Source organism: Suncus etruscus, chromosome 12, assembly GCF_024139225.1.
Source record: "Suncus etruscus isolate mSunEtr1 chromosome 12, mSunEtr1.pri.cur, whole genome shotgun sequence".
NCBI classification, from domain to species: domain Eukaryota; kingdom Metazoa; phylum Chordata; class Mammalia; order Eulipotyphla; family Soricidae; genus Suncus; species Suncus etruscus.
This window is the reverse complement of record NC_064859.1, coordinates 95,443,454-95,587,632: the sequence shown is the minus strand read 5'-3', so window position 1 is coordinate 95,587,632 and position 144,179 is coordinate 95,443,454.

The following is a 144,179-nucleotide window of genomic DNA, read 5'->3' as shown; positions in this document are numbered from 1 at the left end:
AGACCACAACTTACTCCATAATTCCTCTCCCTTAAATAATCCTTTGTGATTTTACTCCTGCATTTATGAAACGAAAAGATACAGCCTATAGAAACAAGGACAAGGACCTGAGATAGATGGCAGCTACCACACCCCCAGCCAATGCATGAAGTGACCCATTTCTTTGTAATTTTTCCACAGCGGACAGTCCCATAACTACCTGTGGTACATTCTGTTCACTTAAAGAAGGTGGGTTTCCTGGGGCCGGGCGGTGGCGCTGGAGGTAAGGTGCCTGCATTGCCTGCGCTAGCCTAGGACGGACCGCGGTTCGATCCCCCGGAGTCCCATATGGTCCCCCAAGCCAGGAGCGACTTCTGAGCGCATAGCCAGGAATAACCCCTGAGCGTCATCGGGTGTGGCCCAAAAACCAAAAAAAAAAAAAAAGAAGGTGGGTTTCCAGTGTTTGCCTTGCACACAGTCTACCTGCGTTCAATCCCTGGCATCCCATATGGTCCCCCAGAGTGCCAGGAGTGATTCCAGAGCACAGAGCCAGGAGTAAAATTCTGAGCACCATTGGATGTGACCCAAAAATAAAAAATAAAAAGGTGGATTTCCAGGGGAGACGCTGAGTGAATTCCATTTCTGAGATGGCTGTAATGGGCCAAATCTGTCTGGGAACCTCTGGCCTAGGTGATGAAAATCAGGATAGGAGGAAGCTCTCTGCTGGTCTTGCCACCCAAGGTGGTGGCAAAAGGTTCTAAACGTTAAGAGTGATAAAAACCCTCAAAGGATTCTTAACCAGATGAGCCAGTATTTCTGTATATTTCTAGTAAGGTATGCTTTGAAAAGGAATGTTTTACAGGAAGTGAGCAAGTTTTCTGTCGTATTAAGTGGTTTGGGTTGGGTTGGGTTGGATTTGGGGGCCACACCCAGCAGTGTTCAGGGGTCACTCCTGACTCTGCTCAGGAATCAATCCAGGTGGTGCTCAGGGACCATAAGAGATGCCAGGGATGAAACCTGGTTTGGCCGCAAGCAAGGCAAACACCCTTCCTGCAGTGCTACTGCTAATGATTTAAAATTATCTCTAGGAGTTCTCAGTGAGTACAAGCCAAGTGTGGTCCCAAAATCAAACCATAACAACAAAAACTTATTTTGTTTAAAAAAAAAACTGCTGGTTAAAAAAAATTAAATATGGAGAGCTGGAAAGATAGCATGGAGGTAAGGCATTTGCCTTACATGCAGAAGGACGGTGATTCGAATCCTGGCATCCCATATGTTCCCCTGAGCCTGCCAGGAACAATTTCTGAGCATTGAGCCAGGAGGAACCCCTGAGCACTACCGGGTGTGACTCACCCCCCCCCCCAAAAAAAAGAAAAGAAAGAAAATTAAACATGGGACCAGAGCAAAAGTACAGGCAGGTAGAGAGAGCACTTACTTTGCACAAAGCCAGACCAAGTTTAATCCCCAGCATTCCATAGGGTTCCCCCCCAGCCTGCTGGGAGTGATCCTGAGTACAGAGAAAGGAGTAACCCCTAAGTTAAGTGTAGCCCAAAAGCAAAAAATAAATAGAAATAAAAAATATACTCCTCTATGGGCCAAAATCTTTCAAAGATTTTTTTTTAACAGTTGGGTACAGACCATAAAGCTAAGCAGAATCCCAACCCCGAAGCAAAAACTGCCCAAACCCAACCATGTCTAGTAAACCAGACCTGGTTCCACCACTGACTGTCTAGCTTTAGGCAAACCATTTGATGGTTCCACCTTCACAACCACAAGGCTTGGGTGACAAAACAGTGGGAAAGGTCCTTAACCTCCCAAACCATGACCCAACCCCTTCCTGAATCAAGGATAAGGACAGGGAGGGCTGAAAAGTCTTTGGAAGAACTTCACCAGGTTCAGGGAAGTTCGTGGGGGATTATCCAAGTTCCTTCCCACAGGGACAGAGACAGAAATGTGGCATATCCAGCTGGCATAAAGGAACCATTTTAAGAACCACCAGAAGGTTCCCTAAGAGTTTTTGTGCCTCTCGTCAACATCTTCTCCAAGAGGTTGGATTCGCTAGAGGGCATCAGGATCTTGGCAGAAACCACTGGCCCAGACAGAATCAGGACAAGGAGAGACTCAAGTCAACGGTTATTCTTGCTAGCAAAAAATACAGTGCCGTGTCATAGAGGGCACGTGTTGTTTGTTTTCACTGGCCCTCTTTAAACACATATGGAAATGCTTGGGAGAAATTGAAAGGAAGTTAGGTTTATAAAAAAAAATCTAACATGTAAGTCTTATATGTCTTTCTGTATTAAGGAGAATAGATTGAATTATCATAAAGTGGAGCTCTTTCCAACTCCAGTGAGCCCTTCACCGTCGCTTTATGTACTTTTGATTGTAATGTTTAATTTTTAAAAACATGCAAAAGCCAGATTGCATTTCGGACTGGTATGTGTGGCCATGATCCAAATCCTCGGCCATTTTCCAAAACTAAGAGCCGGAGCCCAAGAGAAAAGTGTCAACTTTAAGAAGAAAAGCCAAGGGTGTGTCTGTGCACAACCAATGATGTGAAACCCAAGTATTGTTTTCAACCCATAGCCTGAAAATATCCCCCAATTGCAAAAGACAGTAATAGAAGCAAACAGGGTGGAAACTAAGCTTCTAGAAGGCCTTTCCATGTACCTGAGTAGATTCGGATGCAGAGTGGAATGCTACAGTTCAGCCAACAGAGGTTTATTCACAAGAGACAATTCTGTAAGTTCTAAGGACTAAGAAAAAACCCCAAATGCTGTCAGTCCTCAGCTGAGTCCTTTCTCTCAGCAGCTTTCAATTCCATTTGCAACTCAAGTCACCTAAACTTGACTTCCTATTCCTTTGCTTACTTGGGGTTGGGCCCACCCCCAGCTATGTATGCTAGAGACTTACTCCCAGCCCCAAGCTCTGAGATCACTACTGGCAGTGCTCAGGGGACCATATATGGTATTCGGTGTCAAACCCAGGCTCTTGGGCCTTCAGACTTAGACTGACTCACTCATCTCTTCTGCAGATAGCAGGTCCTTTCTCACACCCAATAATCAAGTAAGTCCATTTCTCAAAATCCTCCTACATATGTGTATGTGGACTTTTCCTGCTGACTGTTTGTTTCTCTGGAGGCCCCTTACTAATTGATATATCCTGTCCTTGTTCAGAATCATACACTATCTTATTGTGTACATGTGTGTAAGTGTATACAAATTACCAGTCAGAAATATCTACTCAAAGCAAACTATTTCCTAGAAGAAACACCTGCTCTTTGCCTTTACTGGTGAGCCATGAATATCATGGATGGAACCTCAACTCTATCCAGAAATAAGCCTAAGGGCACAACTGGAACTTGTATGAAGCCAAACTGGTTCTAGGCAAGAGACCAAAGGACCCACCGTGATCTTTCCTCCTCTCTGAACTTGAAACTGGTTAACTGGGCCAGGGAGAGTACAGTGGGGAGGACACTTGCCTTGCAGCTGACCCAAATTCAATCCTCAGCACCCCATATGGTCCCTTGAGGACCTCCAGGAGTGACCCCTGAGCAGAGACAGGATTAAGCCTGAGCGAAGGAAGAGGAAAGAGAAGAGGAGGAAAGAGGAAGAAGACAATGCCAAGGAAAAGAAGGAGGAAGAGAAAAAGGAAGAGGAGGAGGAGGAGGAGGAGGGGTAGCAGCAGCAGTAGCAGTAGTAGTTAAGAGTGAAACACGGCGCAAAGGTAGAGAGGATGGGTGTCCTCTGGCCAGACTTGATTACTGTTATAATTTTAAATATTTTCCTGTTTAAATCATTTAAAGAAACTCTATACCCCATTTGTTATTTTAGCACATTATTTCTGATTATTGAAATTTGTGAATGAAGTGAAAGCATGCTGGGGATTTAGTGCAAAACATTCTAGGTTCTAAAATTCTCCTCGTTCATTTACAGAGAAGATGAGCAATCTCAGGCTCATTCCTTGTGGAACAGGCATGGATGCTCCAGGCACAGAAACTGATGTTTTTTTATGTACAGGCACTGATCTCCTCTTCAATGATCTCCTTCAGAAGTTGCACTCTCTCTCTCCCCACTCCTTTCTCTCTCCCTTCTTTCTCCTCTTTTCTCTATCCTTTCTCTTCTCTCTCACTAATCTCTCTCACTAATCTCTCTCACTAATCTCTCTCTCTCTCTCTCTCTCTCTCTCTCTCTCTCTCTCTCTCTCTCTCTCCTTGTTTGTTTGTGGCGGGGGGTCTTGATTCAATTTCTTCCTATATTTGCTATGAGTTAAGTTTCAAATATGAAGATGAATTTAACAGAAAGAGAAATTCTTGAAACTCCTAATATAATTCATAGCATATTATTGTTATTCTTGGAAAGGATAGATTTGATTTCTCTGAGACATCTGTTTTAAATTTAGGGATTTGGAGAATGACTCTGGGGTAGAATTTTAAAAGCCTGAACATGAAAACCGTGTATCTCCAGGCCACCTCTTGAACAATGTCGATTTTCAGAGTGCCAACGTAACATTTTTGCCACCTAAATACGTAACCTGCATTTCAGTCGTATTTCTTCCTAGCTATCTGTACTTAAGTCAAAAACTTAGAAAATAAAAGCACAGTCCTGATTCCAGAATCCCTTTGCCTTTTCAGGAACATACTGAAGTGTGTCCAATCTCTGCATTTGATACTATAAAGCAAAGGTGTGAGCGGAAAAAGTTTTCTCATACACCTGTTTTGTTTTTCTATCTAAAGGCATTTAGTAAACTAATTGAAATGAGTATAGAGAATAATGACCTCCTACCTCACTGTAAAAATTATTTTTAAGAACTGGTCTTTCGGGGCCAGCGTGGTGGCGCTAGAGGTAAAGTGTCTGCCTTGAGAGTGCTAGCCTAGGAAGGACCGCGGTTCAATCCCCCGGCATCCCATATGGTCCCCCAAGCCAGGAGTGACTTCTGAGCGCATAGCCAGGAGTACCCCTGAGTGTCACCGGGTGTGGCCCAAAAACCAAAAAAAAAAAAAAAAAAAAAAAGAACTGGTCTTTCAAAACTGTTCTGCCTGAACTAAGTCTTTAAAATAAACTATTAAGGGCCCGGAGAGATAGCACAGCGGCGTTTGCCTTGCAAGCAGCCGATTCAGGACCAAAGGTGGTTGGTTCGAATCCCAGTGTCCCATATGGTCCCCCGTGCCTGCCAGGAGCTATTTCTGAGCAGACAGCCAGGAGTAACCCCTGAGCACCGCCAGGTGTGGCCCAAAAACCAAAAAAAAAAAAAAAAACTATTAAGGGGCCGAAGTGATATAGCACAGCAATAGAGCACACAGCCAACCCCAATGGACCTGGGTTCACTCCCAAGCATCCCATATGGTCCCCAGATTCTGCCAGGAGCGACTACTAAGTGCAGAGCCAAGACTGACCAACCCCTGAAAGCCACCAGGTAGGGCCCAAAAACCAAAAAAATAAATAAATAAAATAACTATTAATAAGACAAGTACTAGGACACTTGATAGCCAAAGATTTAAGGACACTTCCTTCTTGGGGGGGAGGGGGGCAGGAGAAAGAGGAGCACCCAAGGGTCCTCAGGGCTTACTCCAGCTCTGTGCTCAGAGATCACCCCCAGTGAGATACTTGGAGGATCATGAAAGATACCAAGGACCAAATCTGGCAGCCAGATTCAAGACAGACATGCTACCCTACCAACTGCACTCTCTCTCTTTGACCCGGGGACACAATCTCTTGTCTGAGATTGCTCTGTAAGTGATTCTCTGTAAGTGAATGGGGAGACTTTCAGAACCTAGAATGTTCTGCACTAAATTCCCCCAAATTTTACATATTTCAATAATCAGAAATAATGTGTTAAAATAACAAGGGAAGAAAAAAAATCTCTGTTCTGAGCAGCAGCTAGTACAGCATGGTTACTTCCTTTGTGCAGGTCTCAAGAACACACACACAGCAGAGCAATAGCACAGCAGCCAAACACACACACACACACACACACACACACACACAGCAGAGCAATAGCACAGCAGCCAAAGCATTTGCTTTGAATGCAGCCAATCTGGGTTCAATCCCCTGGCATCCTATATGGTCCCCCAAAATAACCAGGAATGATTCCTGAGAGCAGAACCAGGAGTAACCCCTGAGCACTGCCAGGTATGGCCCAAAATTAAACACAAACCATCAAAAAACTAAGTGATATTAAGTTATCTTAATCTGGAGAAACATAAACACACAGAAAAGTTTGGACTTTAGCTCAGCTGTTTTGTTCCAGTGTGTTTTGCTTTCTCGCCATTTGCCAGCGATAGATCACAGGTTCTCCTCACATGCACAAGACAAGAACATTACAACAGAGCCACCTCCCTAGCCACAAATTTGGGGGGGGGCGGGGGGGGGTCTGGGAATGGGCTTGGGGGGATAGAAGGCACTTTCAGTCGTGCTCAGGAATCAGTGCTGGGGGTCCATGTACAGTTCCAGGGACCCGTCAAGGGCAAAGCAAGTACCTTCACCCCCACACACCACCCCCAAAAGAAGTCTTTTTTAGTGATGTGAAATAGTTTTATTTAGAAATACTTAGAGAAACATGAAGAGACAGACAGAGAGGCATAAACAAGACAGAGCAGAGGCTTCTCCAGATGGGAAAAGAAAGGCAAAAATACATACCTGGGCTTGAGATGCGAGCCAATCTCCAAGGTTTTGGAAAATACACCGATTTTTCTTTCTTTCAGTCTCTAAAAGCACAACCTGAGCACTTGTTCACGAGTGAGAGACCTTGGCAAAGCCTTCAAAGCCTCGGGAATGGTCCATCCACCTCCATGGGTCATGGGGCAAAGCCAGAGCAGTAGGGGAAACTCACCCTCCTCCCTCCACTGTGGTCTGTGCCTTCTCCCCCTCAAGAGTCCCTGGCACCCCTAGAATCGAGGCCATTGGGAAACTGGCTGCTTTTCTCCATTCCTGACATGATTTCCCATCAGCTGGCAAAAAAAAAAAAAAAAAAAGTGGATGAGCCGAATTCACACTTGAAATTGACTCCGCTAAAGATTTCAACAGAAAATCGGGTGAGAACCTCACCCAATTTGATGCCATCCACGTGTCAAAGACTATAAAAGCTCTTTCCCTGGGGGGGGGTGGGGGGTGGGAGCCAGCAGGGAGCCGCCCCAATAGAAATCCTGGGCCCCAGCCCAGAGAGATAGTACAGCGGCGTTTGCCTTGCAAGCAGCCAATCCAGGACCAAAGGTGGTTGGTTCGGATCCTGGTGTCCCATATGGTCCCCCGCGCCTGCCAGGAGCTATTTCTTTTTTCTTTTTTCTTTTTTTTTTTTTTTTTTTGGTTTTTGGATTACAGGAGCTATTTCTGAGCAGACAGCCAGGAGTAACACCTGAGCACTGTCGGGTGTGGCCCAAAAACACAAAAAAAAAATTTCCTGGGCCTAACCATTAGGCTAGCAGCGAAAAGAAGGGAGATGTCAAACTTATTTATCTGCGTGTGAGGGGATATATGAGAGAGAGAGAGAGAGAGAGAGAGAGAGAGAGAGAGAGAGAGAGAGAGAGAGAGAGAGAGAGAGAGAGAGAGAGAGAGAGAGAGAAAGTCAGTCTTGAGAAATGCACTTTTTTTGGGGGGGATACACCCGTGACGCTCAGGGGTTAACTCCTGGCATTCAGTCAGAAATCGCTCCTGGCTCGGGGACCACATGGGACATGGGATTTAGAATCATGGGTCCATCCTGGGTCCGCCCTATGTGCAATTGCAAAATGCCCCTACCGCCTGTGCCACCGTCCCGGCCTCGAGAAATGCACTTCTTAAAAAACCTACTGGGTTATCTGTAAAGAACATCTAGAAAAGTACTGACCCAAGGAGATGAAAGACTGGTACATGGACAAAGACAGAGAGAGAGCCAGCAAAGTTTAGAAACATCCTATGTTTAGGGACCCCCAGAGCTTCTCATCTTAAAAAACAGCAGCATCTCAACAAAGCAATCAATACTGGCTGAGCAAGCCCAAGGCACCTGCTAGCAAAATGCAAGGTTGAAAGGAGATCACTTATTCTCACAACAAAAAAGTGATCCGAGCCCCAGGAATGTTCTCTATGAGATCACATGACAATCAATGGAAATGCCTTTTTTGTTTGTTTTGAGGCCACACCCAGCAGCACTCAGGGGTCATTCCTGGTGGTGCTCTTCGGTCCTATGAAGATCGAACTAGATCTACTGCACACAGGGCAGTTGTTCACCTTACCCACTATGGCATATGCTAGGGATCTGGCTCCAGAAACTTTTTGGGAAACCTCTTTTGAGAACAACTAGTAAGCAAGCTAGTAAAATGGCACAAGCAGCAAGATATTGGGGAATGCGGCGGCGGGGGGGGGGGGGGGGCGCATCAAAAATCATTACAAAAGTAGCAGCAACAGGACGGAGAGATAGCATGGAGGTTAGGTGTTGCTTTCATGCAGAAGGTCATCGGTTTCAAACACACAACACACACACACACACACACAACACACTAGCAGCAACAGAAAAGAGAAAATGAGGGTGGGGTGTAAGATGACACCCAGTGTTAGGCCAAAACAATGAGTTCACCCATCTTCATCTTTCTTGTACACCTCTCCTTTGATATGTAAAAGCCCACCTGGGTAAGGGTAAAGAAAAGAGGAGTCTGGCTTTTGGTTCTGGCAGACACCACAAGGAAGAAGCCATGAGAAGACACTAACTTCATTACTCTCCTGACTGGTTTATTTTATTTAGGGGGGGGGTGGGGTTGAGTTTTTTTTTTTTGGTTTTTTTGTTGTTTTGGGGCCACACCCAGTGACAATGAGGGGTTACTCCTGGATATGAGACTCAGAAATATACTCCTGGCTTGGGGGACCAAGGGGACCAAAACCTGGTCCGTCCTAGGTCAGCTGCAAGCAAGGCAAATGCCCTACAACTGGGCCATCGCTCTGGACCCTGTTTTTTTTTATTTCTTTGCTGTTACCCTGCATCTTTAGACTCCTCTGCCTAGGGTTAGAGATAGAGTGCATGGAGGTGATCTCACAACTCATGGGTTTTATTTTACAGTGGGGAGTGTAATGAAAATGGACTACATGAAGAGATCACCCAGAAACTGGCCAGGCAGGGAACTGAAGACAAGACTAAAATGAATTCACCTTAGCCAAGAGGTTCCTGAGGCCTTCTGATGGGGCCTGGTCAGAAATCAGCTGGCAGAGTTTGTTTTGGAGGGAAGTAGCCCCATCTCCCCCTCTCCTTTGCAAATGGACACCCCGCAAAGAAGCCACACTGAGTATCTGTCGGATCAAACAAGTCCCAGGGCCCAGCAGAAAGGCTAAGGGCTGGGCGAGGACATGAGAAACTGCCCCGTTTGGAGCTCCGGAATTCGGAGCAGCAAAGTTCTGAACCCCTTTCCTTTTTGGGGGGGGCGGACTTCCAACCCATCCTCTGAGTTCAGAGAGTTTCTCATTGTTCCAAGGCTTCTGTTGTTATTGTCCTCGTTTCATCAAATTCATTTCATTTAATCATTTTCTCGTTCATTGTAATCATTCCTGGGTCATTTTAATGACTCCCATGTCATTCTAATCACTCCACACATGTACATGTGATGCCGGGCACAAAACCTGATTGGTACTGCGTGGGCAGCTTGCTAGGCAAACATCCTACTGCTGTGCTAGGGTTCCGGCCTCTGAACCCCTTTTCCAACAGAAAGGAGAGGATCTCCTGGAACTGAGCCCCAAGCATTGAGCTGGGAAGCGCACTGCCAGGTGTGGCCCCCGAAAGAAAAAGAGAATCAACCACCTACAGACCAAACATAAATGCTGGGGTTTGCTCTGTAACGGAGAAGTGCCATTTTATTCTTCAGTCAGTGGGAAGCTTAGGATGCACTGCTCTCACGGGAAAGGTTTGTTTTTCAGGGACGGTTATAGAATAGCCATAGGCCGCCACAAGAATGAAACATAAAACAGAACATTCGGGACCAATTCAGAAAAGCTGCCGATTCACCAATGGTCCCCACCAGGTATGACTCAAAAAGCCAAAAACAACATCAAGTAGGAAATTTAAAAAAGAGAGAGAGAGAGAGAGAGAGAGAGCGAGAGAGAGAGAGAGAGAGAGAGAGAGAGAGAGAGAGAGAGAGAGAGAGAGAGAGAGAGAGAGAGAGAGAGAGAGAGAGAGAAAGAAAGAATGGCAGTGCCCTCTGAGAGAAGCTGTTTGGTATTGAGGTTTGATGGGCCAAGGGGAGCCTTGACTGATTCCCTTTGACTTGACACGCCCCCCCCCCCCCCAGTCCTCCAACTGGTCAAGTAATGGGCAGTGGAGACAGCACAATGGGGAGCCCCTCAAAACTAGTCACCGTTTTCTCCATGAGCTCCGTATTGGCCCTCCATGACTTTCCTCTGCCATTCTCCCAGAGCAGCCGTGTGTAAAACAGTGAATGTTTCTCGGTCCATGTCCACCCACCGACCCCTCATAATCAGGTATCATCGTTCTGGAAATGGCTGAAGCAGACTTCATCTTCCCCCCACTTCAACCCTACCAGACCTCCAGCACTTTGCTCTCCAGCCTAAACATGGTAGAAGTGTTTTCCCTGGGTTTCAACCAACAGCACCCCTTCTTTCCTGTGCTTTCTAGAGCCAGGACAGGGTAAGTTTGGAGAGAGAACAGCAGAGGTGGAAGGAAAGGTGGGTGTGCTGGGCCAGATTTGGGCAGTGATTTGAATGGGGCCTGTGGACATAGGGCCACATATGATCAAATATCATTAACAGAGGGCCAGAGCGATAGCACAGCAGTGGGGCATTTGCCTTGCACGTGGCTGACCCAAAACAACCTGGATTTGATTCCCAGTGTCCCATATATCTCCCTGAGCCTGCCAGGAGCGATTTTTGAGTGAAGAGTCAGGAGTAACCCCCGAGCACCACTGGGTATGGCCCAAAAGCAAAATTAAAAAAAAAACAAACAAAAAAAAAAAAAAAACTCATTAACAAGATGGCAAGGGGGTGAGGGAAATAGATGGCAGCAAATTTAGGAAGTGCCCAGTCCTTTCTCTCTCTCTGTTCTCAAGGCATACCAACCACACAAGACTGCAGGATCTGAGGTGGCCCCTGTGGACTCTCAGGATCAGAAATATTGAGCATGGGAGTCTCACCACATACACCAGGGCAGTGACCTAACTGGAGAGGAGAGTCAGGATGGGAAACCCAGCTGAGAGGCCCAGGGACTGAGCACAGGGATGTAGATCCACAAGCATGTGGTGGCAGGCGGGTGGAGACTAAGTAAAGCGGGAAAAGGCATCAGGGCACTGTCGGCTTACAGTTGGGGAAGGCCTGGGAGGGCTGGACACTGGACAGAGTGGGGCGGGAATGAGGCAGGGCTTTTGCAACCTGGATGGACCAGAAGTCATGCTGGGCTGGCCAGACAGGACCTGACGGATGACATCAATGACGGATAAAAGAGAGGCCTAGACATTTGGGACTTATCTATTGGAACAGCACCCTAAACTCTTCACCTTCTGAGTTCTGTGTGGGGACCTTCCAGATAATCTCCAAGAAACCCACCAGCACAGGAAAATCCACTTTGGTTCTCACAAGTGAGCTGAGCTAGTGGGACTGTGTTTCCTGTCTCCTTAATTCCAGACCAGGGGATGGGAGTAGGGGGAGGAGACCACTCTAAAACAATCCTCATCCTGAGAGCAGCATCTCCCCTTCAGAGAGCAGCACAGAGACGCCAGGCCAGAGCGTAGGCCCGAGCCTTGGAACAGGCCACAGAACTGCTCCCTCCTGGCACTTCATAACTCTGCAAGGGCTCAAGGCTCACAGAAGGCTCCAGGGACCCAACCAAAGTACTCAAGAAAGAAACCAGTCCAGACACATTCTCTTCCCTGCTTCCTGAACCTGATGCCAAGGCCAATGGACCAAAATACGGCTCTTCCTTGGCCACGAAACTCTCGAAATTTCCATCTGTATTAGCAAACCACTGTTGACTTTGTCCTGCTAGAATTTCACGGGAACAGCTGGACAGCAAAGAAAGGCTTTCTAGGCAAAAAGACACCTACCTTGGCAGCTGGGAAGTGGCCTGGCCACCACAGGGCGTGGAACAAGCGCCAGAGGGAAAAGAGTGGCCAGGGCTAGACTCTGAAGGCTGCATACTCCCAGCACAGTGAGGCCCTGGGTTCGATCCTCAGCACCGGAAGGAAAGAAGCTCCCAAGTTCTGTAGGACAGAGGCCACCCAGGAAGATTTAAGAGTTTTCCAGAAACATTGAGGGTGTCTATGAAGCTGAAGGGTCAGGATGCTCCGGGAGGCATCTGCCAGGAACATATCTGATCACACACTGCATGCTAAATATGGCCAAGGGACACAGCAGAGAGTAACTCTGTGTGATGGCCTCGGGCCCATCAGGAATGGCTCTGTCCAGCCTCAGGCCTGGGGCCTTGAAGACAGGAAGGTTTTTTGCAAGATTCCATCCTGGTCTTCTCACAACTGGAAATATGTGAAGGTACAGCTGTTCTCACATAGGGGCCCCCTAAGCACCCCAACTACACACTTCCCCGTGGCTAGCCTGGTTCTGCTCTCATAACCCCAGAGGGCCCTTCTCGATTGAATGAGAATGAAACGGGGTGAAGCCTCACCCCCCCCCACCACATTCTTCCTAGTAACTTGACCTTACCTGCAAGACCCCGCCCATTTCCTAGGAGGGGTCTTGGAAAGGGTAGATAAGGTTTTGGACCAGAGGGGATTAGGCCCCTTTGGTCTTTTGCCCAGCATGGAGGTCAAAGGGAAGATGGCTGAAAGGAGTCAAGATGCAGGGCTAGCTAAGAATGGCTGAATGCTTATAAAGGTTATGATATAGGCCACACATGTGGTGGATTAGGGCATGAATAAAGTTGATGCTTCCTGATGCTGTCTTTGGATGAGTCTGATTCCGCCGTTCACCTAAACCTAGGACCCGCCTAGCTGAATATGGGGGATTGCGGAGCCATGCGGCCTGGGATGGCAGAGAAAGATCACTCCATCCATCCACCTCAATCCAATCCATCGTTAATTATTTAATTCTACAGGGGGGAGCCACATGATGCGCCAACTCTGATAGTTGATTATACAGTCCAGAGCAGATTTAACTATATCAAAAACCACTCTGTAGGGCAGTTCTAATTTATGGGTAACTACCTAGATAGGAAATTCTGTTGTCCGCGTGGCCCAACTTGGCATGAGGTTTCCCTTTCATTAGCGTGACCTAAATACCTGAGGACGTCCCAGTGAACCCTAAAACGTTCCAATTTACATACCCCTCAGAATGCCACAGCCTGCCGGACTACTCCTCATTTTGCAGGGGAAGGGAGTTTTCTTTGCCCGTTAGGTCTTTGGGCAGAAAGTCTCAATCTGGAATCTGGGAGATTTTAAGCCCTTAAAGATGAATGGAGTTGGGGTTAAATTCTCTTCACTGGGGGAGTCTAGCAGGAGGAGGTTTGGCAGGCCCCCGCCATGCCGGAGGCCTGCTTGGCCAGGCCTAGGGGGGGTGCGGGACTTGGGTAACCCCAGCACCCCTCTGCCGCCTTGCTCCAGATCTCCATGGCTTCCCCGGGCCACACGCCTGGGCAAGCCGGTGAGTTGGGTCCCTTGGTGGAGCTGGAAGGTACCCTAGGCCTTCCCCCACCATCCATGCGGCTCCTTAGGGAGGGTCCGGGTGGGGCTCTGAGCTTCTGGTCTCCCAGCTTCTTGAAGGATCTCTCCTTCCTGGGAGCCGGGAGTCTAGCAGGAGGAGGTTTGGCTGGCACTGGTAATCTCTGTCCAGTCTACATTTTCAAGAAACATTAATAGTACTCTCACAAGAAACATTAATAGTACTCTCACAAGAAACATTAATAGTACTCTCACAAGAAACATTAATAGTACTCTCACAAGAAACTGTAATAGTACTCTCACAAGAAACTTTAATAGTACTCACTATCATTGAATTATGTTTTTTATGTATGCAGAATGTCTATTTTTTACTCTGCCCTTTTGCATACCCCTTCATAAGTTCATATTTCTCTTTAACTTCTTTAACTCCTATCATCATTACTCCTTTTATACCCTTTCTAACTTAAGTACTGTTGAGTCCTAAGTCACAGACCAAAGTGGTGCCCTAGAGTTAACACCCCACCCAACTATTTTAAAAGGCATAAAAAGGACACATATCTTTTCAACATTTTATGGGTGTTTTCTTTGACGGCTATAACTTTTGCTAAATACTTTCTTATACAGTGATGATTCCCCCCCCCCATATTTTTTATCTTCTCTTTGTGAACTGCTCAATATGGAATTTGGTGTGAAAGAATCCCTCAGTTTAATACTTATGTTTGAACCAAGTCATGGGTCTTGTTGGGAATGTTCTAATGCCCCCATATATCTGATAGCACTACCACGTGGGCTTTATATCTTGTTTGCGTAGGCACACTAACATGGAAAAATACTATACATACCCAATAAGTTCTTATCTAATAAAAATCTTGTAGTGCAATGAGACCTTACACCCTGAACATTGACATAAAGACCTGGCACAGGCCTCAGAAGAATGGACATTCTCCATTCACCCCTTGATCTACAGAAGACATTTACAAAACATCCAAGGTTGTATATAACTCACCTGGTGGCATTCCTGTACCAGGAAAGACCCTACAGCTGCTCTGACATCTACTCAAAAGAAACACCCCTTAACACTGAGAAGACAACAAGAACAAAGACCTGCTTACTGGACAGGGCTTGCTGTATTGCCCCTTAATTGTGAGGTTTGTCTATAACATCACCTGGAAGCAATCCTCTACCACGGAAGACCCTACCACTGCTCAGACATCGTCCTGCTCAAAAGAGACTTCCCTTAACACTGAGAAGACTTAACAACAACAACCTGCTTACAGGAAAGGGCTCCCTGTATTGCCCTTTCATGGTGAGGTGAAACAAGAAGGCACTCCACATCATGACTTCAATGTAGGACATGCAGATTCCAGAATCTTTAATACAGAAACATGAGACCAACAACAGAGACTGTGTGAAAAGTGTGTTGGCACTACAGACAAAGTCTTGGATCGAACGATAACTTTCCTGAGGCCTAGAGCTGGTCTTATGCCAGGAAACTTCAGAGGTAGGATCTCTTTGTATTTAGGCCAAGGTTATTCCTTTCCATGCCTCTCATATTTTGGTGGGCCTATGCAAACAACAATTGCCACTCTAACACCCGTTTTTACTGTGCTCCTTGACTCTAATCCTTAAAACGCACCCACTTAAAATTTGAGGTTAACTTAAGCTAATATGCATGTACATGGAAATGTAAAAAATACTATGCCTCTAATGTTTAAGGAGTTATGTAAGTTGGATGGCTTTAGATTGCCTTGTGTGCTGTTAAGAAATATTATAATGTGCTACAATCTGGAGACTTGAGGGACAAAGTAATTGCACATGGATTCTGTTTCATTTATCTTAACTTTCTTTGGTGAAAGTTCAAAGTTAAGATATCAGCAAGGGGACTTCTTCTGATAATTATGTTATGGGTGATTGTCCTTCCACTGTAACTTTACCTTATCCTCTTTCTTTGCATCTTTTGTTCTCATAATTCAAAATAAAAAAATTATAAAAAAAAAAAAAATTCTCTTCACTGATCCTTCTCCAACCCTTTTCCCTTCCTTGAGGCCGTGGCTTTCCAGTCTCTGTCTTGTGTGTTGTTTCTCAGAGGGGAAACATGGGCCCTGAGAGGCAGGCGCATGGACCAGAAGGCCTGGGTTACAGTGAAGGTCACTTATCACCTGACATGGGGGAAACTTCTCAAACTTGGGGGTTTATAAGTTCTCGGGGCTCCCCTAGCCAGAGGGGACATGAGTGAGGCAGTCGTGCACTTTAAGGTAGAAGCCAGGTTTCTGTGGGGGCCACACCTCAGTCTCTCTGTTGAAAAAACTCATCTCCACAGCTGGCCGCATGGCCTCACCTTAGAGAGTGAGGAGTGTGGAACTTCTGAGTTGAGGCTTCTATATGATTTGGTTTTGTTTTGTTCGGTTTGGTTTGGTTTTGGTTTGGGGGCCACACCGGGCCACGCTCAAGGGCTACTCCTGGATCTACATTCCGAAGTTGCTCCTGGCAGGCTCAGGGAACCATGTGGGTGGGATGTTGGGGATCAAACCCGAATCCATTCCAAATCAGCAGCAAGGCAAACACCATACCACTGTGCTATCAATCTGGCCCTGGCTTCTACATGTTTTAAGTACTTGTATTAAGTCATAAGAGAGCCTATCTATCAGCTTAAATTGCTTAAGACATATTAAATTCTTAGGAGAGGAGCACTAGCACAGCAGGCAGGGCACTTGCCTTGCACACGGCCAACACAAATTTGATCCAAGGTGGGGCCGGAGAGATAGCATGGAGGTAAGGGGTTTGCCTTGCATGCGGAAGGACGGTGGTTTGAATCCCAGCATCCCATATGGTTCCCCGAGCCTGCTAGAAGCAATTTCTGAGCAAAGAGCCAGGAGTAACCCCTGAGTGTTGCAGGGTGTGACAACCAAGAAATAAAAAAAATAAAAAATAAAAAAAATAAATTTTTGATCCTAGGTGTCCCATATGATTCCCCCAAACCCACTAGAGTGATAGCTGAATGCAGAGTCAGGTATATGGGTGTAATCCAAAAAACTCTCTTCTTTCTCTCTCTCTCTCTCTCTCTCTCTCTCTCTCTCTCTCTCTCTCTCTCTCTCTCTCTCTCTCTCTTTCTCTCTCTCTTTCTCTCTCTCTCCTCTCTTTCTCTCTCTCTTTCTCTCTCTCTCCTCTCTTTCTCCCCTCTCTCTCTCTTTCTCTCTCTCTCTCTCTCTCTCTCTCTCTCTCTCTCTCTCTCTCTCTCTCTCTCTCTCTCTCTCTCTCCCCCCCCCTCTCTCTCTCACACACCCACACACACACCCACACCCACACACATATAAGTGGTACTAAATTCTTACTGGCCAGATAAAGACTATTTGAATTGGAAATACTGCTATATTGAGAACTTTTTAAAGGATTCTCAAGTTAAGTAATTGCCTTGGAGAAAGATAAAATTGAAAATAAGCTTCTGTTGAACGCTTTACACAGATTTTTTTTAAAATAGGAATTAAAGTTGAATGCTATAGCAATCCTAATTCCCATCTTCAGCTAGATAATCTCCCTTTTTCTTTCCTTTTCTCTTTTTTTTGATTTTGGGCCACATCTGGTGACACTCAGGGGTTACTCCTGGCTTGGGGGACCATATGAGACACCAGGGAATCGAACCACGGTCTGTCCTGGATCAGCCAGGTGCGAGGCAAATGCCTTACCACTGCGCCATCGCTCTGGCCCCTGGAAATCTTCCTTTTATAAAAGCATCCAGAAGGAGAAACAGTTAAAGGAACTACCACTCTTCTGTGGTTCATGCTACAACTGGAAGAGTAGTCAGGAAGGGCTTTTTCTATGGGCAAACTCAGTCTCCAGAACCAAGGCTTCACAAATACATCAAAGTCCACATATTTCCACCCCAAATCGTTCTCACATTTACAAATCCGATTTCGTCCTCATACCAAGCAGAGCGGGGAAAGGTACTGAGACACCTTAATACAGTGGGTTGCTATTTTTGTTGTTTTTGTTTGGTTTTTAAGTAAAATTAAGAGCTGGAAAGACCATATGGGATGCTAGGGATCGAACCTGGTTCAGTTGCCTACAAGACAAATGCCCTCCCCACTGAGCTACTGCTCCAGCCCCAGTAATGTGATGTTTACAACAGCCAAGAAACAGTACTCAAAGAGAGGGAACAAACATCTAAGAAACCCTAGAAAGAAGGGCTGGCATCAACAGCACCCTTTTACCATCAGGGAAATACCAATCCTCACCCACCCACCCACGGAAATACCAATATCCATCGACCACACACACACACACACACACACACACACACACACACACACACACACGACCTCCTAGAACATCTCAGGGAAGACACTATAAAACAACATGAACCTTCAGACTCTGGTGGATCTGCAGAAAGGGGCCTGGAAACCATCAGGGTAGGCTGGTCCCCAGGATCCAGAAACCCAACTCCTAGGCACACGCTAGAGGGGAAGATGACAACACACTCCCGGGACACTAAAAACAAACCCAGTTCCTCTGGGCCTCTGGTTGGCAGCTTTCCAGGCTTCAGTTATGGAGCCAACCAAGGTCCCAAAATACCACAGACAAATGAGGTATCCTGGGAGGGGAAGCACATCATATATCTTTTATTACAATATATTCCGACCGCTCTGGCTTGTAATTAGTCATTGTGATTTATTTCTCATCTAAGACATTATCGGAGGTGCGAATGCACGGGAAAGAGCCCTAACATGTGGAGTCAGTGCACGTTTGTCAGAGGCACCTCAGGGGCTGGGGGGCTGGAATGGATCGGGTCCCCTACAGATAAAGGGAACCTACTGAGCATGAATGTTTCCATCATTCGAGCAGTGGAAAGGACCCAATTGATGACTGATGAATGGCTGAGTTAACTGAAGCCGTGCAATGGACTAATACTTGGGACCAGGCAAAGTGCAGCCCTTGTTACATGGAACAAACCCAGCAGACAGCTACAGAGAGACAGAAAGTTGACTAACAGTTCTGATACATGGTGGGAGGTGGAGGGAAGGAGAAAGAAAGTGGTCTCTTGGGGACGAAGCAATTGCACAGTGGGGAGGGCATTTGCCTTGCACACTGCTGACCCGAGTTCTATCCCTGACATCCCATATGGTCCCGAGCCTGCCAGAAGTGATTTCTGAGCGCAGAGCCAGGAGAAACCTGAGTGTCACCAGGTATGGCATCATCAAAAATAGCAAAACAAAATAATAAAAAAGCTGGTGGTCTCATCATGGATGGGGAATTCTCTGTTGGGGCTCATGGCTTGAGCACAAAATGAAGAGATCCACTATCACACTGCCCTGCAGAACCAACACCCTGACTTCTTAGAACCTGGCACGCAGCTTCTCAATATCACGTGAGCTTGCAAAAAAGGGCCCCAGAAGAGACAACCCAACCGCAAAAAAGGACAGTGTAGGAGGCCTTACAACTTCCTGCTGTCACAACTCACCACAAGGCAGTTCTCAAGAATCCAAGAGCAACATGATCAAGGAGTCAGACGTGAACATCTATGGAAGGGAACTTTGCCCCCAACCCAACCGTGTTCCTACCGGGACGTATAACCCCACATTTAAGACCACGCAAACACCTGCAGCCTTGCCTAAAGCCAGAAAAGGCCCAGGAGGCATCCCCATGGCTCCACCCCAACGCGCACTGAGAATACTGAGCAAGAAAAAAAAAGAACCACGTACTCCCCCCCCCCCCCAGGGCAACAGGCAACACTAAGAAGCCGACGTCCCCAAGGGAGATCACACACTGCATCGGCCCAGTCATCTACCCACCACCCGGGCAACGCAGAATCATACCTGTACTGCCTGTCTGCCTGGAACAGAAAGCGAAGATTACGGAGACTGTTCTGGAGCTGGGCTCTCCCAGGCAAAGTCCAGGCTGTGACACTGGACCGGAGTTTTGCAAGCGGCCACCTTGGGGAGGGAGGCACAGGGCCAAGAGTGTACAGGTCCCTCCAGGGTTATTGCCCACAATAGCATGTGACAATCATTTCAACATCAAGAGCCTAATTTAAGATTGGGGGGGACCACACCCGGCAATGCTCAGGGGTTACTCCTGGTTCTGCGCTCAGAAATCGCTCCTAGCAGGCTCAAGAGGACCACATGGAATGCTGGGATTCGAACCACTGCCTGTCCTAGGTCGGTTGCGTGCAAGGCAAATGCCCTACTGCTGTGCTACCACTCCAGCTCCTAATTTAGGATTGTTTTTAAAAAGGTGAAGGAAAATCTGTGGTTTTAACAGATTCACTTCAACAAAGTGTATGATTTTGATCAAGGGCTGATCTAGGAGACCAACATATGTACTGAAGGAGAAGAAGGCAGTGACTTCACTATATGACTCGGAGATTTGTACCAGCAAATCCCAGAATGAGCCTGTGGCCCATGGCCGACTCCCTAAGACCTGCAACACGACCTTATCAGGCAATGAGAGAGACAGAGACAGAGAGAAGAAGCTGCCAGTGACATTTACACTCTGCTATATACTGGGTGGCCCTAAATATGAACACACCTGACCTTTGGGAAAGGAGCGGAGAGATGTGACCACAACAGGAGAACTTGGGCAGACAGGGATGTGGCCCCAAGCCCAGGAACACAGACACCCACCAGAAACAGCGGCAGGGCAGACTCACCCCTGCTGCTTCTGGAAGGTTCTGGCTCCTGCTTGGATGCCAATCCATGGGTTGGAATTTCAAGCTTCTGGCAGCCGAAATTTTGGAAGAATAAAAAACAACTTCCTGTTCTGTTTAGCCACCAAGTTTGCAGTAATTTGTTACAATAGCTACACCACATATACAAACACACAGTGAATTAGAACAGGAGAAACGCAGAGCTGAGCATTTGAGGTGAGACCCGCAATGCCACTACTTTTTGGGCCTTCAAGAATGTCTCGATAAAAGGAGAGATAAATACTATTACTTTTGAGAAAAATTATATCCAGGATAGGCTCCAGTCGGGGCCGAATCAGCCCACTCACTAGACACGAACTATTTTTAACAGTAACCAGCAAAGATTTAACGGGGATTAACTTGGACTCGCTCACTTCATCTTTGCGGGCAAGCAGCTCAGTGCCTCGGACCGTGAAGGACCTCGGGGATGAATGGGGGCTAACCAGCTCCCCTGAAGGACTCTTCTTCCAGGCTGACTTCTGAGCTCACTCCTCTTCTCCAGAACATTCAGGGGGTAGGGAGGGGGAGATACAATTTAATCCTCAGTCTGTAGCCATTCACATTGGCAAAGAACTCACAAACTCCCCAACTTGAATCCTACGTGAAAGAAATAATCATTTTGGCTTATAATATGAAAAAACTCAACCTGACCACAATACAATCAGCAAACTTCAGAAAATGATGTGATGAGGGCCGGAGCGATAACATAGCAGTGGTAGGGCATTTGCCTTGCACACTGCAAACTCAAGATGGACCCGGGTTCGATCCCCGGCATCCCAGATGGTCTCCCGAGCCCTGCCAGGAGCGATTTCTGAGTGCAGGACCGGGAGTCACCCCTGAGCAGTGCTGGGTGTGACCCAAAAAACCAAAAACAAAAAGAAAAAAAAAAAAAGAAAATGATGTGATGGGAACAAACAAGAATATTAGCCATCAGAATAACGCACAAAAGAGAGAAAGAAAAAGGGGTCTGCTCTGAAGTGCCCACAAAAGAATCTCATATGCAGACACTGAAAAATACCCTCAGTTTGGGTGTCACCTCAGGATGCACTTGATAAGACAAAGCAGAGTTTGACTCAAATCATCAATGTCTTTGTCACTGTTAAGTTCAGTCTGGTTTCAATTTAAACAAAACTCAAATAAAGCCTGAGATTTGGAGGTTCAAATTCAAGTTAGTCTCTCTCGGGGAACTCAGTTTCTCCCTGGAGAAATATTAAGATTATAAGAGTACTGAACACCTGAGGATAGTTGTGATTAATATTAAAGGATCGAAGGATGTAACTACATAACAGAACTGGTTCTCAGTAAGCACTAGGTCTATATTGGTTACTATTCTCGGTGTTGAGATATCCGGCCACACCTGGCAGTGCTGGGGGGTGGGGGTGGCTATGCTTGTTTCTGTGCTGGGGAGTGAGCACTGCTGGTACTGGGGTACCACATGGAATGCCAGGAAACAACTGGGATTAGTTCATCTAAACTACCAAGGATAGGACAAGTATCCAAGACAGCTGAACCCAAGTAAGCAGACATTCTGATGGCCACGTCCCTCCTATCACGCCCGCCCCCTTTCCTCCTGGACACCATGGCCAACAAGCTTTCTATTTAAGAACCTAGTAGCAGTAGCCCAGCGGTGGGTGGGACAGACTTAAGAGGCTTTGGGGAGACTGAGATTCCTTCCATCCCTGCCACCACAGGGTCTGCTGGGAGCACTGAACTAGGAGCCATAGCCCCTGAGCACTGCCAGCTGTGCTCCCTCCCAAACCAAAATAAATGAGGCTACACAAGACCATGGAAACATCATCCTAATCTCTAAGTAGCACAAGAAAAGTGCAGACACAGGGGAAAAAAGACATGGTCTTAAGTTCTGGCTGGGCTGGGCTGGGCCAGCTAGATTCAGGGCTGGGAAAAGCTGGGGGCCAGTCATGCAACAGACAGTACCTCCATAAACCCAGCCTTGCTACCCGACCCTTGGCATTCTTCTCTCCTGTGCCCTAACCAACACACTTTCCCCAGGACGCTCTCCAGGCACTCCCTGAGGGACTCCAGATTCACTGGGAGCCCTGAACTCTAACTTGGGGTGCAAAACTCCTAGGGAGCCCAGTCCCTCTCCTTTCTCCTCTGCAGATCGGGCATCTCTGGGTCTTATGAACTGTAGGGTGCCAGGCTACACTGGCCCATCATCTCCTAATCCCCCAGAGCCATTTAGGGTCCTGCTGCCAGGTTTGAGGTGTGGGGACATTTTCTGAAGCCACCCTTGCCAGCTCTCATCTTTGTGGCTCACCAGAGACTGCCTGGCTCCAGGGCACCAAAGCAAAGCAAAGACTTTTCTGGGCCTGGAGGGAAGAAGACACAGCCAGGAGGATTGATTTCTTTCCAACAAGAATGGCCATTTGGGAAGAGAAAGCTGACCCCGCCAAAAGAAACACCAGGCAAATCTGCTGCTTCTCTTCTTCTCATAATGAATATTGACCACAGTTTAGGTTAGACTCTTAATGAGGCGTTAATTCTTAACATAAGGAATTAATCCACTGGGGAATGCAGTGCAGGAGAGCCCTGAGGCCAGTCTGCCTTTGTTCTTGTTTTTGTTTGTAAAGTTTTCAGGCCAACCCAGGGGTGCTCAGGGTTTAGCACCTAGAGATAACAGCTGGCTGGGGTGTCATTTGGTGCCAGGTTAGCAAAGCACAAGGGGGGAGGGGTGGAGAGAAAGAGACAGTGAGAGACAGAGACAGAGAGACAGAGAGAGACTCCCCCAGACTTCCTCTGCATAACAATCAGGGAACTTTTTGGCAACCAGGACAAATGGGGAAGGTTTCATCACTCTCCCCCAGGCACCTCTCCAGGCCTTAAAAGTTAAGTCTCTTTTCTCTGCCTCGCACAATCACACATCCCCACTGGCCCTCTAGCCCAAAGCGAAACCAGGGTAATAAGTAACTAGGTCAAATTCTCTGGAGAGCCTCTAGCAATCCAGGCTGTCCAGGGAGGAAGCACCAGTGTCTCTTGTGTCCAGCCTGTCCCACCGGCACTACCATCACGGGGACCTCCATAGGGATTCAGACCATCAGCTACACCCAAGGCTGAACTTCAAACAGAACAACCAACAGAGTACAGCCCTGGGCCTGGCTCAGGATGTTTCTAGATCATTCCTTCCAGGAGGGCAGGCTCCAGGGAGCTCCAGCCCAATCCCTCTGCTTGCTTTCAAATAACCTTTTCCAACATCCTTTCACAACCTCCCACCACTTGTTAGAACTTCCATCGCTGAGAGGCACCTGGGCTTTCTCTATTTCGGCGCTACTATGAAATAAGGTGCTTAGAAAGGTTATTCTTTTTTTTTTTTAGTTTTTGGGCCACACTCAGTGATGCTCAGGGATCACTCCTGGCTATGTGCTAAGAAATCCCTCCTAGCTTGGGTGATCATATGGACACCAGGGGAATCAAACCACAATTTGTCCAGTAGTAACCCCTTATCACTGTTGGATATGATAAAAAAAAATGGAATCCCAAAGTCTTGGCAAAGGGCAATTGCATCCAGAGTCAATGGAAAGAATAAATGGCCTGCCACTTACCCCTGCCACTGTGTGTATGTGTGATGGTTTTGATTTTGAGGAAGCTACACCCAGCAATATTCAGGGGTTACTCCTGGCACTGTGCTCAGGAATTACTTCTGGCAGAGTTCAGGGGACCAGGTGGGATGTTGGACAGACATCAAACCCAGGTCAGCAGCAGGCCAGGCAAATGCCTTCCCTGCTATGCTATTGCTCTGGCCCTGTCACCATATTTGTTTTAGAGACTAGATCAATGAGTGTAAATAAGTTAAAGCAACAAATCTAGCACAAGTTTTGTTTTCAATGGTCGACAGCACAAAGAGACCCGAGAAAAAGTGGAATGGCAAAGCCCTTGCCCTGTAAACAGCAGATCCCGGTTTGATCCCTTACAATGCATATAGTTGCCCCCAAGCACTGACAGAAGTGATACCTGAACACTGAGCCAGAAGCAAGCCCTAAGCACAGCCAGGTATGATTACCCTCTCCAAAAATTAAAAATAAACAAATTAATTTTTTCTTAATTACTGATTTGTGCCTCCTATTTACTATTAGACTCAACTTGATTTTGTTTTTTTGATGTTTGGTTTTTGAGTCACACTCAGTAGCACTCAAGGGTTACTCTGGCTCTGCACTCAGAAATCGCTCCTGGCAGGCTAGAGGAACCAGAATGTCCTGTCCTGAGTCTGCCTCCTGGGTCTGCCTCATGTAAGGCAAATGCCCTTCAGCTGTGCTATCTCTCTGGCCCCTCAGCCTGATTTTAAAATACCTTTTAGCATCATGGACATCGAAGGTAGTATGAACACACCATTCACCCAAAGGAATTGCATATAAGTCACTTTTCAGTGCCAAAAGAATGAACACAATTAATTATTTTAACACAGGAAAAAAGATCACAGATGAGCAAAGTAACTGCAACTGAACTCTACTAACTTCCAAAAGAAAATGATGGCTGCTGAATCTTTTATCTGGGCTGATCCCTTTGGGGCCTTCTCAGAATGGGTGGGAGCAGATTCCCCTTTTGGCAATGAACTACAGCAGCCCAGGGCCACCCCATGTAGCCTTAGACAGAAACCGCCAAACTGTACCAAACTACCTAGCCGCCAAATTTGTTTCAGAACTATAGATCCTGGACCTGCAAAACTTCAATATTTCATAGTAGCATCAGTCCATTTGGATCACAGAAAATCTAGTGGGAAAGTTCCAGAGTAATCTCCCAAGCTCCTTGGGCCGAAACAGTGGCACTGAAGATTCAACTCGAGACAACCATAGCCTAGTAAATCCCTAGACATTGACTTTAGCAATATCATGGAGAGATGTAACAATCATGTCAAACTGACCTTTGTTAATCTAAGTTTCGGTAATTCCATTTGTGTTGTAACAAACAGTATGAAGTAAATTTGTGAGTGCTTGCAAGGAGTCAGGCTAGGATAGTTAGTGTGTGGGATATTGGGACACTAGTGAAGGGACTGGTGTTGGGACATTTTAATGCCTGACTTATCAACAACTTGGTACCGTATTTTCCGGCATATAAGACAACTTTTGAAACAAAAAAAAGTCAACCGAAAATCCGGGGATTGTCTTATACGCCAAGTATATCCCAAAAAATGTTACAATATGCCGCTAAATGAAAATTGTCTGAATATTGCCACAAAACAAATTTTTTCCAACTCGATCCTGCACCAATCACTGCAAGGCTGCTCGGACCGCCTCTCTAACTCAGCCAATCCAAGCAGGCTTTTTATGCATACAAATTAGACAATGTTCTGTACCGAATCTACACTGTCAAAAGCCTGCTCAGATTGGCCAGAGTCAGAGAGGAAGCCTATTACAGTAGAACCTCTGAACCTTTGCTTGTTGTGACTGGCTGACTATGGTACATACAGTTGCAGCACAGGAACGTTCTGTCTGATACAGCGAATATAGGCCTAAACCTATGTTTTAACTGCAAAATTAGGGGGTCGTCTTATACGCCGGCAAATACGGTAAATCATGATATTATAATAAAAACAAATTTTAAAAAGGGGAGGTGGCTGAAGTGATAGCACAGTGGTAGGTGTTTACCTGGTATGTGGCTGACCCAGGACAGATGCAAGTTCGATTCCAGACACCCCATATGGTCCCCCAGCCCGGAGTGATTTCTGAGCACAGTCAGGAGTAACTCCTGGGCACCACGGGTGTGACCCAGAAAACCAAAAAAAAAAAAAAATTATTGCACTGAAGACTCCACTCATATCAGTATTTCCACCTTAGACATCTCCCATCTGCATGACACAGAGACTACAATGCAGAGGGGCCAAGAACTTGTGCGGAAATCATGATATAACTTGTGCTCTTTGAGACAAATGAAAAACACCATGGGTGTGCCTCAGTTTTCTCTGAGACAAAGGATAAAAAAAAAAAAGCACCAGCTTCATAAAGCTGACTTAACAGACAAAAGGAAGGTGCTGGAACTCTGGCAGAGGAGAAAGTCAACTGGCATCACCATGATAACTTTTTCAGACCCTCATTTCCCTCCATGTGTCCTCCCTAACACCCTTCCACAGTTCCAGGAGACTGTTAGAGGATAAGAATTATTTTACTCCTTTCAAAAACAGAAAAGCAAGAAGGTCTGCAGAAGATAAGACACTGACAGAGGCTGACTTCCCAAAGATACCGAGCCAAGCGCCATGCAACAAGAAACCATCCCTCGCCACCATCCAGCCATGAACCACTAATCCAGTGTGCAATATCTTTTCGGGTGCCTCTGGTTCCTGTAAGATGCAACAGCAACTGCTGGAAGCCCAGAGACTTCTTGAGGCAGAAGCTGGAGTGAGCTGTAACAGAGAAGCTCTCCCTTTCATGGTACTTGAACAAAGCAAGAATTCCCAAGACAACAGCCCAGATCCTAAAATAAGATCCCCTTGTGCTTCATGGCCAGGTCTCCAACAGAATAGGGACAGACAGCCCTCAATCTTGTGCTTACCTGGACAACAAAATCCAGAGCAGCTGTACAGGAGCAAAAAAACAACAGTCTTTACAACAAATGCTCTCAACAACAGCTTTGCAAAAATAAAAGTAATTTGGTGGATGCATGCAGGTGGGTCTCTTGTCTTGTTCTGTGTGAAAACTAACACAACTGCAACTAATAACACAACTGCCTAATACCACAACATACTGACATTACACAAGTCGCTTTACTTGGGCAAGACCTACCCTCCCCAAGCTTTGTGCAAAACCCAGTTTTTACTCTGCAACCATGTGCACCAAGAGTCCTACTGGATGCACTGGGGGGAGAGCCAGTTCGGGTCAGCAAGCAGCCTTGTGCATTGGAAAAGTCAATGCACAAGGAAATAAACCGCCTACACCGCAGGCAGGCAATCAATGCATTGCATTCTCCTCCAGTGGACCAGGCAGAGCTAAGAATCAAAAAGAAAATAAAGTAGACAATAACATAGGGGTTGGAGAGATAGCATGGAGATAGGGCATTCGCCTTGCATGCAGAAGGACGGTGGTTCGAATCCCAGATGGCATCCCATAGGGTCCCTAGAACCTGCCAGCAGCAACTTCTGAGCCCAGAGCCAGGAGGAACCCCTGAGCACTGCGAGATGTGACCCAAAAACCAAAATAAATAAAGAAACAAAAATAAAAGACACCTTACAGACCATTTGGCACCAGCTCTTGGCCCCCCTCCCATGGCCCTAGGGGTTGGAACCAGGGAAGGGGGCACAGGGCAGCTGCAAGCAAGCCTGGCACGTGGCAGCCAGCTTGGGGGGGGGGGTCCTGCACCCCCAGATTCAAGAGAGCACTGGACTGAGAGTCCTGCCAAGATGCTCACCCTGATTGGGGCAGGCAGACAGGCAGGGCAAGGCCAAAGCCAGGCCCCGAGCACCCCCAGGATGGGTCCCTCGACCCCTAGGCCACCCCCTCACCATCGCCTCCCGGAGCCCTGGCAAGCCAGGGACCCCCAAAGCCTGGATCTGGGGTGCAAGGGGGGAGGGGAGAGCCTGGGAAGCCGCCCCTCCCCCACCTCCCCCTCCCCCTCCCCCACCCCATCAAGGGGATTTCCCCCCCCGGCGCCATCTTCCCGCGCCCCGACTTCCCACGACCCCCGATCGCTGCAGACCTCGGCCAGGTGTTAGGAGACGGGCGAGCTGGGGGTCCCCGCGGGCGGCGGGGGTCGCAGCAGGCGCCGGCAGGGCTGGACCCGCCGCTACTTCCTCCTCCTCCGCCTCCTCCCCCGCGGGAGCGTCGCGCCGTCGCCCTAGTAATGCGTCCGCCCATGCCGCGTCCTGATTGGCTGCGGCCGCGTGACGTCAGCAGCGTGGGGCGGGGCTTCCCGGCCCCGCGGCGCCGGGGGACTTGGATCTCGCCCCGACGGTGTGAGCCGGGCCAAGCCTGGGCCGGGCCCCGGCACCTTTAAGGGTTAAAGGGGACGCGTCCTATTTTTTTTATTTTTTTTTTTATTGAAACTATTAGAATAAAAAAATATAAGAGCATACTGTTGTGATTTATAAAGCCCTTCATGGTTTAGGTTTCAGATATTTAATGATATGATATATGACATGAATGATATAGAATATATGATTTATGATACATAATAAACATAGCATATAAATATAAAATAGATATCAATAAATTTAAATAGATATAAAATATAAAATCTATTTATAAAATAAATATAAATATATGTAAAGTGTATTTATACTTATATTTAATATATAAATATATGTCTAACATTTCTATGTATTGTTAAATATATTTATTTATAAAATTATATTTTATTATATTGAATATATTTAATTATGAAAACTATTAGATATTGAATATTAAATAAACATACATAATATAGATTGAAATTATGGGCCAGTCCCATTCCATCCCACCCCCCCACCCACCTCCATTCCCCCCCAGCCTGTCAATAAAGCAGGCCCATTTTAAGTTTAGATTGCTGGAGTCTGGGTCTCTTGATTTCATTGTTGTTTATTAACTTTGGCTTGGATATTTAGTTCTGTCCTTTGTGTTTGTTTGGTTTTTAATTTCGGGGGAGCCACACTCGGCAAAGCTCAGGGATTACTCCTGACTATGCTGCTCAGAAATCCCTCCTGGTTTAGCGTCCATATGGGATGCTGGGGGATCGAACTGCAATCAGTCCTAGGCTAGCGCTTGCCAGGCAGACACCTTACCTCTAGCACCATCGTTCCAGCTCCGGTCCTTTCTTTTTTTTAACATCCCCAATGTACCTGAGACCATTTGGCCTCTGGCTTCCATCCTTTTTCATACCTCCTGTTATTATTTATTTATTTATTTATTTATTTATTTATTGTTGAGCTTTCTGGAGAGAGGATCAGACAGAGAGCCCAGGCAGGGGCCTGGCAGATTATACAGCACTAGGGCATTTGCTTTGCACACAACCATCCCAGGCTCAATCCCCAGCATCCCATATGGTCCCCTGAGCACCTCTGGAAGTTATATCTGAGAGCAGAGCCAGGAGTAAACCGTGACCTTTGCCGGGTGTGGTCTCAAAAAGCAAACACACAACAAAAAGAGAGAGCCCAGGCAGAAACAGGCGGCAAACAATGAATGAATTTGGGCAGGCTCAGCGGACACGGCAGAGCACAAGGGTTTCTCAATAGAAAACAACTCTAGGGACTAACTAATAATTCCAAGTCCGGAGTCAGGGGACAAGTGGTCAGTAGAACCAGTTCTAAAATGCTCCAGGGCTGCCTGAAGCACTAATCTAAATCCTGGGGTGTCACTGAATGTCACTAGTGAAAGAAGAAGCTCCAGTTTTCCCCCCTTGCAGCTACATGAGCAGTCCTATCTTGGACTACCTTCATCCTACATTTGTAAACATTACTCTAATTCTTGCCTCAGAGCTCAGGCTCTCTGAGAAGACTAAGGTAAAAGGCAATGCCTAAGGGGAAAGACCAAACTTGAGTCTCATACCAAGTCAGACCACTGCTGTGTAAGATCCAGGAACTCTTTGTAACTCTCTTATCAACTGATGAGGGAGGAGGGATGGCCAAGAGTCAAGGCTGATAAGTAACTACTAATCATGGGGAAATGGCACTCTTCTTCATGTTGTCTTTCCCCATTTCTGGAGTCATGTCCCTGGAGCTTTTGCCTCAAGGAGAATCTCCGGAACAGTTGCTTTTTGGGGTCTCCCAAAACAGTTGCTTGGTGAAGTCTGCCAGTATGTTCAGGAACAAAAGCAATCTTTCGGACTGCAAGTTCTCAACTCTTCCACCCATGCAGTTGGTGGTCTGGCAGTCCGGCAGTCTGGCAGCCAGCCTCCTTTTTCCAAGATTTGAATTACTAACAGAAGCTCAGTTGATAGGAGGCTTCTTAGGAACAATGAAAGACACCCCCAGCTCCATCACTCAACAAAATACTCCATATTTTCAAAGCTCTCTGCCAGGAACAAATTTTCAAATGTATGTGTGTTTCCTATCATTTCACAATATCACTGTGACAAAAAGAAAAGATGGCAGACTAAAGAGGAAAATGGAAATACAGACCCCAGGAACATGGATTAGAATGTCCCACTGGGGGGCCGGGCGGTGGTGCTAAAGGTAAGGTGCCTGCCTTGCCTGCGCTAGCCTTGGACGGACCTCGGTTCGATCCCCCGGTGTCCCATATGGTCCCCCAAGCCAGGAGCAACTTCTGAGCGCATAGCCAGGAGTAACCCCTGAGCGTTACCGGGTGTGGCCCAAAAACAAAACAAAAAAAAAAGAATGTCCCACTGGGTCCCATAGAAGGTTGTATAAAACACAGACCCAAATGATCTTATTTCTGTTAGGATAGATTTATGTCACGGACATCCAAAAAGATTGGGTATCCACCCCTAAATCAGTGGGCTCCCCAGTGCACATTTGATCTTCAAGACATATCCTGGCCCCCATATCTGCCAAAGTGTCCCCTGCTGACCCATCCAGTAGCATAGGCCCAGCTTGCTGCTTAAAATGAGCCAATTTGAAATACGGGTGCAATTCTAATCATAAACCTTAAAAGCTGAGTAAATACCAAGGAGCCAAGAGTTCAAATTGTATAAAGACACTTTAGTACTGCTTCAGGTTGTAAGTAGATTAATAGTTTATTGCCTCTTGATAAAAAAAAAAGGTTCTTTGTACAGGGACAAAAGTTTGCTGGCTAAAACTGTTCTTGAACTTCAGCCCTGACACAGTAATAGGGGTCTTAGCTTCTGCCCATGGACTTTGCCTCAAATAAACCCCTGAGCCAAAGAACATGTAAGTCTCACAGAGAAAGTAGCCAAGTACATATAGCTCCAGACACTTAATAGTTACTGGTGAGGTCATTAATCTCCCCAATGCTGGTGATTCTTTAGTCAAATAGAAGACTCTTTCACTTCTGAATTGTTTTAAAAGAAAAGGACATTCCCTATATCCAGTACCGAAACTTCTCTCAACTGGGAATGGGGAAGTCTCTATGGGGGGAGCTAGGCGGCAGATCCCCCAGAACTAAGCCCTTCAATATGGCCACATACAGCCCATGCAACTACTGTAGTTAGTTTACCATGATACCATAATAACTCATAATTTTAGATTGCTTCTTGGAAAGGAAATGGGATGCCCAAGGCCCGCTGGATAATACTCCATGGCATATACCCCCTACAGTACTCAATGTCATATGATGTAGATTTCTAGAATGCTCTATACACAATGCAATCCAGGAAGCCTTCAGTAAAGTAAAGCTTACCCTCACCAATCAGGATTGGTCCAGATCATGCACGACCTTTGCTGGCATTAATTTATTTTCCCTTCTCACTCCCTCTCCATTCTTTTTTTTAAATTTATTTATTTATTTTTTATTTTTTTAAGGTCCCATCTCACCTGGGTCAGCTTTTCAATGGTAACCAATGAATTGATCCTTAGAGTCTGCTGATATATGAGTGTATATGTTTGCCATATCAATGGATGTTCAATGTTATCCCTAATAGATATAATATCAATTTCATGGTATAGTCTCCCCATACAGTGCACATACCATATCACTTCATTTTTTAGACTTGAAAACTAATTATTTTTAAGAATCCTCTATACACAACTTAATCTATGAAGCCTTTCTCCAGTTGAGTTCACCCACACCAACTACGATTGGCCTAAGGGGAAAAAAAGGAAAACCTTTACATCAGACTTGCCAGCTTTCCTTTTTTTTTTTTTTTTTTGGTTTTTGGGCCACACCCGGCAGTGCTCAGGGTTACTCCTGGCTGTCTGCTCAGAAATAGCTCCTGGCAAGCACCATATGGATCACCGGGATTCGAACCAACCACCTTTGGTCCTGGATCAGCTGCTTGCAAGGCAAACACCACTGTGCTATCTCTCCGGCCCCAGCTTTACTTTGTTAAATAATTTTATTTATTTATTTTTATTTCCATTAAGTGTTCTGTTCCATATCACCTGCATCAACTGTTCAAATGTAATCCACAGATCAATTCTCTGTGGCTGCTGATGTATGCATATGAACGCATGTATTCGCCATACCAATGTCAGTCTAATGTCTGTCTGTAATAGATATAATGTCTATGTTGTATAGTGTTCTCCTCTCTATCATAAATAACCCCGCCTTACCCACTTTGCTCACCACCTTATAAACCCTTTTCAAGCCCTTCATGTTATTTCTCCACATTTAACCTTTTTTTGCCTTCAGTTCTTAATCCCCTCATGAAGCAGAACACTCTCCCCACCCCAGCCAGATGCCAACCAGCTCCCGAAGTGAAAAGATAGATTCTCAACATGAAAAGAAACTGACACTTAGCTGCTATTGATTTGCTCTCAGAGGCCCCACTTCCTTTACATCCCTTCACGGTGAACTTTTGCTTGCTACCAGATTTGGCGCTGAGAAGTACCCTGCTTGAGGATACTTCCTGATATGTATCATATGTATATGATATAAGTAATATAATACATAAGCATATATGTATATGTACTTCCTGATATATATGCTGGGAGTCATCTTTCTTAGACTCCACAAAACCATACCACAGCCTGAAGCTGCTCTCCAGTTCTTTTTTTTTTTTTTTTTTGGTTTTTGGGCCACACCTGGCGGTGCTCAGGGGTTACTCCTGGCTGTCTGCTCAGAAATAGCTCCTGGCAGGCACTGGGGACCATATGGGACACCGGGATTCGAACCAACCACCTTTGATCTTGGATCAGCTGCTTGCAAGGCAAACGCCTCTGTGCTATCTCTCCAGGCCCCTGCACTCCAGTTCTTATCTCTTCGCTGCCTATTTCAAAAGACTTAAAGAGGACATACAAATCTCCCTTGAGTATGTTTTTAGATACAATCTGCTGCAGACCTGTTGCGTTGCTAAGCAGAACCTTCTTGGGGTCCGGGAACCTTTCACAGGGAAAGAAGCGAGAGCACGAGTGGACGAATATAAAATATGAAAATGAAATAAATGAGACCACACAAAATGCATTGTATGGGGACCCTCGTCCAAGAGACGAGAGACAAATTTACTTTTCAGCTGATGACATTTATAAGCACAAACTCTGGTATGCAAGGTGTCTACAAAGAGCAGGAGAGCAGTACAATGGGGAAACAGGCCTTAAATTTACATATTAAAAGACAGTTCTTCAGGTGAGAAAGAACTCTGCTGGAGGGCAGTGAAACCAGAGCTAGAGATGTTTTTGGCTTAGCAAAAAGCAGGCTTTTCAAGAAACCAGGAGGAGAGAGACAGAGATATTTATGATGTTTATGTAGTAGCTGGAAAATAGATTTTAGGGGGGATGGAAATAATTGTTTACCATCATAGAGCTAGACTCAGAAAAACAAGCTGCTGGTGCCAGGCTATACAAACGAGCCAACAAGGAACTTTTGGCGGGTTTTTGGTACTGACATTTCTTTGTCTGTAGGAAAGCTGAGGCTGGATTTCTATAGTGTCCAAATAAAGAGAAAATGTAATGTTACAGCCATGTTGGAATTACTATCAATGATCCACGCAAAGGGTCAAATGATTGACTTCGCTAGGCGGACCTTTTGGCAAATAATTCTTTGGGAGAAAGGCACTGCCCCAGGAAGGCAAAAAAGCCATGTCTGGTGCGTGCCCCCCCTAAGTGGGGGGTAACAACATTCCTTTAATAGGTATAACCATTATCGAATATCTTCTTATGTAGGGGCAATTTCCCTCATCCTCAGGATCTGTTTAGTATGAAATTCTAGTAGACAAGTCTTTGTCTAGAGGCCATGTAAGAAAAAGGTTTTGGGGATTGTTGGTCTTGATACTCAGCCCCTACATGCACCAGTAATACCTTGTGGCATTGTTCCTTTTCGCATAGGCACATTAAAATGGGAAAAGTTTACATATACAAACAAGTTCGTATCTACTAGAGATAAGAATACAACATTTTATACTGTAGTGAGATCTTACATCCTGAACACTTGGAATAGTGGCTTGGCTTAGACTTCTGTTTATGGGACATTGACCAGTCACCCCTGAACCATGGATTCCATCTATAAAGAAAAACATGGTAAGAGGCCAGTGAGGTGGCGCTAGAGGTAAGGTGTCTGCCTTGCAAGCACTAGCCAAGGAAGGACCGAGGTTCAATCCCCGGCATCCCATATGGTCCCCCCAAACTAGGGGCAATTTCTGAGTGCTTAACCAGGAGTAATCCCTGAGCATCAAACGGGTGTGGCCTGAAGAAAAAAAAAAAAAGAGAGAGAGAAAAAAAAAAAGAAAAACATGTTCTCCTACACCATCACCAGGAATAACAATTCTACCAAGGAAGGCCTCACCACCGCCATAGTACTGACTTACTCCAAAGACTGTCCTTATGCCATCCTGACAACCTAGGAACAGCAAAGGTCTACGTTCAAGGCAGAATTCTCTGCAATGCTACCTAATGGTGAGACGAAACCAGAAGATGCAACACACCAACCAGATTTTGACATAGGACCTATACCATAAACAGGATCTATAACTACAGAAACCTGACAGCAACAACTGTGATGGTGAAGAGCTGTTTCTGGGACCACAGAGAATGGCTAAGGGGTTGGACAACATAGTATGCCTGGAGCCTGGAGTTGGACTTATGCCAGAATACTTCAGGGGTAAGGTCTCCCTGTTTTTAGGCCAAAGGTTTTTCTTCCATAGTTTGCTGTGCCTTTGCAAATAACAACTGCCATAAACAAACATCATTTTTTAGTGTATCTCCTATTTAAAAAAAATAAAAAGCATTCTAAACCTCATACTATTGTATTAATCACTGTATTGGTGATACAATAATTTTCACGAATATAATGGCTAATGAACTATCCTCTTATTTTTTCAATTCTTTATTTTTTAGATTTTCTCATTTTTTTATTTTTTAATAACTTTTCTTCTGTCATCCTGAAACAAATGTATTATGATCAATTATGTAAACTATGTGATACATTTTCTTTAAATAAATAAACTTATTGAAAAAAAGAAAAGGACAGTTCCTCTTGCAGCAAGCCATGGTCCTCAAGCCACTTCAAGGGCAGACTCTCTTTCTCTGAGACACCATGGAAAAGCCACTGGTGGCTTGGAAGCCAAATAAATATTCATGTGAATGCCACTTGACTGTTGGTAAACTGAAATTTTGATGCAGTAACTTCATTTCCCTGGATTTCTGTTTACTTACCTGATCACCTTGGCACTGAGTACTAGGCTTGTCTAGCACGTTGAATGCAATGGCAATTCTTTGCCCGTTTTGGAGTCCCTAATATGGACAAGATGCTGCGTGGAAGCCCTTCCAAACATTATTCAATTAGCAAGACCCCTTTAATGTGTGTGGATGGTGAGACTTAGCAAATCATAGTTGTGATCATAGTTGACCATCTTAATCATAGTTGTGCAATTGAAGAAGGGGGTTACTGCTGGGAGGTTGAACATAAACATCATTGATGCCTATTTTCCCAGCTCTGATGCTCTCTGTTGCATTTTAGACAAGGAACCTTGCAATATCTGTACTTGTTTCCTCAGCTCTCTAGATTTCTTTGTCTCCAGCCTTCCAAGCTTGGTCTTTGGGACACCTGACCAGCCAACTAAGCCAATTACATTCTTCTCTTGAGTGAGTCATTTATTTCTCTCTCTCACTAGGTAAGTATGGCACTGGCCAGACCTCAAAAGATTTACCCTCATCCTGACTAGCTCTGTAATGCAAGAGCAACTCATTTTCTTCTTGAATATGCAGCTAATACTTGTTCTTCTTTTGTTTTTGTATTGAGGCCACACTCAGCTTTGCTCAGGGATTATTCTTGGCTCTGCATTCAGGAGTCACTCCTACTAGAGCTGGTGGACCCAGTAGGCTGTAAGGGATCCAAGCTGGGTCAGCCTTGTGCAAGGCAAGCACACTCCCTGTTGTACTATTGGTTGGCCCTGAATCCTTTCTTGATCCTGGTCCTATTTAAAACTTGCCACCTTCCACTCTACTCTCATTCATGCTATGCTTCTTCCATGATTGGAGGAGATAAAAGGCTTTTACTTTAGAGGAAATTTCTTATGTCCTAGAGCATTGGGCCACTTAGTCATTGCACAAGGCCCATTCTTCAGAGAATAATAATGTATCAAGGTTACTGTCTTTGTTCTGGTGGAAAATAATGATGAAAGGGTGAGTTGGGTAAAGAGAATACTGGAAATCTCAGCTCTTTCTTGATATCTCTCTTATAAGTCTGAACTTATGCCAAAATTATAGAAATATGTATTTATTATATAAAATTGTGATAAATCTGCAGAGTTCTGATTTTGACTGTGGTTTATCCCCACTCCAGAGTATATGTATTTCATTGGGGTATACAGGTTACTTGCATTGGTTGCTCGACCTGGCTAACATGCAGGATAAATATCAAAACCCAAAATGATGATATTTTGTGGAATGGTCAAAGAGTTCTGTATCCTGAGAAACCAATAATGAAAGAAAAGAGGAAACCAGATGTAGCCTCAGAGCAGAAGTATAAGTACTGAAATGGTGCCTGTCCCATTTTCTTGTGATGTAACACTTTGTTTTTTTTTGTTTTTTTTTTGTTTTTGTTTTTGTTTTTGTTTTTGTTTTTGTTTTTGGGCCACACCCGGCGGTGCTCAGGGGTTACTCCTGGCCGTCTGCTCAGAAATAGCTCCTGGCAGGCACGGTGGACCATATGGGACACCGGGATTCGAACCAACCACCTTTGGTCCTGGATTGGCTGCTTGCAAGGCAAATGCCGCTGTGCTATCTCTCCGGGCTTATGATGTAACACTTTGTATGTGTGTGTGTGTGTGTGTGTGTGTGTGTGTGTGTGTGTGTGTGTGTGTGCGTGTGTGTGTTGTTTCAGGGCCATTTCCGGCAGTACTCAGGGCTTACTCCTGCTTCTGAGCTCAAGGTTCCTTCCTGGTCATGCTTGGGGAACCCTTATGTATTTCCTGAGATGAAACCTGGGTAGAATGAACACAGGGCAAGTGCCTTAACCCATGTACTATTTCTCTGGGCCCAGAGTTGGTTCATTTAAAGCAAGGCTGGCTCACTATCTTTTTTTTTTTTTTTTGGCTCACTATCTTCTAACAATGCCTGTTTCTACAGGTCCAAAGAGTTTAGGGAGTCAAAGGTACAAGATTCTCAAGTTCATCTTCTCTGATATCCTAACTTCAAATCTCCACACTAAAATTATATGATTCAGCCACACTACAGAGATAAAATTAATATTAGGCATTAAGTGCAAGGTACACTGTGACATTTTGGTATAGAGCTCAAAATGAAGACTATTTAGTATAAGTGTCTCCTCACATGATTGTTTACACACATGTCTCCTCACATAACTAACTGCTTTGTGTGTGTTGAGTGCTTTACACTCTATAGTTGAATAAATTCCAAATAGATAAAGTGTTCTTACATATTGACACCACATTGTACATGAGACCCCAGAAGTTCTTTATCTGATAAAAGGAAGTTTGTGCCTTTTGAGTCCTTGACCCCATCTCCACACTATCCTCCTGGTAACTACCAATCTACTTTTTATATCTGCAAGTCCATAGTTTTTAGACTCCTCATATAAGAAAGCTACATACAGGTTTTCTCTTATTCCATTGACTTATTTCACATTAGCACAATATCCTTAAGGTCCATCCATGGTGCTGAAGATGGCAGAACTTCCTCCTATTTATGGCTGTATGATATTCTCTTAGGCACTTCCACCAGGCTTTCTTCATCCATTCATCTGTCAAACACTTTCGCTGTTTCCTGTCTTGGCAGTTATAAATAATGCGACATTGAATGTGGGGTGAAGTTCCTTTTAACACACTGTCCTTCTAGAAAAAAAAAACAGAGCAACGACTAAAAAGAAAAGGACAAAAAAGCTTAATAACTTAAGTTGGGAAGAATGTATAACCCACAAGCAGGAGAGCAGATTTCAAAAAAGGAAGGATGGGAATCAGGTATTCTACCAGCTGTGGCAGAGTGATGTCACAGCTGACATATATTCTAATCAGCTCCAGGAAGATCATACATATTCATGAGGAAGAACAGTGATCACACACAGTTGAACATAGGAAGAACACATCTGGAGGACAGAAAAATGACAGAGAAACATCATCAGAGCTGGTCAAGGAGAAGAGAAGCTGGACCAGGTATGCCTGGATCTGGGGCATAGGCTCCAGGGCTTAGGGTTGCATCAGCACACAGTACTCTTAAGGTTCTGCTTTGGCCCCATCAGAGCCAAGAGAATGTGCCGAGTAGCCATTGCAGGGAAATGGTGACACCTTCCACGCTCAGGGCCCAGGCCAGACTGTTTTAGCTGCTCTGAAACTCAGAGAATCCTTCAGTTGTCCAGGGTGGATGGGGGTGATATGGGTGGTGGCGATGGCATAGAATTTGCAAAAATCTTTGACAACAGTGACTCCATTTCCTTCAAATAAATAAATGCCCAGAAGTATGGTGGCACTGGAAGGCTTGCTTGAGAGTTGGTGTTGCCCAACCTGTGGGGTCCTGTTTACTCCTTTGTTGGTTATTTATGTATCCACAAAGAGTTCCCAGAATGAGAAATTGATTCCCATCCCCTTGTCCCCTTTTGCGGGGAGATCTTGGTAATATTTATCCGTAGCAAATAATCCACACAGACAGGAGGGTTAAGGGGTAAAAGATTGGGCAAAGAGAGTCCTTTGTTTGCCTGTTGCAAGCTCCAAAAAACATCTGGAGCCAGCCAGCAAACTCTCCAAAAGACCCCAACACCTCACTCCCCAACTATTTATTCGGCTCTCAACCGTGCTCCCACCTGGAAGGTCAAGGTGGGATAACAGGCAAAGAATAATCTTATGAAAATACTTTCATATACAACAGGAGGGAATAAGGCAGTCTTCACCCCTACTAGGAGAAGGGCCGGTTAGATCTGAGGACATCGGATGTTGGCTCAGACCATAAGTCACAGGTCCGACTACAGAAAAATAACAGGGTGTTGACCCGATCATGAGTTGTAAAATCATCCCAGGCACTTTTATCTACAACCCCAGGTGAAGGAGTCTAAATCAGGGTTATGAATGAAATAATCCAAACCAGGTAGAGGGTGAAACACATGTAGTCTGGCAGTCTTTTACCTCCTATCTCAACCAAGTTGCCTGCCAGAACTGTTTTTATTGAGTACAAAGACTACCCCAGGTGAAGCAGTAAGGACTAGTAAGGACAGATAGTTCAGGCTCTCCTGAGCCTGTCCCACCCAGGTTTACATATAAGACTATCTTTGTTTTTGGGTGAAACCAAGTTGTAAACAAACAGATACAAAGAAACTGGGGGTGATCTTTGTTTTGGGTAAAATAAAGTATAACCTAACAATGAATGATCAGGATCAGGATCAATACAAAAACCCACTGGACCTGCTTGGAGGGGATAAGGGGACTTAAAAAGCTAAGGACGGGGCCGGAGAGATAGCATGGAGGTAAGGCGTTTGCCTTTCATGCAGAAGGTCGGTGGTTCGAATCCCGGCATCCCATATGGTCCCCTGAGCCTGCCAGGAGTGATTTCTGAGCATAGAGCCAGGAGTAACCTCTGAGCACTGCCGGATGTGACCCAAAAACCAAAAATAAAATAAAATAAAATAAAATAAAATAAAATAAAATAAAGAAAAACAAATAGACTATTTAAAAAAAAAAAAAAAAAGCTAAGGACATCAGCATATCCCTTTTTCTGTGCCTTTTTCTGCCAGATGTGAGACTCTGCAGACATTCAGGCCTCACCCAGGAATGCCCCCCTCCCACCCCATAAAACTCCCAGTTGGTCAAATTTGTCTCTGCCTCTTCTCTCTCTCTCTTCCTCTCTCTCTCTTTCTCTCTCTCTTCTCTCTCTGTCTCTGTCTCTGTCTTTCACCCTCTGTCTCTGCCTCTCTCTCTCTCTCTCTCTCTCTCTCTCTCTCTCTCTCTCTCTCTCTCTCTCTCTATTTCTGTTCTAAGGGTCCCCATACTGTTCACAGCCACACAAACTTAAATTCCCACAAACAGAGCAAGGGTTTCTTCTTTTTTGTTTGTTTGTTTTGAGCTACACCCGGCAGTGCTCAGGGGTTACTCCTGGCTTTGTGCTCAGAAATTGCTCCTGGCAGGGGTGGGGGAACCCTGTGGGATGCCGGGAATCTAACCCAGATCCATTCTGGGTTGGCTGCATGCAAGGCAAATGCCCTACCGCTGTGCTATCTCTCTGGCCCCAAAGGTTTCTTTTTCTCCACTGCCTTAATACAGATTACCCCTCATCTTTTCCACTTCCACCTCTTCTTTCTGAATTAGTTCGGCGCTTTGGGATTGGCAATTTGCTCTGCTGAAAGTCGGCTGCTTCTGTGCATTTCTGCCTCTTTGAGAACTGAGCCTCAGGCCTGATGTTCAGCTTTCACTGCCTCGTAATGGCCCCTGATGAGAAACTACATGTTTGCTTGTTTGGGGGAAACAAGATAGTTCTTACTGAAACTTATTTAGAAATATGTGAGGAGAGAAAGGCAGAAGGATGTGTTTGACAGAGAACATGAGCTTCTCCGGCATGAAAAGAAGCAAAGAAACAGAGACAAGCAAGTAAAGGACAGCATGGGCTTGAAGAGCAGCTGAGAAACTGTCTTCATGCTGCTAAAAGAAGCTTCTCGGGGGGCCAGAGTGATAGCATAGAGGTAGGGTGTTTGCTTTGCATGTGGCTGACTCGGGACCAACCTAGGTTCAGTTTCTGGCATCCCATGTGGTCTCAGTGCCTGCCAGGAGTAATTTCTGAGCACAGAGCCAGGTGTGGTCCCAAAACAAAAAATAAAAAAAAAAGAAGCTCAGGCTCTCAAACGTTGCTTAGCAAATCACCCAGTTTCATAGTCCCTGTAGATACTCCCTCCTCCTCAAACATCAGTCTGCACCTCCTCCTCTTTCTTCTCATCATTTCTGGGCTCATTGGGTATAGTCTGCCACACTGGATGGGTAGTCAACATTCCCCCACCTGAAACTAATTGGTTTGGAGTGGATCCTCATTGTCCTCCCACCACTGAATTATTTCCTTTTTGGAACCTGCTTTCTGTCTTTGAGGAGCTTCTATAGAAAACAGAATACTTAAAAAAATGTTTGCTTATTTGTTTGTTGAGGATTTGTGCCACACATGGCAGCCCTCAAGGGTTACTCCTGGCTCTGTGCTCAGAAATCACTCCTGGCAGGCTCAGGGGACCATGTGGGATGCTGTGAATCCAACCTGGGTCCATCCTGGGTCGGCCACGTATAAGACAAACATCCTGTGCTATCACTCTGGCCCCCAGAAACAGAATCTCTGATTGGATAGTTGAGGGGAAGTAAGAATGCTCTTAAGAGGGTCAGAGAGATAGCACAAGCTGTAAAGCATTTGCCTGGCCAATCTGGATTTGATTATTGCATCCCCTATGGTCCTTTGAGCCTGCCAGGAGAAATTTCTGAGCACAGAGCCAGGAGCCTGAGTGTCGCTTCGTGTGGCTCAAAAAGAAAACAAACAAAATTGAAAGCTCTTAAGAGAAAGGGTGTAAGTAGAAAAACAAGAGAGAAAATTAAGATCGCAGTCCGGAGAGATAGCACAGAACATTTGCCTTGCATGAAGCCAACTCAGGAGGAACCTGGTTCTATTGCTGGCATCCCATAAGGAACCCTATCCTGCCAGAGGTGATTTCTGAGTGCAGAGCCAGGAGCAACCCCTTAGTGCCACTGGGTGTGACCCAAAAACCAATCAATCAATCAATGAAAATAAAGTTTAAAAAAATTAAAAATGAAAAAGAAAATTAAGATCAGGGTTTCAGTGAGAGAGTAGCTTCTAACAGATATACTAGAGGCTCTGGAGAGTGAATTAGACCATAGAGCGATTCAGCCTGGACACTGAAGGCCGGTCTGTTTCTCTGCTTCCATTCCTCTATCAGTCCTTTCTGATGTCAGGCTACCAGAGAAGGGGCAACAGGAACTAGGGACAAGGCAACTCTTCCTTTTTTGGGGGGGGGTTTTGGGTCACACCCAGTGGTGCTCAGGGGTTACTCCTGGCTTTATGCTCAGAAATCACTCCTGGCTTGAGGGACCACATGGGGTGCTGGGGGATCGAACCACGGTCTGTCCTAGGTTAGTGCATGCAAGGCAAACACCCTACCGCTTGTGCCATGGCTCTGGCCCACGGCAACTCTTCTTTGCCCTCCTCTGGGGAAAGTGGGCAGCCGGGAGTCATTTGTTTTCAGTGCTACTGGCAGTGGAGCCGGGTTCCCATCGGGAGGGAGGACACCAGCCTTGTACGGAGGCAGTGGGAGCTCTCAGAGAGAAGTCACAGCTTCTCTCTCACACACACCCAGAAGTTCTGAGGGGGCAGGCAGGAACCCTGCAAGAAGAGCACTAGCCAATTGCACGTGGACACATGCAGAGAGGCTCTTCTCTGGAGATTTCCTCCCTCCAATCTGTACCCCTTTGGATTGCAGGGAGAAACACAGTTTATCAAACTCAAGATCTGCTCCTGGGGCCAGAGTGGTGGCACAAGCGGTAGGGTGTTTGCCTTGCATGCACTAGGACAGACCATGGTTCAATCCCCAGCATCCCATATAGTCCCCCCCAAGCCAGAAGCAATTTCTGAGTGCATAGCCAGACGTAACCCCTGAGCATCATTGGGTGTGGCCCAAAAAAGAAAAAAAGAAGTGCTCGTGATTAGGGGCAGCATAAGTTGACCCTGCTGCAGAGAAGGGGACTGTCTCTTCCAAGTTCACCCTGGTGACCCATCTGAGTAGGACCCAGGGAAATGACAGACCCTAGTTTTTCAGGTAATTTTGTTGCTCTTTCAGAATAATTGCTTCCTCCTCAAAGAGTGATGGTAAAATGTTAAACTTTGTGCTCAGTGACAGACCTGGGGGCCAGGGCCAGGAAAGCCACTGCCAGCAATGGGAACAGTTCTGCCAAGGGGATGGCAGGAGGGTCAGGAATGAGCTCCCCAGGACATCACAGAAGCCTTGAACTTTCCTCAAGGCTCACACACAAATTCCAGGGATAGTTCCTGGTACAGGCTTACTGACCTAGTGACAGTCTGGAATTCAAAAAGTGCTGAAATCGGGGCCGGGCGGTGGCGCTAAAGGTAAGGTGCCTGCCTTACCTGCGCTAGCCTAGGACAGACCGCGGTTCGATCCCCGGCGTCCCATATGGTCCCCCAAGCCAGGAGCGACTTCTGAGCGCATAGCCAGGAGTAACCCCTGAGCATCACCGGGTGTGGCCCAAAAACCAAAAAAAAAAAAAAAAAAAAGTGCTGAAATCAAAGTGTTGATGCTCTGAGATGATTGGGATCTAGGGCTGGAATAAGTGCTTTGGAGAAGTGGAGATTTTCACCTGGACAGAGACCAATGGTGGAATCAGAGCTATTTATTTATTTATTTTAATCTTTTAAATTTATTTATTTATTTATTTATTTATATTCTGGGGACATACCCAGCAACACTCAAGGTTCTGCACTCAGAAATTACTCCTAGCAGGCTTGGGGAACCATATGGAATGCCAGGGATTGAAGCTGGGTTGGTCGCCTGCAAGGCAGATTCCCTACCCATTGTGCTATCACTCTGGCCCCTTTACATTGGGGGAGGAGGTGGAGCCAGACCCAGTGGTACTCAGGGGTTACTCCTGGCTCTGTGCTCAGGAATCACTCCTGGTGGTGTTCAGGGACCATATGGGAGACCAGGGATCAAACCCGGTCAGCCACATGCAAGGCAAATGCCCTACTAGCTGTACTATTTCTGCAGCCCCAAAATCTGAGCTGTTTGTTTGTTTTGTCTGGACACTGACTTATCCAGTCTTCCTGGCCCCTTGTCCTGGCAGAGTTGAAGCACCGTCAGTCGCATATTGGAGGCTGCAGAGTGAGTTGAGAAAGAGACGGAGGCGTCTGTTCGCCTCATGTGGGATTTGGGCAGTGGCTTCATTCTCCAACTGAGGCCCCAGCTCCCCTCTGCCAGTTTGGCTCTCAGTGAGTTCCACAGCCCACTCTCCTCCTGTTCCTGCAGGCAGAATGCAGAGCGACCAGTCTCATCTGTCATTTCCCTTACCCTTGATTCCACCTTTGTAATAATCCCTTTAACTCGTTTCAATCATCTTCTCTGACGTTTCATTTGTTTCTTGCCAAAACCCTGACTAATACATTTGATGGGCCAAAATTTCAGTCAAACATTTTTTTAATGCCAGGAAATAAATTTAGAACTGTGGTGATGACCCACTGATGGAAGACAGACAGATATTTCCCCCACCATGATTGAATGTAAAACCGTGGTAACAGTAAGGCAGGCCTTCAGCTATCAGCAAACTCAGTGTAGAGTGCCTGAAACCACAAAGATACTTATTATTACAGAAATGAAAATTTACAGACACGCAGTCTCAGATCTGCTTCTAGAATTCAAGGATGATAGTCAGATTCTTTGTTGTTGTTGTTGTTGTTGTTGTTTTTGGGGGGGTCACACCTGACAGTGCTCAGGGGTTACTCCTGGCTCTATGCTCAGAAATCTCTCCCGGTAGGTTCGGGGGTCCAGGTGGGATGCCAGGATTCAAACCAACATCCTTCTGCATGCAAGACAAACGCCCTGCCTCCATGACATCTCTCTGGCCCCAGAACCTGGATTCTTTCCATCCTTCTGTTCTGCCTTTTTTAGCTTGTTCAATCTAAATGCATATGCTTTCTACCTCAAAATCACAAGGTGGTTGCCACAGTACCAGGCATCAGAATTATATCCAAAGGTAGGAAACAGTAGAGAGGAAAAGGTATTCTTTGGAGATTCTTTCTCATTTTATCCAGGAATAAAAACCCTTCTTAAACAAATATCATTGGTCTTCCCTTTGGCCAGAACTTAGTTACATGTTGCCTCTACAGGACTGTGGGAAAGTGAGCCCCTGAATTTTTAGAGTTTATAGTAGGAAGTGGAAGAGGAAAGGAGGTGAGTGGAGTCCTCAAGCAGTCACATTGCATCCTAAACTACTGGGGAACCCTCACCACTTTCTCCCTAAGAAATTTCTTCTGAGCCTTTCCATAAGAATGTCTGTCCCTATGCCAGAGAGATAGCACAGTGGTAGGGTGTTTGCTTTACACACAGCCAACCCAGGACAAACCTGGGTTTGATTCCCAGCATTCCATATGGTCACCTGTGTCTGCCAGGAGTGATTTCTGAGTGCAGAGCCAAGAGTAATCCTTGAGTGCCATTGGTTGTGGCCCAAAAACAAAAACAAAAACAAACAGAAAAAAGATGGGGCCGGAGAGATAGCATAAGGGTAGGGCGTTTGCCTTGAATGCAGAAGAACGGTGGCTTGAATCCCGGCATCCCATATGGTCCCCCGAGCCTGCCAGAAGCAATTTCTGAGTGTAGAATCAGGTGTAACCCCTGAGCGCTGCCGGGTGTGACCCAAAAATCAAAAAAAGAAAGAAAGAAAAAGAAAAAAGAATGTCCCCTCATCCCTGTAGTTTCTCTAAACAACCAGGAGCTCCAAGATCCAGTTCTAGTTCCTTCTGTTAATTAATGATGTGGATTGAAATCTCTATGGAATGTCCACATGCTCTATGGGCTGGCCACTGGGAAAATCCCATTAGCACTGTATCTGTGTTCTTAAGTTCTGACTGCTTCCGGTTATCCCGAGAGATATACAATGTGTCTGGACCATGATGTTTGTAGGGAAACCAAAGCAGACACCCCCTTTCCCCTCCATGAACCTCCACAGAGAAAGAACAGTGAGGACTTTTTCTTCTGAACCAGTGTCTCCTCCCTGATCACCCCAGACCAGTTGCCTGACAATTTGGGACCGCTGTGTCCCTCTAAGCCTGCTGAAATCACTCAGACTAGCCAACCGTGGTTCAACTTTCATTTATTGCCCATAATAAAGAACTTTAGCCCCATTTTCTTCCTACTTCTTCCTTTTGTCAGGGAGAAGGGTTGGGCCAGAGCTCATGGCTTCCGCCTGGCTCTGTGCTCAGGAATTATTCCTGGAAATGCTCAGGGAGACCATATGGGGTGCTTGAGATAAATCCCAAAATAGCTGTGTGCAAGGCAAGCTCTTTTTTGTTTTGTTTTGTTTTGTTTTGTTTTGGGGTCACACCCAGCAGCACTCAGGAGTTACTCCTGGTTCTGCGCTCAGAAATTGCTCCTGGCAAGCACAGGGGACCATATGGGATGCTGGGATTCGAACCACCGTCTGTCCTGATCTGCTGATGCAAGGCAAATGCCCTACTGCTGTGCTATCTCTCCGGCCTCTAAGTCAAGCTCCTTAGCTCTTCTAGCTCTTTGAAGTGATTGCTCAGACGGTCCTGTCCTTTTTAACAAGGGTTTTAAAGCCTTCCTGAATGGCCATCATTAGAGAGACACTAAAATCAAAGGGCACTTTCAGAGGTAGGAGAAAGAATAAGGAAATGAAATTACAGGAAATGGATCCATCTTCTACCAGCTCAACACAGACTCTACTCAAATCCCAGAAAGGAGAGAAGATCCCCATTTTACACAACTACAACGAACCACTATATTCAATTCTTACAGTGCTTCTGATGAATTCCCACAAGCTTGTACCTTAAACAGCACAATTTATTTCACTTTGTAATTGGAAAGTTTTTTTCAAGATATAATTTCTTTATTTAAGCACCATGGTTACGAACATGTTCGTAATTAGATTTCAGCCATACAATGCACACCCCCCTTCACCAGTGTAACTTTCCCGCCATCAATGTCCCCCATTTCCCTCCTCCCTTATGCCCTGCCTATCTTCAAGACAGGCATTATATTTCTCTCTATCACTGTCATGGAAATTGTTAGTGTAGTTATTTCCCTAACTGCACTTACCACTCTGATAAGCTTCATATCATGGACTTGTCCTTTGGGCCCTCATCTCTATTGTCTCTGGGTATTATTATACTGTCTTTTATTTTTCTAAAATCTCATGTTGAGTGAGATTATTTTGTGTTTGTTTTTCTCCCTCTGACTTATTTCACTCAATATAATAGTTCCATATTCATCCATGTATGAGCAAATTTTGTGACTTCATTTTTTCTTTTTTCTTTTTTTTTTGGTTTTTGGGCCACACCCGGTAACGCTCAGGGGTTACTCCTGGCTATGTGCTCAGAAGTTGCTCCTGGCTTGGGGGACCATATGGGATGCCGGGGGATTGAACTGTGGTCCGTCCAAGGCTAGCACAGGCAAGGCAGGCACCTTACCTCTTGCGCCACTGCCCGGCCCCTTGACTTCATTTTTTCTAACAGCTGCATAGTATTTTAATGTATAAATGTAGTACAGTTTCTTTAGCCATTTGTGTGTTGTTGAGCATCTGGCTTTTTTGTTGTTTGTTTGTTTTTGGGTCACACCTGGCAGTGCTCAGGGGTTACGCCTGGCTCTATGCTCAGAAATCACCCTTGGCAGGCATAGGGGACCATATGGGATGCCGGGATTCGAACCACTGACCTTCTGCATGAAAGGCAAACGCCTTTACCTCCATGCTATCTCTCTGGCCCCGCATCTGGCTTTTAAACAACACAATTTCATTTTCCTGACAGCCTAGAAGTCAGAAGTTTGATTTTAAAATCAGTTTTGCTGGGCTATAAAATCCAACAAGTTTTAGTCCCTTCTGGAAGCTCTTTCCTCCTGGAAGCCTTTTTCCTTCCTCTTTTTCTGCTTCCAGGGGCTGCCTTGGTCTCCGACCCATAATTGGGCTGGTCCCTCTGATCACTGCTTCCAAACAGCTTGTCATTTCCTCTTCTTCCCTAGCCAACACACTGTCACCCACTCACTCTATGATTCCATTTAGGACCCACATAAATCCTCCAGGATGACCTTCTCATCTTAAAAGTCTTAGTTTAATTATAACTGCAAAGTCCCCTTGCCTTTGAAGCCACCCTCGGAGATGACAGGATCAGCTCCTGAATGTATTGAGGACCACTGTTCAGCCTATCACACAACTGAATTCCACAGAGGCAAGAGTCTCAGTTTCAGCATCTCTGCCTGCTGCAAGAGCTACTGGATAATCTGCTTCCCTGCCTCTCCCTATATCCAAGGGTCCCCTGAGCTCCATCATGACTTGAGGCCCTTCCTCTCTCCTTAAGGATAAGAGTGGCTTCCTGCCAACTCATACTTCTGTTTCCACAGTTAGAGCCTCTCCTTTGATGCCCCCACTTTATAAGAACCCTGGTATTTGCATCAGGATGCCCCCCAAATCACTTTTTTTTTTTGGTTTTTGGGCCACACCCGGCGATGCTCAGGGGTTACTCCTGGCTGTCTGCTCAGAAATAGCTCCTGGCAGGCACGGGGGACCATATGGGACACTGGGATTTGAACCAACCACCTTTGGTCCTGGATCAGCTGCTTGCAAGGCAAACACCGCTGTGCTATCTTTTCGGGCCCCCAAATCACTTTCTTTCCACATCAAGAAACATTCACAGGTGTGTGTGTGTGTGTGTGTGTGGGTAAGGGGACATGGCCAACTTTGCTGGGACTATTACTTGTGCTTTCCACCCCCAGGAAAGACAGCTTAGAATTTTCTGGGGTCAGGGTTGGAGCAAAATAGATTGGGGAGCAGGAGAGTGTGAGGAAAGGGGTACCTGGAAGAGCAGGAAAAAACTTTGGGGGGAGCTATTGTATCTTAAATGTTGATTTGGCGAACACCTGTAGAAAAATGTACCAAGTGGTATGTTTTATTTTATTTGTTCCAAACTCAATTGATTTTTATTTAAACAAATAAAAAAGGGGGGGCAGAGAAATAGTACAGGGAGAAGGGAATTGCTTTGCACATGGCTGACCTGACTTCAATCCTTTGTACCTGCTGGTGTTCCCTGAGTCCCGATCCTGAGTCCCACCAGGTGTGTCTTTCTCCAAAGAAAATAAAGGAGGTGGGAAGGGGAAAGAATGTCTTCCAAGTGAGGGAAGGTCCCTTCAGCAGGATCCTTCAAAGAACACACTTGCTGTTGAATGGTAAATTGTGCGTTCCACAATCCCCAGAGGGGAAGAGGGAATCCCACGCCCCATATCTGGGCAGGATAGGAGAAACCGTTCCGATAGCAATTTCCCTGCAATAAATAATCCACACAGGATTAGCAGGTAAGAAACTGTTCACCCACAAACCAGTCACTCAACTATGAGGAATCACTAGCCTAGATGGCAGCTCCCAGCTCATTTCCTCCTGGCTAGCATTTATTGAGATCAAAAACCAAGCTCGTTTCCCAAGGGGAGGGGAAACAAAACCAAAGGAAACCAATTGAGATACATATGAGGACTAAGTCAAAGGCCTCTACCTACAACTTGGAGCAAGAATAAACATGCAGTGCGCCAGGTGCCAACAGATTTCTTAATAAAACTGGTGAAAAGTTTAGTGGGGCAACGACGTGAGTTCAGAGACTCTGCCCAGGTGACCGATTGAGGTGATGGGTGGGGAGTGAGAGGCTGGTCTGTCTTGGTGATCCAACACTGTGCCCAGTGGAGAGGCCTTTTCTCCCTACTGTGTTGAATTTTTTGAGGGGAGGGGCAACACTGGTCACTAGGTGTCGAGTGCTTGGATGTGTTCAGTGTCTATTACCTTTCCTCCCCCCTTTCACTAGTCCTTGTCAACCGTTTTCCACTCAACCCCCACTTTGAGAAGGTTTTATGCACCCCTAGGTCTAGAGGTAAGAACTCAGGCGTATAAGTAAACATTTGTCTATAATCATCCATTAAAATTTTTTCATTGTACGGTGGCAAAGTGGTAGAGCATTTGCCTTGCACGCGCTAACCTACGACAGACCTTGGTTCAATCCCCCAGAGTCCAATATGGTCCCCCAAGCTAGGAGCAATTTCTGAGTGCATAGCCAGCAGTAACCCTGAGTGTTACCAGGTCTGACTCAAAAACCAAAATAATAAAATTTTTTTTTTCATTTTAGGGGGCTAGAGTGATAGCACAGTGGGTAGGGTGTTTGTTTTGCATGATGGAGACCTAGGTTCCCTTCTATATAGTGCCCAGAGCCTGCCAGGAGTGCTTTCTGAGAGCAGAGCCAGGAGTAACCATTGAGTGCCACAGGTATGGTCCAAAACCAAACCAAACACCACCATTTTGTTTTTGTTTGTTTTTTTGCTTTTTGGGCCGCACCCGGTGATACTCAGAGGTTACTCCTGGCTATGCCCTCAGAAAATATCACATTTTAAAAGAAAATTTAAAAAAGCTCTCTGGGACCCATATTCAGTTATGCTACTCCCTCCCTCCCCCTCACACACACCACCCCATAGTTTAAACTGCTCTTAGGGAGTTAACTAGAAAGGGGTTCTGAAAAGGGTTTTTCTTATCTTACATGAAACCTGGAAAGCCATTTTCTTTCTGTGAACCAGAAAGTCAGATGGAAAAAAAAAGCCACGTATAAATATACATAAATGCCATGTAGATATATAAAACGTGTTTATAAGGTGAGTAAACTGGTCCTTGCCATTTCTCAGCTAGAAATAATTTCAAGCAGCACCAACATCAAGCAGCTGCTTCGATCTCTCGGAAGCAGGTTCCCTTTAATGCAAGGGGCGTGGAATGAGATGAACTCCTGGGAACAGGAGTATGGCTTGAGTAGAGAGGGTGGTTTGAGGTTATTTTTGTTTGTTTTGTCACACCCAGTGATGCTCAGGACTTATTATTCCTGGTGTTGCTCTTTTTTTTTTTTTTTTTGATTGCCTTTTTTGCCTTTTTTTGGGCCACAACTGGTGACGCTAGGGGATACTCCTGGCTATGCACTCAGAAATCGCTCCTGGCTTGGGGGTCCATATGGGACCATACGGGGATCAAACCAAGGTCCGTCCTAGGTTAGTGCATGCAAGGCAAATGTCCTACCGATTGTGCCACCACTCAGGAAGCACTCTTGGTGGTTCACAGGGACTATATGGGATGCCGGAGATTCAGCTCAGGTTGGTCTTGCGCAAGGCAAGTACCCTCCACCTTGTACTGTCACTTCAGCCCCGACGAGAGATTGTGGAACCAAGTTCTCAAATACCTGGATGACTGCACAGGTGAACCCCAAACAGGGATCTTAATCTCAGGTTGCTTTTGGGAAGTCAGGAGGCTCAGACTGTTCTGGGGTCCCCCCAATAGCAGACAAAACACTGTCTTCTAGGTGTTTGGAAGATAGTGATTGTGTTTAGGTGTGTGTGTTTGTGTGTGTGTGTCTTTGGAGGTTCTTTTCCTGACTGAATGCATTGAAAAGGTCTTGAGGAAAGGTCCATGTGTACATTGTCACCAGGATACTTCCTCCTAGATGCCAGAATTGCCCACTTCTTGCTTTCCACAGTAGACTCAGCTTGGGCGTACCTTTTTTTTTTTTTTTTTTTTTTTTGGGCCACACCCGGCGGTGCTCAGGGGTTACTCCTGGCTGTCTGCTCAGAAATAGCTCCTGGCAGGCATGGGGGACCATATGGGACACCGGGATTCGAACCAACCACCTTAGGTCCTGGATCGGCTGCTTGCAAGGCAAACACCACTATGCTATCTCTCCGGGCCCCTGATTTCTTTTCTCTCCGTACCTCTCCCTTCGTCATGTCTCTTAAATAAGAGTGTCAACCCACTAGGGGGAAATAGCAATAAAAGAAAGTGGAATGAAAAAGAAGAGGGGAATTTTGCTGCTGTGAAACTGCTCTGGGTCGGGAGTGAGGAGCTTGGCCAGGGAACATGACCCAACTCCAATTTGTAATTTTTGGGGGGAGCACATCAGGTGGCACTCAGGGGTTACTCCTGGCTCTGCGCTCAAAAATTGTTCCTAGCAGGCTCGGGAGATCATATGGAATGCCGGGAATCAAACCTGGGTCTGTTCTGTCTGTCCACTGCATACAGAGCAAATTCCCTACCACTATGCTATGCTATCGCTCCAGGCCCCCCCAACTCCAATTTGATCCCCAAAACCACTTGACTCCCCAGAGCATTCCCGTGCAGCCCCGGAGATCCCTAAGTCCTGGAGGCTGCACCCTGGCACTGTAGGGCCTAAATATCATCAAACCTCAGACTCCTCTTGCATTGAACTGCTGGTCTGATTTGTAGAGAATCACCTGTCAGGTGTCTTGAATCCCTGGGGATCTTTTGGAAACTAAAAAAATTAACCAATAAAACCAGGATCCTGTCCATGGATGTGCAGGTGAGCTGGTTTGTAAAGTGAATGTGATTCAGAGCCCTGACCTTCGGACAGTTAACAGAGAGGAGAGCTCAGAGGCTGTGGCTTTCTACCATCTTGTTAGCTCTCTGACCCATGGCAGGTCCCCTGAACTTCCCTGGGCCTCGGTTTCCACATGTGTGAAATGAGAAGCAGCTTCTGCCTTGTGAGCACCAGTTGGGGTGGAAGGAAGTATAGAAGAACATGAAAATTTAGCTGACAAGCAATGGCAGCCTTCCACAGAGGGTTCATGCACAGGCTCTGCCTGCAAGAGGTCTGGATCTAACACCGCATACCCTAATTCTCCGAGCACCAGGGACAAATCCCAAGTCCTGCCTGATGGGCCAGAGTGATAGCACAGCAATAGGGCATTTGCCTTGCATGCAGCCAACCCCAGACAGGTCCTGGTTTGATTCCCGGCATCCCATATGGTCCTCAGAGCCTGCCTGAAGTGATTCCTGAGCAAAGAGGAGTGACCCCTGAGTACTGCCAATTGTGACCCAAAACAAAAACAAACACAAAGTTCTGCTTGAGAGTAGACTCTGAGCACCTGTGGGGGTATCTGTCCCCCACCCCCAAAACCAAACCAAAACTTAACAAACAGTGTCTTTCTCTGCTCTTCTCTCCTCACTGCCTTGGTCTCCTTTGGCTGATAACTTGGCTGCAGCCCTAACAATTCTGAGGAGATGCAAACATGAACTTTGGTCATGCTAGCACAGTACCGAACCCTCCATGGCAGAAGGGCTGAGAAGGTTGTGCCCTGGTCTGGTTCTGCATTGCTTTTGAACTTTTTTTTTTTTTTGAGAACTGGAAGATTTTATCTTTTACAGGTGTGTGTGTATATGTATATATATATATATATATATATATATATATATATATATATATACACTGTAATTTCCTTTTTAATATATTTTTTATTTAAGTAACATGATCATAGTTGGGTTACAGTCATAACCAGAACACCTCCCCCTTTGCCAGTGTAACATTACCCCCTCCCCTCTTCCCATCCCCTGCCTGTATTCGAGACAGGCATTCTACTACAGTTATTTGTTTTTAAGTTCAGTAAGTTGTATTTTTTTCCCTTAAAGGATAAAAGTAAAAAAATATAATAAAGGTGTGATAGTGGCAATCGCTGTTGTTTGCATAGGTCCAGAAAAATGGGGAAAATGAAAAAAAATCCTTGACCTGATTACAAAAAGGCCTCACCACAGAAGTTTATTGGCATAAGACCGACTCTGGGTTCCAGGCATACCAGTTTGTCCAACTCGAGTCATTTTCAAGGTCCTGGTGAAACTTTTTCACACTTTAGCTATTGTTGGTATCAGATTCTTATATTTAAAGCCTCTGGATTCTGTGCATTTCTTTCATCGATGCCAGGCTGATGTGGAGCATCCTCTAGTTTCAGCATATCATTCAATGCGGAGCGATCTGCCCTGCATGCAGACTGTTGCTGAGTCGTCTGGGTGTTGGGAGCACTCTTCGGAGTAAGTCAATGCCAAAGCAGTGGTAGGTCTTACCTGGTAGAGGCTTGGATCCTGGTAATATTATAGACAATTGTGGTTGTTTCCATAGATGGTATCCATTGTTCAGGTGTGTGTGGGCAATGCCCATTCTTCTGAGGCCTGAGCCAAATCATTATGCCAATGTGTTTGAACTTATTTTAAGCCAGGTCCCTATCTGTGGTTTCTTTTCTTGTAGCATGAGTTTGGGTCAGAGTGTCTTTGCCATTGTTTCTCTCCTGTCTGCAGGTAGCAACTCTACAGTCAGAGTGATGGAGAACAAGGCCAGGCCTTAGATTTCTAGAAATTTCTCTTCTCTGGGAGGTCGAGGTATGGCTCAGGGTTTCCTATGAATTCCTTATCTAGTGTAAGGTAACCCTTCTTCCAACTTCCTGTTTCCCTAACCTCTACTTTTTGTTTTATTTTGTTTTGTTTTCTGGGTCACACTCGGCAGTGTTTAGGGGTTATTACGGGCTCTGTGTTCAGAAATCACCCCTGGTAGGTTCGGGAACCATATGGGATGCCAGGATTTGAACCACTGTCAGTTCAGGATTGGCTGTGTGCAAGGCAAACTCTCTTCTGCTGTGCTATCTCTCCAGGCTCCCCTAAACTCTACTTTTGAGATGTTAAGCCCACTTGGAAAATCAGACCTGCTCACACCTGGGATGAGGTGGGTTGTTTAAAGAGAGAGAGCGAGAGAAAGAGAGAGAGAGAGAGAGAGAGAGAGAGACAGAGACAGAGAGACAGAGACAGAGAGAGATAGAGACAGAGAGAGAGAGAGAGAGAGAGAGAGAGAGAGAATAAGTAGTATAGGGAGAGCAAAAAATGAGCACATGGCAGAGTAAAGCCATGGGAAATAAAGCGAGCCAACTCTGATGAAACTTTAACTGACTGCTTGTATATTATTTCTCCACCATTACTACCCTTCTTCATCAGACCTATCTATCTGAGGGGTTAGAAACATGGTGCCTGGGGAGGCCTCACCCAATATGTTGACTTTATACTTTATATTTTATGGGTGTTTTTTTTTTGGGGGGGGGTCACATCCAGCAGCACTCAGGGGTTACTCCTGGCTCTATGCTCAGAATGCTCCTGGCAGGCTTGGGGGACCATATGGATGCCGGGTTTCGAACCACCACCCTTCTGCATGCAAGGCAAATGCCCTATCTTCTTGCTATCTCTCTGGCCCATGTTTTATATTTTTAATTCTACAATCAAGGACCACTTTATTCCACAGTCTTCAACTAAGTTTCCTCCTCTAGGAGAGCACTAAATGAAGGAGCTTCTTGCTTGACAGCTCAAGGCAAGCAAGCAGATGGCACTTAGTGTTGGGGCCAGTGGGTCTCGGGTCTTTGGAGCTCCTGGGGCGTTCTATCTGCTCCTTGTGTTGGTCCTGCTTCATGCCTGGTCTTCAGAACCACAAAGCTGAACTTTGGCTAAGTACTAGGAGCACCTGGGGAGCTTTTAAAACTACAGTGATGGTAATTGTATTGCTTGGAGATGAGGTCTGGGCGCTGATGGGTTTTAAAAGCTCCCCAGGCCATTTTAAGTGCTTCAGATAGAGAAGCATTGATTTATCCTGGACACGGAAGTGTGATTAAGAAGGAATACCTGGTTTTCTGAGCCCATCAAAGCAGAGCCATGGAGAAAATGGGCTTTGGGGCCAGAGAGATAGTAAGAGGGGAGGTAGAGAGGCACTTGCCTGATTATGTATTTATTTTGAGTTTTTGGGCCACACCAAGTTGTGCTCAGGGTTTACTCCTGGCTCTGTGCTCAGAAATCACTCCTGGCAGCTTTGGAGGACCCTATGGGATGTCAGGGATTGAACTAGGGTCCATCCTGGGTAGACAGCATGCAAGACAACCTACTGCTGTGCTATCATTCTGGCCCCAGCTGAGCCTGGTTTGATCCATGAAGGGTTCTCTGACTACTACTAGGGTGTTGTATTAATTTAAAATATAGAGTCCTAGTATTAGGGGTGAGGCCTTTCTCCTCACGGCACAACCCCTGTAGCCCCTTCAACCAGCAGGGTGTAGAAATTCATAAGTAGTCAGATGAAGTTCCTGGAGTCAGCCAGCTTTATTTCACAGCCCTAACTGCCATATGCATTGCCCCACATGACTTCTATGCTAAACCTTTTCAAGCAGCCTCTTTCCTGCTACCCTTCATGATCCCTCGCCCCTTTGTCTGCTACACCTTCCCCTCCTCAGGCAAGTTTTTTTTTTTTTTTTTTTGTGGTTTTTGGATTACACCCGGCAATGCTCAGGGGATATTCCTGGCACCATGCTCAGAAATTGCTCCTGGCAGGCACGGGACCATAAGGGACACCGGGTTGGAACTGATGACTTCTGCATGAAAGGCAAATACCTTATCTCCATGCTATCTCTCCGGCCCCAGGCAAGATTTTTCTTCCAAACCTCAGACCCCCTCCCAAGTGTGGGTGGGTCTGACCATCCAGGTGGGATAAACAGGAGATTGGGAAAGGGAATACCCACACCAGGGTACATTTCTGTGAACAGAACTAGAAATAGCCTCTGAGTTTCTCCAGCAGTGGCCCTAAAACACAACTGGGGGATAGGAGAGGGAATAGATTTTCAGCTGACACCCCCCCCCCCCCCACACACACACAATGTGCAACTCGGTAGGTACTCAAGAATGACTGACCAAGAATGTTGAGGAAGGGCAGTGGAAGGAGATTATTAGATAAAAATGTGAATGAAAGCCAAGCTCCCAGCTGGGACGCCTTGATGAGTCTAAGGAACAGATGTGCTACGCTATTCAGAAAAGACATCTGTACTTCTGTGTTCATTGCAGCACGGTTTACAATAGCTAAAACTCTGGAGTCAACCTCAATAGTCCAAGCACTTATGACTGGACTAAGAAATTCTGGGGCATAACAACCTGGGAATGTTGCTTGACTGTAAGAAAAGGTGATGTCTTGTAATTTGATGCTACATGGATGGATCTGGAGAGTCTCCCACTGAGTGAAGTTAGAGGGACAGACAGAATGTTTTCTTTTGCATTGCATGTGGGATATAAAGAAACAGAGTTAAGGGAACAACACATGCTCAAAGAAAACAGAACTTAGCAGGGTAGAGGGCATTCTGGCAGAGGGTGTTGAGACATTAAATGGATGAATCCCTATCATGAATATCCTGTACATCATGGTGCCTCAAATACAAATTTTCAAATGAGGAAGAGATTTGGTTTGGCCTTTGCCCTGTTCTGGCCATAGACTTCTGTTAGATTAACCTTGTTTCACCCAAAACAAAGACCATCACTGGTTTCTTTGTATATGTTTGTTTACAACTTGGTTTGATCCCAAAACAAGAGATTTTTTGGGGGCACACCGGTAGTGCTCAGGAGTTACTCCTGGCTCTGCATTGAGAAATCACTCCTGGCTGGCTCAGAGTACCATATAGGAAGCTGAGGATTGAAGCCAGGTCCATTCTGGGTTGGCAGTATGCAAGGCAAATGCCCTACGGCTGTTCTATCACTCTAGTCCGCAAAACTGATATTCTTACATGTAAACCTGGGTGGGACTGACTAAGGATAGCCTGATCTGTCTTATTCTGTCCTTACTACTCCATCAGGGTGGTCTTACTACTCAATAAAAAATGACAGTTCTGGGTCTAGAGTGATAGCACAGCTGTAGGGCATTTTCCTTGCACACAGCCAACCCAGGATAGACCTTGGTTTGATCCCTGGCATCCCATAAAGTCTCTCAAACCTGCCTGGCGCAACTTCTGAGTGCAGAGCCAAGAGTGACCTCTGAGTGCTGTGGGGTGTGGTCCAAAAATAAACCAAAAAATAAATATAAGACAGTTCTACAAGGGCCAGAGCAATAGCACAGCGGTAGGGCATTTGCCTTGCATGCTGTCAATCCTGGATGAACCCGAGTTTGATTCCTGGCATCCCATATGGTCCCCTGAGCCTGCCAGGAGTGATTTCTGAGCACGGAGCCAGGAGTAACCTCTTAACACAACCAGGTATAGTCCAACCTCCCCTTAAATAAATAAAATTGGTGGTAGAGGTTGGGAAATAATTTAAAAAAAAAATGACAGTTCTGGCTGCAGCTCACTCTCCATACGAGGTAGAGGATTGCCAGACTACATGTGTTTCACTCTAAGCCTGGTTTGAATTATTTCACACACAACCCTGCTTCAGACCCGTTCACTCAGGTTTGGAAATAACAGAGCATGAAATGACTTTACAACTGGCACCCAAATATATCTGTTCGTTTACAGACTCCTAAAACTCTGGGCATTTTCTGAGTGATGAGAGACATAAGGGTTGTCTTTGGCTAAGTCATGAGGCTGTTTTAGAAAGTGGATTGGGCCTGGTCACCCTAGGGAACCGAGTCTATCTTTAGTGGCTGCAACCTTTTTCCTGCTGCCTCTGGAGCAAAAGAAAGCTGGACATTGAATCTGTCACCAATGGCCAGAGTCCATCAATTCCAACCTTGTACTTAGATACGGAAGCTTTCATGACCCCAGACTGAATGGGACTGGTGAGTTCTGGCTGGTATGTGTGTAGAGGGTGGGGGAATGTTTTTTTCTTTTATTTTAAACTTTATTGATTGATTGATTGTTTTTGGAGCCACACCCATCGGTGCTCAGGGGTTACTCCTGGCTCTGCACTCAGAAATCGCCCCTGGCAGGTTGGGGAACCATATGGGATGCCGGGAATCAAACCGGGTCCCTCCTGGATTGGCTGCATGCAAGGCAAAAGCCCCACCGCTGTGCTATCTCTCCAGCCTCTATCCCACAGTTTTATTCCTTGGGCACAAGCCCATACCCTAGGGAGAAAAATATTCTCGTGACATAAAGCCCTTTATGGGGGACCCTTCACACTCTCTCCAGCAAAAGGAAAGGAAGGCCACTTTTTCCCCGACCAGCACTGACCTAGTCATGGGGTTCCTGGGGCCAGTTCTTTCCTTAACTTGCTTTCTGGGGAGGATAATGGCTGGTCTGGAGAGCTTGTGGAGCTCAGCATGTAAAGGTGCTCTGTTTGCCCAGGATAGAATTTTGAAACTTTTTGGGGGGTTCTTCTCATATAGTATTCAGAGGGCCCATGGGTCCCTCCCGGAAATTTGTGACTAACCAGACAGAAAGTTCAAAGCAGGGGTCTGGGATGAGGTGCTCCTAGGTGCTGAGGACTCCCTGGGCCATTCTAGAGGTTTTCAGGGGCCAGCCAGGTGGTGCTTGGGGACATCCAGGGATATGCCCAATGATGCTCCGGGGGGCATGTGGGCAGAACACAGAAGTGGAGTCAGGACTCTTCTCGCATCCCCAGCTCCCAGGACATTTTTAGAAATAAAGCAAAAACAGTCCTCAGCGCCAACTGCTCTTTCTGCCAGACCTGGAAACCATGTGGTTTGCTGTGGAAACCGCTGGGTGGGTACTGGATGGAGGGTCCAGGCGGCAGGAAGCAGACCCCCTAATACCGCAGTGACGCCAGGCAGACTGACCCACAGGGCCATCTTGTCAACACGCCTAGAATAGGGGGGCCCTGCTGGGACCCTCCAGCCTCTGTTCCCTCTCCCTGCATCTCAGCACAAGGATAGCCCAAAGTGACATTCAGTACTGGAGGAAGGAACATGCCCCAGTTGAGTCCCACTGGATCTGCCTCTGTTTCCCTCTATGAAGAGTAGTCTCTCTCTGGATCACTTTGGACTGTTCTTTCTGAAAGGGGTGTGACTGGTTTTGCTCCTCAGTGGGGTGTAGGTTGCTCCCCAACTGGGAGAACCTCCACTCCTCCATCCACAGCTCAGCCACTGGCAGCCTCTTCTTCGGGGAAAGGGGGATAATGGAGGCTATACTTGGAATTCAGCCAAACACATGGTGTTTGCCCAGAATCTTGCTGTTTTTATTTATGCATTTAAGGACCTTGTTTTTCCTCCTTCTTACAAAATAACACATGTTCATCTGAAGGATTTTGGAAATACCCGACCAACCACACTTAGGAAAGTGCCCGTCCTTCATAAATCATACATCCCTGTGCATACATCCCTGTGTGTCAGAGCAGCACACACACACACACACACACACACACACACACACACACACACACACACACACACACACACACACACACCACTTGGAAAAGTGGAGTCCCCCTGAGTTTAGTGATTGGTATTTGATTGAGTTCTGTGTCTCGCTGCCTTCAATGCTTGCCCCATCCAATTATTTATTCCCACCAGTGGGGCTGTCATTAGTAGTTTGCAGTTGTTTACAGGCTCGGAGCAGCCAGGATCAAGGGAAGCCCTGGGGAAGACTTTGGACCCTATACTCACCTACAGCCTCTCACACACTTCCTCAAGGACAGACTCCTGGGTTCAGGGTCCACCAGAAACAGTTGACTAAGTGGCCCTAACCTTAAAACAGCCACAGGTTTTTCTTTTTTTTTTTTTTTCTTTATGAAACTGGAAAATTCCATGGGCCCAGCCAATGTCAACAGTACAAGCCAGAGAGGAATGCAGGAATTCCAAAGAAGGGAAGATTCTGATTAAGAGGACTTTGGGGAACTGGTGGGATCTCTATGGTAACGGCCCAAAGGAGCCAGCTGGCTGAGAGTTCTTTGTGCAGGGGTCAGAGTGCTGAGAGGCTGTAATGGTCTCTGAGAAAGTATGAACGTGTCACAGGTAGAAGCCTGCTGGGCCTCAGGTTCTCTCTGCTGAGAATTCACATCTCAGATGCCTCTTCCTGCCAGGGCACCTGGTCCTTTGATGTCACTGGCTCTACTGCCCTTGAGTCCAGCCTTGGTGACACTTGCTAGTAAGGCAGAGAGCAGGCTGACGGGGGCCAAGCTGGCTTCAGGCTGGAGAGAAGGAGAAGGTGCCATTCTTGAGATATCATTATCCAAGGAGAAGACAAACTAAACATTTCGGTTTCATCCTCTCACCCACTTCTTACTAAACAAGAGAATAGGACACCCCTACTTTTGTTTATTTATTTATTTTAAATTATTTTTCTTTTAATAATATTTTATTTAAAACCTTGGTTACGAACATGATTGTGGTTGGGTTTCAGTCATATAACCCCTACTTTTCTTTTCTTTTCTTTTTTTTTTTTTTTTTTTTTTTTTGGTTTTTGGGCCACACCCGGCAGTGCTCAGGGGTTACTCCTGGCTGTCCTGGCTGTCTGCTCAGAAATAGTTCCTGGCAGGCACGGGAGACCATATGGGACACCAGGATTCGAACCAACCACCTTTGGTCCTAGATCGGCTACTTGCAAGGCAAACGCCGCTGTGCTATCTCTCCGGGCCCCATAACCCCTACTTTTAATGCCAGTTGTTACCATCTGGTCTCCCAAATGCAGCTGAGAGATGACTTTATAATTTGTGGAGGGGGGGTCAGGGTTGGGCCACACCCAATGGTGCTCAGGGATTGGTTACTCCTGGCTCTGCTCTCAGGAATCACTCCTGGCAGGTTCTAGGGTTCATATGGGATGCTGGGGATGTCAACCCGGGTTGTCTGTATGCAAGGCAAATAAATGCCCTCTCTTTGTACTCCTCCAGTCCCTGTTTCATGATTTTTTGTTGTTTTTGGGTCACACCCGGTAGCACTCAGGGATTACTCCTGGCTCTATGCTCAGAAATCGCTCCTGGCAGGCTTGGAGGACCATAAGGGATGCCGGGATTCAAACCACTGTCCTACTGCATGCAAGGCAAATGCCTTACCTCCATATTATCTCTCCGGCCCAGTTTCATAATCTTTTTTTTTTTTTTGGTTTTTGGGCCACTCCCGTTTGATGCTCAGGGGTTACTCCTGGCTATGCGTTCAGAAATCGCTCCTGGCTTGTGGGGACCATATGGGACACCGGGGGATCGAACCGAGGTCCATCCTACGCTAGCGCTTGCAAGGCAGACATCTTACCTCTAGCGCCACCTTCCTGGCCCCAGTTTCATGATCTTTTATCTCAGAGTTGATGCCTGGTGTAAAGTGGTCTCTTAGGGCTGGGGAGAGTGTTTAAGGGATTAGAGCACATGTTTTTTATGCAAGAGACCATACGTTTGATTCCCCAGGACTGCATGGTCCCCGTGTGTCTCCGTCCACCCCAAATAAATCCCAAGCACTGTTGGGTATGCCTTCCCAAACAAGTGTTCTCTTCTCTAATATGTATAAAAGGCCAGTACTTTTGACACATGATTTAAAAGTCCCACTAGAACCCAGATGCCCAAAATAAAAAACAATCACTTGCTTTAAACTATCCCCAGTCCTACTGGGGAAACTATAGGCAATGTCCCTTCCCTCTATTTATCAGGCAGTTCTTCAGGAACTTTCCCTATTTCTAAATGTGATGCTTATATTGTTATTTCCTGTCCTGCAGGAATTTTTCTCGCAGAAATTCAATTGAATTTGTATTGATTTGTCAATATTTGTTTATGCTGCTGTTGAATTCCAGGGCTGTATCTCCACGCATATGCAATGTATCAGATTTATCACACCCCTCTTGAAGTCTCCAGGGCTTCCTGGAGACTTCTTCCACCAGAAGACCTCTCTTTCTTGTCCTCTGTCCCTCTGTTAACTGAGTCATTTATTAGCTAGTCTATTTGCTTTTGTCACTCATATTCTAACACCACCTGGAAATTGTATTTCACTTCTTTTCACATCTCACTTAGCTTAATCACCCCAAGTTCTGAAAGTGTAGGAACCTAGGCAGGAAGACACACACAGAATGTACCATTTCTCCCTGTGAAGTTCACTTGCCGCTGGCTAGGCCACAATTCTGTTCTGGCTCAGCTCTGCATTACCTTTGGTCCCATAAACTCAATGCATTGAAACCTGGCTAGGAAGTTGCATTTACAAGTTGTCATTACATCCAAGGTCAGGACCTCTGATAACTATGTGGCCACAAATGTGGGTAAGTAATAATACTTCTCTGCTTCATATCTCACAGCATACTTTGACATCCTATGTGTAATCAGAACAACTCACAGAAAACACCTTTAGTCTGCAAAAATCACAATGGGAAAGCAACATAGAACTCCATCATGGTTAGTGGGCAAAGATAGTAGCCATGAGGACTCAAGCCAGCTATAAAACTTCTCTGATAAGGACTTTAGAAGGAAAATCTTGAGGATGTTTAAGGAGCTCAAAGAAACAGAGGAACAGTTAGTCAAATAACACAAGAGGATCTGATAGCAGAAATGAGAAAATTACAAGCAGAAATTATAGAATTAAAGAATTTTGTAGACAAAATGAAAGACTCACAGACAAAGACAGAGTAACTGTAGCTGAGGACAAAATCAGTGAGCTTCCAGATGAGATGCAGAAAACTGCAGACAACAGCAGAAGATAAATGAACAGCAGACTTGATGTCACTGTGCTTAATTCAAGTGTAACAACTTAAAAATATCAGGGTACCAGAGGACTAGGAGGGCAATTCTGATGAAGGAGCATTAGGCAAAGAAACCATCACTGAGCAATTTCTAGAGGTGAAGAGCTCATGGAACAAGAGTTAAGACCTCTTGAAGGTACCAGCTAAAAAGAACCCAAATCACTTTAAGTTCTATTCATTTTGTGCTAAAAGGCAAGATGTTATTTCGTTTAATGGCAGAAACCCACTGCATTGAGTACAGATATATATATATATATATATATATATATATATATATATATATATATATATATATAGACAAAAAGAACTTTTTTGGGGGGAGGTTCACACCTGGCTGCACTCAGGGCTTAGTTACTCTTGGCTCTGCGCTCAGAAATCGGCCCTGGCACTCTCAGGGAACCATATGGAATGCCTGGAATCAAACCACTGTCTCCTGGGTTGGCTGCATGTAAGACGAAAGCCCTACAGCTTTATCTCTCCGATCCCCATAAAAGAACTTTTGTTTTCATCTATTAATGGGCATTTGGGGTTGATGTCATATTTACATTGTTGTAAATAGTGCTGATATAGAATGATGACCTCAGAATTAAACATTTTATAGCTGCTTTCTTTGTATGTCGACGAGGATTTTAAAATTACCAGTAGCTGTATCAAAGTATAATGGACATGGACTGACCTGAGCAGATGAATTTTGATATGGGTATCCACCTAGGAAACCCTCAGCATAATCAACATCAGAGTCATTTCCATCACCCATCCATTTCCTCATGCTCCGCTGCAATCTCTCCCTCTTAATCCTCATTCAACACCTCCTGCACCACTTTCCACCTGACCCCTTTTCACTACTCTAGACAAACTCAGATCTCCTCTGGGTCATTTTCCAAAGTTTATATCATGGAGTTACATGACAATTATGCTTATAATGCTTTCCCCCCTCCTCTAACTCAACATATGACTCGTGAGATGTATTCAAAACCATTGGCTGTATCAATGTTTATTTCTTTTCTTATTGAGAAGTATCTCACAGTGTAGATACAGAGAGCATGGGTTTTTCATTTATAGATAAAAATGTACAGTTTGGGGCTTTTATAGTCAAAGCTCCTAGGAATATTCTTGCACAACTTTCTGTATGTTCACTTGATTTTTCATTTCTAGTTGACTAGACACCTAGATAAAGGTTTTTATTTTAACTTTTTGAGAAATGGCCAAATTGATTTTCTGAAATAATTTTACCATATTGTTTTCCTTTAGTTTTGTGAGCCAATATTTGAACTGGTTTGTCTTTTTGCTTGTTTGACCACACCCAGCAGTGCTTAAGGGTTACTCTGGTTCTGCACTCAGAAATTATTCCTGACAGACTCATGGGACCCTATGGGAAGCCAAGGGTTGAACTTGATTCAGACATGTACAAGGTAAGTGCCTTACCCACTGTGCCCATTCTGGCCCCTGGTTGATCTTTCGTAACTTAACTCATTTGCAAGTTGCAAGTAGCATCTCCTGTGGCTTTACCATGCATCGCCCTAGAAGTAAATGCTGTTGTGTGAACAAGTGAACAAGTCTGAATCATGGTCGTGGATGAAATAATCCAAACCAGGGGCCAGAGAGATAGCCTGAAGGTAGGGCATTTGCCTTGTATGCAGAGGGACAGTGGTTTGAATCCTGGCATCCCATATGGTCCCCCGAGCCTCCCAGGATTGATTTCTGAGCGTAGAGCCAGGAGTAACCCCTGAGCACTGCCAGGTGTGACCCCAAAACAAAAAAAAAAAAATCCAAACCAGGCTGAGGGTGAAATACTTGTAGCTAGCCATCTTCTACCTAGTATGAAGTGCCTGCTGCCTGTCAGAATTTCCACTTTTATTGCCCCAAGGTGGAGTAGCTATCCTGAGCTTGTCCCACCCAAGTTTATATATAAGACAACTTTTGTTTTGGGTGAAACCAAGTTGTAAACATACATATATAAAGAAACTAGGGATAAACTTTATTTTAAGTAAAATAAGGTATAACCCAACAGTGTTAAATATCTTTTAAGGAGCTTTTTATTTGTCCTTCCTGTAACTTCTTTTGTGAAGTTCCTATTAAGTATTGCATCCATTTTAAAATGGGTTTTCCCTCTGATCACTGATTTTGCAGTTTCTTCATCTAGTTTAGATGTTACGTTCTTTATCAGAGAACTGATTTACAAAGTTTATTTAAAATGTTTTTTCTCCTCATTTTCTTTTTTTTTTTTTTTTTTTTTCCTGAGTTTGGAGTAGTCTTCTTTTATTTTATTCCAATTGTTTCTCATACCCATTACAGTTGGATACAATTGTAATAAAATCTAAGCACAGCTTTAAAAAACAAGCACATCATTATGATTTTAGCAAACTATATTTAATTTCCCTTCATAATGCTCTGAATATAATTGACATTGGTTATCAGACCTTGGCAACTATTTGTATAACTGAAAAATATAATAAGAAGAATACAAAGATTCTATTGTATTATGTAAAATGATAATATGTTATGATATTTGCATATTTGAGTGAGACAGATAATTTATTGCTTGAGTTTTCAAAATAATTTAATTCCAACTTACTATAACATAAGTGAACTTTTAAGGCCCCCTAAATGAAGACTAAACCATAGACTTTATATATATATCTTATATATTTTATACATATATTTGTAATATAAAACACAATTATAGATTTGTCAAATGTAATGATAAAATATACAGATAAAATATTTATTTATATTTAAAAGCTTATAAACTGGGCCTGGGGAGATAGCACAGTGGCGTTTGCCTTGCAAGTAGCCGATCAAGGACCAAAGGTGGTTGGTTCGAATCCTGGTGTCCCATATGGTCCCCTGTGCCTGCCAGGAGCTATTTCTGAGCAGACAGCCAGTAGTAACCCTTCAGCACCGCCAGGTGTGGCCCAAAAACCAAAAAAAAAAAAAAAAAAAAAAAAAGCTTATAAACTGGATAAGAAAAAATGTTAAAGCAATTCTATTCTGTAATATCTATCCCCCCAAAAGAACTATGAACCTCGAAAAATACATTCAGACCTTGTTCACTGCAGTGCTATAAAAATCAAGATCTAGTAATAGCCTTCATGTTCTACAACAGATAAGTGGATAAAGAATGTATAATATCTACACATAATAACATACTCAGTTATAAGAAAAATAAAATCTTGCCACATGCCACAACTTGGATGGAGCTAGAAAAGTTAAGTGAAGTTCATTAGGGAGAAGGACAAACTCTAGATGATCTCATTCATATGTGATATAAAATGAACAAAATAAAGGGATAACATTGATTTAATGACATCAAATTCTTAAACTACACAGAAGTGACATTACTGAGTGGTGTATTCTATTATCTGTGTGTGAAGAGAAGAAGAGGTGGACCAGAAATGACATAAGGTGGTAGGAGGGATCTAGAAAATTTGGGGTAGTGGAGGTCAATAATTTTGTACACTGAACGCATAAATAGCACTATTCTGATCCCAAAAGACCCTGGTCCATAAATATTACAGTGCAAACATAAATTCAATGAGAATACAAATAATTAATTTATAAAAATAAAGGGCAAACAGAAGGCTGTTAATTTACCATATATTAAAAGTAAATTAATCAACAACTATAAATGCATTATATTTAATTTAGAACTTATGATGAATTTAACTATGTTAAAATGCACTAACAAACATGAAAGTCAATATTTTTGTGAGTGTATAAAAATTATGGTGGGTCACTCACTCAATTTTAATTAAACTCTTTTCCACACTACATACATTTTCTTCAGTGAAAAATAATTCCATTATTTTGGGCTTCAAATCTTTTTCTGATGAGATTAGAATCAAAATGAAATGGATGTTGTTTAAGAAGAAATTAGTATATAAAGGTAACTTTCCAACTAAGGAATGCAAAAAAAATATAGGCACACACATACATATGTAAAGCTATATGCACATATGCAGACACAGATTCACTAAGAAAATGCTCCTACACTTGCAGTACATACATGGAAAGAAACTATGAAGTGATGAAGGAAAGAAGAGTCACTTACAATCCTACAAATTCAACAGAACCATCTCAAAATTTTAAATCCAATTAAATGCCATGCTTATTCTCTGTGTTTTTTAATAAAAAGCAACATGTTCAAAGTTTCTTTCTTATATGCATGTGCTTCCTCATGAGTGAATGGAATTCTAAGAACTTTCAGGGAAAGATTTGTTGGTACCACAATAAACTCAAACTGACCATACGGCAAATGAGATTTAGCAATCATGCCACTGATGGCTGTTGCTTACCTCCTTCTACTTATCAGCAAGAACTTTTTTAGTAAAAGTTAATATTTCAAAATATTCTTTCAAAAATTCCTTTGGTGATTTTATTTCCTTGACACCCAGGGTTCTAGTTCTTCCAGTCACTCTTATGAAGTATCACTGTCTTTATTGTGAATTTTCCATTCACCCTACACTTTACAGGGGATTTGGTGGGCAACAAAACAAACCTAATGGTGATGCCAATGAGAGTCTGATTTATATATCCTAGTCTTTATTCACAGCTTTACAATGCATATTACACACAACAACAAAGAATGTTTAAGTGTTTAAGCTTCATCTGAATAAGGTAACAGTCTCCATCTGACCGTTGTGCCAACTTCTTCATCAGATTCTACCAGCAGCTGCTCCTTGGAAAGTTCTAAGAATACCTTTTCTAGGGTGCATTGAGAGAGGCTGTATTCATCCAAGTTCAAATTATGCTTCACAGCTTCTAATTTGTGAAAAGCCTGAGACAACGGCTGAACATCCATCATGGGCAGTTTATAGGTCAGGAAGAAGGCATACCTTTCTTGCTGAATAGCCTGTGGAAAAAGCTTCAGAATCTCAGTATTGACAGAATTCAATTGAGAAGTTTCTTTCACTTTGATTTTTAGGGTGTAATCTTTGCCAAATTTTCTCTTCAGATGTTGGATGGAGCCAATGCATCTAAGTTTTCCTGACACCATGATGGCAATACGGTCACACAAGGCCTCAGCCTCAGCTAGGTGATGAGTGACGATGAGAGCCCCCTTCCCTGTGTTTTTAATGGTTCCTTGAATAGTCTTCCACATTTGTAGCTGATCCATTGAATCCACCCCTGTGGAAGGCTCATCCAGGAGCAGGATAGGTGGGTCTCCCAGGATACTCAGCAGAAAACACAACTTCCGTGTAGCTCCTGCTGTTAACTTACACACTGGAACATTCAGTTGTTCGTGCAATTTGAAAGCATTCACCAATCTTAAAATGGCAGTGGTGGCATCATTTTTGTTGAGTCCCTTCACTGAGGCAAACACCTGCAGGTGCTCCTTTACTGTCAGCCTGGACCACAGCACATTCTTTTGAGGGCAGTACCCCAGGGCCTTGACTTGATTGCCTCCTGGTTGATCCCAATCTGAGCAATAGTCATTCAGTTCCACCTCTCCAGCTGTTGGCTTCATAGCTCCAGATATCATTTTCAGACATGAGCTTTTACCAGCTCCAGTGGGTCCCAATAATCCCAAAATTTCACCTTTTTGAACACAAAAAGAGATACTTTTTGTAGCTACATTCTTCTTTCTCTTTAAAAAGCAATATTTTTTCTGGCCCACATATTCTTTGTGTAGACAACTTGCAAGTATGACTGGTTTAGGCAGGCATTAGGAAGCATCATCTTTATTCATGCCCTGACCACCACAGGTGTGTGGCCTATCTCATAACCTTTCAAGCATTCGGCCATTCTTAGCCCTGCATCTTATAATTCAGCCATCTTCCTTTGGCCTCCATCCTGGTCAAAGACCAAAAGAGGCAAAGAACCTAAAGCCCGCAAGCGCAGCAGGGCAGAGACCTTCTCCTCATTTTCAACACAAGAAAGCAAAAGTTTTTTTTTTTTTTTGGTTTTTGGGCCACACCCTGTGCCGCTCAGGGGTTACTCCTGGCTATGCGCTCAGAAGTTGCTCCTGGCTTCTTGGGGGACCATATGGGACGCCGGGGGATCAAACCGCGGTCCGTCCTAGGCTAGCGCAGGCAAGGCAGGCACCTTACCTCCAGCGCCACTGCCCGGCCCCTAAATTTTTTTTTTTTTTTTTTTTGGTTTTTGGGCCACACCCAGTGACGCTCAGGGGTTACTCCTGGCTATGCGCTCAGAAGTCGCTCCTGGCTTGGGGGACCATATGGGACGCCGGGGGATCGAACCGCGGTCCGTCCAAGGTTAGCGCAGGCAAGGCAGGCACAACAAAAGTTTTAAATTGTGTTGATGTTCAGTCTATTGATTTGTGCATTTAGTGCTATAATAAATATTTGTTCAAAATTTCCTCCTGTTTTCTATTCTACATTTCATAATGTTCACTTTAGTATTTGTGACCCATTTTGAATGTAAAGTGAGGTATGGATTAAATTTATGATTTTGTTTTTGCCTATGTGTAGCCAGTTGTGTAACCCATTTCTTCATGAGATTGCCTGGCACTTTGTTGAAAATCTGTCCTTTCTACGTGTGTGGGTCTATTTCTGGACTCTATTATATTCTGTTGATCTAGTCATCTGTCATTTACTGACAAACTTGGTTTCATGACCTTAGCTTTAGGGTAAATCCTAAAATCAGCAAATATTAGTCCTTTACCACTGGATTTTTTAAAAGTAGACTTAGTTCTCCTAAATCCTTTATATTTCCACTAAAATTAGCTTGTCAAGTTCTAGTAACATCATTTTTTTCCTCTGACTTTAGTGGGAATTACATTGAAATTGCCATTAATTTAGGAAGGTCGATATTTTAATATTGTCTTCAGAGGCTGGAGAGATAGCATGAAGGTAAGGCATTTGTCTTGCATGCAGAAAGATGGTGGTTTAAATCCCAGCATCTCATATGGTCCCCCGAGCCTGCCAGGAGCAATTTCTGAGCATAGAGCCAGGAGTAACCCCTGAGTGCTGCCAGGTGTGACCCAACAACAAAACAAAACAAAACAAAACAAAACAAAACAAAACAAAACAAAAAGAATATTGCCTTCTGATCCTTGAGGAGTAGTTTACAGTTTTACATCTCTACTACCTTCTTCCAAACCATGTATCTCTAGCCTTAGCCTTAGTAATAGCAATTAATAGAGTCAGAATTAATGAAGCCACATAGGCGACCAATTTCTGGTTTTGACTAGCTCACTGGTGCTCTTAGATTTTTATTATTATCTCATTTTCGGTTCTTCACTTTCTCTTAAACAAATCTCCAAGTTTTGCACTCAGAAATCACTCCTGGCAGGCTCAGGAGATCATATGGGATGCTGGGAATTGAACCACTGTCTGTCCTGGGTCTGCCACGTGCAAAGCAAACATCCTACTGCTGCACTGTCTCTCCAGTCTTCTGAGTTCTTTCTTGTTGCATCCTTTTCCTCTCAGAACCTTCCATTTTCAGTTCAGGAAGGATCCTCACACAGCCCTCTTCTTGGGCATCTACTTAGCTTCACCTCTAAGACTGACCCACTGTTTTCTGGACATTGTAATTTGCTTTTTTGTGACTTAATTTTGACTTTGAGGGGGCATCACTTTCAACAGTTTCCTAACGAATGATCCATGGGAGATGAGCTTTTGGAATTTTTCACACTTATGGAGATACATATTTTTGTTTTTTTTTGTGGTCCACACCTGACAGTGCTCAGGGGTTACTCCCAGTTCAGGGCTTGGAGAGGCCATGTGAGGCCAGGGATTGAACTACAGCCTTGTGCATTTAAATTTTGTGTTAAATCCCATTGAGCTGTTTCTCTAAACCCTGAGTCTATCTTTTTTGGCCTTTATATTTGTCTAGGAGATTTTCTAATTATAGAATTCAAGCATAAAAATAATCTCATTCAGTTTTGTAAAATTGATCATTTATACTCTAACTTGAAGAATCCAGAGTCATTTTGAGGACCTTTCCAATTTCTTATTTTTTCCTTCATCCTCATGAGTACATTTTTTCACATTTTTTATTATGACACTGTGATCTACCAAATTGTTTATAATAGAGTCATTTTAGGCATTAAATATTCAAACACCAATTTCATCACCAGTGAGACCTTCCCTTCACCAGTGTTCCCAATCTCCCACCCACCACCATGGAGGCATGCCTGCCTTCATGTAGGCACAAACAAATTGACTTACTATTGCTTTTGTTCCAACACAAAGGCAAATGGCATTATCAAAACTTACAACAATTTGAAATAATTGTCCATCTCTCTACTGTGCTACTAATGTTAGTGTCTCAGGATTTCCTGAGCTGTGGATTGTCCTACTTGAGTCTTTTATGTTACTCACAGGTATATCATAAATTGAGCATTTAGGCTACTTAGTTCTGAAATTATTTTTTTGGTTTTTGGATCACACCTGGCAACACTCAGGGGTTACTCCTGGCTCTATGTTCAGAAATCGCTCCTGGCAGGCTCAGGGGACCATATGGGATGCCGGAATTTGAACCACCAACCTTCTGCATGCAAAGCAAACGCCTTACCTCCATACTATCTCTCCAGTTCTCTGAAGTGTTTCTTTTAAATTTATTTGCTTGGTTGATAATGTTTGGTTTGGAGGCATACCTAGCTGAATGCTGTACTCAGGGTATACTCCTGTCAGGACTTGGGGGAACCATATGGAGTGTTAAATATCAAACCTGGCTATATTAAAGCAAGTACTACATCTTCTGTACTATTTCTTGGGTCTCTATAGATTTGAGCATGAGAGACAATATTTGCTTCTCTGAGTTGTTGGTACACAGGATATACACTCTGCATCCATTCATAGATACTTGAAAAGCACAGTGTTTATTCATGGTTGGCCAGAATGCGCCATTCCTTTTGTTGGATTGAGGGGAGCAGAAAGTTCCAGAGTGTGTCACCACACGTTCATGTGAACACCAGATGGAATCAGAACTTTGAGTGCTAATGGGCCACAGTTGGCTTCATTTAATATCTACCACCTCACTTTCAGGTTTGAAGAAGTATACATAACTTCACAGATAAGCAGCAGCTCAGAAACTTTACAGACTCAAAACCAGCCTTAAAAGAAAACTGGAAGGTCTACTTTAAGAAAAGACAGGCCTAAAAACACACCAAACTTCTATACAAAGATGACTCTAAATCCCATGACAATTATCTCTCTCAATGTCAATGGTCCAAATGCACCAGTTAAGAGATACAGAGAGGCAAAATGGATCAAAAAACTGAATCCAACATTCTACTGCCTACAAGAACACATCTGAATAGTCAGAACAAACACAGACTCAAAATCAAAGTTGCAAGTGCACATCAGGAAGGAAGAAGGGGCCTACATAAATAACTTAATGATAGTTTATAAAATTAGAAAACAATCAGCAAAATAAACCCAAAATAAGTTGGCAGAAGGAAGTAACAAAGTTTAGAGCAGAAATTAAGAAAGTGGAAACCCAAAAAACAATTCAAAAGATCAACGAAAGCAAAAGTTGGTTCTTTGAAAAAAATAAGCAAGATTGATAAACCACTAGCAAAACTCTCAAAGAAAGGGAGAGAGAGAAACTTAATAACCCAAATTAAAAATAAAAAGGGAGGAGATCACTACAGATAATACAGAGAACCAAAGGGTAATCAGAGACTACTTTGAGAAACTCTATACCATGAAACATGAGATCCTGGAAGAAATGGGATAAAACAAACAAACAAACAAAAAACAGAAAGAAAAAGACATTATGCCCAGAGACAACAGAGATGAAGGCTGGAAGGACCAGGCCATGATAGCAAGCTCATCACAGAGAGTGGTGAATGCAGATAGAGAAGTGACAACACTAAGAACTACCATGACAATGTTGATTAGTAAGAGAAATAGAATGCCTATCTCAAATACAGGCAGGAGGTGGGGAAAGAGGGAGTTAAGGGGCATTGGCGTTGGGAATTTACACTGGTGAAGTGGGATGTTCTTTCTATGACTGAGGTCCAGAGGCCCAACTACAAACATGTTTGTAATCATGGTGCATAAATATATATATATATATATATATATATACACACACACATATATATATATGTGTGTATATATATACATATATATAAAGAGAGGTAATAAATAAAGATATAAATAAATAAATAAATAAAAATATATATAAAGAGAGCTTGACCCCAAATGAGGTGCTTGAACCAGTCCAGCCAATATCCTGCTTGCTGTGGGCATGTGGGTAAGGGCACAAGTCAGGCCTGTTCTGATGGCATGAGCTTAACACCTTCTGTTCCACCACCTCTATAGTTCATCTTATGCAGGAGAGGTGGTGGGATTGGGGATGCATGACAGGATTCCCTGCAGAAGAGAGGCGAGTCTGGGTCAAGATCCAGCAGGCCATGGTGATAACTTGGAGGTGAGCAGCTAAATCCAGTCTGCAGGAGGAGACACTGCAACGTTGCACATAGCCTAGCAGCCCTGGGAGTGTCTTTGCTGGAAAACACACCGTCCAGCTCTGCAGAGCCATAACCTTGTGACTCACATACGAGGGCCTGTGATAAAAACAGCCGCCAAGGTCAGGGGCGAGAGGAAAGCTGGCACCGGCTGAGTGTGGCTTGGCAGCAAACAAAGGGGAGCCATAAAGCCCAACGTTTTGCTGCAGGATTCATCACCCGTGTGGGTGATGAAGTACCGGAAAGAGATCTGGGAGAGCAACGTTTTATGACTCGGCGATGCTGACAGCCGATGCATCATCTCCAGGTTTCCTGATTGGAGAGTCATAACAAAAGGCAGAGTCGTAATAAAGGATGGAGCAACCTAGTAATAATCATTAAAAAAAAAAAGATTTATTTTAGTTGGTTACTAGGGCTGGCAAAGGCAGGTGTGACATAATGCAGATAAATGAAGGCCGACTAAGCTAGGTAGGGAAAGAGGATGGGGGATCCGGGCTGGAAACTCCATATGAGGAGAAAGATGAGGGCTGGAATGAGGTCATTTGGAGAAGGGGAGAGGAGAAGTCCAGAAAGAGTCTGGTGTCTTGGCCCCTATCCAGCATAAAATGAGCATGATTGGATTGTCCTTTGCTACTATAGTGTGAACATTTGGGGAGCCAGAGCTTCCTGAACCAGGCATGACCCCAAGATGCAAGGAGAGTCATGCCAAAGTACAGAGGAGACCCCTGCTCTGCGCTTTGAGAGCCCCACACTTATGACCTCCCCTAAAATGCAGTGTGATAGTAGGGCAGGACTGGCCTCCTTGACCCCCTGGGAAGCCACCATAGCTGATTTCTCACAGATGTGAACCTTGTTTCTGAGCTGGCTTGATGTGAGGTGTAAGGTTCTCACCCTCACTCTGCCCTTGTACTTGGCCTTCTCTGTCTGGATTTAGTTCTTTTTTGGGGGGCATACTTGGTGACGCTCAGGAGTTACTCCAGGCTCTGTGCCAGAAATTGCTCCTGGCTCGGGATCATCTGGGATGCCGGGAATTGAACCAAGGTTTGTCCTGGGTCAGCAGAATGCAAGGCAAGCACCCTATCGGTATGCTATTGCTCCAGCCCTGGATTTAGTTCTTAACCCGAGCACTGGTGTCACTTAGATGGTCACTAAGTTTGGGGCTCTCAGTGGAGAGAAACTGGGCAAGTAAGGTAGGCAGTGGGACCACTTTGTTTGCTAACTGGATGAGAAGTCAGGGAAGGGAGATCTTTGCAAACAGATTTTTTTTTTACCCAGAAAAGCATGTGCTGCCTCTTATTGTCACCATCATCATGCCCTGTTGTTATCAAGAACCAAACAGATGTGGAGCCCTTGTGGCTCAATTGGGTTTCCTATTTAAAATATTCTGTCATCATCCCTGCAGAGAAAGCATCACTTGCATAGCCAAGGTGGGACAAAGGAAATGGGCTCACTTCACCTGGGGTGAGCTTCTGGAACCACAGTGTGGCTATCACGGCACAGCCTTATGGCCTCCGTTGGCTGGATGGATGCTCGGAATCCTCAATTTCTCTCTCGCCTTGTTTTCCCAGAACAAAAACTCAGGGGTTCCCCGTGCACAATCTATAGGAGGGGAATGTGTGTCTATGTACCTCAAGTGCTGTGTGCATCTATATGTCGTGGGTCTGTGGGGAGGTATTATGCATGAGTCAAGAGTGTGTGAGGTGGGCCCGGAGAGATAGCACAGCGGTGCTTGCCTTGCAAGCAGCCGATCCAGGGCCAAAGGTGGTTGGTTCGAATCCCGGTGTCCCATATGGTCCCCCGTGCCTGCCAGGAGCTATTTCTGAGCAGACAGCCAGGAGTAACCCCTGAGCACCACCAGGTGTGGCCCAAAAACCAAAAAAAAAAAAAAAAAAGAGTGTGTGAGGTGTCAAGTGTGTGTAAGGTTTCCATATGTGGTGTGTGAAGGTTTGTATGTGGTCTGTGTGTGTATGTGTGTGGTGAGTATATGTTAGTATGCATGTGTAGGCCTGCATGGGGTAAGTGTGTGTAGTTGTGCGTGTGTCTATATGTACGCGGATCTGTAGGGAGTGTCAATATATGTGACAAGTGCGTGTTCAGGGGTCTGTAGGCAGTCATCAGTCTGAGTCTGCATGGAAAGTCTGTATATGTAAATGGAGAATGTGTGTCCATGTGTCTGTCTGTAGTGAGTGTACGTAAATCTGTCTGTCATCTGTGCATATGTGGTGAACATGGGTGCGAGTGAATCTGTCTGCAGTGTGTGTATATGGTAAGTGTGCGTGCTTGTGGGTCTATCTCTCGTGAGTGTTGTCATGATGAGCGTGATGTAATGAGTGCATATGTGAAATGAATCCATCTGTAGTATCCCAGCGATACCACAGCAAATGGCTTTACCAGCAGGAGCAATCATGAGTAACATGAAGGATTTTGTGTGTGTGTGTGTGTGTGTGTGTGTGTGTGTGTGTGTGTTGAGGACAGTGGGGTGTTGTGTGTGTGGTGTGGCCCGTCCCTCTATTTCTTCCCTCTACTCCCCCACCTAGAGATCCTGAGGTTCTCACAGGAGGGATCACAGATATCAGGGACTGGAGGAGGCTATGGGAATCTTGGGACCAGGAAGGTAGGATCCCTTACTATGGAGTCTAGGGGGGCAGAAAGAGAAATTTTAGCAGAGCCCAACGTCCGTGGGGAGTCCCCAAATTCCTTCATTCTTCTGCTTCTCTCTAGAGCATTTGAGAGAAGTCCTAGACACTCTACTGGCCTCACACTGAGTTCTTGAAGCTGTCCCTCACTGTTTTATCTCTGTGGAGGAGCCTGCCTGTTTCTCAATACTAACATTCAAGTCCTGCTCTATTTCTTACTCACTTTGGCTCACCAAAAGGGCTTAATCAATGGGTATTGGCTCCATGAACAAACAGCCGGGTGATGCATCTTTGAAGGCGAGGCTAAGCCAGCAGAAAGCTTCTAGAAGGGTCACTGCTGTGGGCACCGACATTCTAATAGTTCCTGCATCCAGCCAAGTGTGTCGTCCTTGAGTTTATGTTCCTGCCTTCACCCATTTATTTAGTCAACATAAATATTTGTCAGTATTTTAGGCTTCTTCCCTTTTCCCTCTTTTCTCTTAAACATATATTTCTCTTTTTCTCCCCCCTCACCTCTCTCTAAATTTCTTTCCAGGAAAACTATTTTGCTTCGCTAAAAATAAAAGGAGAAACAGGTGTTCACTGCACAGAGCTTAGGGTACAAGAAATAGAATTATGCCAAAGGCATAGCTTACATTTTAGTGGGGACAACGAGGTCTGGCAGTTTAGAGATATGTAGGACTCACAGGGCTACGGAAGTGATTTTTCCAAAATTGTTTTCAGAGGCACTAACGCAAAAAATGCTTCTTTTTCTATACCATCTGCCTCCCAGCCTGGCCCTGCAGTATTTACTGTTCAGTTCTAAGAAACTGGATCCTTTAGGAACAAGTGGTAATTACGCGTGTTTGCCCACTCACCATTCTGTGACGCTGCCCCAGTTTTAATCCAAGAGCCTTGAGCTCTTATGTGTCATCATGAAATGATTCCTATTTCGGAGCTCTTCCTTGCCAGGTAGTTTTCCCAGAACAGAGGTAATGCAGCAGCAAGCAAATTAATTGTAATTTCAGGTTTTGATGCTTGCCTTTTTTTAGTTTTTTTTTTTTTTTATTGTGAGTCACATCTATCCCAAATCACTCCTGGCAGGCTCAGGGCACCCTATGGGATGCCAGGGATCGAACGTGGGTTGGTTGCATGTAACTTCCCCACTGTGCTTTCACTCTGGCATCAATCCCTTGTTGCCTGACTTTTTTGTTGTTGTTGTTGTTGTTGTTGCCTGACTTTTTACCAGTCTCTATCTTCCTCTCACTGATGATGAGTCAGGAAGGATTCGGAGGTCCTTCTCTGTCAGAATTCTCCTTGCACGTGTGTGTGAGTGTGTTGTGCGTGTGTGTGTGTGTGTGTGTGTATGCGTGTGTATGCGTTTGTGTGTTTTTTTTGTGTGTGTGTGTGTGTGTGTGTGTGTGTGTGTGTATTGGAGGGGATGGTTTAAGAGTGAGGCCACACTGGAAATTACTATTCACGATCAGGCCATGGTGTTAGAGCAAACATCAGGCCCAAGTTTCCTCCCCATTTTACTGACTCCCACATTTCTTGGTGCTCCATTCTGATTGATGGCTCTGAAATCAGCCTTTTAGGAAGCATTATGTATATATAAAGAATCACAAAAATTTTGACCCTCTTTTCACTGCCCCCTCATTCTTCTTTCTCTTGAAAGATGGTTTGGAAAATCTCCCAAAAATCCTGGAGGGGGCTGGAGTGATAGCAAAACAGTAAGGCGTTTGCCTTGCACACTGCTGATTTGGGACAAACCCGGGTTCCATCCCTGGCATTCCATATGGTTCCCTGAGCCTGATTTCTGAGTGCAGAGCCATGAGTAACCCCTGAGTGTGGCCCCCAAACAAACAAATAACAAAAACAAACCAACAACACTGCAGATGTTCCTTGGAAAACCAGAGAAGTACAAGCCCCCTCACCTAGATCAGTGGAGTGCATATCTGGTGTGAGGAGATGAAAGCTTATCTCAAGGTGATTGCGGGAGCCTGGCACCTGGTGTGGGGGTAACAGCATGTGCTATGTTTAGGGGGGTCAGCATCTGAGTTCCTGGGTGTGCCTCTCTGTCTTAGCAGGGTCCGGAATTATGTTGGCAAGTCACCTGCTTTGCATTAGACTCTGTGGCTTGTTTGCCTACAGATGAAATGGGAAAGGAATCTGGAATTTTCTTGGCAAACTTTTCTTGGGGGTGGGGTGCTCCCAAGCATGCACCTCTCCTTTGCTTTCCCTGAGCCCGAAGAGTGTTTGTTCTCCTGGTCTTGGAAGCACTGAGGCACCATAATTTGACACTTCCAAATTAAATCCCCTGTAGACTGGATCTGACTCACTTTATTCCCTCCCCCCACACACATACCGTAAATCCATCTGATGCATTGGACGACATGGATGTCACCTTGTTATGTCATATTCAACAGCGCCATCATCATTTTTTCCAGCACAACATTATTTCTCACCCAGGGCAGGAGACAGGACTGAACAAAACCTGGCAATTTAGCAGTCGTGAAGAAGTCTCTGCTCAAGGCCCTCAACAGAGGGACCCTGGCAGAGCCTTGACACCCCCCCCCCCCAAAGTCTGAGACTGTCTTAAGATGGTTCATTTGTAGCTCTTGAGTCTGGAGTGGGAATATCTCGGGGTGGTGCCCAGCCCTGGTGATGTGGCTGATTGGGGTCTACCCTGAACAGGGAGAGGGAGGAGGGGTGGCTGGGCCTAAAGCCTTTTCTCTGTGCTGCGTTCACATCTGCCCGTCTGTGGCTTTTCCAGCTGCCGCTGTTATTTATAGCCCGTGCCTGTTTGCCATTCTCTGTCCCTGACCCCTGCGGTCAGTGACAGGCCCTTGTTTGGAGAGAGCTGTGCAGAACTCAAGTTCAAGTGTGTCCCTGTGGTTTATTTTTTCCCTTTAACATGGGGCATTCTAAATCTCCGGGGTACCTCCCCAACCACTGCCTGTGAAGCCAGACTGGGTCCCTGGGACCCCTTGAGGCTACCAGGCTTCTTTTTCTCCATGCAGCTGGGCCGAGGGAGGTCAGAATGAGTGTGAGGTGTGCAGGCGAGCTTTCTGTGGGGGATATGCTAGAATGTTCCTTCTGAATGCCTTTTTTTTTTTTTTTTTTACCTTCTGAATGTCTTATCATGCCTGGCTTTGAACAAACTAGACGGGCCCTCATGCTAGATGCTCAGTGTAAGTATCTAATGCACAAAACGTCCAAGTATCTAAAAGCAGGGGCATTTGAACTTTATTGATTGATTGATTGGTTTCTGGGTCACACCTAGTGGAGCTCAGGGGTCACTCCTAGCTCTACATTCAGAAATCACCCCTAGCATGCTGGGGGACTATATGGGGTTCCGGGAATCGAACTGGGTCCCTCCGGGGTCAGCCACATGCAAGGCTAATGCCCTACCGCTGTGCTATCTCTCTGCACCCCCACCCCTCAGCAGGGGTATTTGAGATGAGAGAGTATGAACGACATGGTCTGGCTTAAAGCTGTCATTCCGAGCTGTGTGACTCTACGCATCATGTAGGGGAACATCTCGTTCTTCCACACAGAGACTATCCCTAGCAAGAGGGCTTCTTCAGGGTGCAAACTGAGATTGTACATCTGCAAATTCTCTGGAAATTCCCCTTCTTTCTATTCTATTCTTTTCTATTCCTGCTTTCTTTCTATTCTTCGCTTCTCAAAACAATGAAGCAAGTTGGGGCAGAGAGATAATATAGCAGTAGAGCACTTGCCTTAAATGTAACTGACCTGGGTTTGATACCCCTCACTGTATATGGTCCTATGAACCGACCAGGAGTGATTCCTGAGCAAAGAGCCAGGAGTAACCCCTGAGTATTGCCAAGTGTGACCCCCAAAACTCAAAAGAATAAAAGCAGAAATGGGTAAGTTGTTGTGAAGGTAGGGACTGGGGAGATAGATCTAGTGGCAGAGAACATTTCTAGCATGGGCAAGGTCCTGGATTCACCCCCTAGTACTATAAAATAAAAATATAGAGTCAATGGGTAGGTGAGGCCACCCCAGACACTGTCTTTCTAACCACTCAGGCTAATGGGTCTGATGAAGCAGAGTAGTAGTGGAGAAATAATACACCAAGCCAGTGAGTTAAAGTTTTATCGGAGTTAGTCTGCTTTTTGGCCTCATGGCCTTTCTCTGCCACTAGTTGCCTAAACTATGCGCTTTCTCTGCAGAGCTCTGTCTTTAGCCCCCAAGCAAATTCCTTTCTTTATTCTCCAGAACCCCACCCACCAGTGGGGGAAGGTCCTTGTAATGCAGGTGGGCTTTTACATACCAAAAGAAGATGGTAGGAAAAAAGGAAGTTAGAGGGAAGGGTTCACCTTACACAGTACCACATGTGTAACCATTCCCCAGACCTCTTCCCAACACTAAACCCATCAGATGGGTCCACTGGGTGGGGAAAATTATCCAGAGTGGCCCCAGGTGCCCTGACCACTACCAGGTGTGTGCCCATATGAAAGAAGAAAGAAAAGTAGAAAGATGAGTTGAGATGCCTCAGAACTAATATAGAAAAAGATTTCCTAGGTAAGACTCAGCCAGCAAACAGAGAACATCTATTTATAGCAGACAATATAGTTTTAATCAGATATACAGGGAAAATCATGCAGAAATAACTAAAACAGGGTGGTTTTATTTAATCACAGATTTGGAAAATAGATTAATGCATCACAAAAATGAGCCCAGGAGTTGGTGTGATATTACATCAGAAAGGGCACTTGTATTTAGTCAACCTGGAATCTAGTCTCAGTACCACACATGGTCCCCCAAACTCACCAGGAGTGATCCCTGAGCATAGAACCAGGAGTATGGCCCCAAACAGTGAACCCAGAACTCGGTCTCTCTATAAAAAGAGAGACATGGTATGTAAAAGAATAAAGGGCGGGGCCGGGAAGGTGGCGCTAGAGGTAAGGTGTCTGCCTGGCAAGCGCTAGCGTAGGAAGGAGCAGTTTGATCCCCAGGCATCTCATATGGTCCCCCCAAGCCAGAGGTGATTTCTGAGCGCATAGCCAGGAGTAACCCCTGAGCGTCAAACGAGTGTGGCCCAAAAACCAAAAAAAGAATAAAGGGCAAACTATTTTTCAACTTCTGTGGTTGATGATTATTGATCACATGTTTGGAAAACTATTGATTTAGATCCAATAAAATGATTTGCTTTGTATACAAGCCAGGCTATAAATTATGTATAATAAAACATTTTAGGAAGAGCTACCCTAAAAACCATCAGTAATCGTTTTCTTCCATGAAGTAATAGCTTTCTGAAATTAAAATAATGAAAGAAATAATCTATAAAAACAAAAACAAAAACGGAGTGATAACACAGTGGTAGGGCATTTGCCTTGCACATGGCTGACCCAGGATGGACCTGGGTTCCATCCCTAGTGTCTCATATGGTCCCCCAAGCCAGGAGCTATTTCTGAGCACATACCCAGGAGTAACCCCTGAGCATCACCGGGTGTGGTCCCCAAACAAAAACAAAAATGAAAGAAATCATCTCCAGGGGTCCTCAAACTTTTTAAACAGGGGGCCAGTTCACTGTCCCTCAGACCATTGGAGGGTCTGACTATAGTAAAAACAAAACTTATGAACAAATTCTTTTTTTTTTTTTTTTTTTTTTTTGGCCACACCTGGCGGTACTCAGGGGTTACTCCTGGCTGTCTGCTCAGAAATAGCTCCTGGCAGGCACGGGGGACCATATGGGACACCGGGATTCGAACCAACCACCTTTGGTCCTGGATCGGCTGCTTGCAAGGCAAACGCTGCTGTGCTATCTCTCCGGGCCCTATGAACGAATTCTTATGCACACTGCATAGATCTTATTTTGCAATGAAGAAACAAAACAGATACAAATACAATATGTTGTCCGCAGGCCATAGTTTGAGGACCACTGATTCTAGACAGACAGGTACTAATTTATATTTTAAGAGATTTTTTTGTTTTTGCTTTTGTTTTCATTATCTAAAATTTTTGGTGGGGGTGGGGAACCACACCTGGTGGCACTCAGCATTCACTCCACACTCAGAACTCAGGGGACACTCCTGGAAGACTCAGGGAACTATATGGGGTACCAGGAATTGAGACCAAATCAGCTGTGAGCAAGGCAAATGCTCTTCTCACTGTATTATTGCTCCACCCCCCCCCAAAGCTTTAAGAAGAATAAAAAGTGGAAGCTCTAATATAAAATGAAGTACTCCTAGAAGGCTGGAGATATATTCTTATGAATTATAGCAAAGAGGAAATTCTGCTACTTTATTAGTTACTCACGAAAAGCAACAAACAAAACACTAAGATCTCAGGAGAGAGATTTGATTTGGCAAAAAATAGATTATTACCAGCAGTAAAAAAAACAAAACAAAACAAAACAAAGAAACACCTCCTCAGACTCTGTGGAACACGTGTTGTGGGTCTATTCCTAGCTCCTGTCTTGCAACCTGTGCTCTGGATTTAAACCCCAAACTCACCCATCACTAGCAAGGCTCTGTAGGACCCACTCGAATTCCCATTTGCTCCGAGACTTTCTTGTGTAGCTTTACTGGGCCCCCTCCTGTGGCAGAAACAAGGAAGGAAAAGTTTTCTTCGAATTCTCAGCATCTCACCCTGTGCCTTGGCTGCTCCACGAGCAGTGTCCATCCCTTGTGGCCCGAGGGTGACAGTGGGAACAGCACTTGTCCTCCACTCCTTACAACACGCTCAGCTGAGCCACTCTCATGAGTTTGAACTCCGCCTACCTTGACGGCAAGTCCAGTTTCCTTCTGGCAAATTCTCTTGGATCCAGTTGCAGAGAACAGTGGGAACTCGACGCATTCCTTCCTTCCTTCCTCTCTCTTCTTTCTAGTTTCTTCTGAGTCACTGTTCCTTTCAGTAGCTTGATTCTTCTTTCCGTTTGCAATTCCAGCTTTGGCTGTGTTTTAGATACACCGATTATTCCAGCTCAGCACTGCCAGATGAGTAAAACACGTGTTTGGCCTCAGGACTTTGCAAGTTGGTAGGAAAAGACAATAAACTGACATCCTCCCACCCCCCCTAAATGTGTGAAGTCTCCAGAGGGGTGTGGAGTGACAGTACAGTAGGGAGTCAGCTTGCCTTGCACACGGCTGGCCCTGGTTCATTCCCCAGCATCCCATTTGGCCTCTAAACCTGCCAAGTGCAGAGCCAGGAATAAGCTTCAAGTATTTCTGAGTGGGACCCAAGAACAACAACAACAACAAAAAGGATGTGAAGTGTCAAGTGTGATAGGAGGTAGTCAAATAGAAAGCAACTCAATTGGGAAAATTTGAGATGGTGTGAGTGGGGAGGGCAGGAGAAGAAAGGCCAGGTGGGGCCAGGTGGAGGCAGCTGGAGGAAACAAAAAGGGAGCAAGAGCAGACAAAAAGGAAGCAAGCACCATGAGTTAAAGAGAACTAAGCTCCAATTCTCTGCTACTTGCTCAAAGGCCAGTTATTTTCGTGTCTTTGGCTGCTTAAAACCAGCCATTACTCTGCAACATGCCTTCCCTCAAACACAACATTTGGGGACCCCCATTTCCTGATCTTCCCAAGTGTTGCCTTCAGGACTCTAGACTTCTCTACTCTCCAAAAGGATCTTGTGTGTGCTAAGCTTCATCTCAGATGCCAAACTCCCATGGCCCCCTCCCCAGTTTTCAACCTTTTCCCCACCCCCTGGGGTGTCTCAACCTTGATTGAGCTAGGAAGGAGTAGGGAGGGAATAAGATGCCTCATGAACATGATTCCAGGTGAATGTTGAAGAGATATTTACAGGAGCCAGAGCAGTGGCGCAAGAGGTAAGGCTTTGCTCTCTAGCCTAGGACGGTCCACAGTTTGATCCCAATGGTCCCCCAAGCCAGGAGCAATTTCTGAGCACATAGCCAGGAGTAACCCCTGAGCGTCACCGGGTGTGGCCCCAAAACCAAAATAACCAAAAAATAAATAAAGAAAGAAGAGTTATTTACAGGCATGGATAGATACTCATGTTTGCCAGGTTGATGACAGAGATATTGTGTGTTCCTGTGTGGAAGGGTCTAATAACAGCTCATTCTCAGTTGTTCTTTCTCCTGTTTGTTGATGTGCTCTGCTTACCAAACAGTAATGCATGAAAATCTTCTTCTACCTGTCTAGGTTTCTCTAATAGTGTGAAAAATTCAGACATTTATGGGGTTAGGGTGATAGTATGGTAGGTAGGACTTTTCCCTTGCATGCGGCTGACCTGGGTTCAATCCCTGACATCCCACATGGTCCCCTTTCAGCCCACTAGGAGTGATTCCTGAGCACCAAGCCAGGAGTAATCCCTGAGCACCATTGGGAATGGCATACAAAGAAAATTTAAAGAAGTTTAGACATCTACTAGTAGCAATAAGCAATCTTAGATATTATCTTTTCAAAAAATAGATTTTAGGGTGTGTCAGGGAAAATAAGGTAGATGAAATTGTTAGATTTAAAGAAAAAACTTTGGTGTTTTCGAGGTCTTACATTCTGGGAATGAATCAATAACCCAACTTTAAATAATGAATCTGAAATAATAATTATGTAAAGTGTGAGTGAGGAGTTGATTTGTAGCAAGAGTGTGAAGGCCCCTCAATGGAGCCAGAAAAGTCTTTTAGCAGTGCTGGAAAGACTAGTGTTTATGGGAAACAGAAAGAATTTGAGGGGTTGGAACAATAGAATAGTGGGTAGGGTGCTTGCCTTGCATGTGGCCAACCTGGGTTCAGTCTCTGGCATCTCTTATGGTACCCTGAAACTGTCGGAAGAGACCTATATGTGAGATTAAAAAATTAAAATCTTAGAAGGAAAAATCCTCAAATCTTCAGAAGTTTGGTTTCTGCAATAATGACTTAGATCTGATACTCACAATCCTCCAAAGAATAAATCATTGGTTTAAAAATTAAACTGGTAAGGAGCTAGAGTAATTATATGATTATAATAGAGTAAGGTAAGGGGCTTGCCTTATACTCAGCTAACCAGAGTTGCATCTCTGGCATCCTATATGGTCCCCTGAGCACCTCTCAGGAGTAATTCTTGAGCACAGAGCCAGGAGCAAGCCTTGAACACAGTCCAATGAATAAAAAAAATAAGCAAAAAACCAAACTGTCATACATCAAAGGTTTCTATGAAGAAAGTGAAAATCTAATCCACAAAATAGGAGTAAATCATTGCAAGACATCTCTCTAATAGAAGTCTAGAATCCAAAATACATAAGGTACCCTCACAATTCAATAACATAAAGATAATCTAATTTAGAAAATGGGAAAGAGAATTTGAATAGACATGTAATCAAAGCAAGGAAAAATGGCCAACAGACCCATAAAAGTGTGCTCAACTTCACGCTCATCAGAGGAAATGTAATTCCAAACCATAATAGGATACCACTCCACATAACAAAGATAATACAAAATAAAAACAAGATTAAATAACCACAAACCCGGAAAGTAGCAAGTACTGAAGTTGCATGAAGAAACTAAAGCTCTCAAATATTCCTGATGGGAAATACAAATTGACGAACTTGCTCTGGGAAGGTTTGGCAGTCGTTCAACACATGAGAGTTACCATCTGACCCAGCCATTCTGTTTCCAGGTGTAGCTATATCAAAGAGAGTCAAAAACATATGTTCATATAAATGCATGTTGACAAATGTTCTTGGCAGCATTACTCGGAATAGCTAAAAAGTGGAAACAGACCAAATGCTCATCAATGGATGAACAGATGAACAAAATATGATATATCCATGCAATGGAATAGATGTTCCATGCTGCCACACGGCAGAGTCTTGCAAATATGTTATAGAAGAAACCAGACTCTAAAGCCCACCTATGATGTGATTCCAAGCGTCATAATGTCCAGAGTAGGCAATTGACAAAGAAAAAACAGATTAATAGTTTCCTTGTGTTGAGAAGTGTGCGTGTGTGTGCGTGTGCGTGTGTGTGTGTGTGTGTGTGTGTGTGAGTGCACGCAAAATGCATTGCCAGGGTGGGGGGTGTGGTTGGGGGATAATAGACAATAGGAAGAAACTGAGTTTGTGCAGTTTCTAGGTGGGGTGTGTGTAAAAATGTTACAAATTAGAGCAAGAGTGATAGCACCGTTGCTTTGAGGGGGCCAACCTGGGTTTGATCCCCAGCATCCCATATAATTCCCCAAGCACTGCAAAGGGTAACCCCTAAGCATCACCAGATGTGGCCCCCAGACAGTACCAAACAAAGCAAAAGCAAACAAAAAAAATGTTTCAAATTATTCCTCAACACTAACTCTACTAAAATTACAACCCACAAAACTTGAGACTTCCCAGTGATGAAAATAGTACATTTTAGGGGCCAGAAAATAGCACAGTGGGTAGAGAGTAGGGGATTTACCTCATACACAGCTACTCCGGGCTCGATCCCTGGTATCCCATATGGTCCCATGAGCACCATCAAGAGGGATCCCTGAGCACAGAGCCAGAGTAATCAGCCATACACACAGCAGCTATAGAATCCCAAAATTAAAAAAAAAAATAGGGGCTGGAAAGATAGCATAGTGGTAGGGCATTTGCCTTGGACACAGCTGACCTGGGATGGACTAGGTTTGATTCCCTGCATCCCATATGGTCCCCCAAACCTGCCAGGAGCAATTTATGAGTACAGAGCAAGGAGTAACCCCTGTGCCAACAGGTATGGCTCTCCCACCAAATTAATAAAACAACACTTTTTTTTGTTTTGTTTTTTTTTTTTTTTTTTTTTTTGGGTCACACTCAGCAGCACTCAAGGGTTACTCCTGGCTCTACTCTCAGAAATTGCTCCTGGCAGGCTCGGGGGACCATATGGGATGCCGGGATTCGAACCACCGTCCTTCTGCATGCAAGGCAAACGCCTTACCTTCATGCTATCTCTCCGGCCCATAAAACAACACATCTTATCTGGGCAAAGAGGAATGATAAGAACAGGCTACTCTCTGACTCATTACCACACTGGCATCAAAGTGGCATTTACAAGCCACTTACCCATGCATGAGATCCAGTCCATGGTACAAGTGCACTTTGCCAACTACATTTTAGAGTAAAACATGAATGCAATCTCGGCTCTGCTTTCACTGCAGCCGCAGAGCAGGGACACAAACTTCACTGACTGGCCCAGCAGGGGATAAGGTCGGATGCATCCCTTTGCGAACAGAAGGTCATGGAAGATGGGATAAGGGTTGCAGGTTCCTGGCAGGTCCTGTAGAATAGATGCTGCTGCAAGTGGGTTTTGAAGAATGGAGAGACAGGAATGTCCCAGCAAAGAGGAGCTTGGGCAAAAGCCTGGGGTGTCTCAGCACTCAGGGATCTGCTGGCAGACTGATTGAACCTCTGCTTCTGGAATCATGCCACCATTTTTAAGCATCTCAGCCAAGTCCTCTTGGGTCCTGGTTCTTTCTCCCAGAACACAAACCTTAGATTCCAAAGCAGAAATAGGCCTTGTGAACATAGCTGGGAGTGTGTGAGCAATTTTTCCCTGAAAACCCTCACTTAGCCCTTTTCCCTTGGATGTTAGGAACTTATTTGCCTGTAGCTTTGCCCCAATCCTGCTTCTCCAAACTGGGAACCCCTTCATGGCCACCACGGCCAGTGGCCTCCATCAGCCTGCCAGAAACACCCTCTCTTCCTTCTTGAAAAAGGCTCTTGATGGATGGAGTGTCTGCCCATGAGCTGTGCCTGGGGGAGGCAAGGAGGGGGCAGGGCCATTTCTTTCCTTGGAAAACTTCCTTGTCAACTGTGGCATTTTGGGGGGGGGGCAGTTGGCTTTGTCTGGCATCCTTTGGATGGAGAACCCTCAGTCCTAGAGAGAAGGCAGGCAGACAGGTATTATAAACAAGAATTAGGCTCTGAGGGCACTGCTCAATGTGGAAATGTAAGCACAGAGATTTCTGGAAAGAAAGAACTGTCGAATTAGTAACCCGAAGACCCCCCCACTAAATTCTCTCAGGTTGACTTGCTAACAGAGGGGGTCCTCCTGATTGTGGCCCCCAAGACACCGAACAGAAGCCAAGTTTATTGTGTTTATAATGTGGTTGCTTCTGAACACCACAGATTTATTTCATAGCCAAGATTTATGTACTGGAGGCAGATGCCTCAGAGCAGGCTGTTTCCTCCAGCTGGGGATTATCCCCAGCATGGAGACCCCTTCTGGTGAACTCCCAGGGATCCATAAACTTAGGAGACTTGGGCTGAAGACAAGGAGACAGCCTATCTCTGGCAACTGTGCTCAGGAGAGAAAGCCGGCCTGTCCCTGAGGGATCTTGTGAACAAACAAACTCAGGGGACCTACTAGAAGAGGGTTCCCCTGACACAGCACCCAGAATGCTGAGGATCAGATGACACTGTAATTCACCAGAAAATCCAGAAGGGGGACTGGAGCAGTAGCATAGTGGTAAGGCATTTGCCTTGAATGCAGCTGACCTGGACTGACATGGGTTTGATTCCCGGCATCCCATATGGTTCCCTGAACATGTCAGGAGTGATTTCTGAGTGCAGAGCCAAGAGTAACCCCTGAGCGCTGCCAGGTGTGGCCCATAAACCAAAAAAATAAAAATAAAAATAAAATTCAGTTGGAGGAAACATGGGCTTAGGCAACTCGCCTGGGATCCATTGATTCATGCAGACTTTATCTGCACGTGCTCCAACACATCATATCTCCAGAAGCAAATAAGGGCCAGTGTACAGGGCGAAGGGGCCCAGCCAACTGGTAGGAGTGAAGGGAGGGAAGCCAGGCCAGAATGTCATGACTTGGAGGGGTCAGAGGTCAGTGGCAGAGTCCAGAAACACATTTTTTCCAGCCTCTTCCAGGCTGAGATTCGGGCCACATAATCTGAATGCTTTTATCTGCGTCTGAAAATAGACAGGAATTTTTTCCACAGGCTGCTCCAATCTGGCTGTGGAGACGTGTGGGAGGATTGCTGGGAGAGGGTTGTACAGAGGCCAGAAGATTGTTTGGTGACACCCGCCCTCGGCCAGCCCTTCTCGGGGGGTACTACAAGACTGGAGGGCGGCTTTATGTCTGGGAGAGGAAATCGGGCTGGCAGGAAATACTTTCCATTCTTCAATTGGGGGTAGCTGTGGGTCCCCCACCCCCAGCCATCATGTCTCACTTTGATAAAAGACCCAGGCTCAAGGGCCTTTGGCATCACCCCAAGTCTCCATCTAAGGGGTACAATTCCCTTGGATGGGTTCAGAAGAAGGAACATGAGGGAAACAAGACAGAAATAAAATAAAATGTTTAAAAAAAAGGGTGCAGAGAAGTAGCACAGCGGTAGGGCATTTGCCTTGCAAGCTGCCAATTCTGGAAGGACCCAGGTTCAATCCCCAGCATCCCATATGGTTCCTTGAGCCTGCCAGGAGCGATTTCTGAGCCCAGAGCCAGGAATAACCCCTGAGCACTGCCAGGCGCAGCTCAGAACCAAAAATAAATAAATAAAAAAAAATGTTTTGAAAATAAGAGAGAAAGAAGAAATCAGTGGGAGTTGATGGTCTAATACTGTTTCTGATTTCTCAAGTCCTTTCCACTATTTTTTGTACACTTAAATACATTTTAATTTTATTTATTTGTTTTCAGTCTTTTATTTATTTTTTTATAATTTTTATAAAGACCAATGTGAATTACAAGTCTTTCACAGTTGTATTTAAGGGACATAATGCTTTCCCCTATTTTTGTCCTGAACTACAAGGAAGCATCCCAGGCTTTCTACAAAGAGCGTTGGGGAGGTGAATTCTGGATCCACTCAGGCTCCATCTCCTGGCACCTGGTTCCTCTCAGCTCAGATCAAAAGGATCTTGAACTTTCGAAGTGAACTGCTGTCAAGCAAACAGCCGGGGAATCTCTCATTATTTACACAGCGTTTTCATGATTTCCACTTAGGCAGAAGGTTCTATTCCTGACAAGCCCATCTAATAAAGATGGAGATGGAAACACGGGAAAAAAGCCATGTCTGGGCCACCCCCGGGAGAGCAGAGGGGGCTCTGGGAGTCAAACAGAGGAGCCCCGGCATCTGGAGAAGTCCTGCCTCCTCATTTGAACTCTTCCCAGCCGCCCTTCATCCTTCTGCCCCATAGCAATGATTTGTGCACAGGTGCAAGAAACCAAGTCAGTTTCATGGTGTTTGCCAGCTGGAGATTTTCTGGGGGCACAGAGGAGACAGAACCAGTCTTGAAAGCTAAAAGCTTCTTAGAAAATTCTATTTAGACTAAAGCCCAGGAGCTGGAGAGATAGCACAGTGGTAGAGCATTTGCCTTGCACGCAATTGACCTACAAGAGGCCTGGGTTCGATCCCTGGCATCCCATATGGTACACTGAGCCTGCCAAGAGTGATTTCTGAATGCAGAGCCAGGAGTAACGCCCTGAGCGCTGCCAGATGTGACAAATAATAATAACGATAATGATAATGATGATGATGATAATAATAATAATAATAATAATAATAATAATAATAATAATGAAGCTCAGACTGTGAATGAGTTCATGGGAAAGAGGGGGGTCTGGGAAGCAGACAATATCTGGCTTCTCAATGCCCACAAACCGCACTATCAACTCAGGTGTCAAGAGAAAGAGAGTAGCCATGAATCCGGGAGTTCCAGGGCTCTCTTGCTTAAGGAGCTGCATGTGCTAATTTCTTTCTTTTCTTTTCTTTCTTTCTTTTTTTGTTATTGTTTTGTTTTTTGTTTTGTTTCTTGGGTCACATCCGGTGATGCTCAGGAGTTACTCCTGGCTATGCATTCAGAACTCGCTCCTGGCTTGGGGAACCATATGGGAAGCCAGAGGATGGAACCGTGGTCCTAGGTTAGCACATGCAAGGCAAACACCCTACTGCTTGTGCCACCGCTCTGGCCCCTGCTAATTTGTTTCTTAAAGGAGCAGTTCTTCCTGTTTCCCCTCTTTTTTTTAACTGAGCTTTGCTTGGAGGAAGGTCTCCTTGTCCTCCGCCAGATCCCCCATTTATCTCCAAGTGGGATGCTGAAGAGTGCCATAGCCTGGAGGGACAGTAAATGTGCCCTGCTGTGTCCTGGCCACATGTGCTGGTCACTCATTTGCAGGAAGAAGAAGGAATGGGGAGGCAGAGAAATGAGAGCCACCAAGGACAAGGTACCAGGGGGAGTGATTGAAGGAAGAAAGAGGAAAGACAAAGAGGAACCTGAGGAGAGGCAGGTCCTGGGGTTTGAGAGTAATAGAACCAAAGAGAAAAAGAAAAGGAAAAATAATTAGGAGAGAGGGAGAGATAGAGAGAGAGAACTAGAGAGAGAGAGAGAGAGAGAAGAGAGAAGAGAGAGGAGCATGCCCTTCACACACCTGATGCTCTCCTAAGCTTCTAAATCTCCCAGCCTGTCCCCCAAAGACAATTTTAGAGGAAAGAGAAACAGGAGATTGGTTGGTCTTGGGTCTCTCCTCCTCTAGTGCTCTGAGCTCCAGCACACACAGGCCATGTTCCCTCCCACTCCCACCCCCTATCATCGTCCAAGGTGGGTCTGTGGCACTTTTGACACTAAACAGTGTCACTACTTCCCACTCCCAGCACAGAGCCAGCAAGGCCATGTGGCGGTTCCTTCAGAGAAGCAGAGAATTATACGGGAGAAACCAGAGATTGCAGGGAAGAGACCAGCCTGGTAATGGAGACTCACAGAAGGACACCCCCAGGCCATATGTTTGCTAGGTGCTGGGGTGGCCCATGGGTAAGAGAGAGGGAGATAGCCTGTTCTTGATACTTGGTGACTTAGAGGAGCAACTGGTATAATACTTTTGCTCCCCAGTTGCTTTCCTTGTTCTGCCAGGCAAAACCCCCAGCCACACAGGTCCTGAGAGGCAGAAAGGGGAGATGAGCGAGTGTGGAAACTCTGTAACAGGATCCTGAAGTTTCCAGCAGCCTGAACAAGAGCTTCTTCTGCAGGGCATGTTTTCTCAGGAGTCACGTCTCTCTGGTTCCAAAGGCTTTGGGGGACTTTGGGGTGTGATCTGAGATCATTAGGCCCATCGTGAGGTAAGTGACTGATTCGTGGTCCCAACAGATGTCAACTAGTGACTGACCTAGAGCCAGGTCCTTGCCTCTTGCCCACTTGCCCACTTGCTCCTGAAGGGGTCCTTATAACCCCCCCACAGTTAGATCCATTTCCCTCCAATCTCCTGTCACACCTCTCCCTAATGAGACTTTGTGGGGGTTTGTTCTTCCAATAAGAAACACAAATTTTAATTTAGAAGAAATATTTAACTGGGTCAGAGGTGTCTTCCTGACTTCCTTCCACATCTCTGACCACCCCAGGTCAAAAAGCAATGAAGATAAAACTTCCATCTCCTTGGGGAATCACAGGAGGGGTTCTGATAACGTTGGTGCCCCTAGAATCTCTGAAGGAGGAAAATTCCTGTCCCCTACACTGGCTATGTCCAGCAGCCTTGGCTGGTGGGAGCTATCAATGGATACAAAAAGGTACCCCCAATCCTTCCAGCCAGCCAGGAGGGTTCAAGCTTGCCACACTTCAGGAATAGTGTCTTCATGAAAAGTGAGGGGACTGGGTGAGGACCTGGGGGTCCTGACACACAGTGAGGGAGACTAAGCAAGAGAGAGCCACGGGTTCCCATGCCCTGGACCCCATTTTAGACCACTTTTGGATGTGGTTTGTGCACGCTTTGGGGCCACAAGGTCTGCTAAGTATAGGGTGGTCTACTCAGACAGGAGGGCAGGGGCAGTGCTGAAGCCAGAGAGAAGAAAAAAAAAAAAACAAAACGGTAAGGCCGTGGGCCAAGTTCAAGACCTCCTCCCCCTTCAGTTGGCAGAGAGCAGAGAAAAGGCTGGGAAAGGGTGGACCCAGGAGCTAACCTCTTCTCTGCAGGGCTGGGCAGGGCTGTGGGGTCACTTCCTGCCCAAGCAATTGACTTCTGGGGAAGCAGGTTAGGGGCAAAGGTCACTGCCCAGTGCTAGCGTAGAGAGCCTGGATCCCTGGCATCCCTCACGAAGGCTCAAAGGCCATCGTGTCGGCCTGATGTTGGCAAGTCTGGGTAGAGTCATGGGGACACAGCTGGGTTCTGGGGAAAGGGTAGGTCAGAATGTCCAGAAATAAGGGGTTAGGGTGTTGGGGTGAGTCTCAGCTTCAGCCCTTCTCCCCTGCTCTGGGATGACCATCTGACTCAGTTTACCTTCTGTATACTCTGTGCTCATTTTGAGAGCAAGCTTGCCTGCCCTTAGAGTCCCGCCATATTCATAGGCATTCATGCCTACACAGAAGAACGTACAGTGCAGCCAAGCAGGCATGCACAAAGACCACAACACACTTACATGAGGCACAGGTATGCAGGTACCTTTGCATGCCAGACTGGCAGCATCTCCACTCCTGGTGGTCTCTGGGCGCCCCACCTCGCTGCCTTCCACGCAGGGCCCCCAGAGCACTGGCTGAGCTGTGCACGCTAAAAATAGCCGTGTCTGCCGTGATGAATGGGCGACGCGTTTGGTCTCCTTTCCTGCCTCCGCGCGGGGCCTGAATCATGTTGGGAAATGACATTCTGTTAACACCAGCACTTTTGTTTCCTCCTGCGCCCGCTTTCCATCCGGTGGGGGCCCAGCCCGGCAGCCTTTGATTTCTCAGGCCTCCCTAGGGGGGCCTGGCAGCAGAATTGTCTGCTGACAAGAAGGGAAGTTGTGGACAGAGAAATGGGGAGAAGCGTCCTGGTACCTTCTCTCACAATGACACGTATGTGCGCACACCTGTATACATGCAGATGTGAACGCATGTGCAAATACAAGCACACAGCATAATCACGTAAACACACATATAGAATACACACAGAAGCATACATAGGTCCACATGTAGACATACGTACATGTACAGGCAGCCTGGCTCCCAGGAGAGGCCCACGGAAGCCGCAGGGCCAGGAGGGCTGCTATTGGAAAGGAGGGTGAGGGATGCAGGGCATTGAACTCTGAGCCCCCTGATTCTATCAACAGGGTGCAAGGCAGGCCCTGAGCCAGACAGGGAAGCTCTTTGGGGTTCACTATGGAGTCTCCGGAGTCTATGGACGCTGTTTGAGGCTCCTTGGCCTTGTTCTGACCAAGTTCTGTGAGGTTTTGGATCTGACCACGTTCAGTTTGTCTTGGTCTCCCAGTAGCCGGGCTCAGATCAGACCTATAAGACTTTGGTTCCAGAGAAATAAACAGCATCTGAGGTCTCCATACAGCTTCGGCCTCAGAGAACTACAGGAGGGTCTCCTGTAGGACTAGAGCTTGAGCCAAGTCTGTGATCCCAGCTTTGAACAGGGCCACTGCCTAGCCATTTCTTTCTCTCACAGGCCGCAGGGCAGCCAGACTGCTGGGAGCTGACCCCTCAGCACCTCAGCCAGAGCCGTTGCTCCAAGGCTCACCTCTGCATCCTATTTGGCTTTGCCCAGGCTCGCTTAAATGGGACCTGCATTTTGCAACCTAATTGATTATTTTTTATCAGAGTTTTTTTTTTGGCGGGGGGGGGGGGGGGAAGGCTCCAAAGCAAGGTTCAGGGATGCAGGACCACTCCCATGGACACTTGGCCAACTGGTTCAAGTGGTCTGACACTAGGGTCTGAGTGAAAATTAGGGACAGAGGTCCTGAATCCCCTGAGATATGTTTGGGAGACAGCTCCCCTACCTCCGAAATAAATCAATGTCTCATATGGTTGAGCGATCCAGGGATATTTCCAGAAAAGAAGGAACAGCTGCCTTGAAGACAGCCTCAGGAGTGAGCGGAGTGCCACTGTGTTCTCCTGGGTGTCTTTGCTGGAACCCACACCAGTGAGGCTGGAGCTCTCTATGGGGGTTACCCCCCTTGCTGAGGGTTAATGGCTGTTTGTTGTTGTTGGGGTTGTTTTGGGGTCACACCCAGCAGCGCTCAGGGGCTACTCCTGGCTCTAAGCTCAGAAATCACCCCTGGCAGGCTCGGGGGACCTTATGGAATGCCGGGATTCGAACCACTGTCCTTGTGCATGCAAGGCAAACTCTTCACCTCCATGCTATCTCTCTGGCCCCAGATTAGTGGCTCTTAATGCTTTTGATCTGCTCTGGCAGGGAAAAGCAACCGGAGTGGGAGCAACAGTCACTCAGACTCTCTCCTTTCTTTTCTTGTTTCCTGACACAGTACTGGTAGCCCAGCTGTGAGGGGTGCTCAAGAGTAATGCCGCCAGGAAAGAACCAGGAAATCTTTCCGCCAAATATCGATGTGTTGGATTCGGGAGCTGCCACTCAACCTTTCCCTTTGCCAATCGGGCTTCTCTGAGAGCTGGTTTCATGGCGATAAAAATAATGAAAGGCCACGGACAGCTTGGGGGGCTAAGACCTTTATTCCAGGGCACCACCTGGCTTCCTGTGCAGCTTGGAAGCAACTGAAATGCACAGTAGATGATGCTGGCAGGAGGCTGTTGTTTGCCCAATGGTAACTTCCAGCATCTGGTGGACACCAGAATCAGTAGGAGAATGAAGTGGTTGGATGCACATAATCCTGCCAACCTTATCGTCTGGCACCTCCTTTTGGACTAGGACGTTCCCCCACAGCTGATGACCAGAATAAAATGGGTCCCAGGCTGATGGTCAGAGGACCTTTATTCCATTCCAACAATGCTTTTATATGACAAGAGGAACTGGGCAACATGCAGGGCAAAAGGACACAGCAGAAGCATTACCAGGGGTGAGGGAGGTGCCAGGGAGAAGATAAGCATAAACATTGGGGCTTAGGAATGTCTCAGGAGCAACATAGTGTTGATAGGTTTTTATCTCTCCTTTAACCAGAGCTCTTTATGAGGAAGGAGGGATGGCTTGGAGTCAAATCTGAATAGGAACAACTAATTATGAGGAGATGATGCACTTTTTGGCGCTTTCCATTCCCATCTCTGGAGCAATGTCTCTAAAGCTTTTGTATCAAGGAGAATTCCCAGAACAGTAGCTCAATGGGGCCCCCTGGAACAGTTACTCTAGGGGGTTCTCTGTGCCAGGCTGTTTGGGAAGAGCGTCACGGGGGATCCAACAATAATCCGTAGAATGACGTGGTCTTCTAGAAAAAAACAATTGGTCCAAGTCGATGTCTGGTAAACTTTGACATTCCATCCCAAAGTGATCCACAGAGTATCTAGCACCAAACAGCTGCATCCTCCTACGACAGGTACATGCAGACACTCATATGCATGTGTTCAAGTGTGCATACGTGTAATGTACGTGTGTGATGACAAGTGGCTGGTTTATGAAACTCAAAAAAAGTCTCTTTCTCTGAAATCATGTCCTGTCTCTTATTTAGTACGTTTAAAATGTTTTGGTTTACTTTTGGGCCTCACCTGACAATGCTCAAAGGTTACTACTGCTGGGTTTGCACTCAGGAATCACTCCTGGTGTGCTTGGAGGGATCTATATAGGATGCCGGGAATCGAACCCAGATTGGTTGCCCACAAAGCAAATGCCCTATGCGTAGTACTATTGCTCTGGCCCCATGTCCTGCTTTTTAGTCTGTTAATACAACTCTCTTTTTCTCTCTTTTAAAATATGTTTGCTCTCTTTGAAATTTAGCAATCCTGTGAGTGTTTGGGAAAATATTCCCATTGACCCATCTCAAAGCCCCACAGGAAACACTGGGAAGGACTCAGACCCTAGGACAGACAAACATGGATTTCAACTCTAACACAGATTATCTTTGTAGTCTGGAGAAAGCCTTGTAACCCTCAGAGTCTAGGTCTCCCCACTGGGTAAGGAAAACCCCCAGGTGCAAAGAAAGTGTCCCACAGAAGCTTTGCTATGGAAGGCCTCATAGTGCAGAACCCTGACTCTTACACACACTTTTTGTTTTTATTTATCCACACACATGCCTTGTGTTGGGTGCTGGGGTCAGAAGCACGGGAGTTATGTTGTATTTTGGGACCACACCCAGCAGTGCTCAGGGCTTACTCCTGGCTTTACACTCAGGAATGGCTCCTGGTGGTGCTATGGGATGCCAGGGATCCAACTTGGTTGGCTGCGTGCAAGGCAAATGCCTTACCCGCTGTGCTATAATTCTGGCCCCAGAAGCAGGAGATGTTTAATAGATTTCTCGTTCAGGAGCTAAAATAGTGGTTGGAAGTTTTACCAAAATGGCTGCTCACCAGGATGTACCAGAAAACTGGAAGTACAGCTGTCTTCCTTTGTCCACCTTCTCGGTCTTTGTCCCCATGACAGTATTTTCAGATATTGCTTTTCCACAGCTCCCACGATATTGTTTTTCCATCTCTGGTTTCGGCTTATGCTAAGACTCCCTCAAAACTCATAAAGTTCCCTTTAAAACCTCATAAAATTTCACCTGTGCATGTTTATTGCCCACAAGCCGGGCGCTGTGTCCGTTTGACTTGGACGGATTTACCTTTATTACAGCCAGGCTTCCATTTCCTGCCAACTCCCCCATTTAGCCAGGCGCTCTCCCATTGTCCACACCCCCACACTCCATCTCTGAGGAACAGTTCGGATCCCTGGAAGGGAATTTGGGTCCCTGCAGAGATTATACTCGCAGGCTCTGGCCAGGGATGTTCTCCTTGCTGGTCCTCATCACAATTGGACCCCCTTTCCCCGAAGCTCCTTCCTGATGTCATCTCTAGGAATTCACATATGTGTGCTTGCTGACCCAAGCAGAGGGTGTCTGATCATGGTTAAAAGCTGTAAAAAGCAGAGGCGTCCCTACTATGATCAATAAATAGCCATTCTCCTGCTCAAGAACAATTCAAAGTACCACTGGTCTCAGCTTCATCCTCAAGACATTTGTCATGCACTCTGGGCCTCTGCAGCTGCCCCTTGGAAATTTGCAGAAAAACATTCTCTCTCCTTTGACTTGCTTTGTCAGGTCAAATGTCACCTCACACCATAGTCTGATTCCCTGGATTCCTTATTTTTTTTTGGACACATCACATTTGTAATTTCTATTTAGGCGAGATTCTAAATGCAATACTTGCCTCCATTCAGTAAGGAGAGTGTATTTTAATTTTAGATTGAAATTAAATCTGATTGAGCTGGAGCAATAGTACAGAGGTAGGGTGTTTGCTTTGCATGCAACCAACCAAGTTGAATCCCTGGAATCCCATAGAATCTTCTGAGTACCACCAGGAGTGATTCTTGAGTGTTGACCCAGGAAGGACCCGGGTTCAATACCCAACATCTTATATGGTTCCCCCAAGTCTGCCAGGAGCGATTTCTGAGAGCAGAGCCAGGAGTAACCCCTGAGCGCCGCTGGATGTGGCCCCAAAACAAACAAACAAAATTAAATCTGAGATTTACCATGTAAAACCTTTCTTTGGGTATTATCATGACTTATTTTTGGTTTGAGGCTCCACCCGACTATGTTCAGGGGTTGCTCCTATCTTCTGCACTCAGGGATCACTCCTGATGGTTCTTTGGTACTATATGGGGTCCTGAGAATCAAACCCAGACCAGCTGCATGTAAGGCAAATGCCCTCCTGCTGTACTATCTCTCTGGCCCCTGAAAAACCCTTTTAGTTTAATGCTGTCTTTTGGTTTTGTTTTGTTTTTTTTTTTTTTGGTATTTTTTTTGTCCAGTGGAGTCACATCAAGAGGGCATCATGGTGCCCTTCAACAGACGAATGGCTAAAGAAACTGTGGTACATATACACAATGGAATATTACGCAGCCGTCAGGAGAGGTGAAGTCATGAAATTTTCCTATACATGGATGTACATGAAATCTATTATGCTGAGTGAAATAAGTCAGAGGGAGAAAGATAGACACAGGATAGTTCCACTCATCTATGAGTTTTAAAAAAATTAAGGACATTATTATATTATTATTTTATATTACAATATAAAGATCACCACAAAGAATGGTGAGTGCAGGTAGGGAAATAACTACACTAACAACTATCATAATAATCTTTTCTGTTTGTTTGTTTTTGTTTTTGGGTCACACCTGGCAGCGCTCAGGTTACTCCTGGCTCTGTGCTCAGAAGTCACTCCTAGCAGGCTTAGGGGTTCATAAGGGATGCCGGGATTTCAACCACCGACCTTCTGCATGCAAGGCAAATGCCCTAACTCCACGCTATCTCTCTGGCCCCTATTATGACAATCTTAATGAGTGAGAGAAGTAGAATGCCTGTCTTGAATACAGGCAGGGGTTGGGAAGGAGGGAGAGGGGCCATTGGTGGGGGAATGTTGCATCAGTGAAGGGGTGTTTTCTGTTTATGACTGAAACCCAATTACAATCATGCTTGTAATCATGGTGCTTACATAAAGACTTTTTTTTTTGGTTTTTGGGGCCACACCCATTTGATGCTCCTGGCTAAGTGCTCAGAAATCGCCCCTGGCTTGGGGTGACCATATGGGACACAGGAGGATTGAACCGGGGGTGAGAGAAAAACTGTTGACATTGGTAGCAGGAAATGAGCACTACACTGGTGAAGGTCGTTGTACAGTGTATGACTGTAACCCAACCATGAACAACCTTATCTATGAAAAAAAAAAAAAAAACAACTCTGTAGTATGAACAACCTTGTAACCAGGATGTTTAAATAAATAAAAAAAAAAAAAACTCCTTGGAAGCGCTGAGTTCTGCCTAGGTTTTTGCAATGGGTTTGGTGGACTCTGGCCTAAAGAGAGATTGTTAATCCACTTTGAGTAGATCCTGAATCCACTTTGAATAATTTGTGTGTGAGGTAGGAATGCAACCCGCCCCTTCCCTCCCCTGATCTGCCATGCCCTCCTCTCCCTCCTTTTCCCTTCCTGTCTATCAGTTTTTCCAACAGTGCCACTATTTATTGAAGTCTTTTCTTGCCTGAAAAGGTTTGTGTCTGAATTATCCAGCACACAAGAAACTTTTTCAAAGTCAGAGCTAAACTCATGTCATTCAAGACCTGTTTCCCAAAGAGGAACGCTGGCTGAAGACCACATGGAGAATAATTTAGGATCCTAAGTTTGACATTTAGAGTCAGCTCAGATCCAGCGCAGGTCAAGGCCGGCTAAATGCAAACAGGCAGAATACCAGACCAGATGATGCTCTCAGAGCAACAGTAGGCCGAGACAGAATCTGGGACCAAGTATGGATCCATTTAAGAAGCAGGAAAAAGAGTTCCTGCAGTTCGAAGCTACTCAAGTCCACTGTTTCATGCTCAGAGGAATCGAGTCTGGGATAGGATTGCCCTGTAGGAGGCTCAGGGAAGAAGCAGAGGAAAGAATTACAATTTAGTTCCAAGTTTCAACACAAGGCAATCTATCACCATAGAGCTTTCCCTTACATGCATTGACAAGATTCCTCTGCTTTCTATGACAAGCAACTCATTGTCTTACACACGAAGAAAATGTCTTGGTTCCTTTGCTTCAGGATCTGGGTATTGGAACCTGCTTCAGGAACAATTAGATCTGGGCAGCTCCATTTCTCTGTTCAACGTTGTTATTCCTCACATGGGATCTTCCAAGCAGCCTTCGTTAGCTTCCTCTCAGCTTCAAGTTTGGCTGAACATGAATTTATTATTTATTTCTTAAGGATTCTAGGAGAAAGTTTCAGGAATTTTTCTTTTTGGTTTTTGAGTCACATCTGGCAACGCTCAAGGGTTACTCCTGGCTCAATGCTCAGAAATTGCTCCTGCCAGGATTTGACCCACCGTCCTTCCCAAACGCCCTACCTCCATGCTATCTCTCCGGCCCCTAGTTTCAGGAATTTGACCAGGGAATATTTCCAGGGCTCCCAGGTAACCATCTAGCCATGGAAGAGAAAACATTTCGGAGGTAGAGGAGGGGAAATCTCAGCAGAACATAGAAGGGAGCAGCACCCCTATCTCTCTCTTTGTCTCTCTGTCTCTCTCTGTCTCTCTGCCTCACTCTGATGCACACTTGCCCTGAGTACTCCAGACCCTAGAAATGTCCCTGAGAAGAGCTGACATTGACCTAGGTGAATCTTCTTCTAAATCTAGCCCATCAACCTGGCACTCCACAACCCAGGGGTCCATCTTTACTCTGTCTCAATTACAAGCCCAGGCTGGACAGCAAGTGTGCCTTGGGCTCTGTATGTTCATGCTAATCAATGGGTAAGACCTGGGGACCCACCAGTGGCAGTCACTGAGGCTCATGTTCCACCAGCATATTACATACTCCTGAGTTTATTTTAAGCCATTTGCCTTTCAAGCAGCAAGGAACTTTCCTGGTGTGAAACAAGGTGCAGGGAAGGCAAGCTTGCCTCTCTCCATCTTTTTTATTTTTTATTTATGCCCTGGAAATAATCACCATGAAGCCTCACCACCATTTTAAAGTTTGGGGCATGATTGGTCCAGTCAGTCATCCATGTAAGAGTCTACTTTGTTTTCCTTCAATCTTCATCTTTACCTTTTTGGACTAAGACTTCTGGGGCAGAGGGACTCCTTAGAATTGGAGTTCTGGGGAGGCTGCTGACTTCATCCCTTACCCTTACCAGTGTTCCCTTCTTCTCTTTTGGATCATTATTATCTTGTCCTGCCCTCCCCTTCCTTTCCACTCTTTTCTTCTTCAAGCTGGAAGCTTTTTCTTACAAGTCAAGTGGAAGCTGACAGATCATATACGGGTCACATTCCTGCACCTCCTCCTCCTCTCAGCTGCCCCAGGCCAGAGTCTGGAAAATGTCAAATGATTCAGAAAGTGGCTGAATGGCTTCTTCATGCTCCACATTCGGTGCCAAAGTGCAGCGGGGCAGCTGATGCGAGAACTGGATGGAGGAGGGATTGAGCTTTGAAAAGGGACAGGTCCAAGGGCTGGGCACAGCTTAGTGGGGGCTGTGGGGGTCGTCCTCTTTTGGATGTCTGCCAGGTTCTGCTTGTAGTATTGACCCTCTACACCAAGGTCTGGCCTGGGACCTTGAATATAGAATGATGAGTAGGTGGGTCACACGTCTGGAGCACATGGCTGGTATGCAGTAGGCCCTTATTTGGTCCTTGGGACTGCATGTTATTCTAGTGTCACTCTGATAATGCTAGGGAATAAGCCTACCCCCACCCACACACATAATAAAGAAAACAAAAAGAATGAAAACAATAGGAGGGAAAGAAGAAAGGAGGAAGAAAAGTAAGAGAAAGGAAGGAGGGAGGAAGGAAGGATGGAAGGAAGGAAAGAAATGAAGGGATTGAGAAAGGGAAGGAAGGAATAAGGTATGGAAGGAAAAAAGAAAGGAAACAAGGAGTAGAAGGAAGAAAGAAAGGGAGGAAAGAAAAAGGAGGAGGAAGGGAAAGGGAAAGAGGGAAGGAAAGAAAAGGAAGGAAGGAAGATGGAAAGGGGATTGGAAAAAAGAAAGGATGAAAGGAGGAAAGTAAGGAGGGAAGAGAGGAAGGAAGGAGTAAAAGAGGAGTAAAAAGGGAAGGGAGAAGAGAAGGAGGAAAGGAGGGAAGGAAGAAAGAAGGGATGGAAGGAGAGAAGAAGGGAAGGAAGGAAGAGGGAAGGAAGTAAACAGTGAAGGAAGGAAGAAGGGATAAAAAGAAGGAAGGAGGGCCCGGAGAGATAGCACAGCGGTGTTTGCCTTGCAAGCAGCTGATCCAGGACCAAAGGTGGTTGGTTCGAATCCCGGTGTCCCATATGGTCCCCCGTGCCTGCCAGGAGCTATTTCTGAGCAGACAGCCAGGAGTAAACCCTGAGCACCGCCGGGTGTGGCCCAAAAACCAAAAACCAAAAAAAAAAAAAAAAAGAAAAAGAAGGAAGGAAGGAAGGAAGGAAGGAAGGAAGGAAGGAAGGAAGGAAGGAAGGAAGGAAGGAAGGAAGGAAGGAAGGAAGGAAGGAAGAAAGGAAGGAAGGAAGGAAGGAGAAGAAAATGTCAACATGGGGCTAATTGCAGTCTTTAGAATGGGGCTCAGCAAAATCTTGAGGTGATGCACACAGGTGACTGACAGGCAGGCAGGAAGTAAAGGTCCCCCATGGGAGAGTGTCCCGGACCCCCTGCTTCTCAGAAGAGACTGTGGGCTCTGGGGTGATAGCCACAAGTAAGGTCCCTGTTGATGAGAAAGATCCTGGGTTCTGCTGACTCCATTTTTCTCCATTGCCCCCAGAATAATCCCACTCCCATCCAGTTGCCAACCTGTGAAATCCCTTGTTTCCATGGTGCTGGGTCTGGATGGGGGTGTCTGCCCAACACCTCTGTCCCCACTGAGCATGCACACTTCCTTCTTTCCTCTAAAATCCCCCCATAACCATCATAACCTTTGCCACTGTCTGCAAATACCCCCATCTAAAGACAACCTCCCCCCCCAGTTCCCAGCATTTTAAACCTATAAGTAAAATGATAATCACTGACTTTTCTGAATGCCCCTCCTCGCCGCTGTTCAGAGGCCCCTAATTTTTCACCCCAGTGACACGGAGGCTTGAGAATACACAGAAGGCAGAGCCACAGGGTTGTTATTTCAACGTTATTCCATTTTACTCTCATGGGTTCTTGGCAGCCGAATAGTCAGGGAGCAGAAAAGGGATGCCGGACGCCCTCCACCAACATCTGTTTCCTTATCAGCAGCTGTATCATAATCTCTTCACTGATTCTGAAGGACACTCCTTGGAAGAATCTAATTCTGTGTTGTTGCTGTTGTGATTTTAGCTTATTCACAGATTTGTTAGGGACCATCTCTGAACACAGTAGAACTTGGGGAGTGTAGCTATGGGGTGATAGGAATGCAGCCTTACTTTTCTTTTTATTCTGGGCTCTGAAACAAACTGCAGTTCATCCAAGTCAGGGAAGGAGGTCGGTGGCCAACGACACACCTTGCAAGGCTGAGACCTGACCTGGGTTCAGTGCCCATCACTACGAAGAAATTGAACAACCAAGCAACCAATCAATCAGTCTAAACTGCCTGACATAAAACCAGGGATAGGATTTTTCACCAATCAGATGCCATCTCTATCCACTGGGGGTGGGAAGAAAGAGTCATCAGTCCCAGGCATTGGTTTTATCACATAATCTGCCTGTTGAAAGAATATTTTGTTTGTTTGTTTTGGGGGCCACAATCAGCAGCACTCAGGTGTAACTTCAGGCTCTGTGCTCAGGAATCAGTCCTGGCAGGTTCCAGGGACCCTACAGGATGCCTATCGAACCCAGGACACCACTTGCTGTCCTATCGCTCTGGCTCCCATTGGGAGAATTTTTGTTTGTTTGTTTGATTGGTTTTGGGGTCAAATCCAACAGCGCTCATAGGTTACTCCTGGCTCTGTGCTCAGAAATTGCTCCTGGCCAGCACAGGGGACCATATGGGATGCCGGGATTCGAACCACCATCCAGTCCTGGACGGCTGTGCACAAGGCATATGCCCTAGTGCTGTGTTATCTCTCCAGCTTCCATTAGGAGAATTTTATCCCCATTTTCTGTCGAGATAACTTGGGAGTTCAAGGTTTGAGCACTAACTTAATATGACTCCAAAGCGTTTCTGCCCAAAACTCTTTATCCTGCCTTTGATGACCTGTGAGGGCAAATGAATGTGAGGTATGAAAGATATGCTAGAAGTTTCTAAACTGAGATTCCAAACTTCTCTGCCATTTCTGGAGTCCAATCCAAGAAAGTCAGGCCAAAAGCTGGCTTGCCCAAGACTTGGTTTGGAAATTACTGGCAGCCTCACAGTGACCACAGGCTGGATGTCCAGAGGTTTGGAGAAATTGTGCCATTGTGCTCCTCCAAGTCTCTCTTCTGAAAAAACAGACACAATGGTTCAGGGCCAATGGCTCAAATCATGAGATCAGACAAGAAATTAATTAGGACGAACCCAGAGCTGCCCTCCATCTTAGTGGCCCGAAGCCCAAAGTAGGAGGATTGACAGGAGATGGAAAACAGACTGTTGTCAACTGACCGTGGAGCTCCTGGTGCAGGTTTGCCAAGCAGTGAACCCATGAACCCATGAACCTAAGAGCCTCCCCCTCCTTCCAGTCCTCTGGAATGCTTTGAAGCACTTTCCCATCCGTCCTACCCCTCTTTGGACTTGCTTCAATTTCTTTTTATCCCAGTAAAGCCACAGAGCCAAGATTTTCAAGTTTCTAGAGCCTAGTGTGGATCAGAAAATGAGGAGTGGGGAGACACTCTCCTTTTCTGTTGAAGGATGTTGAAAGGGGATGCACCCCATATGGAGACTCTGAGACATTTACAGAGGCAAAGCCACAGTCTTGGTTCATGAGCCGAATCCATGGGAAGAAACACACAATTATGAAGTTATGTGTCAGCTCTATTATTTGGGCCTTGCTTGCAGTTGTGAATATTTGGACACAATCCATAGGTCCCTCAGCTGTAAGAACCAAAGTCCTCTGTACCTAGTAACAAGGTGATTCCAAGCCCCAGTAAAGCCAATGTAAAATATTTTTCCACTCTACAACTTCCCCTTTGGCAGAAGGTGTTAGCTCAAAGATAAAACCCCAAAATATACCTCCCCCTGTAAAAGGCAAGACCATCCCTGTTCAGCTGAAATAAAGGAACTAGGTGGGTCCGAATATTCCACCAGATAAGGACCCCCTGACAAAAAGTTGAGTCAGCAACCCTAAGTATGATGTGATTTCTGTTCAAGTGGCTGAAATGCTTGCACTGTTGTATTAACCAATGAAATGCTTGAGTTGTTGAAGCCTATAAAGCTTTCTATAAGCTGCTTGAAGATTTGACTCAGGGTCCTTGTTAAGACTTGGATAAGACTTGGATCTCAGCTAGCTGAATAAACTCCTTCTTACACCTTGCATTATCCGAGGTGGTCTTTGACTATCAGCACTGACTTGGGTGTCAACTCAAACCCCAAGACAGCAAGGGACTGGTTAAACCCATGTACGCTGGGAAATATGAGGACCAATGCTCACCCTTTCTGTCTTATATAGAGATGGCTGTTCACCAAGGGGTGTTTGAGAGATGTTTGCTCTTCCAGAAGGACATATGTGCCAACTGGGCTATCAGTCATTGTCTGACCCCATCCTCCTTACAACCATCGACACAAGTTTCAGTATTTCGTTCCTATTGCTACTGGTGCTGTGGGAGTCATAGCCAGTGGTACCTGGGAGGCCACGTGATGTTGGGGATGGAAACAGGGGCTTCAAATTATAAACAAGGAGAAAGTTCTACACCTCAAATCATCTCCTGCCTCTTCAACCATTGATGGCACTTGCTTTTCAGTGGAAGTGTTCAGCCTCTCCCCTCCATCACACACATGTATACACAGCTCAAATAAACAAGAGGATCTGTATTTGTCTCTGCATCTTTTTTTCCTAGGCACTAACTATGCTGGAAGCATGTACACACCTGCTGAGAAGAACATCTTCTGGATGGAATCACCTCCCTAGAAATCTCCCATTTGTTTGGCTCTGTCCTCCTAGCCCTATAGGGGGTCTTGTAGTGCATTGGCCCAACACAGATGCCCGCCCTTACAGCCTTACTGTTCCTTTCTATGTTCATCACACCATTACATGGGTTTCCAGATGCTTTTTCCTGCTTCAGAGCCCCAATTCCTGTAGTAGAACAGATAGTCTCAGAACAGGTTTTGGGGACCTCTGGGATGCTGGTCTGGCTCAGAGTTAGGTGGACAGAAGGTCCAACTTCTGGGGTGAGGGATGGGTCTTCCGTTGTGATGGAAATCTAACCAAGAAACAGAGCAGTGCTTGGAGAGATTAGAGCAAGGCCACCCAGTTTCCTCATGTGCACAGATTTGACCTGGATATTACCGAAGAACCAAAGCCTAAAGGCAGTTTCCACAGGGCCTTTATACTTCTGCAATAGGCTTCTAGTGGGACTATTTGTTATCTGACATGCACAATGGTCACTAACATGCACACAGATTGGTACAATCTGGACTGAAAACCATTGCCTGCAATTCCAAATGGACGTTGGCTAATGGTTTTTGCCACTTGGTCGCTGTTCATGCAACTTGCTCTGGCTCACTTATTCCTGCTCTTAGCTTGTGATCTATGACCTAATTGTTTTTGCTCTGCTCCTGGAATGGGCCAGCTGTCCTGCGTCTCATGTTCCCTCTTTATTGGGACCCCCATTAGCTCCATCTCACGGGATCACAAGGCTGTATGAGTGCAGTGGAAACCCATCTATTGGGAGGGTCTGGTCCCCTCCAGGTCTTCCCCTCATTTCACATCTGCAATGTCACAACCTTGTCTTCCATAAGGGCTCCCCCAAATGACCCAAACTCCAAATTCTGAGATCTCCAGGATGTCCTTCCCCTGGCTCTGCCTATTCCTTCCCACTCTCTTAGGTCACCCCCTTTCCTACCTGCCCACTGCAAATGCAGAGTTGCTTGGTTCTGAGAGTCCCCCATGCTAATTACCTTAATCATCATATTATGCACCTCTAAGTCATGTTTTCCAGAGGAATGGAATAGTCCCAGAGTCTCCAAGGATGTTTAAGCTTTGGGGTTACCTAAAGACAGGAGCATATTTAGCTGTCAGCAGATGTCAAAGGTCAAGTGAAATGTTACCTGGTGTTATACCCAGCTGGATTGTCCCCACTCACAGGAACACAGGGACCTCTTGGTCCTCACAAGTCTGTTTGGCCAGAACCTTCATGGCTAATTCATGAGAACATGGAGAAAAGGTTATTTCAGAGGGGCATTTAAGAAGTCAGTGAGTTTAATGCAGAAAAGACCTCTGCACTTCATGGCAACACACTTCACAATCGCCAAAATCTAGAATCAACCCAAGTGCCTGAAGACAAATGAGTGTATCAGGAAACTGTGGTACATCTATACAATGTAATACTACACAGATGTTAGGAAAAAATGAAGTCATGAAATTTGCCTATACATGGATAGACAAGGAGAGTATTATGCTGAGTGAAATGAGTCAGAGGGAGAGAGATAGACATAGAATGATCACACTCATCTATGGGATTTAGTTAAAAAAACATAGTATGACAGTAGAAATGATGGGTGGGAAGTGCAATTAAGACAAAGAAGGGACCACGATGACAATAATAGCTGGAAATGATTGCTTTGGACAAGAACTGGGAATTGAAAGGAAGTAAAGTGATAGGTATGATACCCCTTCAGTAACAGTACTTCAAACCATGGTACCAAAAAGCAAAAATAGGGTGAGAGAGAGAGAGAGAGAGAGAGAGAGAGAGAGAGAGAGAGAGAGAGAGAGAGAAGAAGAAGAAGAAGAAGAAGAAGAAGAAGAAGAAGAAGAAGAAGAAGAAGAAGAAGAAGAAGAGGAGGAGGAGGAGGAGGAAAAGGAGGAAAAGAAGAAGAGGAAGAAGAATAGGAGGAGGAGGAGAAGAAGAAGAGGAGGAGGGGAAGGAGGAGAAGCATTTGCCATAAGGGCAGGCTACAGGTTGGATGACAGGAGGGAAACTGAGAAAATTGGTGGTGGGATATGAACACTGGTGAAGGAATGGCTATTGGAACATGGTATGATCCAAAACTCAACTATCAATTTAAATAGCGACAACTTTGAATTCTGTATCTCATGGTGATTTAGTAATAATAATTAATTAAAAGTCAGTGAATTACTTAGAGATAAGACCCTTCAGGAGAAAACATGAGGACAGGAGGAAGGAGGAAGGAGGCAGGAGGAAGCAGCAGCCAGCACTCATGGGGTTGGCGTTGGACCTTGTATGACTGAAACTCAATCAAGAACGATTTTCTAACTGTGCATCTCATGGAGATGCAATTAATATTTCTTTTTTTTTGGGGGGGGGGTTGGGCCACACCCGGCGGTGCTTAGGGGTTACTCCTGGCTGTCTGCTCAGAAATAGCTCCTGGCAGGCACGGGGGACCATATGGGACACCGAGATTCGAACCAACCATCTTAGGTCCTGGATCGGCTGCTTGCAAGGCAAACACCACTGTGCTATCTCTCCGGGCCCGCAATTAATATTTCTTAATTAAAATGTAAAAAATAATGTTCTCAGACCAGGAGAAAGAAACAGAGAAGGAAGGAGAGAAGAGGAGTGAGGAAGAATAGTAGAGAGAAGATCAGAGAGAAGGAGTAGAGTGAGGTGGGGAGAGTGAGGCAGGAGATGAGGGATGCAAGGGAGCAAACTGGGGGTAGCTGATCCTGGGAAGCATCATGTCTGGGGTAGACAGAGGGCTACGGAGCAAATATTTGTCTCTTCTAGAAGCTTCTTAGGAGTGGAAAGTGTATTTCTAGGGCCCCCCACATCTGCCACACAGGAGGCTTGAGCCTCCCGCCCGGCTTGGGGCTCCTGTGGGGTGAGCAGCCTTTCTGGATCATGACAGGCTTTTGCAAATCCCAAACAATGGAGGGTCCCCGAATTCCTCACATTCCAGCCTGGGGGTGAGCGGGGGCCAGCTGTTCCACAGCTGTATCACATCTGCCCGCACTGCAGAGCAGGGATGAGGAGGCTGGGTGGGCAGACATGCGCAGTGAGAGTTCAGCCAAGGGACCAGCGTAGCTCTCTGGCCCTCAGATTGGCTCAGCTGGGTTTATAAGAAAGGACAGCGACTTAGACGCTTATGCCCTCGGACACTCTGCTGTTTCAACACTTTCCAGGCAGGTGCCATGGGGTCTCCTGGGTAGCGAAGCTTAAGAATAAGCTGCTTAGAATAGTAAGCAAGTTTGTCATTTGCCTGCTAAGGGGTGGAACTTGGGAACCTAAGTGGAGGGAGGTCACAGTGGTGGCAGGATTGGCATGGGAACATCATATTCGTGAAATGACTCTCTTGTGAACAACGTTGAAAGTTATGATGTTTTAATAAACATAAATTTTTAAAAAATTGAGAGGGTCAGACCCAGCGGGGCTCAGGAGTAACTCCTGACTCTATGCAGAGGAATCACTCCTGGCAGACTCTGGGGACCAAATGGGATGTCATGGGGAAAACCACATGGATGCTGGAGATAGAACCCAGATCGACTGCCTGCAAGGCGAATGTCCTAACCACTGTGCTATCACTCCAGCCCCTAAATTAAAAAGAAAAAGAGTAAATTACTTGAGTACTGGAGAGACAGAACAGCAGGTAAGGTGCTTGCCTTGCATGTGACCTCCTCCACACCCCTGTTCCATTTCCAGCCCCACATATGCTCCCCAGCTCTACCAGGGGATGATCCCTGAGCACAGAATCAGCATCAAATTTTATTTTGGCTGTTGGGCTATACCCGGAGGCAATCAGGGGTTACTCCTGGCTCTGTGCTCAGAAATAGCTCCTGGCTGGCTCGGGGAACCATATGGGTTGCCAGGAATCAAACCTGGGCCCGTCCCAGTTGACTGCGTGCAAGGCAAAAACCCTACTGCAGTGCTATCTCTCAGGCCTGGAATCAGCACCAATTCTGAGCCCCACTGAGTGCAGCCCAAGACCGAAACCAAGAGAAAAAGTTGCTTGTTGACTAGTTATGAATGTTTCCAAATTGTCTTCTGCTGTCCCTCCATTCACCCCTGGTGCACTCCGAACCAAGTCTAGCACTTTCAATCGATGAAGCAGCTGCAGGGAAGAAAGACAAAACTGCTCTACCTTTTCGGGGCTGTTTGGAGGCAGCTTTCAGCTTTCCTCTTTGGCCACTCTGACACGCTAATCACTGGCATTACACTTGGCATTTTTCCTGCCCACCTGCCCGAGCCTGTGTCCTTTTCCGCTTCCTCTCCTAAAAGAGTGTCCTACGCACCTGTGGCTGCCCTCCTCCTGCCTGGGCCAAGCCAGCTGTCTCCATGCCAATTTCCTACAGGCCCAGGGGGGGCAATTAAAGACGCACACGGGCCAGGATCCACCTTCTCTCCCTCTCCACTCTCTGAGATTGCTCTCAGAAGGTGCCTTTAATGCAGCTCGTCCGCTTGACCTTGAGGGGTCACAGAAGCTCCTTCAGCTGACTGAATCTCTTCTGTTTACAGCCATTGCAGCACCCACTAGATCTCACCTCTCCATTCTCTGTCACACCCATTCAGTGTTCTAGTGGCAGGACCTACCTAGCAAAAGCAAGGCCTGTAATTCAGCCGCCCTTTGGCCTCTGCACAGCCACCATCCCATCTAGGCCCCCTTTTGCATGATTTGGGGCTTACCAGGACCATGTCCTCTATTCCCACCATTGCCAACTTCAAAAGTGGCAGTTGAAGAGAAGGCAGAGCCAGCATAGCTGTTTGGTTTGCTTATTTGCTTTATAGCATCAGGGACCAAAGCTAGGGCCTCACACCTTGGCTTTACTTCAAGGCCCAGTTCTAGCCCTACAGCTCTCTGCCTTCTTGACAAGTCCTAGAACTCCCTATGGATTCTTTTCTTTAATGGTAATAAAAAATACAAATAGAGAGGCCGGAGTGGTGGTGCAAGCAGTAGGGCGTTTGCCTTGCACGCGCTAACCTAGGACGGACTGCAGTTCAATCTCCAGGCATCCCATATGGTCCTCCAATCCAGGAGCGATTTCTGAGTGCATAGCCAGGAGTAACCCTTGAGCGTCACTGGGTGTCACCCAATAAAGCAAAACAAAACAAAAGAAACTCCACTGTTGTATCAAATAAGTAAGGATGGAGGTGGATGGTGAATCTTTCTCTGCCATCCCAGGCCACGTGGCTCCGCAACCCCCATCCAGCCTGTGGGTCCCAGGCCCAGGTGAATGGCGGAATCAAGACTCATTCACAGGCAGGCATCAGAAAGCATCAGCTTTATTCATGCTCTATTCACCACATGTGTGTGGCCTACTCATAACCTTTCAAGCACAGCCATTCTTAGCTACCCTGCATCTTAATTCCTTTCAGCCATCTTCCTTTGACCTCCAGGCTGGTCAAAGACCCAAAAGCCAGAGAGCCCAGCAGGGCAGAGCCCCTAATCCCCTCGCTCAAAGGTTTATCTACCTTTTCCAAGACCCCTCCCAGAAATGGGCGGGTCTCAGATAGGTACACCTACACTCCACAAAAACAAAAAGAAGCTATACTTCTGAACCCTTCTTATTTCAATGTCTGAGGCAGTTAGAGTTGCAGGGGCCTGTGACCCACCACCAGACTGATTTCTTCCTAAACTACTACAGAAGGGCCAGAATGATAATATAGCAAATAATTTTCCTTGTGCATGAATAGCCCAGGTTTGATCTCTGGCACCCCATATGGTTTCCTGAGCACTGCTAGGCTAATTCCTGAATGCAGAGCTCTGAGCATTCCCAGGTGTGATCCACAAACCAAAACGACAACAACAGACCAGAAGCAGATGCTGGTGGAGAGGTAGTTGGAGAAGCCGGCGCATGTGCACCAAATACAGGAGTGCTGCATTCAATTCCCAGCACTGCATAGTCCCCCCAACATATTTTGCCAAGAATACCCCCTCCCCATGCTGGGAACAGCCCTTCCACACTTCAACTTTTATTCCTCCTCCTGCAAACAAAACAAACACAATCAGGATGAGTTAAACATGAGGCTTATTTCCCTGATGAAATTTTTCTTCTCCAACTCAGAAACCCCAGTGGATCTCATCGGAGCCTGAGGAGCGGCAGTTCAGTTCATGGGAACTTGTAGCTCTGTGCTGGCTGGTCTGGCCCCTACACCTGTACCTTCCCCTGGGCCTCCTCTCTGTGTTCTGGAAGTTTCTCGTTCTGCTCTGCTGTGCAACCGCCTCGAAGGCAGTAGATTTGAGTTTTATTCCCAGCATCACCCCTGAGATGTTCTCACAAAACAAGTTCTGGTAACCCTGAGCCTGGCAGAACTAGGACCCAGAGCCATCCCCAGCACGAAACCCCCCCTGTCTGAACCAGCATATCTTCCCTCCTTCTCGTAATTTCTATTCTTTTTATTTGTTCCCTTCCTTTCTCTCTTCCTCCAAGTGAGTTCCCCAAAGTCTACTGGATCCTTAGAATAGCACCCCTCTTTAGCCAGAGAAACCCTGAGGGTGAAGAGTAGGTTTTCTAAACTTGGATTATGACTCCTTTCTTTGGGAGGGTGCTTAAAAGTTTTGGGGGACACTCCTAGCAATTCTCAGCTAACCTGGCAGCCAGGTCAATGAAAGAACCTAGAGATGAATGAGGTGCTGTGGTGGTTTTCTGGGCCATTCTGGTGATGTTGGGGACCTCCAGGATGGCACCCAGAGAAAATGGAAATAAAACCCAGCTGAACTTGTGCAAGGCAGGCATCTTCCTCCCTATACTGTCTTGTGGTGCTTAGTCCTGACTTCTAATTGCAGTCATGGTTCCTTTCTGTGCCTCTGTGTACTTACCTAGACATCCTATATGCAATAATAGCAATAATGTTTACCAGTGATAGTTTTCTCAAGGCCAGAGTAGCTGAAACTAAAGGACAAGAATTTCCTCTACCATAGGGTGTTTGCCTTGCATGTGGCTGACCAAGGTACAATCCCTGGCATCCCATATGGTCTGTTGAGCCTTCCAGGAGTAATTTATTTTTCCCTACTCCCTTTTTATATAAATACCATGATTACAAAGTTGTTCATGATTGGGTTTAAGTCTTACAATTAGACTGCCTTTCACTCGTGAACATTTCCCACCATCAATGTCCCCAGTTTCCCTCCCTCTGTTCCCCTATTTCTGCCTCTGGGGCAAACATTTAACCTCTCTCTCTCTCTCTCTCTCTCTCTCTCTCTCTCTCTCTCTCTCTCTCTCTCTCTCCCACTCACTCACTCTCTTTTTCATCCTTCTTCCCCCTGTTTGACACTGTAGATTGCATGGTTAATGAAGGGGTACCATGCATATAACTTTATCTCCATCCAACACCCAATTCTTGTTCAGAGTGATCAGTTCTAACTACCATTATCAGAGCAATCCCTTCTTTGCCCTCACTGTACTGCTCTGGTATTTGTAACAAGCTTCTTATTATCTATGGGTCCTTCTGGCTTTTACCATTGTTTTCTCTGATTATGACTGTATCTCCAGTGAACAGGGATTGGATTTCTTTGGGGAAGGAATCTATCTCTATTGATTCTTCTTTGTCAGTGCCTCTGGGAGTGAGTCTATATTTCTCTTGTGGGCCAATAGGAAAACCCAGACTCTGAAGGTAGGCAGGAGGCTTCTTGGGGTCTCCTAGGAGGTGGAGGAGAGGGAGAAGAGAGTCTTTCACCAACTCTCCCCTGCTGCACTGTCGCCCGATCCCTGCTCTGTATTGGCAGTTCCAACACACATCTCCCTCCATGATTGTATTTACAGGAAACATGCGATCCTGGACAATAGGGGGCTGCGAACAGGGGGTGGGGTGTGGGGGGGCAAATTCCTCTCAGGAGGAGATGTCAGATCTAGCATGAGAATTGCTGATTGGGAGGAGGGCAGCTGCCCTGAAGATGTATCTGCTTTTGTGGGTGCTTGCAAGGACACCCCAGGACAGGAACTGCGGGTCTTTGCTCATTTCATCCTGCTTGTGGGTGATCCATCTTTGATTCTCAGGGACTCTTGGAGAGAGATTGGCCTTATTTGCCCCTTCCCATTCCATTTTCTTACATTCATATTCTTGATCCAGAGGCAAAAAGTGCAAGGATGAGCCATTCTATTCTTTATGTTCTTGGCTTGCTGACTCCATTTTTTTTTTTTTTTTGCTTTCCTTTTCTTTCTCTTTTAAAATTAGTTTTGAAGTGTTCTACTTCTTCCTGGCATCTGTGTTCACTCCCTTTAATGATCCCTTTTCTAATCCTAATTTCTTCCTGTCCCAATAGAAGCTTGCATACTCTAGCTGGTCTTGCCAAGTTTCCAAGGTTCTCAGCATTCCACTTTGCTCAGACCTCACCTCCCTGAAACTCTTGTTTTCACCCCTTTTCTAGAAGTCATATGGCTTTGAGTCAGTCCCTCAGCTTGGAGCATTTATGTTTCTCCACTTATGTCCAAGGACAAAGAGATTTACCTCCAGACCCCAGAAGGGTCAGACCCACTCCCCCCATCAGTGCTTTAGGACAGGCACAATGATCAGGAAAGAGATGACATTTATTTCCTAATAACCTTTATTTCAGGCATGACCTGTGCTTTTTATGATTCTGTTTACTGCAACCCTTTCCTTTTCATAAGCTTCTGTCAGTTTATTGAGATAATAAAAGTTTCTATAGCACTTAAGTGTTTTCAAATACCCATCTTGTGTATGATTGAGCTTTATTCCTTTGCTTACACCTATAATGAAATGGGATGGGAATCATCCGTCCTTAAAACTGTCACATAAATAAAGTCCAGGCATGCTAGTCTATCTCTCAATCATCCTACCTTCTTCCCTTCCCCTTTCTATTAGAAACTTGCTGCAAACTTTGTGTGACTTTGCCTTAGTCATTTCAATGGCTGCATAGCAGTGAACATATATATATATATATATATATATATTTATATACAGGTATCATGTTCAGGCTAATAAGTCTCCTGTCAGGGAGCAACTTTAGGTTGTTTTGTTTGTTTTGGGGGGGCTTGGGGGTTTCACCCAATGGTGCTCAGGAGTTACTCCTGGCTCTGCACTCCTGGCAGGATCAGGAGACCCTATGGAATGCCGGGGATCAAACACAGATCTGTCACGTGCAAGGCAATTGTGTTATTGCTCTACTGTGTTATTGCTCTGGTCCCAACTTTAGGTTGTCTTAAATGATTTTGTCATGACTCCTAAAGCCATCAACTTGCTTATATGTATTCTTTCATGTAAGGTTTATGGTACAATATTTTGCTAGAGGTAAAAATTACTCCTTCTTGGATAGGCCTAGTAGTTTAGTTTAGTAAAACTGAGTTCTAAATCTTTTCATGTATCCATTGCATCTTACTTTTCATGCTTTTATTGACCCTATTTGCAGGCTGGGGATGAATATGAAAACCACACACATCCAAGGCAAGAGTTCTACCACAAAGTTATATATCCAGCATCGTGCTTTTTTTTTTTTTTTTTTTGAGGGGGGGTTGTTTCATGTTTTTGGCCACACACAGTAGCCATGCTCAGGGCTTACTCCTGACTCTGCACTCAGAAATTATTCCGGGAAGGATCAGGGAACCATACAGGATGCCAGGGATTAAACCCTGGTCACGAAAGGCAAATGCCTTAGCCACTGGCCTATCACTCCAGCCTCAGTCTCTTGCTTTTTAATTTTTAATATTTATCCTCCTCCTAATGACTAGATTCTGATTTTTTGTTTATGATATACAACACTATTCTCAAATATATATGCTTTCTTGATGCAAAAATTCTAATTCTGTAAATTGAGCTTTAAAGACATAATCATAGGTAGGCACAGAGATTTGCTATAAGGATGAAAATATTGGGATCATTATTACTAAGAGCAGTAATTCTTGGGGCCAGGGATTATATAAGGTATCTCTGATAGACATATGTTCCCTTGCTATTATTAAACCCACCCCATCGACAGAGAAACTGAGCTTCAAGGAGAGTTAGTCAGTTTCCCCGAGGGATACACAGGAATCTGGCTGCAGAATCAGGACATTTGGGAGGAGAGTTGACCATGAGGCAAATCCCCTGTAGCAAAACATGAAAGAAAGAGATGTTAGAAATACTCTAATTCTCCAGCAAGGGAATAGATAAATGGTATGTTTTCACAATAAATATTACATGTAGGCATTCAAGACAAGTTGCCCAAATTTATTCATTTTTGCCTAGAGGACAAGATACACTTGACAAGCCAATTCTTTGGGGGAAATAACTCAAGCAGGAGAGCAACTGCCTCACCTCTCAGGGCCCCATGGGTTTCCCTTAGCACTGTCAATGATGACCTTAGTGGACCCCAAGTTCCATGTACATCTCCAACAGTTCCAGGTGTAAGTTTCCAGGTATAAGTTCCAGGCTGATCAAAAACATAGCAATGAACCCCAAGTCCATAAGGGTGAGAGTTACATGAATAGGATTGTGATGGGCTGGAGAGATAACATGGAGATAGGGTGTTTGCCTTGCATGCAGAAGGACGGTGGTTCAAATCCTGGCATCCCATATGGTCCCCAGAGCCTGCCAGGGGAGATTTCTGAGAGTAGAGCCAAGAATAATACCTGAGCGCTGCTGGGTATGACCCCCCCCAAAAAAAAGAAAGAAAGAGTGAGTGAGAGAGAGAGAGAGAGAGAGAGAATAGGGTTGTGAGACCATGTATGGGTGTGTAGGATTAAGAGTATTTTTTTAATATTATTGTTTTGACTTCGTTATTTATTTTTATTTAAAAATAATAAAAAATAATAATAAGGGCCAGAAATATAGTACAATAAACAAAGCCCTTGCTTTGCAGGCAGTTGACCTGGGTCTAATCCCTGGCATCCCATATGGTCCCCCGAGCACCATCAGGAGTGACCACTGACTGCAGAACCAACTGTAACCCTGTGAGCCCCCAAACCAAAAAATATAATGATGATGGCATGTACTTATATTGTATTTATAATAAGATTAAAGCTAATAACTTAAAAAAGGAAAAATGAAAGGGATGAAGAAGAAATGAAGAGAGAAAGATAAGAGAAAGAAAGAAGAAAGAAAAAAGAAAGAAAGAAAGAAAGAAAGAAGAAAAGAAAGAAAGAAAGAAAAGAAAAGAAAAATAGAAAAAAGAAGAAAGAAAAGAAAAAAGAAAGAAAGAAAGAAAAGAGAAGAAAAAGAAGAAAAAAGAAAGGGAAAGAAAGAAAGAAAGAAAGAAAAGGAAAATAATAAAGACAGAAAGAAAGAAAGAAAGACAGGAAGGAAGGAAGGAAGGAAGGAGAAAGAACGAAAGAAAGAAAGAAAGAAAAGAAAAAGAAAGAAAGAAAGAAAGAAAGAAAAAAAAGAAAGAAAGAGAAAGAGAAAGAAAGAAAAGAAAAAGAAGGAAAAAAGAAAGAAAAGAAAAGGAAAAAGAAAGAAAAAAGAAAGAACGAAAGAAAGGAAGAAAGAAAAAAAAAAAGAAAGAGAAAGAAAGAAAGAAAAAGAAAAAAGAAAGAGAAAGAAAGTAAGTAAGAAAGAAAGAAAGAAGAAAGAAAGAAGAGAGAAGAAAGAAAGAGAAAAAAAGAAAAAAAGAGAGAAAAAAGAAAGAAAAAAAAAACTCAAGCAAACAATAAAGGCTGGAAATTTGGCTCAGCTGCAGGGCCTTTTAGGGTATGGCCTTAGGATTGATCCCAATATTGTGTTCTAATGCATACACACAAATAAATATATAATCAAAGGAGTTCCTGTTTTCACCAGGAGATGTTGAGACCATTTTGCAGGAAGGAGTCAGGTACTATTGCAAGGGGTAGAACTTCTAAGAGTTTTCCCCCTATTCCATCTTTGGATGCTTCATGATCAGGAAATGGCCACGTTTTCTTTTACTGGAAAAACTTACATGTCTATTCTTTTCTTTCCTTTTCTGGTTTTTTATTTTTTTATTTTATTTTATTTTTCGGCCACACCCAGTGACACTCAGGAGTTACTCCTGGCTATGTGCTCAAAATTGCTCCTGGCTTGGGGGAATCCCCCGGCCCGGGGGGTGGGGGGGAATCGAACCTCAGTCCTTCCTAGGCTAGCACTGGCAAGGCAAATGCCTTACCGCTCGTCACCACTGCTCCGGGCCCCATCACATGTCTATTCTTTGACTGTCCTTTCCTGTTTGCTTTCTCTTCCATATCTGTGCCTTAGTGATCCGAATCCCACACTTACTCCCCCAGCTTTTAGAACCCTAACTTTCCCCTCAGGCCCCTCCTTCCCACACTGAGATGTGGGGTCCCTGGTGTCTAACCTGTCTCTACAAAGTGGGTTTCTGTGGCAGCCTCCTTCATTGTGCAGAAAACGAATTCCACCCCCTGCACCTATGAGAGGGGCTTTCCCATTTGATAGGGGTCTTCATCCTTGGGCACAGGAAAGGAGGGTTTAGCAAAATGGGGAAACAAGCACCTCAGCAATGTGGAGTCTACTATTCTAAGTCCTGTCACCGCTTAAAGGATTGCCCTCTTTGCTGAGAAAAGGGATGATAGGAATCTGGAGGGGGGCCTGGCTAGGACTCCCCATTCTGGAACTCCCCCCATCATTGATGACAGGAAGTGCCACTCCAGTTCTTTCCCCACTCCCTATCCTGGTGAACAGACACTTCTACAAAGGGTCGGTACTAGGGGGTGAGTTGGGGAGCCTACAGAAAGGTGCCCTTGAAGGAAGGGCCCCCCCCCACCAGGGGCTGGCCTTGCTGCGGTGTGGCCTAAAAATAGCCCCACTCCAGGTTGGATTCCAGAGCAGTGAAGATCCTCCTTCCGGATTCCAACAGCATCTGGCTTTGTAGCCATGGCAACCCGGCATCCTGAATCCAGGTGGGGAGAGGCTGGGAAAGGATGTGGCTTTAGAGAAGGGGTGTCTGTCCTCCCTCCTCTCAAGGTGAAGCCTCCTTCCTCAATTACTTCCCAGCCCATCTATTTACTCAGTCCTGGGTCTTGTCCTTTCTCCCCCCCCCACCCTTGAAGAAATAGTTTCACAAGTGAATGAATGTCTCTGAGGAGAGAGATTTCATTTAACATCAGCTACTGAAAAAGCACACAATCTCCCCCATCTCTTTCCCCTCAAAAATGTCAAGGGCCCTTTGGTGCTAGGAGCTAAAACTGCAGTGTGGAGGCTGTGATCCTCCCCCTGTAGTGGCTCCTCAGAGCATCTGTTGGCTCTAATGGAGCCAAAATGGAACCCTATGAGCACTGGGTGCTGACGCGGCCTCAACCCTGTGGACAGTTCAGGCCAGTAAGCCTATGCAGTAGCGATCTCTGCAGCCTCTCCTTGGTAATCTTTACCACACTAAAAACCACCTCTGTGGTGTTTCTCCACCATTTTTTGTTTGTTTGCTTGTTTTTTGGGCCCTGCTCAGTGTCTACTTCTGGCTCTGTGCTCAGAAATTACTCCTGGCTATCTATACTCAGGGTTGAACTCGAGTCAGCGGCATGCAAAGCATCACTCCTGTCCCTCTCCACCATGTTCCATACATGAGATGTGTGTTCTTTGTATGTTCAATGGCACAGGGTCACTATTCTCCCTCAGAATATGTATGAGTTTCCTGAAGCTGATTAGAATACAGGTCAGCTATGACATAATGCTGCCAAAGCAGGTAGAAAACTGGCTCCCCGTTTCCCCTCTCTGCTCCTCCTCTCACTGCTTCATCGCCAATAAATGCCCTTTCCCACTGTTTTTGTGTTTTATTATAGAAGGATATTTCTAAGGAGCAAAGAGAAGCAAGGGAGGTATTGGGGTGAAGTGGGTCCCAAGAACTCATTTGTGATAAAGATGCATTTTTATTTAACAAAAAATAATTCAGGGAATACTTGGGAGGAGTCAAAGTTGGGAGTTTTCATGACATAATTAGCTCTTTAGTTAGATTTTTTTTTTTTTTTTTGCACTAGACCTGCTGGTACTCAAACATTACTCCAGGCTCTGCACCCAGGAATTGTTGCAAGTCAGCCCCTGAAGAGGTTGACTGATGGAGGGATGGAGGATGAGGCCTTTCTCTTCCAGCTCGGAGTACGCGTCTGCCACCCTGTCTAGCCGACGGTTCTGAGGTAAAACGGCGGGTAAAAAGCTCGCAGACAGTCAGGCTTGTGGAAATATTAGCTTTATTCGGTGGACAAGACTGAAGTCCCAAGACTCAGCCTCAGTTCCAGCAAAAAGCCTCTCGCCTTCCACAGACCCTTGTTTTTATCCCCCAGAATCAGGTACCACCCAATGGTGGGATCAGATACCAACCAATGGTGGAAGCAGAATCAGGTACTACCCTAGGGTGGGGGCAGAATGCCAGGTCACATCCTAGGGTAGGGCACAATCACCAATCAGGTTAGGGTCAGTAACATAATAATCCCCTAAAATATTTACATATACAACAAGGAATTACTCTGGCAGACTTGGGGGATCCTATAGGATGCCAGGGATCAATCCCAGGTCAGCTGCATGCAAGACAAACGCCCTCCCCACTGTGTGATCACTCCACTACCATTTAGGTCTTGACTAAATAGAGCGTGATGCAGAGGCCCAAGGTTGCCTAGCCCTGGTGCTGCAAGGCTAGCAGGAGGGATAGATAGATGGAAATTTACTGGTCAGAGGTGGCTGTGGGAAGCCCTGGTATAAAAAAAAAAAAAAAAAAGAAAGAAATTTAAATCAGGCAGCATCTCTCCAATGCTTCATCTCTGGCCCCCCATGGACCAGCAAGCGCTGTTCTGGTCACTATCCTGGGCCTCCCAGCAAAGGCCCAAGTTTTTCCTTTTATACCCTGAGCATGGCGAGGAATGTGTCCAGGTTCAACAGTTTGTTACAGTGGGGTATTAAAGTTTTTCACTTTCAATTTCTATCTATCTATCTATCTATCTATCTATCTATCTATCTATCTATCTATCTATCTATCTATCTATCTATCTATCTATCATCTATCAAGCAAATATTCTTTGTCTGTCTTTATGTCTAAGTCTCTTTTTTCTCTCTCTAAAAAACCTCCTTTGCTCATTTTCTTTTGTCTTTTTTCTCTATGTAATAATTCGTTTTTTGCTCATTTTCTCCTGTTTCTGTGTCTAAATCTCTTTTTTCTATATATAGCAGATTTTTCTATATATTAGATCTATTTTTTTCTACTTTTCTCAATTTTTCTCTTTTTAACCTTTTTTCTCTGATATTTCTTGTATTTTCTCTCTTTCTCATTAATTCAATTATCTTTTCAACATTTCATTGTTTTAACTTACATTGTTTCTTTTTTTCTTTATTCTGAAATCGTTGTAGAAACTAGGATCCACTTGACCTGTTAAGGGCGCCATTTGCCTGATTTTTTCAATAGAACAAAGACAGGAGAGTCCTACCATTTTCAGTGTGGCCCAAGGCTGCCAGGGCCCAGTGCTACAAATTGTGCAGGGTCCTGTTGGGGCCCAACTACTGGGTGGGGCCAAGAACCCACCCAGGGACGCCAACAAATAGAACCACCCACCAGGAGCAGAGAGAGAAGATAGGAGAGAAAGCAAGTATGCTTTCTATTTCTTTTGGAGTCTGAGGTGTGCCATTGCCCAGGGGTTTAAGAGAGAGGGAGAGAGAGATAGATGGAAATTCACTGGCCAGAGATGGCCCGGTTCTGGCATCCTCCTGGCTCCCCAAGAACAATTTATTCCCGTGTCAAGGATTAGAGAGGCTTAGTTCCTCCATCACGCAGAACTGAGCTCTTTATCATGGCTCATAAAGTTGCCACATCCCCCTGATGTCCTCTTTATGGCCATCTGGCTTTGGGGGCTCCGAGTTTCCCTTCACTGAGCATGGGGATCCTACTTGGCCATGACTGCTACTCTCAGCAAATTTTCTACTTCATTTTCTCCCTCGTCCAGAGAACCCAGCTGGGGAACTGCATGCCGTCTGTCCTGGTGGTCCCAGTCTGCAGGGACCTGCTTGATTCTGTCCCCAGGAGCTTCCACTTGCCTAAGAATGGAAGTCCCTGTCCTTCGGGGGCATCCAGAGACTACTCAGACACCGCCCCATTCTTGGAGAGAGCATTGCCCAAGAAAGGGTATGTGAGAATGACACACCTTATGTCCTCGTTTGGTTCTTGAGCTCTGTGGCATGTGAGGGCAGATGATCCAGCACTGAGCCTCTCTCCCTGTACTGGACAAATCTCAGTGATGGTGGATTGGACACCCCAGGAGTAGGCATTTCCGGTGCCAGCAACTACTCCAGGACCCATACCTGCCACTGCCTCCGGATGGCGCTGTCTCACCGGCAGAGCCAGAGCTCCCACTCCCTCACCTTAATGATCTCCCTGGGGCCAGGACCAGGTAACTAGAGGCCTTCTGTACACCTGGCTGCAAGAATTCACAGCAGCCAATGGGCAACTGCAGATCTGAGGAACCGCCTTAGCCAGAGCAGGAAATGAAGGTAGGCTCATTCCAGGCCTTTCCCTGGAGCCTCTCTCCTCCCGCCCAGGTGCATTCACTGTAGCTCTCTCAGGACCTGGAAAAGAAGCTCATTTCCAATGGCAGCTTTCTCTTGGCCTCACCACACAGGAAGAAGAGAGACCAAAGCCAGAGTTTCTAATAGGAAGAACTCCTGGATCCACTCTCATCCTCCTCTACTCCTCTACTCCTCTCTACTCCTCTACTGACTCCTCCTCTGATGGCCTCAGTTCCCCCATTCTGAAAGGGAAACACTATCATCTATCCCTTCCTACTGCCCCAAAGGTGGTTCATTCACATAAAAATCACTGCTATCACCCACAGGAAGTGTCTTTGGTGATAGAAAATAAGTGTGAACTCTAAAGAGATATCTGGGAGGAAATGGAAGGCCTTTGGGAGGTTATCATCAGATGGAACTTTCTAGAACTTTATAGTGTCGTCATGTTCGTGATCGCATTGAGTCCTTATTGCTCTGGGAAGGTGGTGATTCTCTAAAGATACTACCAAGATGATGATGAATTGCTGAACAAAGTATACAGCACTCTTATGTCTTTCTCCCAGGCCTTTTTCTCCAGAGACTGGAGGTAACTAACAGTCAGCAATGAGACGAATTAGCTGACGATTTCCAACAGCTCCTCTACCCTTCCCAAAATTATTCACACCAGTGAGCGAAAGGCCCTTCTTTCCTCTGGGCTCAAAGAGAAAAATAACTTTTTCATGCCTTATTGAAATTTTTTTCAAGGACTTGAGTCAAAGCTGGTCAGGGTCTGGGAAAATGAGCCTGTTTGTTCTTTCTGACTTTATTTCATAGAAAAAAAACCCTTCATAAACAGAAAACTACTCACAGCATGTTTTGCTGAGATATCCCCTAGGTACAGTTAAAATGCAGCAACACTCAATAATAGGGAAATAAGAGAAATAAATTATAGTGTCTCTGCATGTATCTGAATGATGGAATAATATATAACTAATACATTATAAGGACACCCTAAAGTTTCATATTGAAATAGTGTGAGGTCATTAAATCATTCCTTATCTCCTCTTCAAAGAGGCCACTTGGTCATCAGTGGAGGAGGCTGGTAAGACAGTTTAAGATATACCTGGCACAAACAAGGCTTCCTCTATTCCTTTCCCTGTCCCCTTCCTGGAGCAATTGTCCTCAACTCCTTTGGTTAAGTATTTGATATTTCCATTAATCTATTGAAATAAGTGCATTTTCTTGTGAACTCTTGTGGGCTTTGATTATTTTGAGAGACCAGAAAGTGACTAGGTTCCAAGGACTGAGAGGAGGTGATAACAGGAAGTGAGAGTTTAATCAGTTTCTGTGGGAATGACGGAGGTCATAGTAGACACTGAGGAACATGCGAACACCCTATTCCAGAGCAGAAAAGGCCCCTAAATGGACCAAGCTTGGCCTGAGCCTTGCAGGGGAAAGTGAGGATACAGGTAGGAACTGGGGAGCAGTTGTGGTTAGGGGGAGGGCACTACAGCAAGTCTTGCCTCAGGGCCAGAGAGGGCTCAGTGGGCTGGAGCACAAGGTTAGCATGTAGGAGGGCCAGGTACAAGCCAGGAGCACTGTGTTAGGAGTGTGACCCCAAGCAAATAAACAAGAGTAAGCAACTATAAAAGCCTTGCTTAGCTTTTGTGACCTGGGAAGGAAGAAGTGCCAGCTTAGCCTCAAGTGAGGGAAAGGACCTGAAGGTGACCCTGAGAGGGTCTCCAGGACCACTCCAAAGGACTGGAGCGAGGCTGTTTTGTTCTATGACATGCCTGCAGGTCTGTGGACATCACTGTCCCTCACGCAAATGCTACTCAAGCCAACTCCAGCTGGAAGAACATTGCTGAGGTGGGTGGGCTGGGGAACCCAGAAGGTGGGACTGGAACTGGGATATGAAATCTAGAGAACTGGTCCCCTCACCATAAACAGTGGTCACCCCCAAATGATCCCACTGCTGGACTCTGAATCAGACTGGTAGGGGCTTCAGCTCAGTTGGCTATCAGGAGACAGAGTCCCCCAAGAACAACTGGGTTTAAGTCAAGGGGTCAGAACTCAGAGGATGGGGTGTCAGGAGAACAGAGGCCTGGCTCAGCTATTCCAGTGCCTCGATGGACTCTGGCACTCCTCACTGGGCCTCTCTTCCAGTTCAGACCCAGGGACCTCTGTGATCACACAGTTAGCAACACTCATATCCTGCATGGTATCTTCTGCATGGCCTTTGGGGGTCTGTTGTGCCACATGGAGAGCCTGGAATGAAGGAAGAAACCTATGAGAGGGGCCCAGTGTCTGCGGAGTCCAGTGAAGCTGCTGGAGTGAGGCCATAGCATAGCAGACTCAGCACTCCTTCCACATGGTGGACCTGGGTTCGATCCCCAGCACCTTGTATAATTCCCTGAGTCTCACCAGGAGTGAGCACTCAACACAGTTGTGTGTAGCCCCAAACCAAAAATATAGATGCCACTGAGGTCTCAGAACCCAAGGAATAGACAATAGCACCCTCCCTCCCAACACCACACTGTGACACCCTGTGATGCAAATCATGAGCCTGGTCCCCAGAGCATCTTCCAGGGATGATCCCTTCTCTCTCCCTGACTCAGGGGTGCAAGAAGCCCTGCAGATGGGTACTAATGGGGGTACTATGTCCCTACTGAGCCCTGAGATGGCATGAGATGAGGTACTATTATAGGATGGGGTGCTATCCTCCCCACTGAGCCCTGAGATGGAGAGGCATTCCTGAGGGGGCTGTAATGAGTGCTATAATGGATTCTGTGATTGGTGCTGTAATGGGTGCTATGAAGGGCACAGTGATACACTGTGCTATGAAGGGTGCTGTGATCGGTGTTGTGATGGGAACTGTGAAGGGTACTGTAAAGGGTGCTATGATGGGAGCTGTGATGGGGCTGTGATGGGTGATGTGATGGGTGCTTGATGGATCTGTGAAGGGTACTGTGATGGGTGCTGTAAAGGGTGCTGTGATGAGTGCTGTGTTGGGTACTGTGATGGGACTGTGATGAGTGCTGTGTTGGGTACTGTGATGGGACAGTGATGAGTGCTGTGTTGGGTACTGTGATGGGACTGTGATGAGTGCTGTGTTGGGTACTGTGATGGGAGCTGTGATGAGTGCTGTGTTGGGTACTGTGATGGGACAGTGATGAGTGCTGTGTTGGGTACTGTGATGGGACTGTGATGAGTGCTGTGTTGGGTACTGTGATGGGAGCTGTGATGAGTGCTGTGTTGGGTACTGTGATGGGAGTTGTGATGAGTGCTGTGTTGAGTATTGTGGTGGGTACAGTGATGGGTGGTATGAAGGGTGCTATGATTGGTGCTGTGATGGGTGCTGTGTTGGGTACTATGATGGGTTCTTGATGAATCTGTGAAGGTACTGTGATGGGTGCTGTGATGGATGCAGTGATGGGTGTAATAAAAGGTGCTATGATGGGTCTGTGAAGGGTGCTGTGATGGGTGATCTGATGGATGCTGTGATGGTGTAGTGATGGGTGATGTAATGGGTGCAGTGATAGGTGATGTGATGAGTGATTGATGGATCTGTTCAGGGTACTGTGATGGGTGCTATAATGGATCAATGATGGGTGATATGGTGGATCAGTGATGGGTGACATAATAGGTGTAGTGATCTGTGCTATGACAGGTCTGCGAAGGGAGTTGTGATAGTTGATGTGATGGGTGCTGTGATGGGTGATATAATGGGTACAATGATGGGTACTAGGATGGGTACTGTGAAGGGTGCTGGGATGGGTGCTGGGATGGGGCGCTGTGCTCCTACTAAATTCTTTAGATGCAGAGGTCCCAGTGAACAAGGATAGGGTACACTCAGAGGTGCACTCGGGTCCCCCATACTATTAGTGTATCTGTTCCCTTTCTATCGCTCATAGCCTGGACCATAACCCAGAGGACAATGTAGCCGCATACTCAGGGCCCATGAGTCAGTCACCATGACTAATTCCTTCCATTCTATAATCCCAAATCGCTTCCTCTTCAGGCCTGCTGGGAAGTCACAGAGCATTCAGTCACTGCGAGGGAAACACACCTTTTTATGGACAAAAGTCTCTTTCCTAACAGGAGAGATAGTGCCTAAATGCAGACCTGTATACTGACTAATTCTCCCCTAAAGGTATTTCTTTCCCTCTAGACCCTGTTCCAATCAGTAAAGTGCTTTCCCCAGAAAATCTTTGCACAGGGAGACTCCAGGCACCCCATCAGCCAGAGCAGAGGGAGAAATTGAACCCATCCCCAGTTCCCCGTGCCTCTGACCCATCTCAGCTACCCTCAGTGCCACTGAGAAAACAGAGAGAGCCTGGCCAGAATCTCAGGCCATTGAAGAGCAAATGCTCCTTGGGTCAGAAGCAGAATTCCAGAAGCTTCCTTCAAGGTCTCCTACCTCAGTGCAAGCACTTCCTCCAGGGCTCCTGAGGACTGTGTCCCTGTGTTTCTAGAAAACTCACTCAACTTCTCATTTAAACGATGGGTGAAAGGAAGGAGAGCATGAAGAAGGGACCTCACGTAGAAACCAAGATTTGGGGCTGTCAGCATTTCTGACCAAGGACTAGAGGGCAAAGGTACTTGGTGTGCACATGCACGTATGTGTGTGTGTGTGTGTGTGTGTGTGGTGTGTGAACGTGTCCATGTATGTGATTGTGCATGCCCACCCGCACCTCAATGCAAATAGTAAGAAGATGAATGATCATCTACTAGCAGGTGTCTAGGGAAGAGAAGGACTGGAAGGAAGGTGCTGGAGGCTGGGGGACTCATGACAGGCTAAGAACTCCAGGTTGCAGCATTTCCCCCAGTCAGCACACAGTAAAAATGAGCAGTCCCTCTTCTCAACGCCTGGGCAGTGAAGACATTTTTGCATTGCCCAAAATTGCCCGTCTGCAGCAGTTTGAGGCCTGCAAGTCCAGTTGGCCTTAGAATCAAAACCATCATCTTGGGGCTCAAGTCCGTTTCTTGTGCCCAGAGAAACATGACCTTTCCCCTCTGGAGCTCAGCCTGAGGCATGTTCAGGCAGCCTTCCTGGAGCCGGCTTCTCCGGCCTGCCTGCCAGCCAGCGTCACTCAGCCGCACATTGGCACGTTCCTCTGAGGATGTCATGAGTAGCTTATTCTTGTGAAACTGCCACCGTGGGGCCAGAAAGATTCCGTGTATTGTTGCACGACTCTGAGACGGTTTTCCGGGGGGCAGTAGGCAGATTGAAGACTCCTCCGGTAGTGCTTAGCACTCGGGTTGACTCAAAGGATGTGAAGCCCTTACCAGGTGCAAGGACCCCAGAGAGAGCAAGAGAGGGGCAAGGTGGGATGAGTGGGGACTCCTCCCAGGATGGGAAAGACCTGCTTAGCTTCCTTTATCATCATCATCATTATTTTCAAGCCACCCATCTCCTTAGCACCTGTTGTCTTCTAGGTTTGCCTTCCCTACCCTGTGGCCTCTATGCTCTCTCAACCCTCTTTGTCCTAGCAGGTCACATCCTCTGTCACTCAGACTATGTGACACTTTGAGGACGTTCATTGTTTTGACACATTGATGCTGGCCACATATGGCCCTTATGGCTATGCTTCAATGTAGTTTAACAAATATTGTAGCATCTTACACCATCTTTTCTTCATTGTCAGCTTTCCTGGGTTTGGGTCAGCAACATCTCCAGAGCCCATAAAGACCCAAATCCCAGAGCCCAGCACCCAGAACCTTCTGCCTTGTTGTCCTATTTGGTTTCATTTTTAGTGATTTCCACGAGAGTGCTTTGACCTGCTTTGAAGGACTGCATTGTCATCTCAGGATAACACACTACCCCTCTTTTGTCCTCTGTGGTTACAGAGGTCCCAGTCCAACTATCCTTGACCCAGATGGACCAAAGTAGTGGGACTCTTTCACCCCTGGTGACGAGCCATCTATATGGGTCTTCACAATCCCCTTTCATTCTGCGACTTTAGGCAAGGCCTGAAGACTATGGGACTTCCTGGCTTCTGCCTCTCCCAGATGCAGAATCTCTCTGCAGAACCCGGCCAGTGGCCATAATGTGGCCTCAAGAAATCACTGTTCCCACTGGGCAACAGGAAGTTGTAAATGGTGGGAGAGAGTAGAGCAGGGTGACAAGCATTTCTGCACCGTAGACACTTGGGGATATGTCTGCATCTCTATGGAAGATCATGTACAGTCAGGACAGGGACTGAAGTCTTTGGGGTAAAGGTGAGTCTTTGGGGGTTAAGTTAGGAGCTGAGAGGTTGAGTTAGGCCAGAGATCCCAAATACTCCTGAGTCAGCGGGCCAGAGGTAGGCCCTGAGGTCAGCATCACGGGTCCAAGAGTGGGAGCCAGGTGCAGATGGGGTAAGGGCAAATGCAGGTTGGGCTGAGGGAGTGGCCCTGGGCAGTTGCCCAGAACATTGAGCTGTGGTTGGTGAGCCAGAAGGGGTGTGGTCCGGGGGCAGACAGAGCTGGTTTCAATGGCCGCTGGCCAGGGGTATAAAACAGGGCAAAGTTCATGCCCTCATTACTGAAGGCTCTAAACATCCAGGGGACCGAGGAGTCAAGACAGCATAATAACTGCCCCTAAGAAGGGCCAGGCTCTCATCCTCCTGGGTTTGGGTGTAGAAACCCCTTTGGGATAAAATTTATTGGGGTGAAGTTTTGCAGAGCTAAGCCATGAAGGCAAGACTTCACCAGTTGGCGGGAGGTTGGGTAGAGATGGGAGGGAGTTAAGACCTGTGAAACCCACATTTTTCTAGATTCAGTGATAGAAATAATTTTTAGTTTGTTCTTAATCCTGTTCTGCTTGGGCCTGAGCTGGGCTACAGTACAGGGAGAGGAGAAGGATGCAAAGGACTGGAGGGTGTGACCGCAGGTGGGAACTCTGGGGTTACTCCCCAAAAGCATATGGTTCCCTCCAACCAAAACGAAAAGCAAACGTGAATTTGTTTATTGTACTTAGAATCTTCACCCTGGCACAGGTGGAAATGGAGCTGAACCCTAATTTAGAGATGAAGAAGCCAAGGGCCCAAGAGACCAAGAGAACTTTCCACAAAGTACAAGAATTTTTAGTTGAGAAGAAATTCAGGGATAGGGTAGAGGAAGATGTGAGAGTCCAGGACAAGGGGTTTCTGGAATCACTTTAGGGATGATTTCATTCTGTTCTTTTGGCAGTGGAGATAGAGGCGTTGGATGACCTTGAAGGTCTTTTAGGGGTTCTACTATGTGAAATCTTAATTCCATCAAAACACTCAATTGGGGTAAGGGGTAGTTTTTGGGGGAGCAATCAGTGTCTCTCCAATGTTTTCCCACTCTAACCCCCTTCTGTCCTTGTTTTCTTTGTCAAACTGGTTGGCTCTCAAGTCTCATGCTGTAGGCCCCATTTACCTACTTTACACCCATGGACCCCTGGAATACTGGGAGAGCCCTCAGAGGGGATTCTATGGCTCAGTGCTGAAAAAACTGAATGAGGGAACAGGGACTCTCGACACTGGTTTTGGAGGCCCAAGCCTGCCCCTAGCACAAACTAGAAAAGAGGGAAGTTGTTATGGGCAGATTCTAGGTTACCTGCCACTAACCTTCCCACTAACTCCCACCCCAGACCCTTTGCCCTCTAAACTCAAGAGCAGGAAGGGTATTTGGAGAGTGAGATGCCCCTCAAAAGCTTTTCAGGGGAGGGTACCCCACTACTCCAATGAAAGAGTGTGCATGGACAGTACATCCCTAGCACAGATGATAGTGAGCTGGGGTTTCATTCTCTTTTCTGGCCACTCTATGTCCTTCAGAGCTTCAGAGTGGCAGTGTCAGGGCCAGCTCACGTAGAGAACACCCCTATTTCTTGTCTCCCTACACTCCGCCTCACTTGTTCCCACCATTCATTTTTTTTTAAACTTTATTGATTGATTAGTTTTTGGGCTACACCCAGCGGCGTTCAGGAGTTACTCCTGGCTCTGTGTTCAGAAATCACTCCCTGCAGGCTTGGGGACCTTATGAGATACCAGGAATCAAATCCAGGTCCCTCCCAGGTCGGCCGCATACAAGGCAAATATCTTACTGCTGTGCTATCTCTCTGGCCCCCACCACCATTCTGTTTTTATTTTTGATTTTATTGAAGCCATTTCGATTTATAAAGTTTTTCCCATCATTCTTAGAGTTGGTCATGAGCCTTTGAGAATGGTCCTGAGTAAGAAAATGGCCTCTGGCTCCTGTGGACAGATAGAATACAGTGGCCAGCAAGGGGCACCAGATGTGGGCAGGATCTGTGGGACACACATATCAGAGGATCAATCAGGACCTTGTCCCCTCTCCATGGAGCAATGATGGGCTCTCTCTCTCTCCCTCCCTCTCTCTTCCCTGCCCCGCTTCCCCCAGGCTTCCCGTGTACTCTGGGGAGGAGAAAAGGAAGAACCAAATTGAACACAACTGATCCTATTCCTATAATTCCAATGACAGGTGACCAAGAAGAGACATCACTTCCTTTCCTGCCTCTTCTGGAACAGGGGGCTTGAGAGAGAAGAAAGAATTAGAGACAGTGACACGGTGGTTGCTAAAGTCATTGTGTCTATCCTAACTACCCTGCATGCTCACTCTCTTCCTCTCCAGCAACTCAACCTACCCTACCAACAAATCCTGCATATTCCAAGGCTGGAGATCCTGCTAGGAACAGAGCTTAAGAGTCTCTGCTCTGGGACAGGCCTTAAGGACAAGTTTATTAATGCTCTCATTTCACCTGCTAGGGAAATAAGGCCCACGGGAAATACATGACCCCAACAGGATCTAAACACAGTTAACCACTGTGCTGAGAAGACTCGGTTTCTCTGTTTTGTCCCTACCCCAGGTGCTGCCTTTCCTGGGTGCCCAGGTGATGTCCCTGATCCCCACCCACTCTGGCACTGCCCCCGGCCTTAGTGCAACCCCAGAGGTTCTGAGTTTAGGCAGTAATGGCCCTGTCTCCCTGGCTGGGCCTGTGATCAGCAGCAGATGGTGTTGGGACAGGCAATGGAGTTGTGGGGAGCTGCTAAGAGTGTGTTTGTGGGGGGGTGCCTACAAACTGACCTCTTGGCCCCTGAACAAAGCACTTCTCCAACCCGTCATGGAGCCCGGGTGTGGGGACGGCAGGACACATAGCAGAAATTCTTCCTCAATCACAATTGCTCAGGCGTGCGGCCGCCCGACGAGGCCTGCTGGGGCCTGTGAACTGCCCAGAGCGGACCAAACTTTAGTCTCACTTTGAGGAGCACCAGCTGCTGGGTCCACCCCCAAACACGGCAAACTCAGGATGCCTACATTTGGGGTTCACCCTAAGTCAAAGGAAGGAAGCATGTTAACCCCCCAGGCACCATCGCCCCTGGGCAGAATTTTCAAAATCCACAGCATACATTACATGGGATCTTCCTTAAGGGGTGTGGAAGTGACGTTGGAAAGGCTCCTTGGCTTAGCCTAGGGGGCCACATTCTTCTTCTTTTTTTAAATTACTTTATTTAAGCATTGTGGTTACAAGATTGTTCATAATACAGTTGGTTTGATTTTTCACAGCTACCAAGATATTGATGGTTTAGTGACAGTCGTATCATATGTAAAACCTGTCTCCAGTGCACATTTCTCACTACCAATGTCCTCAGTTTCCCTCCTGACCATCTATCTCCCTGCCTGCCTTCTCCCCTCTGGAACAAACATTCTCTCTCTCTCTCTCTCTCTCTCTCTCTCTCTCTCTCTCTCTCTCTCTCTCTCTCTCTCTCTCTCTCTCTCTCTCTCTCTCTCTCCTCTCTCTCTGTTTCTCTGTCTTTCTGTCTCTCTGTCTCTGTCTCTCTGTCTCTCTCTCTCTCCTCTCTCTGTTTCTCTGTCTTTCTGTCTCTCTCTGTCTTTCTGTCTCTCTGTCTCTCTCTGTCTCTCTCTGTCTCTGTCTTTGTCTCTCTCTTTCTCCCTCAGACACTGTTATTTGCAATATAGTTACTGAGGAAGTATCATGCCTATCACTTTTCTTCCTTTTCAGCACCTAGTTCTTTTTTCTTTTTTCCCCTTCTGTTTCTGGACCACATCCAGTGACACTCCTGGCTCTGCGCTTAGGCAGAGCTTGAGGGACCATTTGGGATGCCAGGGATCTAATCTGAATCAGCAGCATGCAAGACAAATGTCCTACCCACTGTACTATTGCTCTAGCCCACTCCCTGCTCTTTGTGACAAGCTTCCACCCCTAGACTGGTCCTCCTGGCCCTCATCTCTTTTTTCTCTGGATATTATTGCCATACTTTTCTGCTCATTCTCTGGACTTGGATCTTTCCAAAGCATCTTTGGCTACAAGACAGCCTCAATCAGGGGCTAGAGCATCCCTGAGTCTCTTACTTCTGGGACTCGACTTCTCCTGAGAAAATGACCCAGCTCCTGCAGATTAGGGCCTGGCAGATTGGGGCACTTGAGAAATGTGACTTCACCTCTCACTGGCCATAGCCCGTGAGCAGACTCCACATCTCAGACTCCTCTGAGGTCTGGGGCAGGGCTCCAGCTCCCTGGATTGGCTGCACTTCCTGGAGGAAGGAATGAACCGGAAGTACAAGTCTCTCTGGGGTATCAGGAGGTGCCCTGGCTAGAGGGGAACACTCACTGAGAAGGGGTGATGTGGTGATCTTACAGGGCCTCTGTGAGCCCATGTGGCCATCGGTGAGAGCAGAAGCCTGATCGCCGCTGAGCTGTCTACACAGTAGGTCCACACGTGGCCACTGTTTCTATGACTGACTCGAGTCATCAAGTCAACCCTCCTGGCCTCACTTTCCTTCCTCATTTGCAGGGATTCGGCCTAATGAAGGATCTAGTCTTGGCAGAAATTCTCCTTGACTCAGGAACAGTTGGACCCACATTCAACTCCCAACTCCTTCCTGTGCATGGATTGATTCCCACATGTATTAGAAGGATGGCGGGACCTTCCTCACACACACACACACACACACACACACACACACACACACACACACACACACACACACACACACGCGCGCGCGCACACACACACATACACACACACAAACTTGAGTGTGTACACATATATTCATTCTTGTGCACAAACTCACAAGCAAGCTCTCTCACAGGGAGAAAGTCTAGGAACATCCTCTTGGGGGGGCTAGGTGGGTTCCTAGGAAGGAACTTGAACTCTGCAGCTGTGATAAGCAGGTTCCCTGGACCCCTGCTTGGAAAGGCCCCTAATTCCTCCCTGCAGGAAGGTACAGGGGTCTTGCTGTGAGCAGAAGTGCCCATGACTGGAACATGGGGTGACTCAGAGAGCTGTGTGTCCCCCCCCCCACACACACACTCCTGCAGACTTGCCCCTCTTTTTCAAGACCCTACTGGAATCACAGCAGACCAAGAGAGGAAAGAGTTAGCTGTAGCTTGGGAGGTGAGCAAAGAGCTTAGACCCCTGTCCCCCTCCCTGCTTGTAGCTCTTGGGGTGTGGCTACTGCTGGTGGGGCCATCCGGGCCATCCTGTCCAGAGAAGGGCGTTTGGCATGTGCTAAAAATAAGCCCACAGTTATTTTGGAGCAGCTCGGCCACCATCAGAGAGGCAGGTTCTTGGCTTTGGCTCCAACTTCCTGTCAGGCCCTGGATCTTTCCTGCATATTTGCTCCCCAGCCTGGTGCCATTTTTTTTTGCCTGTGACCTGTGGTCTCTGGGCACTCAGCCCTGAATGGCATAACTTCTCCCTCTCCTCCTTCTCTGTTGAGGCCAAACTCTGATCAGTGCTCAAGTTCTTAAACTGCTGGAGTTTTTGTTTGTTGTTTGTTTTATTTTGTTTGTCTTAGCCATACCTATCAGTCCTCATGGGTTACTCCTGACTCTGCATTCAGTAATAACTCCAGGAGGTCTTGTGGTGGGGGGGGTGAACCTATGGAAAGTCAGGTATTGCTCTCTGGCTAGCTGCATGCAAGGCTTACCGACTGTACTATCACTGTGGCCCCTTAAACTTCTGGTTTTGAGGCATGGATAAATTCAAGACCCACTCATGGAGGGACTTGGAGCTGGTTAACCTTCCACCACCCCATCTTCCTCTCCCTGGTCTAGGATACATCATGACTCAGTTACATGGCTTGGGGAAGTCACCAAAATTTTCCAAAGTCATTGTTTGCTCATTGAGGACAGAGGTTTGGTCAATAATCTCTTGGGGACCTTATATTATGTTGTTGTCGTCGTTGTTGTTGTCCATAGTATAAAATTGGGTACAGGTCTGGGGGATGCAGGAAAAGGTTGAACACAAGGCTTCGCAGGCAGGAACCCTAGATTTTTTCTCACACTGCATGCTCTCCTGAGTCCCTGTAGAAACGACCAATCCCCAGCAAAGATCTGGGGAGAAGTGAACCAGATATAGTCTGAAACCACACCAACTCAAAACTGGGTGCAGATGGGAGGTGACCCAAAGTGACGCTTCTGAGCCAGCCTCAGAGAACATGTAAATTCAGTCAGTCTAGAATCAGTGGCTGCGTGTGGACTTACTGTGTAGATAGCTGAGTGACAATCAGGCTCCTGCTCTCACACATGGCCACATGGGCTCTCGGAGACCCTGTGTGATCACCACATCTGTCCTTATCAGTGAGTGACCCCCTCCAGCCAGGACACCTCCTGATATCCCAGAGAGACTTGGACTTCCGGTTCAAGCCTTCCTCCAGGAAGTGCAGCCATTTCAGGGAACTGGAGCCCCACCCCAGACTCAGAGCAGTCTCCAGAGGTCTGAAGTCTGCCCTTGGGTTATGGCCAATGGTGGCTTCAGGCTGTGGCCTAAGTCAGTCCTATGCCAGCATCTTTGCTGCTATTTCTAGAGACCAGAGCCAAATCTCCAGCTAAGCCCAGACTCTTGGAATACTCTATTATCTCTTCACTCCCCTGCCTGCCCACCCAGAAGTGTTTCTGCCTTGGAGGAGATAAGAATCTTAAATTCAAAATATGCATTGACTTGTTCAGCCCGGATGAGAGGATTTTGCCATAGGCCACCACAGACAAATGCTTTGGTATTAGAATGTTGACTCCATCCATCTTAAAGTTTTCCTCCATTGAACCTGCCTGTTCCCACTTCAGAGCCCTTAGGACTTACTCTGGATGGGCAGAGAGTGAAGGGAAGAGTTAATCAGGACTCTAGTGAAGTAACTGCTTCAGTAGGCCAGCCTCCACTTACACCTGAGACATGTTAACATTTCATCACATTTACTTTCGGTGCTATTTTATTTTCACTAACATGCTTGCATCTTCCTTTTAAAAAAGAACTACTGCTAGCATTTCCTGGGCACAGTCAATTTTGTAACTCCACCATCCAGATCTGAACAGAGGCCACTGCCATCGGAGAAAAGAAGATGGAACCACTGGCTCCCCTCAGAGAGGCTGCGTGCTTGCCTTCTTTTCGCTGTGCCTCAGTTTCCCCATGGGTAACAGAGGAAGATGCTGTTTCAGAGGGTTTGGGGGAGTTTTATGCGATGACTGCAGGGCTACACACTGCTACCCCCCCCCACCTGCTTGTTTCCCTGTCTACTTCACCTTCTGTTGCTTAGATGTTGCCTAGATGTATGTGACCTCCTGGTAGAGGCTCCATCAGCATCTTGTCTTATATCCAGAGGTACAGGGCATTTGGCATTTGCTTTCAAGAGTACCTTGGTCCCACAGGAATGTATGTGTGGTGACTGGGGAATGGAAGCATTTGTTTGATCCATTAGACGAAGAAACTTAAAATTATGGTGCGAGGTCCCTCATCTTCCAGAGGTCATGGACTTGGGGCTTTGCAGACCATTCATTGGTTTTCTTGTACACCTGTTCATTTTCAATAGCTTGAAGAAGAGCTCTGGCCCTGAGGAAGTTCTAGTGTGGGCAATAATGAAACAGGAGAAGGAAGAGTTGTTGTGAGTCTGGTTCCAATTGACCCAGGTGGGGCAGGGATGGGAACACTGCCTCTCGTGGAAAAATACTCATGCTTTGTGCAGACATTGCCAAGCTGTTACGCCCACAAGCACACGTCCTTGTGCTCAGCCAAGTATTATGACTATTGTTCCCTGTTCTTGGACCTGTTTACATCACTCCCTTCCATCTCTGATTGATTCCCGTCTTTGATCACGTCTTTGATCACGTCTCTCTCACAGAGCTCTATACAATGCCGGGACAATAAATATGCTTTTGCCAAAGGAGTTCATGCGTTTACAGATGCAGAACCCCTCAAGGGTAACCACAAAGAGACCCGAGACCTGTTAGAGTCTCAGGCCAGCCAGGGCCAAGAGAATTCAAGATGGAGGACCAAGATGGCTGGATGACTTCCTGCTACATTAGATGATTATCATAATATATTTGTATAGTAAAAATCCCACCCATCCATGGCAGGACTGTTTACAATCACCACGGTGACCCCAGGAAGTGCCCAAATATGGCTAGAGTCTGGGGGGCCCTTTGGAGAATCACCACCCTCATAGTCTCCTTTTACTTTAAATTTCATAAACATGCTTCAGTGACCTTGTTTTTAACTCTGTCAGTCTGGAGATTTTATAGAAAAAGTAGATTCCACCTATTTAAAATGACACTGCTCTCCCTGTGCTTTACCTGGGCTCTGACTCTAAATAAATCTCTGGTCCTATTTAGAAATGAATCCTCTCACTCTAAGAGCACCCTACATGCTGATTCCTGAGTATACACTTTCCCCCTATAAAACTTTGTCTATTCTTTATTTTTCTGACATGTCCCTGAATTCTTTCCTGTGTGAGTCGAAGGGCCCAGCTCTTTGGTGGGCTGTGAAGGCTTTAGCACCCATCCAGTACTTTCTACTCAGTTACAACAGGAATGACACCAGCAATCTGCCTTCACAGACAGCTGATCAGTATTTCTGCAGACGGTCACCCCAAATCACTTGCAATACACAGGGGGAAACTTGGAACTCACTCTGGCTACAGCCATCATTTCCCATCACAATATTTATGCCTCCACATATTTTTCTTTTGGTATTTTTTTCTCTCTTCCCCAAATAGAGGCTCTTTCCAGTCATGCAGCACGTTTGTTCGGCCGTGACTGCAAATCTGTCATGGGGTCTGGCTTAGTGGCTGCTGGAAAAATCTGGTGGCATAGAGGCAGGCAGTGGGGAGAGCGGGAGGGAAACTGGGGACATTGATGGCAGGAAATGTGCACTGGGTGTTGGGCATTGTTTGATTGAAACTCATCATGAACAACTTAATATCTGAAAATAAAAAAAAACCCAACTGTATTATGGGCAACCTTGTAATCGTTGTTTAAATAGAGTAATTAATAAAAAAATAAATACAAAAAAAGTCTGGCGGTGCAATTACGCAGCAGCTACCTGTGGAGAATGCAGACTGCGAAGCTTCTTTCTGGGGCTCGTTTAATATCTCTGTTCTCTGACCCAGAGGATGAGAAAATTGGGGTAATTGTGTGGATAATCTGAGCAGAATGGACCACCTACTCTCACCCCAATTATCTGGTTATTTCAGGGAGAAGCATTTTAAAACCTGAAGAACCGGAATGATCGCCTCATTTCTCCATTTCCCCTGATTCCTGAGCTATAGACAGGCATGGAAATCCTTCCACATTAAAAATGGGGTCTGAGAGTACACCCTGGTCCATGCACACACGAACACACATGTATGCACACATATACACAAACACACATCAGGCATGAGGTGTACGTACATGTCAGAAACAGAGTCAGTGGGAGGAGTGTCTGGAACTTTGAGGTGCACCAGGGAAACCCCCTCTGGGTCTTGCCTTCAACATTATTAGCTTTCTCCCTTCCAGTGGGCATTGTTCCATCCCACACCAGCCTTGACTAACCTGGACCCTGTTGGGTGGGAAGTACTGAGCAGACACTGCTCTGAGGACACGTAGCCCTCACTTCTAATAGACACACAGCCAGATCCTGCAGGAAGATCTCTTCCCTCCATGGTTTGGGAGCAGATAGAAACCCAGTCTGCTGTCTCAGTTTCCATACAGATTTAGCTTTTTGGGGTATACTTGGGTTTCAGGAGAAACCCAAACGCCTCCATTCTGAAGGGAACAGTGTGTAGGTGGAGGGAGAGAAAAGAAATGGTGGCGAGGAAAATGAAGGAGTTATTTCGTTCATTCTCTGTGGCTCCTCACAAGAGAAAAGAGAGTTATACTATAAAATAAAAAATATAGGCTTCTGGATTCCTAATCTAAATACTAGTAAATAAAAGTATTTTAATGAACATTCAATAATCAAAATACTAATACAATAACAAAAAGCAGAGAAAAAGCTTCAATCTTTCAAGTTCAGATGTAATATTCAAACTGTTATTTTTTTTCTTTGCCTTTTCAAGAATAATTAAATACATCAAAGTTGTGACTCAGGAAGACTTATAAACCAGGGAATATAAATTTTGAGCACTTTTGAGCACTTCAGAGATAAAATATAGACATCAAAGACAAAATAAGTCTAGCAAAAGGAACCAGCCTGCTGTTCCGGGGTCAGGCAAACCAAGGTTTCCAAGCAGGAAAGGGAGACCTGGATGCTGGCTGGCCTTCTAGAACCTTTCTTGGGCTGAGCCCAACCCTCTGGCCACTCTGGTTCCAGTTGGGTTATGGCACAGCCCTACAACTTCACCTCTAATTGGCTCTGGGTCAGGGTAACCTCTGCTATTTGGTCTTTGTTATGAGTACTTTAGTACAACCCTCCTGCCACAGGAAAAGTGCAGAGATTGGCCTGTGCAGTGGCCCCTTTGTAGCGACCACCCACTGAGAGGGACTGAGAGAGAAGAGAGATGTAGAAACCAAATATACTTTTTATTCCTCCTAGAGTCTGAGGCCCGCTACTTCCACCCCAGGGCTTCTGAGAGAGAGAGAGGGAGAGATAGATGGAGGTGGCCAGGGAAGGCCCGGTTCAAAAAAGCAAGAGAAAGGAATCGATACAAAGCAGGCAGCATCTCTTTGATGCTTTATCTCTGTCCCCCCTGCAAACTGGCAGGCACTGCTTTGGTGACTAACCTGGCCCCCCCCTTCCAATCCAACTGTCCCAGTTTTTCCTTTTCTACCTGGCATGACAAGGGGCATGACCAAGGAGGTGTGTCCAGGTCCAGTTGTCATTACATCAACAGTCCTTGGTCCTTGTTTTTCCTGCTATGGGGTGGGGTGGGGCTGGAACATAAACTTGGGCTTTGCACAGACCAACTTGCTCTGTCTTGAACTTCCGGAGTGAAGTGGGCGCAGTGTGTGCACAGAGGCTTGCATGCCTGTGTGTGTCTACCTATGTGTTATGTACACTTGTGCGCATCTGCCTGTGCATACACAGACAGGTGTTGGTAGCTGAGCACCCTGCATTCTGCATTCTCATTCCTTGCAGCCTTTCTCAGCAACCGAGCCAATAGGAAACACGGAGGAGGGAGCAGCGATCCCCTCCCAGGAGTCCTGTACCCTCCAAAGCTTTTACCTTCTAGCTACATGGTCAAACCCTCCTGGCTGGATCCCCCCTTTCTCCCTGTGCCTGCTCCCATGTATTTTCATGGCGCTTCCACCAATGTGAGATTCTCCACATCTCTGCGTGAGACAGCAGGGGCAGTGAGAGGACAGGACATCTGTCCCAGCTCAGACAGGTCCCAGCCGCCACTCAGTACATGTCCCTGAGCCTGCAGACTGTGGGAACTCTGCAGATTGCACTGAGCCCAGAGATTCCCCATACCCTGCCCTCCCCCGTCTTCTGTCCACACTCCAGAGACACCTTGCCATGCTGATAAAAGAGCAGGTGATACCGACATGGCTCTGACAGCACAGGAGCACCCTGAGGGGCCTGCCTGGGGGGTGTCTGCAGAATCTACTGCCCCACCTGCACCCCCCACCTCTCCTGTGAGTAAATCCCGGACTCCTGGTTGTCAGCACCCATGAGTCTTAAGCAGGAGCTAAGCCCTGGCACCTTTGGGGTCTGTGCACAGCCAAGATTCCCTTCCAGACAAAACACTCGCTCTGTCTCTGAGCTGGGCTCTTTTTCTGTCTCCTGTCCAATGGCCTCTGCACGATTCCTGGCACTCCAAAGGGTTTGGCCCTTGTCACTGATTCCATGTTGCTGTCTGTGGCTCATATAAGCCAGGCCTTCTGTCCCCAATAGGATAGGATTTGAATAATCTCAGCTTGTCCCTAGAAGGTTCTTTTTATCTCAAATCTACCCCAGCTACTGCACGTATGCCTAAAATGAGTGATCTTTTATTCTCAGGTCCCAGCATTGAATGACAAGAGTCAGGATTGAAAGAGAGTAAGGAACATCAGCTTGCTTGGCTCCCTTAAGAAGGGGCACCCAGCACCCTCCAGGACCTGCTCTCTAGGCTGACCCCTAAGGCCTTCTTTGTGGGGCTCTTCCAGAAGATTCTCACAGCGAAGAGTTCCCACACTCAGCAGTGTGGGTGGAGCCCTGACATGGACCCACGGGGCTCCCCCAAGCCAGTTGCCTTCCAGAAATTCTGGCCTCTCTCAAGCCACTGAGGAAAGAGACCCAGTGTTGTAGAAACTGATGCTGAGGACAAGGGATGGAGTGGGCATAGTGTGTGTGTGTGTGTGTGTGTGTGTGTGTGTGTGTCTGTGTATGTGTGTCTGTGATTCCAACTGCCAGAGTGCCCTATGATTTCAGCAGGGTGACCCATGGGTATAGTCGTGGGAAGAGCCTCTGGTTGGCATGAAGGGCAGCCAGGACAGGGCACTGCATATCTGGACTCAAACTCTGCAAATATGTCTCTAAGTGACTTCACCTCCAATTTAATGCACTTTAGCTAAAGTCCTGCAAAATTTACTTCAGTCCTTTACATTGTGCCTTGGCTCATTCACTGGCCCCAAGCATAACCATGGTGGTTAGGAAAAAGCTAAACCACAAAGAAATGCTTCTTGGTAAACATCCAAGAGGTGAAGACTTTCCACTCCCACCTGTTCCCTGGGCTAGAGATAAACTTATGGTCCAGTGTTCTCTACTGCTGGTTGTAGGGAAGCCACCAATGAGCTATTTTACTGGCAAAGGCTTGCAGGGAGAGAGTGTGAGTACGACTCCTAGAGCTGGTCTCTCCCGTGAGCCAAGGCAAGCTCTTCTATATAAGGCGTCCTTGCCCTCCACCTGGTGGCATTTCCTGTTTCTGGGAAGATGGCAGGGCCTACCTCTGATCAACTGGCCAGTCCCTTCCCAGTGCCCTCTTCAAGAACAGTGTTCACAGGGGCTTGCTAAGACTTGACTGTTTCTTTTTTTTTTTTTTTTTTTTTTTTTTTTTGGTTTTTAGGCCACACCTGGCAGTGCTCAGGGGTTACTCCTGGCTGTCTGCTCAGAAATAGCTCCTGGCAGGCACGGGGGACCATATGGGACACCGGGATTCGAACCAACCACCTTTGGTCCTGGATCGGCTGCTTGCAAGGCAAACGCCGCTGTGCTATCTCTCCGGGCACCAACTTGACTCTTTCTAACAGAGTGTCCAGGCATCCCTGTCTGAAGGTCCTAAGATGGTTCATGTCACCCCCCTTGGTTCAGTCATTTGTTGGTATAGTGGGTTTAGGGGTGGACAGATAGGACAGATAGGACAGGGGTCAAGGCACTCACCTACACACAGCTGCACACAGCCTCTCATCCCTGGCATCACATATGGTCCCTGCTGTACCTGCCCTGATGGAAGTCAGTTCTGGGCAGATCCAGGAATAATCCCCTAGCACAACCAAACAGAAGAAAATAAATTGAGGACAACTGCATCATCAGGGAAGGGGGTTGCCATTGAAAGAATGTCCTGCACTAACCCTGGCCAGTGGGCAGTGAGCAGGTCTCTGCCTTAATGGTGTTATAGGTCTGGGTGTTACCAGCCTCTAGTAGAGTGAGGCAAAGTTGCTCAATCTTGGTGATGAATTAGAATCTCTGAATGATTGGAATCCTCCATGCTGTTAATTGTGTGTGTGTGTGTGTGTGTGTGTGTGTGTGTGTGTGTGTATGTGTGTGTCTACCCAGCAGCAGTATTCTGGATTCTAGAGGCAGTCCCTACTCTCCTTGGCCAACCAGATCAGGAAGTTGGGGACCAGAGAGAGAGTTCAGTGGGAGGGGAGCTTACCCATGCATGTGGTTGACTTGGGTTCGATCCGGAATAACTCCTTAGGGGCACATAGCTGGGAATAGCCCCTAAACACTTCCTGGTATAGCCCTCCCCAAACAGCAGCAACATAAAAAAAAAAGATGGAATGTTGGGGCTTTGCAATGTGTCACTTCTTGGGTTCAGCAAAACTGATCATCCTGGCCAGTCCTGGAAGCGCTCAGGAGACTGTGAGGTGCTGGGGAGAGGACTCGGGGGCCATTCCCTGCATAGTGAGTGGTCAGTATGTCCTGACCTGACTAAGAGGCTTGAATTGTTTAGGGGTACAACCTTCTATGACCTTCTCTGGCTTTTCAGTGTTGGGGATTCCAGAGTTGAGCATGCGAGTGCAGAACTAAACGCCTTTTGTGGCAGGAGGTGCTCAGGGTTCCCTCCAGGGATGGTCCTTTACTGAGGGGTTTCAGGGAGCTGACCTCTGGGTCTTAGGGCCTCCAGCCAGAGCCAATAGGCTCAGCCTCCCAGAGGCCAGGCCCAGCCCACATGGTGGGAAAGCACCAGAACTGGCCTCCTGCCCGCCTGCCCCTGAGGCTGCTAAGGGAGGGATCCTATGTGCAGGGGGAGTTTTCAAGACCCAGATGGGAAGACTCAACTTCTCCATCAGGGGCCCAGAGAGATAGCACAGCGGTGCTTGCCTTGCAAGCAGCCGATCCAGAACCTAAGGTGGTTGGTTCGAATCCCGGTGTCCCATATGGTCCCCCCGTGCCTGCCAGGAGCTATGTCTGAGCAGACGGCCAGGAGTAACCCCTGAGCACCGATGGGTGTGGCCCAAAAACAAAAACAAAAACTTCTCCATCAGGCAAATCCTGGAAGCTAGAACAGCCTGGGTGCGGGCAAACAGATTGGAAGGTTTATGCCTTGTAGGAGAAAGGAGTGCTACACCCCAATGTCTCCTGGGATCTGGGCCTGTGTTTTGGATTTTGCCTTGCAAGGGGCTGCTTGGACTAAAGTGGTGAAGTTGGGCCAGAATTATGGAACCAGGTAGCTTCCTTGTAACAGTGAAGAGAGCAAGGAGGTGAATGGGTCTGCGTGGAGATTAAGCCTGGACTCCCTGGTCAGTACTCTGAATAAAGTGTGGTAGGACTATCCACAGGCCTGGAGAGGGTGGAAATGCATACAAACGGGAAGTATATTCCCACCTACTTTCAGGCCTAAATTTCTGGGCCCTTGGCCAAAATCAATCATTCTCTAAAGTAAATTATTTCTCAGAAAAAAAAAATGGCCCTAAGGTCAAAGGTGTTTGTGAAATACTGTCCTGTCAGGGCACCCGGAGACCTGACAGCAAAGAAGGCAGTTTGGTTTATTTATTTATTGCCATTATTCTGTTTGTTTATTTATTCTTTTTTGTGGGGGAGGGGAGTCATACCTGGTGACACTCATGGCTTCTTCCTGGCTCTGAATTCAGGAATCAGTCCTGGCAGGC